The following is a 139,462-nucleotide window of genomic DNA, read 5'->3' as shown; positions in this document are numbered from 1 at the left end:
GTGATCTCAGGTGACACCTTTAGTGACTCCTAACCACATCCGGCTCCCCTGGATGCCTGCCCTGCCTGTGCCTCCAGGGCTTTTTCAGGAGGATGGTGCATGTGTCCTGCCATGGGGACCAGAGCTCAGGGCTGTCATGGGGACAGGGAGAGCATTAGTACATGAAGGGCTTTGAGCCAAGACAAAAATGCCCTCAGCCCATGGTCCACAGGAGGGATGGAGACAGGCATTACTGCAGGTGGGGCTGGGAGGTGTGGAGCTGCATCCAGTCCTGGGTACGGGGAAATGCTCTGAAACAGCCTGGCCCTGTTGTGTTTAACCTGGCTAATGATTAGCTAGATAGGAGGTGGCCATTCAAGGGCGCAGGGTGAAAACAGCCCTTCTGCCTCTGCTTACACAGCACACACAGCTGGCCCATTCCCACAGCCAACACCCAGAGAGAGCAACAGCAACAGGAAACATGCCAGCTCAGGAGCAGCATCCAAGGGCTTGGGCAGAAGAGCAGCCCAGAGGATCCTCCAAGCAAGAGCTGACCCCAATGTACCCAGTTGCCTCTCTCTGTAGAGATGTTTTTGCATCCAAAGGCAAATCCAGGGAACTGGGATCTCACTCTTTGTCCTTGTGGCATCCATCAGAATTTGAGTGAGGAGTTCATGTGAAGCTCTGGGGTCACAAAAAAAAAGGCCTCCTTGTGTGTCTTGTACTTGGAGACCTCACAAGGTTTGCTACAATACCCTCCTACCTGCCCAGAGAGCAGATGCTTTCTCCTCCAGAGCCAGCTGCAGCAGTTTTACAGCAAACTCCTTCCTTTCCCTACCCAGTTCAGCCCCCCACATCCCCAGGATCCTGCCTAAAGTCTGCGCATGGCTGCCGTGATGAAGAACAGCAGGACTCTGGTCAGGGTACTATCCCACCTCTGCAATGACAGATTGTCAAAACTCTGAGGAAATAGAGAGTGTGGCCGTGGCTGAAGGGATCTCTGCCTACCCGACAAACATCCATCCAGAAATCTCATCCAAAGCCACCCTCTGACCTAAAGCTGAAGGCATCAGGTTCTGTGCTTCTTCCAACCTGACAGCAAAATGTCAGGACCAAGAGGCTGAAGGAACGGAGAGAGTGCTTTGCCTGAATGCACACGTTCTGTACACCGTGGGATCAAAGGGCCAGACAACGGTGGTGTGAACCCTGCACAAGCAAGCACAAATTGCAGATTTTAAGCCAGCTCTGCACAGAGAGGGAGGTTGGACCAGAGATCTCCAGAGGCCTTCCTAAACTAATTGATTCCTTCAGCCTCTTGAACTTTCGCTCTTTGCTGGCCAGTGAAGATAGATGGGCCCAAACACAGGTTCCCATCTAAGGCAAGTTTAAGGGAACTCAAGGACTGGATTTGACTGGCTATAAGTACAATTGGGTTTATAGCATAGGTTTGCATGGCTCTGGGAAAGCCAAGGCTTTACATATCTCTTGCATATGCCTCCCACTCTTCTTGCAAAGAGGAAACCACTTAAAATTGCTCTCACAAGTGCTTCTCATCAGCTTGAGTGAACAGAAGAATGAATATGAACTGATCTTAGTTAAAGGAAGTCCACTTCAATTGTCAATTAGGTGTTCAAAGCCACTTAATTAATACACTTTAGCTTCACCTCCCTGTACACAGATCCAAAGAGACACCTTCCATCCACTTCCACTGCTCAGCAACTGAACAACCCTACTCAATCCACATGATATTTGAAGATCTTAGTAAACCTCACCTAAGCTCAGATCCAAAGTCTTCCGATTCAGCAGATCCAGAACAATTTCCAGCATTTCATTAGCCCTTTGCTCCACACTCAGAAGCTGGCATCTGCTAAAATGGCTTAGAAGCAGCAGCAAACCCCATTTCTAGAGATGCCATAAATTTTCACATGCTCTGGAGTTTCCAAAGCTTTCTCTTCTCTCAGATGACAGAGAGCTGAACCTGCTGGAGACACATGCCCCAAATCTCCACACAACACTGACAACAGGGGCTTCTGATTTTTTTTTTGTTTTGTTATTGTTTTGGCAATAACTGCTCATTCCACACCTGCCCCTTCAAAGGATGATAGTTCCAATCCAAGCAAGACATCAGACTCAAGACTTCCAAGGTCCCTTCCAGCCAACGTTTGTAGGCCAACAAGTCTTGTTTCACGGCAGTCCCTGCCATCCCAGAGGTGAGAAGTGCTTCTCTACCCTGTTTCTCCTGCCAGTTCTTGGTGATCTCGCTTGGAAATTATCCCTCAGCACCACCTCTTACCTTTGCAAGTAGCAATGGCAGAGCACTAGCACGATGTGCTTTCCTTGGGTGTGAATACGCAGAGGTCTGACTGGGATGTGCAGGAGTCTGGCTGCATCTCAGGTCCATACAGGTTCCTGCTTCCCACTGTGCAGTGCTCTGTCTGTGTGCAAACAAACAGCTTTCTCTCTGTCTGTCCCTCCGTCTCTTTCTCTCTTTCCTTCCTTCCTACAAATTCTTTCTTCCTTCTTCCTTCAAGTTTTCTTTCATTTATTCTTTCTTTCCTTTATTTTCCTTCCTTTCTCCCTTCCTTGCTTTCTCTCTTTCTTTCTTTCTTGCCTTCTTTCTTTCTTTCTCTTTCTTCTTTCTTTCTTCCTTTTCCTCTGCATTCATTTGAATGACAAAGGTTTCTGATTACAGTCCTCCTGGGGAATCAAACAGCAAGGCTGCTGCTCACTTACAGCCTGGCAGATTAAGATAGATAAAGGGAGAGATTTGTATATTGACTCTGTGTTTATGTAACTCATGTGCAAGGCCTGGCCAGGAGCAAAGTGGGATCTGACCCACATAAATAATAACGAGCAGCATTTTTAAACTAAATAATCTGGAAAATTCACAGACGATTCCATCAGCTCCTTCTATTGTGTCACCAGAGGGTCATAAATAATTCAGCCTTGCTCAAATATTTATGGAAATCAATTTAGCCCTCAGTCCAACGTCACCTCCCTGAGAAAACAGTTTCCTTTCGTATCTCAAGTGCAAACCGACTGCCCTCCATCCCACCAGCTGCCCTGGGGCCGAGGGCACCTGTAACCTCCCAGTAACATGGGTGCCAGCCCAGCTGAGCAGGGCCCCAGACAGCACTGGGGCCACGGGGACCACCAGGAAGATGAAGCTGTACGTGCTTCTCCAGGAGAGGAGTGGGCCCAGCACCTGCCCTTCTTCTGCTGTGACCATCCTGAGCTTCATGATGGGGCATCTGCTCTGGTCCAGGGCAGCTGTCAGCTCCGGAGCAGAGGCATGGTGCTGGGCAAAGCTGCCGGCACATGGAGAGCAGCTCCTGCCCAAGTGACAATCGGTGCTTGGAGCAACAATCCCTGCACAGGAGAGAGAGGCTCCTCGATGCGATTGAAGGTCACAAAACAAACTCCCACAGGAGCAAGCAGCCCTGGGGAGCTCTTCACACCCACTCCCAGGGCAAGGTCCATGGCTCTGCCATGCCCACTGAGAAGTAGCTGCTGTACGATCTGCGCATGACCCAGCACTTGCAGCTCACTTCCTTGCCTCCTCTCTGGCTGGCACACAGCAAGGATTCCCAAGACCTCTCTTCCCAAAAGCAGAGCGGCCACACAGGCTGCCCATCACGACCAGGACACTTCCTCACGTAGGGTCCCACGTCTGTTCCAGGCCGCAGTGCAATGAACTGGGCAGACACTGGGCTGCATGCCGTCTGGGGACCTGGGGTAGCACAGCCACGCTGCAGTGACCAGGAACCCAAGGAGCACTTGTAGTGGTCTGGGAGAGACTATCCTCCTGTGTTTCCACCACTGGAATATTTCTGCACCAAAAGCACCAGCCTACAATCTTTGCCTCGAGTGCCCTTTGGCTGTAAGCACCCGCAGCAGGAGCCAAGCCCGGTGGGGAGAGCTCAGGGCAGGCTTCTGAGTGTATGGCCAGGGTCACTGACAGCCACAGAGGTGAAACATGGCAAGACTTGCACCTGCGTGGCCTTGACCCATGTAAACATGAAGGAGACAGGAGCCCTTGCAAAGCTGGTGCCACTTAACTGCATTGTCAGATATGATGGGGACAAGATTCATAGCTCAAATTGCCAAGCTTAAGAAAAGGAGGAATGACCACCCAGCTGGAATAAAATGGTACGGACCCTCTATCACGTCTTCTGTACATAAAAGTAAACTGCAGAACAGGAAAAATCAAATAAGCCAGTGCCACAGACTAGGCACACAGAGTTTCACATCTACTTTTCAAGGGCCTCTCCTAGGGCCACGTCTCCCAGCACAAGACTGCTAACACCTGCTTTTCAGACTCTTTTCTTTCACCCATACATGACAGCAATGCTGAGGCACCCTCGAGGCCCACAGACACCCCATGGTTGCATGTCCATAGATGCCACTAGATGAGAGCACCACTGTTGTTCCCACATATAAGAGGACCAGTGGTCTGCAGCGGGGACAGTAGCAAGGGTTTGCGTGTGCAAAACCTTTACTTCAGGTGACCATCCCAAATGAGTCGCCCCTTTTGTCTCTGGCCTAGCTATTCTCCCTGCTAGAGTTCCCAAGGAGCAGGCAGCGTCACTGGGGAAAGGAGAAAGGGACAGTGGAGCTAACCAGAGCTATTAGACCTGCTCCTGGAAAGCTGCAGCAGTAGTCACACTCTGCTTGCACATTGAAGAGCGGCGTCGTGCGATTTGCCTTCAGCTCCCACCACAGGGGCACATCTCCTCCGGCACGCCTGGGCACGGCAGACAAGGGATCAGGATGTGCAAAGATGCTACTAACATAGAAGAGCTTCACTGGAAATAATTAGCACTTGTTAGGAGAAAATCCTAGAGAAATTTTTAATAAAAAGGTGAGTAGAATTCTTTTTCTGGTTTTTGCTCTCCCAGTCTGGGAAAGTCCCTCTCCTGTCTGGCATTTACGATTTGGGGTCTTCGAAACATTATTTTTCTTTGTCAGACTGGTGATTTATTACAGATGAAAGAAATGGATATTCCTGGGCTGCAGGGTCCTGAGCTGCCCAACATTTGGGATGCCACCTAATGATTCTCCTTAATTCATAGCCCCACTGTAAAAGTCTCTGCCTCTACACTCAGTGCAAGGACATCACCTGGTCTCTCTGCAGAGCTGTTCCATGAAAGCACATGCATTAGCTGTGTTTTATTGAAAAAGGGGTTAATTTGTGCCCTCTTCTCCCCCAGGCACAGTAACACAATCAATCTCAATGGAACTGCTTGGCTTTCTCCTCCCTCCTCCAGCCTTCACTTCTTGGCTCATAATAAATTATTCAGCTTTCCTAAATATGCATAGGGGTCTCATTAACAACTAATTTTGCTTATTTAAAACAACTGCATAATCAAACCACTATAGTGTTTCGCCTTTCTTATAACCATGAATTATTCACGTGCTGGGAATCTGCATACAAATTTATTGGTTTTTAAAAGGGTGCATTTCTCAGAGCCTGGAAAAAAACAAACCCTGGGTTTGAACATTTTGGTCCAAACTCCCATTTAACAAATCATAGGGTGTTTTCCTGGGAACATACGGCAGGCAAACCCATAGCATCACCAAATGCACCTGGAATTCCTGAGTGCAAAAAAAGGGAACGTTTCCAACATTGTAATAAATCATTTGCACAATCTTGACTTGCAGCCCTTTCCCAGAGTGCTAATAGTTTATTGTTGCAGCGTCCATTACTCACTGACTTCTTGGTGCCTGTAGGTGCTCCCATCCAAGCCATAAAGAAGAGCACCTGGGCAAGGAAGGGACATCTTGCGAAGGCTTGCAAAGCCACCAATATCACTGGATCCAGTCTGGGCTTATTCCACAAAGAAAGCACTGAAGAGAAAAAGATGTATGGGTTCAAGAGGGAACATGCACCGATGCGTGCTCTCAGCCGCAGGACTGCTCAGCCACCACCTCTAAGGGACGCAGGGCATTTAGCACCCACACACACGCCCTGGCACATGCACACTCCTTGATTCCTATGTGGCCTGTTGCATCTTTTCTCATTCTGAAGCTTTTCTGCAGACCTATGTTTCGAGATCCATCCCCAGACCCTACATCCTCCTTGCATAGATCCCTGAGAAGCTGGTCCCATTCTGCTCTTAGGCTCGTAGAATTACAGAGTAATTCACATTGGAAGGGATCTCTGGAGGTTTCCAGTCCAACTCCCTGCTCAAAGCAGGGTCAGCTATGACATCAGACCAGTTTTCTCACAGCTTTATCCAATCTTGTCTTGAAAACTTCCATGGGTGGAGACTACAAAACTTCTGATCAACCTATTTCACCTATTCCATGAGGACTGTCCTCAGGGTGAAAAAGTTTTTCCTCATATCTGTTCTGAAACTCTCCTTTTTTCAATTTATGTTCATTGTCTCTTGTCCTCTTGTCATGCATCGTTGTGAAGATCCTGGGTCTCTCTTCCTGATAAACTCCTCCTTCCTTGCTCTCCAGCCTTCAAGGCCTGCCTAAATCTCAGGCTCTGAGACCTGGGAGAGCAGTGGCCTCGAAGACACCACAGCATCATAAAAGCTTCCACAACCATCTCCTTATTCTCAAAAAGGGCATTTTTGGAGGGGGCTTTGACAGCTCCATCCCATGAAAAGGAACTACAGTGAATGTTAGAAATGGAGCCATGGAGCAGTGACCTTGAACTCATTGCAAACAAAAAAAAAAGGATTTAGAAACATCTATGCTTTTTCTTGTAGGTACCTCCAGGGGCTCAGACCCAGGCAAACCATATCTGATGGTGGTTGGAGGTCTGAAGGGGAGATGAAGAGTGTCTCCATGCTCCCCAGCTGGAGTCTTTGGTACGAACCCAGCACAGACAGCTCCTTCCTGAAGTATGCTTTCTGCTGAGAAAGCCATGGCTTATCTGACCCATGTGCCATGTGGGCTTCCTCACTGGATGAACATCAGATGGTCCATTTTATTTGTCCTTTCAGAACTGGTCAGGCTTTTTTTTTTCCTATTGGCTTAGTAGGAACTAGGCTGCTGTGTTTTAATTTGTCTTCTTACTCTTTCATTATAAAAAACCCACAAGTCACAGGAGGAACACGGATCTGTAAATGTTGTTTTATAACACAGCAGAGTCCTGAGACAAGATCTCCCTTTCTTCCTTTCCCTGTGTGTCTGCATCGCTAGCTGGCTGGCTCTCTATCTATTCATCTGCTTGGCTGCAGCTTCTCGGGGTGTCACTCAGAAGCAACCACAACATGGAGCAGTCTGAGGACCTGATCCAAATCCCAGCCCTTACCTGTCCTGCGATGGTCTGGAGTTTTCAGCCAGGACTTTTTCAGGAAGGACCCTGTGGTGACACTCACAGATAAGGCAGAAGGAGCTGGGATGGGAAGATCTGCTTTGCACAAAGCATGCGGTGGGATGCGGGATGGCTGTTTACCCCTGTCCCACACATTTCTCTTGAAGCAGTGGTGTGCTGACCTGTCCATACTTGAATGAGGGATGAATCTGCTCCTTGCTGGCACTGCAGAGGTGCCAGCACATCGTGTCACAGCAAGGCCACCTCAGAGCTGGCGGGACTACCCTGGTTATAGCGCACTGCTCTGAGTCACTCGTGGCTCTGCCAGAGCTCCTCACATTGCACTTGGAGAAGGTAATCGCACTTAGGGTGGCCTGCAGAGACCAAGGCACCAAGGAAATGGCAGATACTTACAGGCTGTTCTGGATCTCTTCTCAACGGCCTATGTCCCTGTGCTCCCAAGGCCATCACTTCTCCTCCCAGCTTGTGACACCTCTGTGATCACAAACTCCGCTGCTCCTCCCAGCACAGCTCAGCTCTGTGGCCCCTCCACCAGCCCAGCTTTGCTGAAGAACCGAATGCTTCTGCCCTGTCCAAGGCTGGACAGTGAGGATAGGGGTCAGGGTGAATGATGCAGGAAGGGTAGGAAAAATGGAAACCAGAGACGGAAAGGCACTGGCAGGAAAGGGTAGGGTAACACTGGTAAGCTGTTCCTCATAATCAAGGAGCTGAAGCAGCCAAACTGATTATTTGTGAGCCAGGGTCCGGTGAATCTTTGGAAAAGTATTCCGCTGCAGAGAAAATCTTCTTAAGAATGAGTAGCTAAAACCCCTGCTCTGATCAAACAGATGAATGATCCCAGGAGAAACTTCATTTAATCAGAACAGCAGGAACTTGAAAAAAATCCCAGTTGTACAACAAGGGACATATTAACCAGAATCCTGCTGTGGCAGACCTGCACATAGGCATAACTTTGCAACCCAGGAGCAGCTGTACTGACAGCAGAGGATCTGCTTGAAGTGCATCTGAACACTTGTTCTCAAGAGCTAATTTTGTACAGGCAGCAGCCCTGAAACAGCAGCTTCTGGGAAACAGAGCCAAGAACACAGACAACAGGCAAGGAAAAGAGACTGTTTCCAGCCTGGATGCTGAAGAAGTTCTTGGCGGTGTGGCAAGGAGGTTTTGGTTACTGTTGAAGGAGCAAGTTTGTGCTCTCGTTTTGGAAACGGTAGAAGGAGATCTGTGAGTTCTAACGAAAAGCATCTGGAAGGTATCCATATGACTTTAGTTGGGAGAGTGCTCAGGTGAGGACCGCAGTCGGACAGGATGAGTCACTTAGCAGAGTGCAATCCATGTGTCGCTTGAGGCAGATTTTATCTTGCTCCAGGAGTCACAGTCCTGTGTGCAAAGAGCCTCTACGTCAAAAAAAGTCCCGTTCACTACCTTGAGATTGAAATCTGCACTCCATGGCCCCTTTCCACCTTAACAGGAGAGGAGAAAGGTACACACATGCTGGATTCATACAGAGCACACTGCTGGTGGGCACCAACAATGAGGACAAGGAACATGGAGTTTCATGCAGAGATTAACGTGCCTCCAAAAATCAATCTGCATAAATTGTACGAGATACCTCCATAGCTTCAGATACCTCCTAGAAAAACTCAGGGTTTTTTTTTCCCTCTTTATGATCAGGCTTCTGTCTCTGTTTCTGTGTCTTCAGCATGTCTCTGTTCCTCTGCTACAGCCCCCTGCACTTCATGAGAGCTAAGTGCATCCCAGGATTGCGGTGCAGAACTGGTAACCAGGATACCTGGGTCCTGCGGAAGGTGGAGAAGGTGCCATCCTCGACTTGTTGGGTGAGAATGAGCCAGTCACCTTCCTCTTGCAGACCTCGTTTTCCCAGATGGAGATGGTTCTATTTACCCACATATGTAAATACAGCTTTACAGTGTGGGTTAATGTTGATTTCCAAGTGGCTGCAGTAAAGTCTTATCCAGTTCTTAGCACCCATTCAGAGCTTTCCTCTTTCCCAGCACTTCACAGGTCAACTGCAAAGCAACACAAAGGCATCGAGAAGCTGATATGGGTAGTGTCAAAGCACAGCTCCTTCCTGAAATTGCTTTTCAGAGTGTGTTCCCTGGGACAGACCCCTCACACAGCACCCGAGAGGAGGAGATCACTTGGATCTCCTCTAGATGCCTTTTACCCATCACAGCTCAACCTCCTGATGCGTATTCCAGATCTGCTCTTCAGAGATAGGTGGCTGACCTGCTCTTGACACCTGCGTCCGGGCAGAGCCCAGCACACCCATTCCCCGCTTACTCGTGGCTCAGTAGGAGCAGATGAAATCCAGAAATGTCATGAGAACAAATGTACCAACAGGTTGTTTATTGTTTATGCCTTTGCTGCACGTGCCTGAGTATCTCTCTGCTGGACCGCAGCGGGTGTGTGCGCTGGTACTGCCCGTTCCCAGCCCGCCTGCCCACAGCCACCACTGCCCTCGCTGCCCACCCCGTGGAAACAGGGAGCGGCAGGGAATGTCTGGATTCCATAAGAAGCTGAGATGCTTATATAGGCAGCATTAATTACAACTCTTAACATTTAATTATAGGTTCCCTTGGTTTCCACTGAAAAACCTTGCTAATTGCCTCTGCGTTTCCGTAGCTCGGACGTGAACTCACACTCTAGCGATGGCCGAACCACTCTGCATGTTCCAGACCAGCTTGTGACCTTAACGATCTACCACCCATTTACGGGCACCTAGAGAGAGCTGAAAGGAGGAGCTGGGTGTTCCCCATCGACCTCACCCGCTGCGTACAACAGCATGTCCCAAAAATGACCTCAAGCAGTTTGGGAGAACAAGAATCTCCTTGAGATCAGCAGAGTTGAGCCTTTAGGATCCTTTCCACAGGGAAGCTGGGACCTTCAGGGACACAAGACACTGCTCCAGTGGAGCTCCTTCTAAATGAACTGCAAAAAAGATCTGATCTTATGCAAAAATATGCAGATAGGAGCTGATTGCTCTCAGAGTCACATCCTGTGTGCTTCACCAAATACCCACAATTTCACAGGGATGCGTACAGGCACAGTGCAGCAGGAACAGCACGGGGACTTACGCTGTAAAATTGAATCATATCATGAAATGTCCCATCCGTGTCCCTTCGCTGCAGTGCCCTGCTCCATTCCCGTTCTCTGGGGTGTGATGCTGCCCATGCTTGGGTGGAGGGTGTAAGTTGCCACGATGGGTTTGTGCTCCCCTTGGAGCAGCGTGCCTCCCGGTCTGGAGGGGAGCAGTGGCAGGGCACTGCAAGAAGGGAGCATCCTTGTTTCTACACTAATCCCAGCACTCTTTCAGGAAGTCGAACCTGCAGAGTTGGGCCTAAATTAGGACTTCAAAGACCCCTCTGAGCACTGGATGTCTCTTATCCCTGCGGCGCGGGAGGCAGTACCTTCCTCCACCTGAATTAGGGGTTATGTGACCCAGGAACAAGAGCCCACAGCACGTTTTGTAAGATCACTCATTTTCCCCTGAAGATCCTCCCCCAGTGCTTGCCAAAGGGACAGGTCCAACTGGACAGGAGGCACCTGGTGGTTCCCAGAACCAGGCATCATCTGTGCAAATGCACCTTGTCCCACCCTCCCCAAACACAGACGGGAAAACTGCTTCACGCAGAGTCATTCCCTTGCCTTCCCTGGAAGCTGAGCTGCCACAGCAGGGACATGGCCATGGGATGAGTGCGCAGGAGCTCCACTCTACGATGGTCAGGAGCAATGAGTTGAACCCAACCTCTGAAGGCAGGGAGCAGCAGCTGCCTTATCCAGCTTCCCAGGACAGCCTCCATCCGCTCTATGCCCTATCCACCTCAGCACTGGGCATCACTAAAATCACCTGGAGGCGCTTCCGGCAGTCTTGTCCCATGGATTACGCCAGCCTTGACTGTAGTGGGCTTGGAAGTCTCCTTCTGTCTTATCACATCTAACACACAAGCACCAGCTGGCTCAAGGGGAACAGCAGTAAAATAACCCAACATGCAAACACACAACAACGCGCCTGAGACTGCCTGTGCTGCTTGGAGTGCACATGCTCCCGGCTTGGCAATATGCTCCCAGCAGCAAGACCACGTCACAGCAACCCCTCCTCAGGCTGTCCCACGAGACATGGGACCATGTAACAGGACAAATCATAGGCCTTCTGCGTGCCTCAGTTCTTCTGTCTCTTAAAAAATGGGAACAATGATAATTCACTGTTTCGGGAAAGTGCTGACCTGGGTATGAGGTTCTGTGCATGAGTCTTGTGGGTCTTCTTGAAACACCTCCTGGGAACTGTCTCCTAAGACACTTGAAGGGGAGGGTGGCTGCCATCTGGAGCACGGCACACTGACCTAGGAGAGCTTGTGTGACAGAGGTCTTTCCTGTGTTTGTCACCTGGTGGTGTTGAGGAGGGGGAGGTTGTCTGATGCCACCACTGGTTCTACGAGCTCTTCAGAAGAAGTATCCTCACTGTCTCGGAAGAAACAAGCTGATGCACAACAGCATCCCTTGGGAATCCACCTCTCCTCTGGCATTTTCTTGCTCAAGCCAGTCCGTGGCAGGCCCCAAGTCAGATGGTCTCAATAGGCCGTTGCTTAACCCATCCACTGTTCCCTAAGGACAGATCCTTTGCATTTTGGCTTAATGTCACAGCAGAGTCATCCAGGGAGTCAGTCAGCCCTGAGCACATCTGTCCAAGCTGATGTCCAGTCCCCAGGGCAGTACATAGCCATGCACTGCAAGACAGGGAGTAGACACACCTGGGCACCATCCTTAAACATCAAACACCCCTTTGGCCCAGGGACAGATGGATCTGCCCTTAGCATCTGCATCCCTTAGTTCCTCTGCAGCTTGGAGAAAAATCACTCTTCAAATTCCATCCTAATGGGATCCTGCCCCTAAGGGACTAAAACTTCTTCTTCACAGCAGTCTCTGTCTGAGCCAGGCAGTAGCTCCAAGTACTTGGAGCTCTTCCCAGTGTTTACCTGGAGCTGTGAATAGCTGCCATTCAGTTGAACTGCATGAAGTTAAAGCCCTTATTAGAGATTTCATCAGAGCAGACGATGGAAGCTGATCCCCTCTGGGTGGGCTGTGCCCCTCACGTGCCCCCACACCCACCCAACCTGCCCAGCCTGCAGCACAGGAACGAGGCAGACCTTTGCTCTGTGTCCTGCTCCCCACTCGGCCGGCAAGATACCAGATAGTCCCTGCAGAGAGGAAAAGGGGTTGGACCTTCAGCCCTATAGATCTTAGACTTCTGCATTGCTTTGGCTTGAATCAAACTCCAAACCATGGCATTACGTGATTCAAACTACCACAAGTGACTTTCCAGGGTGATAAAAGGGAAAACTATGGGCATTGGTGTAATCCCAGTTGATCTGAATGCTGGGAAATGGAATAGCACATGGATTTCATCACTAACAGCCAGAGGACAGCAGAATTATTGATTGAACTTACAGGATTGCTGAGGCATGGGCCCAGAGCATCAGGATCATGTGGCTGGAATGGTGGACACCTCTGCTTCATGTGCAGCAGTGGCCAAAAATGCCACCCCACGGTTTGAGAGAAGCCCTCACAGCAGTTCAGGGACTCCTGCCTGTTCAGGGTTTCCCCTGGAAATCAGGATGCAATCACTTGCCAAAAAGCAGAAGCAGAGGGCTAGAATGTGTCTCATCCAGAATAGTTCAGGCTGCTCAGGAAAGAGAGATTCAAAATTATGGCTGGCAAGTCTGGGCTTGCCCAAGATGCTCCTGCCTTTTTTTGACTTAACCTGATGCCCTTTCTGTAGGCTTCTGAGCAGGGTTAAATGAAAGGACTTCAGATGATGTGCAATGAAGGAATTTTAAGGCCAGGATCTTTAAGTGAGCCAGAGGGAATGTGGAGTCTATAATCCACTGAAATTCAAACTTATTGCTTTCTGGAAGAAAACTCCTGTCAGCAGTACCAGTACAGCGTATGACTTTGCTCCCCAGAGATGTGAACAAGCTCTTTGCTTTCCAAATGGTGATCTGTCCCACTGACAGCTACACCCTGGCTGTGCCAAGGAGGTTCTACGTGTGCCCAGACTTCTCCTAAGTGCGTTAAAAACCCACTTGATAAAAAGTTTAGACGTCATGCTATGCTGCATTATGTCACATTAAGTCATGTGATGTCACCCTACGCTGTGTCAGATCACAGAGCGGTTGTGTCCTGGTGATGCAGTCATTGAGGCCAAAATGTAGCTCCCCCCTCCCCTCCCAAGGCATTCAAGCCTGGGTGACAGGTGAGGAACGCAGAATATTCTGTAATTCTCCGAGTAACTATTTTCTAGGTGCAAAAATGACATTTCTGAGAATTTACAAGAAAATTGTTTATTAGTACATCAGTTCACATTAATACAGAGAAGACCCTTTATGAAAGTGTGGTGTCAGGTAGCGTTTCCCCGTGTTGATCACGCCAGCGAAACAGCACACGCTCCCAGCCTCTGAAACAGGTGAAATTCTCTGAAATCTCATGGAGACACTAGATGTCAAGAACATTTTCTCAGGAATAATGGACCTTGTTGCCTATTGCTCTCTCTGAGAAATTTCCTTCTGCAGCAGCTATCAGTTCTCCTGTCATTCAGAGCTGTGTCACCCCTTCTTATTCCCAATTAATGTGAAGCCACAGCACTGTCATTAGGAAAGCTCATCTATCGGAAAGGCTACTGCAATTTAAACCTAACTTTAGCCCTGACTTTCCCATTTGCTATGGTTGTTTGTGGATAATTAGCCTCCGGAAATGTTTTATCATCAATTTGCTAATCTGGACACCCCATCTAAACAGACGTTTCTGGCTGCTCTCCAGCCACAGATCTTTACAGACCCCACGTTTGCGCTTGTTCTGCACTGTGTTGCTCCTTGCAGGTGGGATCAATCTGCGAGCAGGCGAGGTTTTCTGTCGTTTTTCACCGGGCTGCACCAGACCTGAGCTGAGCATGGCCGAGGAGGTCTGGCATTGTTGATGAGCTGGAAAAAAGTCACGATGCTGATTATAGTCTGTCAGCTTCCCTAACCACTTCCAGCAATTAGATTTAAGGACTTTCTTACTAAATTTACAGAAATTGCTTCCTTCCCTCCTGTTCCTTGGAGCAGAATCAGCAGAGCCTGACCCCAGATCTGCCCACTTGCATTGTCAGGACAAACAGTTCCTGATGTATCCCGGTCAAACTGCGCCTCCGGACCGGGTGCAGCCTACCCAGGCACCAGCACCGAGCTTCCCCGGGACCCTGACCTTTACCAATAATCCGAGCAAGAGCCAGCAAAGAGATTTGCCTTCAAGCCAGGTGCACGTCACTTGGCAGGTGAAGCAATGTCAGCTCACAGGCATTGAAAGCTGGGTTCCAGTCAGGAACCAGGTGGATTGGTACTAACGGATCCCAGGGGATTTGTGAGCTAATTGCTTCGCCTTTCCCCTCAACCCCATGCACGCAGTCCTCTGGCAATTCAGACTCCTCTGATCTGGACGAGGCAGGACCCACCCTTCCCCAGCCCCAGTGACACAGCCCCTTCCCGTCCACCGCGGCACTGACTCCGACTGTGCAAACAGCTGTTGCACAGGGCCAGTTTGGCCCAACACAAAGCAGTTTTTGCAGGGTTACCTTTCAGCCTGATCAAGCCCCTGAATTAGCTCAGCACAACACTCACAGAGGCAAGCAGGAACATGCCACCAAGGGCAGGAGCCCCAGCAGGGTCACCGAAGCCTCACTTAGAACAGTTCCTGCCATGTGAAATGGATGCATGAAAGAGAAGATGTCTGTAAGGGACAGTTCATCCCCTCTCTGCCTGCACTCTGTGTTCCTTCTCTCACTGTGTCCTTGGCATAACACAAGCTGTACCTTTCTGTGGCAGAACATTTTTTTTTTCTCCTTGCAAAGCGCCAGGCAGCCCTGTGACACAAGGCAGGAAGCAGAATCTGTACCAGAGTCCTTCTCTCCCAGAGGGTCCATCTCCCAGGAGACAGGTCAGCAGACATCCTGCAGAGCAGTATAATCCACAGTGTGTCCTTTGCACATCAGACTTGGAGAGTGAAGAAATAGAGCTTCTGGAAACATTTCCAAATCGCAGGGATGGCATGAATCCACCCAGCGCCTGAATGAATGAACACGGCAGCCCAGGCATGGGCTTCCCGGACCACTTGGGCTGGAGAGCATGGCAGGAGGAACCTAAAGGTCAGCCCTCCTGCTCGGGTGCTGGGCTGTTAAAGCAAGCCTCTCTTGCCCCAGTGCAAGCACCCAGTAATGGAGGTTTCTGTGCTGGGCAATTCTGAAGTTTGAAGCAAAGCCCACAAGGTGAAAAGCTGAAACTGAGCATAGCAAAGGCTGGCTGTTGAGGTTCTTCAGGGGTAATCTGGGCGTCCAGGCTGTTCCCACCTCAGGAGTGGTGTGATCGGAGGACAGGCAGTGAGCAAGGAGCAAGAAGTGAGTCCAGAGGGCTGGCAGGTCTGAGGCACAGGAACACCTTTCCTGGGCAAGTGCTTATCTCAGCAGAGGGAGACTCTGAATTTTCAAGAATGGATAAGAAAAGTAGAGAAACCCAAAAGCTGGGTGGGAGCAGTGCTAGTGCTGAGCCTGCTCTTTCCCCGACACCATTTGCAAGACAAAGAGTGTCCTGTGTCCAGCAAGAGACTAGGATGTGTTTCTCCTCTCCATCACCTCCATCTCCATCTCCATGCTTTAAACATCTCCAAGATCCCTGTCCTCCATCCCCCAGCTTGTTGAAAGCACAAAACCTGCACTCCAAGATTCCACTAAAATCTTGAGCTCATTTTTTCCTGGACCTTCTTGCCACATTTTTGTCTTCATTTCCCCCTCTCTTGTAGCTCCCCTTTCTGGGGCAGGGATATAAAGACCCTGTTTCCCTCCTGCCTTACAGGAGTAAGAGGAGCAGGCAGCAAAAGCAGTGGAAAGAGCCTGCTTTTGCCTTAGATCACCAGTGCCAAGACAAGGGGCACAAGTCCTCTGCCCCTGGGGACCACAAAGCTGATTCAGTGGCTGTGGAAAGTGTTGTGTAGAGGTGGAGTACACCAAGATCTCATTACGTTCAATGGCAGACCCAAGCTCAGAGCAGACGTTATTGGGGGAGCAATAATGTGACGTGAAACAGCAGCTGAACAAGAGCTTGCAGCTACAACTGGAGAGCTGCAATACGCTGAGCAACCACAGCCAAAGCTTTTAAACACATCCAGGGACTATCGTGGGTCCTGAGCTTGTGAGGACTGCCATCAGTTCAGCACCAGCTGAGCTGCTACTTCTGGAAGTAGGTGGCTTTTCATTTTGCTTTCCAATGATGTGAAAATAATTTTGTCCATGGGGCAGAATGAACATTCCATCTGCAGGGGGTTGCCCACCCCCATGGGTGTGAGCCAGCCACATACCCTGGCTGATTCTCACTCACTGAGCTCCATCAGGGTGAAAAATGGACCAAACGTAGGCACTGAGCTGTCCTGCAAAAGCCACTGCAGTTGGCTGGCTGGCTGAACGCACAGCTTTTGCTGGCTGTGAGATGCGCCTTGTACAGCGCAGTGCTGGCTCTCTGGGTCCTGTCGTAGTTTAGCCCTGCTCAGGGACAGCTATGCAGTCTCTCACTCAGTTCCCTCACCCTCTGAGGGAACAGGGAGAGATAATATAACAAAAAGGATCCAGGTTTGAGAAAAGGACAGGGAGAGATCATTGGAGTTACTGTTACAGGCAAAACAGACTTGAGCTGGGGAAAACTATTTCAATGTGTTATTAATAAAACCAAAGCAGGATAAGGAGAGAGAACATAAACGGGTTGCAGGGGGATCTCTGCTCCTCCATGGGCCTCCACGGGCTGCAGGGGGATCTCTGCCCCTCTGTGGGCTCCCCGGGCTGCAGGGGCACAGCCTGCTCCACCATGGCCATCACCACGGGCTGCAGGGGAATTCTGGCCAGGAGCCGCATTGCTGCTCCCCCTCCTTCTGCACTGACCTTGGTGTCTGCAGCCGTTCCTCTCACCAGAAATCCTTCACAACTGGCTCAGGCAGACGCCTCTCAGGTTCTCTCCACATGTCATCTCCTCTCCACTTCTCTCAGCCGGGCCGGGCCGAGTCGGGCCCAGTCACCGCCCGGTGGGAGGCCAGAGGGTGAGGCCTGCAAGGCCCACGAGGCTCGCGCCTCCCTCTCTGCCCCTGCTCAGCGTCTTCACATCTTCTCTTCTTTTTTTTCTGTTTTCCCCTACTTAAATCTGTTATCGCAGAGGCGTTATCAGGGAACATTCTGCTACCAATTGGCTTGGCCCTGGCCAGCAGCAGGTCCGCCCTAGGCCTGGCCAAGTCCACGGAACAAAGGGAAAACAACTTCTATCAGCTTCTTACAGAAGCTGCCACTCTAGCCCCTCTCCCTAAATAACACCAGGACAGGTCCAAACCATCAGGAATTCAGGGAAACAGCAGCTAAGCACCTGTATGAGCAGGTCAGCCCTTGGGTCACACTGTGGCTCTTGTTCATGACATTTTCTTAGCAACCATACACAGAGATGCTCATGGGGCTGCAGCATGGAGGAGGTGAATGAGGAACAATTAGTCTCCATTTCCCAGCCCTTGTCCACAGCCCATCTTTCCTTCTTCCCCTCCAGCACACCCTGGTCTCCACCCCAGCCAGGCTTGTGCTCCCCATCCAGCCCCTGCCCCCTTTCCCCCGTGCACAGGAAGGGGTCTGCTCCCCCGGGGAGCACACAGCCCTTTCGCTGTCCCCAGGCAGCCCCAGACTGCTTGATTTTCCTGGGCTTGTTAGCAGGACTCTTATGTTATTAATGGTTTTTTGTTATTTCTTGACTACTGGGACAATCACATTCTTCCAAGCAGCTTGTGCAAATACTTTGTCACATTAGCATTCCCCACACAACATGCATCTGCATTCCTTCTTTGGATTCGTCTTGCGCTGGGAAAGCCTCGCTCATCAGACCCGACCAGCAGCGTACATCTTGTAACGCAGTCCCAGGGCACTGCACTCCTGAGGTCTCTCTGAGCTCTCCTGCCCTTCCCTGACATGAAGCATCCTATGGTAGACACAGCTGGGGAGTCTTCCTGTGCCTCGGGAAGAAAATACGGCCATAAGGGGCTGAGCTTAACCAGCCTGACTTCCTGTAGGACTTGATGAGCCCAGGGATGTGGGTCTGGCCAAAGCATTGGTCCTTGGAGGTATCAGTTAGCAAAGATGTAGAAAAGCCACTTCTCTATTTGGCTGGCCCCAGCAGTGGCTCCCAGGGTTTGGTGACTCACACTGCTTAAAATCAAAGCCTGCCTTCCCATGTGAAGGTTTCAGTTGCCAATCGTGGGACCATGTTCTGCCTCTTCCTACAAAACTAAGGAACCACTTAGAGCCAGGGACATTCTCCCCAGTAAAACTTCAAGGCTGAACAACAAAGCTGTCTCTCAGCTCATCTCATTTCTTGCAAGGCAAGTGGGAATCCAGGCGTGATCTCCCATGCACTATTTTTCCATTAGCTGCTCTGCAAAGAAGAGACTACAGTTGACCGAGAAATTTGTCTGCGGTGCAGAGCAGAGCAAGCGCCACTACCACATCCCAAGAGGGAAGACTAACTGCGGTAGTTCTCATTCTTTACTTTTTACTTGTTTTACTTAGCACACGTGTTCAGCTGGCAGGAAAGCTCTTCATTGCAAAGTCACTTCCCTCAGTGATGGGCTCAGAAAACCTTCTATCTTCTATTCCTGACAAAAAGCAAGAAGAAACTCAAATTGCACTCCTGTCTCATCAGCTTTCCCTGAAGAGAAACTTGGTCAGTGGAAGACTTCTGGAAGGTTTCCATATAGCTCCCCTGCTCCTGTCCCCTTGCTATGAGTTGGTCCCAAGTGGACACTCCATGGAGAAACACGATGAGGTCGGCGCACAGCCATGCCTGAAGCCCCAGCACACAGACCTTCTTCCCACGAGGACCACACTGTGGAACAGCTTTTTCTTTGTCTGTGCTAGTTCCCCAAGTTCACTTGTCTTAGGAAATGCAGTATCTATAATTTAGAAACATTCTGTCAACACACATCAATTTTGGCAGATTTTCCATTTAGAAAACCTGTCAATTTCTTTCCCCCTGCCCCTCCTGATCCCTGGTGCCACGTCAGTCTGGTTTTTAACTGTAAAGACAGTGCCGCCACTTCCAGCCAAACAAAAATCTGAAGTCCCCCAAATCATCAACTTGGCTTAAAGGTCATTTAAAGTATAATTATTAAAAATCATGGGAAAACTAGGTTGATGTGCTTTGCTGTCTATGCTTGAGTCTGAAAAGGTCACATTTCTGTCCAAGTGTCTCTACCCAAGACCCTTTTTCCTAAGTGACAGCCGAGATTCACCTTAGCATTTCCTGTGGATGGAGCTTCCTCGGGGACCAGAACTTGCATGAGTACCAACTTTGGTTTCAATTTGAGCCCTGGGGCTTCCCAAATGCAAAACCTCAGGCAAGTTCCTCACAAAATGGCATGCAAGGTCAGCTTGGTCCTTCCTTCTGATTGAGGCTCTGACTGATACAGCAGAAACCAGCAGCACACTCTTGCAAATGTGGCGAGCCATAAACTGGAGTGCAGTAGATGAACCATGCCTGGCAGGCTGAAGGAAGTTACTATCTGCCCTACTTGAGGCTATGCTTGGAACATGGGGAGCAGTGTTGGACCCCAGTTCAGGAGGGAGGTGGGGAAACTGGAGAGGACCAGGTCTAGGGACCCAGAGCACAGGGCTAGAGGGAGAGGCTGAGTGAGTGGGGCTAAGACAGCATGGCAAAGGGGTGGCTAAGGGCAACCTAAGAGAAGCCCACATGGAAATAGGAGAACTTAATTTCACCTTCATCTTGGAATTTTTCAAGACTAAGCTAGACAAAGACACAGCCACCTTGATCTAGTGCTGGGGATAGTCCAGCTCCAAGTGTGAGGCTGGACTGAAGACCTCCACATGTTTGCCCACCAGCACTTCAGTGATACTGTAAGCCTCCTTGCCCCTATTATGTATCACCCATTGCTCAGTGACACTCAAAGCTTCCAGAGCTGCCAAAAATGTGAGAGAGGAACGCAGATATCCATGCCCGTCATAAGTGTTGTCAGGATTAGACATTTTATCAGTCTCCCAGGCTGCAACATCGCCGAACAGAAGCAAAATATTGTGGAGAATCATAGATTCATAGAATGGGTTGGGTTTGAAGGGACCTTTAAAGCCCACCCAGTCCAACCCCCCTGCAAGGAGCAGGGACATCTCCAACCAGATCAGGTTGCTCACAGCCCCGGCCAACCTGGCCTGGAATGTTTCCAGGGATGGGGCATCCACCGCCTCTCTGGGCAACCTGGGACAGTGTGACACCACCCTCAGTGTAAAAAAATTCTTCCTGATGTCCACTCTGAATGTACCTCTTTCTAGTTTAAAACCATGACCCCTTGTCCTGTCCCAGCAGGCCCTGCTGAAGAGTCTCTCCCCATCTTTCCTGCAGCCCCCTTTGGGCACTGGGAGGCCGCTCTCAGGTCTCCCCGGAGCCTCCTCTTCTCCAGGCTGAACAGCCCCAGCTCTCTCAGCCTGGCCTCACAGCAGAGCTGCTCCAGCCCTCTCAGCATCTGCGTGGCCTCCTCTGGACCCTCTCCAACAGCTCCACGTCCTTCTGATGCTGGGGGCTCCAGAGCTGGACGCAGTGCTGCAGGGGGGGTCTCACCAGAGCGGAGCAGAGGGGCGGAATCCCCTCCCTCGACCTGCTGCCCACGCTGCTGGGGGTGCAGCCCAGGATGCGGTTGGCTTTCTGGGCTGCAAGGGCACATTGCCAGCTCATGTTGAGCTTCTTGTCCACCATCACTGCCAAGTCCTTCTCCTCAGGACTGCTCTCAATCCATTCTCCGCCCAGACTGGATTTGTGCCTGGGATTGCCATGACCCAGGTGCAGGACCTTGCACTTGGCCTGGTTGAACTTCATGAGGTTGGCACGGGCCCACCTCTCCAGCTTGTTCAGGTCCCTCTGGATGACATCCCTCCCCTCCAGCATGTCGACCGCACCACACAGCTTGGTGTCATAGGCAAACTTGCTGAGGGTGCTCTCTATCCTGCTGTCCATGTCACTGACAAAGATGGTAAACAGATGGCCATGTCCCCAGGCGTGGGTTGCACAGTGGGGCCCAGCATTCATGAACCAGCTGTGGAGTGTGCCTGCCTTTCCCAGTCTGCCCAACAGCTACAGTGTTCCTCTCCACAGCCTGATGGTAACAGCACCAGCTCCCAATGAGACCCCCCACATCTGCTGCCCTGCCAGCCCAGACATGACTGCACAAATAGCTGTGGAAAGCCAAAGAGATGGCAGCACTGGAGGCAGCCAAAGCAGACCTCAGAGAGGGTCCAGACCTTTGCTGGAGCCTTCATACTATTAGCATAGCCCCAGAGATCTTCCAGTTGCCTTGAGCCTGGTGGGGAGAGCACTGGGTGGCCTGCGAGTGTCTCACCAGGTACTTTCCACCATCTGCTCTTGGGTCAGGTACAATTCCCCCTGACACATGTTCCCTTCCCCTCCGAGAGCTCTTGCCCCAAGGGCTGTCGGCAGGAGCAGGGTGGTAGAGATAGGGGAGTGGTGGTGGAGTGAGAGGTGGCCTGTTCTCCTCACCTCTGTAGAGATTTCAGCAGGTGCAAACCCACTGGGACCACTCCAAAACTCCCTCTCCGGGAGTGCCACCTCCTGCATCAGTCAAAGCAGCATTTTCTCACCGAACAGGTCTGTCAGAAAGGGGCTGGGACTGTCCCCAGTAGAACCTCGCTGTTGGTTCCAAGCACAAGTCTCTGAATGCGCCTCACCCTCCTCCTCCTGCCTTGACCCCCAGAAAGCCCACCATGGCTTCCCCACCTGCTGCTTTCTAGAAACGGCGAAATACGGCCAGTTTGATGTGGGGCAACAGGGCTCTGCCCGATGCTGGCTCTGTGACCAGGCTGGGTGAAAGCAGCCAGTCCCTACCTCAGGAACAGGGGGGCTCTTGCACAACATGGCTCCCCCTCTCACCGCCCCCCAGCACACACAGCTGCCTGCACCCTGAGGACGCTCGCTGCCTCTTCCCCTGCTGAGGAAGCAGCTTCCTCCTTGCAGAGCCGCACAGGAAGCACTGCGGTATTTATAGCTCTCTCTGAGAGCGTCTTGCACAAACTCGGGGAAGAACCTACAGTCAGTTAAAAACAACCCCCGTGCACCCATGGCTGCACTGGGAACCAGCAGCGCGGGAGATGTTCTCAACACATTCCTGGACTCACAGGTCCTGGGGAGGAGGTTGTAGGACCATGTCTACCACATAGACGGGATGAGGAGCCTTTCCCAGCACTATTTCTGCTCTTCTCTGCTGCTACCTCCTCACCTACCTCCTTCCATCTCTGTCTCCCACCATCTGACCCCTCTTCCTCCCTCCTCTATCTTCCTCCTCCCTTCTCCTCATGCTCTGTCTGATCAAAGCAAGCTGCTCCCCACCTAGCCAGATGCACTGAGCAAGAAAAGCAATCACTGAGATGCAGAGGACGCTGCCGCACAGGAGAGAAGGACAAAACCTGCTCCTCTGTGTAGTGTAAAGAAGAGCAGAAGAGTCAGAGCAAGTCCTTGACACATGGCAACAGACGTTCATCTCTCTGGGCCACCGAGAAGCTGTGCATAGGGCAAAGATCCCTTCCACCAGGGATTTCGAGATGTGAGAATTTTACTTTGGTCTCAACAAGAATCAAAGACAAGGGAACAAAATTTCATATTCATTATTTTAGGTAATTCCAAATTTCCATTCCTATTCTGAATTTTAAGTGATTTTTTTGCTGTCACATAAAGCAGGAAAATATTGAGATTTCAAAACATCCACTTCAAATGGAAACACAGAAATGTTTCACTCAGAAGGAGCTCTGAAACAGGTTCAATTGAACTCTAAACCTTTCTTTACTGAATGAATTTTGCTTCATTTGGCCCAGTTCCACCATTTCTTGGTAGATTTGTATATGCTGAGGCAATACAAGTTCTGGCCCTAACATGAGTCCATTTCCAAGGCCAGCAATGTTCATTTCCAGTTAATTCCATCTGACCTGGAGCGATCCTCACTCCTGGCTGTGTCCTGCAATCAGCCCTCTGAGATATCACCTAAATCAAATTCATTTCTGGGAGTCAGGTAGGCTCTCATGTTTAGCAAACACGCTGTGGCCGAAAACTCAGTCCACCAGAAAAATGTGCTTTGCTCACTCCTCCTGAGTCCCAGCTCTGCAGTGGCACCGCAGAGAGACCTCCACCAGCATCATCCTCAGGAGGGGACGGCAACAGCATCACTATGTGGCTGTGCTTGAGTTTACTTTCCATAAATTATGTCTAAAGCCTGTGATGAAGATGCACTGGGGGAAACATCCCCTTTAAGGTCACTATCTGTTCTGCAGGGCTTTCAAACAGCACTTGTTTGGAAAGAGAGGGTTAGAGGAAGAAAACTCTATCTTCCTCTCCCAGGGCAGGAATAATTTCCAAGAAATCAGCAGGATTCACTGAGACCTGGCATTTAGTAATAGTTCCTGCATGCAGCTGTCACGATTGTGCTGTTTTAAGACCATTTTGCTCACCACTCCCATGGCCTCACTAACACCAGTTGCTCCCTCCCGCTCCTATACCAAGGTGGGACATCCACACCCTGCAGAAGACAACCAAGCTTTGCTTTGAGGGATCAAGTTCATCCCGTGTTTCTCCATCAGCATTTCCAGCCACTGGCAGCTGGTTCCTGGCGCTGCGGGCAGACAGCGAGCATAGCCTGCCTGCATACAAGAGGCACGGCAGCAGCAGGCCTAGGTGCGCTACCCTCCCACGGACATTTTGGAGGGGCTACAGAGCTGATTTGGGGTGTCAGATCGTTACAGCACTGCTTCTAAGGATGTTAGTCCTATAGAGGTGCTACTGGTTCTGGAGTGCACCCCGACAGCCTCCCATGATCATGTGAGATCAGACACACTCAGAGCCCACCAGGACAGGTCCAAGGAGTTTCACTTCTAGAGGGCTACAGTCTTCAACTCAGTTTACATGCAATTTCCAATTGCATTGCAGCCCAGAGCTTGTTACAGGCCCCGTGGCTGTAAACGGAACACATTCATAGGATCACCAGAGATGAGACAGAAAAAAACCCCAAACCCTCAGTTGTTTTCTTAAGCAGGAAAGGAATTGGGAACAAAAAGCCGATGGAACCTGAGTGCCAGCCAAGTGAAGGCGACTATAACGGCTCGACTCTTTCCTAACACGCTTCCCACGGAGGGCAGCGGGGAAGCATGACACAATAACGGCGCTCAGCCCTGCACCACAAGGGCAATGGCAATGCAAGCAGCACCGTGCGCGGGGACCTGCACCCTCCTCTGCGCCAGCAGCTGCTGGATCTTCACACAACCACCAACACTTCTACCGCTGCTGCGTCCCTGCAAGGCAGGACAGGGTTTCTGTTCCCATATTGCAACATGCTGGATCCTTGGGAGGATCTAGGTAAATGCTCAGCACTGGGGCATCTCATCTTACAATGTGCAACTGTGCAGTTCCTGACATTGGGGCCTTAGTCCACCGGCCCGTTTACCTGTGATAAGGAGTGGCATGCTCAATCGTTGCACATCTTCAGCAGCCAGAGATATGGGGGAACTGGACAACCTTCTGCAAGGACCAAGCACCCTTGAATCCGAGCCAGCCTCAGTTATCTGCTCTGGCTAGGGACTTCCTCCTCAGTCATGATGAATTCAGTCGTTCACAAAGAGTGGCCATTCATCTCCAGGGGATCATCCAGGGTTGCATGCATGCCTCTGACAGCCCAACTGCAGAAAGCCCTGAGGGTTCAGCATCTTTTTCTGGTTCCAAAAAAGGAAGTAGCACATGACCTAGTCCATCTGCACTCTCTCCATTCATCCCATGCTATCCCATGCCATCCCATCCCATGCCATGCCATGCCATGCCATGCCATCCCATCCCATGCCATCCCATCCCATCCCATCCCATCCCATCCCATCCCATCCCATCCCATCCCATCCCATCCCATCCCATCTGTAGTGTCAGGGGCATCAACAAGGTAACCAAGAGATACTACACCAAACAGTGTTTTGCTTTATAGGCACAATACATGACATATATATGAAATCTGTGCTAAAGCTCCATATTTAGGACCATTTTTTGATTAGTTGAACCCATCATCTTGGCTGCAATGAGCTGACAGTTTCAATATCCCAGCAGGCGGCACGGGAAAGGTTTTTGATGTGACAGAATCCAAAACTGGCATGGATTTTGCCATTTTGCTAGGGTCATTCCTCAAAGCTGAGCCCACAGGGGCTGCCAACAAATGCATCATAAACCCTCCCTGAACCTGCTGCCCCTCTCTCCATGCACCATGTGCATACAGGCGTGCATATGTGTTGTCTGGAAATTCCTGCTTGCATTTGGGAGCTGCAGAAAATGAAGCCCTGGAGCCCAGGGAGCAGGTTTTTATGCCTCCAGTTTCTGCTGGCAGTGTGCTGAGATGATCTTCCTTTCCCTGTAAACCATTATCTCTCCATCCTCTCTGGGAAGGACCCAAGCTGAAGCTGCATCTTGAAGATAACTGCTAACATGGGAATATTTGCGCAGGTCTCTCTCCTGGAGGTAGGCCAAGCTGCCTGTGGTTTGTGGCCTACAATAACAAACGTTACAGCAGAAGACAGTGTTTGTTTAACTCCTTGTCTTGTCAATACCGTAGCTTGGGGGCTATGAGATGGGACTCTGCCAGGCTTCCCTCCTCTCTGGAAACTGGGGAGTGGGAGCGTGGGGTGGGGGTGCACTTGCTTTCCAGAAGAGATGTTCTGCTTCCCTCTTACACTCTGAGCTTGGAAGTCTCCAGCATAAAACTGTGTCCTGGCCTGCCTGGGTCTGACTGTGCTTTCAGCAAAAGCCTCTGCACCCGAGGTCTTCCCCTGTGGCAAGCCAAAGCTGGGGTTATGGGAAGGTCCATAAGCCAGACAACTCCTGTCAAGGTGCAGCAGTGTGAAGCCCTGATAGCAAGAACCACTGAGATATATGGCCTTCTCAAAATGCAAATAATGACGAGTCTCGGGCCACACAGCTATCTGCACAGTCATTTATTCTGCCCTGGAGGAAGCTCCTTCAGGATGCCTAGTGCTCCACATGGCTGCAGGCAGCGTGGTGTTTGTTCCTCTCTTGCCCTGAACTGTAAAACTTCCACATGACAAGTGGCAAAGGGCAGATGCTCCCCTCTGGAAACTCAGCAGACCCTTTCCCAAGAGACCCTACAGTCTTCCTGGACCACAAAAGCTCATAGACTGGACTTGGCATCACCTTGGAACTAGAAGCGATCTTGGGTGAGGATAGGTCTGTCCTCCAACCCAAGGCAGCTCAGCTATCCTTGCATGGTCCCGTTTTAAAGTTCCCACAAGTTGAAGAGCTGTCTCCAGGCAGGAAGATCTTTCTTAGTCTAACGTGAATCCTTTCCACAGCTGAAGCCCCTCGGTCAGCTGCTGGGCACCACAAACATGGCAGAAAGATCTATCCTTCACTGTCACAGCACTCCTTTCTGTATTTGAAGACCATTCTCCCACCTGCCTCTGTTGTCCCATCTCCAGGATAAACTGTCCAGCACTTCCAGCTACCAGGGCTCTGCTGGTGGTTGCTCATCTCAAAACACTCCCCAGTTGCTCCACATCTTTCCCAAAGTGCTGGGGCTTCAGGAAAACCCTCTACTAGGGCTTCCCCATCCATCCCATGAGATCTGCTCCATCGCACCAGGACCACATTTAGCCAAACTTCACCACGCATGTTTGTGGGGTTTCAGCACGGCAGTGCTGGCCCAGCTGCCCCTGATAGACACAGCTTTGTACCCCATCTCAGGGAAGGGGCAGCAGTACCCAGAAGTCCCAGGACAGAGTTGACCCCGTAGCCAGAGGCATGGTAGAAAACGTTTAGCAGACATCCCTGCATTCATTCCCGCTCCCGCTGTCTTCCTGATGGTTTCCTCAGTACGTGGCCACAACGTGGTGCCAGGTGGAGTATTATCCGTCGATATTAGTGCATAGCCTACAGCCCTGAAATGTCACAGGCTGCAAAAGCAGAGCCAATAGGAAGCTCTGTGTTTTCTGGAGCCGCAGGTCTAGCAGGTAGCTTCATCTGTGGGCATGTCCCCGGGTAGGTTCTCTGGTGAAGTTTGGGAGGAAGAGGAAAGCACAGAATGGAGCCAGCAGAAGCGGGGAAGGCCGGTGGCCCTGGCATCCAGGACCCTGTCTGCCTGCAGGGCACTTCCACTGCCTCCTTTCCAGCCCAGTCCCACTTTCCCATCCTCTTTGTGAAAGGTTTCGGGTTTCTTTCTGGGGCGGCTTGAGTTTGTTGTGAACCAGAATTGAAGTGTTGAGCTGGGAAAGCTGCTGGTTTCATTGCTTCTCAGAATAGCAGCTCTTTTTTCTAAACCGTATTTATAAACTGCTGCTGTTTGGGTTTTTTTTATGACAAAGACAGTGAGTTCAGGAAATCAGCAGTGGTTTCTGTTATCTGGAGCACAACCAAGCTAGAGAGGGAAGGGGGTGTCACACTCCAGGAGCCTGTTCATGGAAACTAGTATCTCACTGCTTTGCCCCTTGAGAGTCAGATATTTATAACCCCTCACATCTCTTCTTCCTGCTCCTTGCTGTCACCAGCTTCAAAATTTGCTCATACTTTTAATCCCATGAAAGTGACCAGTGGGGGAGGGCCACCTCTCCTCCCTTTTTCCCTTCCCCTATTTCCATGTGTAATTTGTTGCTCACACATCACACAGACCACGGTTGCAGCAGTTCAGGTCGTCTCCAGCGGACCTTCCCACCTACTGGCATGCTTTCTCCTAGCCTTGAGGGTATCCCATCCTCCCAGGCACACCTCGTGTTCCCCTTCCCAGGCACAGTCCAAGTCCACACCAAACACTTGACATGCCCCGCACCTCCCAGGCAGTGCAGACCCCAGCCAGAGCAGAGTGATGCAGCGAGGAGGGGTGGGTGGATGGACAGCACATGGGGCACCCATCTGCCCCAGCACGGGCAGACCTTGGGCATCACGGTGGTCAGAGCGTAAGGGGATGGTTGTCCATGGTGGGTCCCGCTGCGTAATGAACATTGCAAATATAACAGGGAGACAGCAGCAGCAGAAGACACCAAGGCATCCCCCCCGCAAGAAGAGAAAGTGCTTGGAAGCTCGAGATCTCGAGATCTCAAGATCTCAGAGAAGCAGCACCCCAAAACTGCTGCGCAAGCTGCAATGCAAGAAAGACATGGACTTGAAAGATCAGGCCTTCATCTGAAGGGTCTGGAGCAACTTCATTCTAACACCGTGCTCTGGCCAGTGCCCTCCAGTGCACAGCCACAGCCTTTACCACATCCCAGGTACAGTGTCTTGGGGCACCTGGCCTGGGGGGAGCAGCTGAGTGGGTGCTGGTTGCCAGCCCAGCCCTGAGACAGCAGAAAGCACGTTCAGCCACCAGAAAGGCTGCCTGTGTGTGGACCCCCTCACCTGGCATTGCCCTCCCCTTCCCCAGCATCACCTGGCCCAGCTGTCCCGCCATGGCTCCCTCCCCACCCAAATCTCAGGGACCCAAATGCTGCGCAGACCAGTGCAAAACACAGGCAGCACCCGCCACATTCCTGAGCAGTGACACTGGGTCACTCCGTCAAAAGCTTAAAGGCATTCTCCAGTGGCCATAAAATAGAGACTACGAAACGCACACTGAGATCTAGGCGAAACCATGAAACACGTGCATCTCTCATGCTGCCCACAGTGGAGGGTGATCATTCCAGGAGTGCCTGCAAATTTTGTGTGCTGAGTGTCACCTGCTCCCTACACCTTGAGAAGGAAACCGCGTTGCTCATACAACTTTGGGAAAGGAGCTCTTAGCTGGGAACCGTGGGGAAACCTGTGCAACATGGATCAGCTGTTCATGTGGGGAGATCTACAGCAGCTCTCTGCACCCAGGAGCTACTGCGGAGGCCCCACATCCATGCTGGGCCTCTCAAATCCAAACCCAGCACCCTTTCACCTGACAGCCTCCAGCTGAAAATGCCGAGAGGAGGTCCTGGGGACCACCGGGACTGCACCACCCTGGATGCAACGTGGCTCCTGTTGTTTCTTCTCGCTTTGCTCCCAGCAGTCTGGTGGTCCTCTTTGCTCAGTTCTGGGGGAGCTCAGCTCCTGGTGTCCCCGGACAGAGCCCTTTGGACCTTTGCCTCAGGACTTGTGGCCAAAGCACACCTGGCAGTTGACTGTAGTGGATCCGGGATGGTGACTTGAGAGCGGCTCCAAACTGATCTCCAAGGTTGAGGGTGCATTTCATGAGATACAGTGGGACAAATTAATGGCACATATCCACAGCAAGGAGGACATCTCACTTCCTATCCCAGCTCCCTTCCTCCTTGCTTATCTAGCGCCAGCTTCAGGACTTGGTGGACCTCTCTCTGTGCTGCTGGAAGTCCCTAAACTGGCAGATAACTATCCCAGTGAGAAGGCAATTCAGCCGCCTGCAAAAATGCAGTCATGCAGCACAATCCCATGGGTTGTTTTCGAAGGACAACACTAACACAGCTGCCTCACCCCAGCAGATGGGAATGCCTTCACAGCGCTGCTGGAAAGCACAGCACCGTCAAGCCACAGTCACCTATACAGGGACACAGGTAGAGGTGTGGTGGCCCAAGTCTCACCCAAGGCCTCCACCCTTGTGCAAGGTGAGAGGTCTCTAACTCCACGCAGACCCCAGCCTTGCACTGGTGTCTCTCAGGGGCTGTTATTTTTTAAGATGGAGATTCTCGCTGCAGACCCTCAGCTCTTCCCAAAACCCATTTCAGGCGCTCAGCTGCAGAGCCCAACTCAGACCTTGCCAAGGCCAGAACTGGCGGCACGTGGGTGTTGACGTCAGGAAATTATATCTTTGATGGGTGCCAGCATGTGACTGATGACACAGCACCAGAGACACCCCAGTGACAGAAGAACCTCAGAGTCTAGCCCCAGCCTCTCCTCCACTAAGATAGACAGGAGCATCCCTTGAGGCAACGCCATGCAGGCCATGCACAACTCTGTCTGTAAACTCGGCAACAGAGAGAGATGGGGCAGGGCAAGTGGAGAAAGGAGGGGAAGGAGAGAGAGAGCCCTCGGTCCTCCAGGCTCTGCTGCAGGCTCACCCCACACCAAACACCTCCTTGAGCATTGCTTTACCTGGGTGAAGAGGCACCAAAGGCTCTACAGTGGGATGCTGGCCTGTGGCCAAATTCTTCTCCCAGGCAGGAGATTTGCCACAAAGTCTGGCTCTCATTTTCCTCTTCTTAACTCCATCCCGTGATTCTATGTCTCACATGAAGCCAGGGACCTCCCTGCTCAGCTGCTTCCACCTCTCCTGTACCCCACCCCGAACCCACTATCCCAACACCGCCTTTGCTGGAGCCTGAAAAGGAGGAACACAATATAGAGCAAGGACCTAAAAATGCCTTTCAAAAGCACATAGCATGGCCTGTGGCAAACAGGAGGATGATTTCTCTCCCCGCCTGGCACTCCACTGCTTTCACCAGCTTGTCCCTTACACAACAGATGCCCTCAGCAATCAGCATTCCCAAAAAGGGCAATTGCGTTTTAATCCTGACAATGGCAGCAGCAACACGAGCTGTTTTCCTGACATTGCATGTGCCAATAGCTCTCATGGATTTCAGTGGATACTGGCCAGGAACGCACATTTTTGGGTAGCACATGTTTTCCAATTATTCCAAATAAATTGATGTCTCACTTAAGCATCCAGACCATGTTCTTCATGTACAAAGAAAACATGTCCCCATGAAAATTGGGCTTCCTCTGGCCACGAGCCTTGCTGCTTTGGCCGACCTCCGGCTGTTTGGCACATGTCCACTGCAGCAGGCCAGCAGTGCCGCTTGGCTCTACCAACATTGCCACCCTGGTGACATGACAAGATGACTGAAGTCCAGGCAGGTAGCGGCAGGACGGCTGCTCAGTGAGATATGCACAGCTGTGTTTCTTTCACCACAAACACCAACAGATGTTTTCTTCTTTATTTCTGACATCAGAAGGAGGTACGGCTCCTTTCACCATGATAAAAAGGAGAATGGATGATGCAATAAAAATTTATTATTTGTTTCTTTGAAATGAAACAAACATTTTCATTTAGAAGTTTTTACATTAACTAAAAAACACTTATCAGTGAAATCCCTGGTTGAGCTAGCAGGATTTTCTGCTGAAGTTTGGCCCGGATAGAAACATCCTGTGCAGCTCCAGGAAGAAGTTTTTGCAAACCAAGGAGGCAGCAGTAGTCACCCCAGGTATCTTCTTGCCCAGAAGCGTCTACAGCCTCCTGAGCTGGTTCAGCCCATGTCAAGGACCCTCACAGAACTTGTTGTCAGCTCTTTCCCTTCTCTATATAAGCAGCAGTTCCTCATCCCTCACACAGCAGTGACTCACCTGCACAGCTCTGTCCCATCCTACCCCAACCCAGTGACAACTTGGACAGTGTCATCAGCCCACAGCCCAAGCTGGGGTCCAGCAGAGCTCATCCCTGATGCAGGAGAGGGCCAGCTGGAGGATGAAGCCCCCCACCTGCTGCAAGCTCAGCCCGCAGCCTCCATGCACAGCCCTCCATGCAAAAAGCTGCAGCCACAAGTTACAGAGCCTGAAAGTCTTCTCTGGTGGCAAAGGCTGTGATACTCTGCCCTGGCTTTGGAGGAGGAAGAAATTTTTTACACTGAGGGTGGTGTCACACTGGCCCAGGTTGCCCAGAGAGGTGGTGGAAGCCCCATCCCTGGAAACGTTCCAGGCCAGGTTGGCCAGGGCTGTGAGCAACCTGATCTGGTTGGAGATGTCCCTGCTCCTTGCAGGGGGGTTGGACTGGATGGGCTTTAACGGTCCCTTCCAACCCAAACCGTTCCATGACTCTATGAGGCTGGTGGGAAGGCAGGTCCCCACGTGGTCCCAGGGGCCTTTCCCAGCATCACGGCCCAAGAGGAGCAGCTCCTGCCAGAGGCAGCCGTGGGACCGGCACAACTGCCCGCGGTCACGGCAGTGCTGACATCCAGCCACGCAAAGAGGCACTCTGCACAGGACACCTTCGGCACTCCGACGCCCTGTCCCACCAATTAGCTGACAACATCATGACTTGTTTTCAGGAATACTGAGCCCATGAATAACAAAAATAGGAACCTGACAAACAGGTCCCAGTGACCTGGATCCCAGGCAGCTCTCCCAGGACAAAACTTTCAGTTGCCCTGAGTCACGCGTCCTGTTCCTCCCCTGGCCACGCAAACTGGAGACGCTGCCGGCCACGCAGCCCACCCACAAGCTCACATCTTCCCAGGGTTTCACCGTAGAGCAGGACCTGCTCAACTCTTCTACTGGTTAGAAAGTGGAAAAGCACTTGGGCATCCTAAGGCAGTCAGGGGACTGAAAGGGGCATGAGTGAGGCTGGACAAGCATCATCATAGCCATGAGGGTCTGGAAATACCAGGAAGAGCATTGTTGCTACATCGACCCAGGAAAAACAGCCACTGCCATTTGAAAAGGAGGTTGCCTAATGTGAAGGAAAGAGAAGGCAGATAAACAGCAACAGCTATTTCTGACGATAATGCAAGAAACACCACACTACAGCCCACCCCCCACGAAAGACTCACCACCACCCTGACTACCCCCCATCTCCAAGTGCAAGACAGTTGCACGAGGCAACTTCAGCAGACCAGAGAAACCGCCACCAGCTAATCTGCCTGAAGACAGTAGCAACGCAGGCGCCAAGAGATAAGAAGAAATAGCCTAAAAACTCTCTGACTCCATGCCCCAGAGGACACTGTGACTGGCAGGAGTGAGTGGGAAGCCGTCATTTGAGTGGGAAAGCCCCACTGCTGTCCATCTCCACTGATCCCACTCCCATCTCCATCCCCACTGCCAGTGGGAACAGGGGGAGACAGGGCACCGCACGGGAACCCAAGAAGAGGTACCCTTGACCCATGATGCCTGGGTCAATAGGCTCCTTGCCAGAGAAACCACACCGCTGCTCTGTCCACCTCTGCTTCAAATCCAGCCTGAGGGAAATCGCAGTGACCAAGACATCCAGAGAGGCCACGTGGGCAGAAATCTATGCCCAGGCAGAAATGCAAGCCAGGCCTCAGGCAAAGCGGCTTCTTAACCTGAAGCAGACCTGTGGGTTGCTCACATCAGAGGCAGTTACTCCTTGGCTTGTCTTTGGCAGGGAAAAGGACACACTGCGGTACCTGGGCAGGACAGTCACGGGGCTGAAGGGACCATTCAAGAACAGTCGATGTGCTTGCTTGCAGTCCATAACCACAGACACCATACGGAAACCTGGAAAACTCCAAGGTGGAAAGGAAGGGCAGAAATAGGAAACACTGATGAAGCACTAGCAAGGGCTGTGCAGGCTGGTGGCCCAGCCTGTGGCCAGAACAGGGTCAGTACCTGGGTTTCCCTGGCCGTGGCGAGGCACAGGGCTGTGCTGGGGAGGGGTGACAGCATGGGAAGAGGTGAGCAGCGACACGTGCAGCTGAGGCAGGAGCCGGTGACGTGTGTGGCCCCGTACCACGTCAGAAGCTGTGCCAGCAAACCGGTCTGGTCGGCTGCCTGCTCCTGCCACACTTGGAGCAGCACTCGGAGCCCTTTGGGCCAGGTTCAGGCTGCACGTCCGTGGCTGGGTAGTGCTCAGGCTGCCAACTCTCTCCAAAGCAGGACTGATTTTTCTGTCATCAGATCCCACAAGGGAGGTCCCTGAGGGCTCCGGGGGGTGATAAGTGAGATCCCTGGGCAGAGGGGGGACAGGCAGCTGGGTGGGCGAGGGGTCAGGTACCACACAAACCGTACTGGGGTCAGCTCTGCCCCAGGACTAGAAGCCTTTTGGCCCTTCAAGGCTAAAGTGCAGCCAACGCCTACCATGGTGCAGGTCTAAACGCAAACGGGCTGCGTTGGCAGAAGTACAGCAGAGCAAGGCAAAGGTGCGGGGCAAGGAGCCAGGATGCTGAGCAGGACCTTGCCGAGCCCCACAGCGGCTCTGCAGGCATCAGCGAGGAGAGGCCACACCTCAGGGCCCCCTCCTGCTCTCTGCCAGCAGCCCGGCCCCAGCCCCACAAGGACATCCAGGGAGGCACGCGGCTGTGCCGGGCTGGCCTCCTGGCCACCTTCCCCGAGGCTGGGAACAAGGCGCTGGCGCGGAGCAGGGAGCGGAGCAGGAAGCAGCCAGCACACGGGGTGTGTGGCAGGCCTGGAGGAAAGCAAACAAGAGAAAGCAATTGAGGAAGCTCGTGTCTCATTCGTGTGCGTCCCAGCCAAAGTCCAAAGCAGGAGGCACTTGCAAAGGACACTGGAAAGATTCCAGTGATGTTATCTGCCCCCACAGAGCAAGATTAGCCCAGACAGAAAAAAAAAAATAGAAGAAGTTGTTTACAAGCTGGGCAAGGCAACTCAGTGGTTGGAGCACACTGGTGCTGGGGTCAGCTGCTGCCCTGCCGACATCTGCCACTTTGGAAGAAGCACCAAACCCCTCCGTGCCCAGCTCTGGTCTCAGTTGCCTTTGCACCAGTCAGTGGCCCTGGCAGGTGAGATGCTGCCGAAGGGCGCGTGGTCCCACACCGCTATCAGCGCATGCAGGAAGCCATGCGTCGCGGAGTATGTGTGCAGGGAGCTTGCACATGAGCCACCTGTGTGTTTGGCAGGCTCCCACAGAGCCGAGCGGAGGCACAGCCTTCCCTTCCTTGGCATCTTTGCTCCCGAAGCCCAGCAGGGTTGATGGAGAATCCAGTTTCCCCAGAGCTGGCCACCAGCTGCAGACTGGTCAGGCTCGCTCTCAGCACTAACAGTCCCTGCATCCAGAGGGTCTGTCGGGGAGCAACCCGCCCTTCACCCCCTCCCCTGGGCCACGTGCACTTCTAGCCTCTGCCTAACACCTCCTGCCTTTTACGAAGTGTTTCCATCTAAATGCAGATGAGGAATCGCAGGATAATGTTGCACCTGGATTCAGCTCTCCTGGAGGACGCTTTTACCACGCAGAAATTGGGGAGAGGGAATTCTGAGTTGCCGTTCGGTGCATCCTTATGTCGCTGCTGCGTGGCTGCCCAGCCGCCAGACGGGGAGGCACCGTGAGCGCCCTGGAGAGGAGCCGCACCGTGCCCCTCCTGGGCTCCTCGCTTTCCTCCATATTCTTTGTCTGTTGTTTTTATAAATCTTAATGAAAATTCTTTTCTGCTGGACACCCATGACTGCTGTTGGTGAAACCCACACTCGACTCATCTCTCTCCTGTGCATCTACCTAGGAGGCATTTGCTCCAGGGAGCTCCACACATGAGGCTGTTCCTGCCCCACACGCACTAATGTGTCTGCTTTACAGAGGGAAGGCACAACGCCGTGGCTGAGCCAGGCAAAGTCCTCCCCTGCAGACCACGTGCGGAGTGACAACTCCACAGACCCATCACCAAGCAAGTTGTGCCTGGGGCACCTTCCCGGAGAACCTGATGTGTCCTGCTGCAAAGCCCTGGGGGAACTCGGATCCACCGCCCCTCTTGCTCGGCTGTGCTGGGACCTGTGGCCCCCATGGCACCACAGATTCTCCATGTCCTGCCCAGGGAACAGTGCTTGTCCCCTCATTTACCCACATCTGACCCATCTGGAGGCAAGGAATAGGTCTGGTAAGACACGTCTGAAATAATTTACTGTTGGCCATTATCCCTCTAGTTCTCTTTGTCCCAGACTTCTGTAAGACACCAAGTTACACTCTGCATCAAGAAGCTTAATATTTAATTTAACTTCTAAATCTCGGCTTGTTGACATACTTATTTAAAGCCAAACTGGAGAAACTCCATCTGAATTCACTCCTGGTTCAACGTTTATATCACCATGGCCTCTGTTGGACTTTTCAGCTTCAGAGTCGAGGTTTGCAAACCACTGTGATCATCCTTAAACAAACAAAAAAATGACAGTGCGTTGCATCGCTGTTTCATCTCCTGATTGCCAATAAACAAATCTGCTAGGAAAGCATTACATGTGCAGCAGAAACTCAATAGGATCCTTTTGAGATATGGTATAGAGAGCTCCAGCAGCTGATAGTGAACATTTTATTAAATTGGATGTCCCAACATAGTCAAACATTAGGTAGAAAAGCTTTGAGCTCCTTGGTGGTGCAGGGAGAGGCAGCGGGTGTGCACCCCCAGGCAGACCTCAAAGGAATCGGACCGTGGTAACCCTCCTACCAGAAAGGGAAAAGCAGCTGGCAAAACCTAACACTGTGGGGTGGGCAACGTGGGCTCTGGGCCACTTTGAGTCCAGCAGATTTCTTTATCCACCTTATGCCTGGAGAAAAAGGCAGGTGGGAGCTGGTTGCTGCCATGTATTATGACTGCCTTGATGTTTAATAGCTGATCCTCCTGCACGCTGTGTGCCCTTCTATTTCCCACTCTTCACGGAACAAAACACATGCTTTAGTGATTCAGATCTGGACTTGTCCAACCCAAGATCTTCTCAAATGCCACACACAGTCAACCAGCTGCCGTGTCCAAGGGAGCTACTGCAAGCCAACAGCATGCAAAAGGACCAGCGCACCTGATGCTTGGCATCTTCTGGAAAAAACAATTTTTGAGGAATCCTTTCTGATACAGCTGAGAGCTCCAAGGAGGTAAAGCTGATGTGGAGGTGATGCATGCACGCTGCTCCCTGCGTCTGCCCAAGGCCAGACCCAGATACGGCAATGTCAGACAGTCATACTTGATGGACCCCAGTTTAGGTCACACCTCCGCAGATTTCCAGCTTCCTGCTGCACATTTCTACTCTCCATATTTGTCCTTCAGTGAGTGGGGTACTGCAAAGGGGGTTTTCCTGGACATTTGTCCCTCAAAGGCAAACTTCTGCCTTAAGAGCTAGTATCTCAAATTGCTTTAGCTTCTATCTGCACATCTCAATTGCTTTGAAACTTACAGGAGCTCTGCAGGGCCAAGCATTGACTCAGCTGGGCATCCAGGAGTCTTTCAATCATGGGGTTCCTTAGATCCTTCCATCTACACCCAAATACATGGCTCACATTGCTACTCAAATTGTTTTGCAATCTCCATGCTAGGGTAAATCACACCCCACAGCAGCGAGTGGGTTGTAAACTGAAATGCTTAGTGAGAATCACTTGGTCAGAGGAAATTCCCCAAAAAATCCTCTACCCGCTCTCCATTCATCAGTACATCCTACATCCTACAAAGTTCTTTATAAAAACCTTCTCTTTTTTTTTTTTTAACTCTTCCCCAAAACTCAGGCTCTCAGACTTTTGCAAAAAAAAGAGATCTTGAACTGTAGGTGGAATTAGCAAGAACCAGTTCTGACACATGCAAAAAACATTGCGAGATGAAAGTGTTCACATCTCAGCTTACAAAAAGTGCTTGTCCATGCCACCTCTCATCCCTGCGGGGCTTTGGGAACATGACTTTACTGCAGTAATACCACTGGAGCTGTGCAGCCAATGATGATGAGGGATTAAATATGAGGAGGGAACACCTCACACAAACAACCTCATGGGTAACACAGACCACAAGCATCCTCCTAAGAGGGAAAAGAACGGTCCGCAATGTGCTGGTGATCAGATCCCTGAACTGATGCCCACCCACACGGATGCCTTGACCTGGAACACAGTCACGCAGGCAGTGCTTCCAGGTCACCAGTCACGCAGAGCCAAACTGGTGCCACTGGAGCAACAACCAATTCCCAGCTGGGGTAATCCACTCTCGATAACACAGGGCTGATGACACCAGTACAGCCAGACTGGGGAAGTCCCATGTCAGGAAGCCGTGAATGACACACTCCTGGAGGTGGCTCATGTGGTGACTTGAGTCAGGGCTGGCCAACTGACAGCCCCAGGGCTGGATCTGGTACACAGGCAGTTTATCTGCTTTCCCAGAAAGGCCAGTCTGTCCGTGGGCTGGTGGCAGATTGCAGTGCATGGGGAGATGGAGGAGAGACCGCAAACCTGGGGTTACATCAAGTCATACACAGTTTGAGTCCTTCAAGCTTGAGACCTCAGCATGATGAGGAACCACTGCTTGTTCTGGGACAAAAAGTGGGATCCTACCAGGACTAGTCAGACCTTCCCCAGCTCTGCTCCCTAGCTGTTGGCTGGGCAGTGAAATGCAGCAGATAAGTCTATGTTGGTCCTCATAAAATAAAATGTTACTGGTTTGAGAATGGGAAGTCCTCAAGACACAGAGCACAGGCTGATGGCACACAACATGGCAAACATGGAGGCTGTGGACACATCTCGCCGCCACAATGCCTCTCTTCCTCCCATACCCTTCCTTTTCTGCAGGCACTTGGTTCCTCTCAAAACACCCCAGGTTATGCTGGTGAAACATTTAGGGGACAACGTGCAAGCTAGATCAGCTGATCTCAGCCAACATAGCTCCATTTCTGGTGAAATTATTTTCAGACAGGATGAGCTGCTGATCTGGCTTATGCTTCCCAAAGCAGAAGGGACATAAGTCAGCGTAGAGATGGAGGGGATTTTCACACTGGTGTTCAGCGAGCACGCTCTCTCATCTGCCAATTTTTTTTCCGAAATGCTGGGCCACATACCACCCCTGGGGTCTTTTGCAATGCAAATGGCTGTGGAGACCCCCTTCCCAGCTGGTACTCCTGTCCAAGAATTCCTGTCCCTGACCAGGTCTTGCGCTACACACCGCACCTCTCCTCCAAGTGAGAGAGGATTTTGTGGCTGGATGCATCTGCAAAGACGAGGGCAGACACTCCCCTTGTATTTGTTCCTCACCTGGGTGTGCATCTGCGTGTGAACTCGCAGGCAGGCAGGTATATGTATGTGAGCATGTGTTTATTACACTAAAAAATGCATTTGTCAAAATCTCTAGAGTTAAAAAACAATCATTACATAATTACTCTAGACAATTAACCAACTGATTCATCAGTTAGAGGCTCACCAACAACACCTGAAACCCATCCCAGCCACTTAACAAGGCAGAAGGTGGCACAAACAAAAGCAACTCCCAGGGTGTCCTGGAGGTTAACGGCTCTGCGCCCTGTCCAGGTAAGAGAAGACACTTCCCATTCCTGGCTGTTCCCATCTGGAAGCTGATGGCTCCTGGGCATGATCTGCTCTGAGTTGCTGGTTTCAGGTGTTTTGGTATAGAGATATTCCATACAAGTAACCCAAGTGACCTTTGGGTCAGCACTGTGTGGTTAGGTGCTCGTGCAAGACGCCTGTGCTGCCTAACTTCCATCCCTTCATGACAGAACATACTTAGACCTCATCTCTCAGGGAATACAGTTAGCAACAAACAACTTCTTCGGCAACCTTTGAAACACTTTGCTGGCACCTCCTTCTGCTCAACAGGGTCCATGAGCGTAACGAATCGCAGAACACACAAATGCTGCCTAGCTCCATGAAACAGCCTGCTCCAAGTCTCCAGCAAAGGTCTGTCTGTTATTACCGGAGCCATGGTCCGTAGCGCTGTAGTTAAAGGCTGCGCAGGAGAGCACACAGACAGAATGAAGCTGGAGAAGCAAGTTTTAACTTTGCCATCACCTGCCTTCCAGGTGGGTAACCATGCAAGACTAATCTTTAAAAAAAAAAAGTCTCTGGGTTCCTACAAAAAAAAAACCAACAACAACGGGGGTGGGGGGAATCACAAGTGTGCTTTCATATGCTACTGGACAGCACCGCGTCCTACAGACAGCGCCGGTGTAGTCTAGGCCCATGGTAAAATAATTTGGTTCGGTGGGTGAGCATGGGGGTTGCACTGGGACTCCGCAAGCCAAAACTGCACCCAGAGGTGAAAGAGGCTGCTGCAGAGTTACACCAGCAAATAAATACCTGCTTGTAACATTCACGGTGTAACAAACACCTTCAGCTGTGTTTAGACAACGTTGGTGCATCCCTGCTGGGAGGGCACCACGGGCAGAGTAACCACCCACCAGTTGATGCCGCTAAGTAAGCAACCTCAGTCGCTTTGGCTGGTAAGGTCCCGCTGCGTGGCAGCACCCCAGCGCTGACCCTGCAGCCAGAACCGCCGCCAAGCAAGGGGTTCTCACGACGGCCAGCACCCTGGGCACCTGGGCACTTGCTGGCAGGGGCCAAGTGTGCAGCGGCCCCGGAAACACTTGGCAAAGGTCTGCGTGCACATCATTCATCGTGAAGAGGAAGCTCAGCACAACCTCCGCAGTGGGTACCTGCGCCCCAGCCAGCCGCATGATGGGGTACAAAGGCTTGGTCAGAGCGACGCTGGGGGAGAGGAAGGCGCCGGAGCGATGGGAGGGATGGCTCTCTCCAGAGAGCTCATCTTACGCTGTTTGCAGTATCAGAGGCAGACAGGGTCCCTGCTCAGGAAGCAGAGTACAGTACAAAATTAGCGCTTCACATGAACACACCACCATTGCCAGCACACATGGGCTGGGAGCAGAAATGACCCGCCCGAGGTTCTCCAGTCACCCCAGGCCCAATCTTTACCCCAGGGCACATAAGCGGTGTACTGAATAGGGATGACCTGAGTTTTCTGCAGCCGAGTATCCCTGGAGGAATGGTGCTGCCCACACCACGCTGAGGGATCCCCAGCCCAGCACACGGGGAACACTGTGCCTTCTTCCCAACCACCTGCATGCCCGTTGTCCTTGATGCTGATGCGGAAAAAGAGGACGACACACCCTCCATCTGTGGGGATGGTAACACCAGGCATCCTGCGCAGGAACCGGACATGCACTGGGGGGCTTCTGGCCCCCAGCAGGGTATTGGTGGGAAATGGAGGGCTGGGGGTGCTGGGTGTCATCCATTCCTTTCCTCCTCAGCCTGCCCAAGGCGTCTGCACCTGAGATCCGAGGGGAGAGCGCCCGATCCCAAAACCCTAACAGCGGGGACACGCTAACACCAGTGCCTGCCGTGCTGGAGCCAGCCGCTCCCCCTCACCTCGGGCTCACCCGCCAGGAGCCGCGCCGCGCCGGGCCGGGCCGGGCCGCGCCGTGCCGTTGTGCCGCCCTCCCGCCCGCCCCGTCGGGGGCCGGGCAGCGCCGGGCCGCGCTCCAATGGGCGGCACGGGGCCGGGTCGGGCCGCCCCTGCCCGCGTCCGTATAAGAGGCGGGAGCGCGGCTCCCAGCGCACGGCGAGCTGAGCCGAGCCGAGCCGGCGTGCGGAGCCGTTGCGTGCCGGAGCCCCGGATCGGTGCGTAGCCGCGCGGGCTCAGCCCGGCTCCCGGCCGCGGGGTAGGGGCGCGGGGGCGCCGCGCTGAGCTTTGTCCGGCGGCGGCTAGGCCTGCCAGGGCCGGTGCCTTCCCGGTGCTCCGGGATCCTCGGAGGGGAGCGGGGAGCGGTGCCGTCCCCGGGAGCCGTGCCCTGAGCCGCGTGTCGCCTTGCAGGGGCCTGGAGCCATGGCTGAGCACATGATGATGTCCATGAGCCACGGCGGCAGCGGGCTGCAGAGCTACCGCATGGGGGTGAGCGGGCTGCAGGGACCACCGCAGCACGGGCAGCATGTGCTGAGGACTCTGCCCGCCGCCAGCCAGATGATGCCGTACGGAGGGGCCGGCATGGACGGTGCGATGAGGCCGAGACCCAACCTCAGCGGACAGCTGGGCCACCACCAGATGCAGAATGCGATGATGTTCAATGGCCCCGGTCAGCAGCAGCAGTACATGGGGCCGGTGGGCACCCAGCAGCTAATGGCTAGCATGCACCTACAAAAACTCAACACCCAGTACCAGGGTCACCCACTGGGTATGAGCAATGGGCCCATGGCAGCCGGTGCCCAGCAGTACAGAGTGGGTCCGAGCCAGCACCCAGGCATGCAGCATATGCCCTCACCAGCGCTGACCTTGAACATTATGGACACTGATCTCATAGATGAGGAGGTCTTGACATCCCTTGTCCTGGAACTGGGTTTGGACCGGATTCAGGAGCTGCCAGAGCTATTCTTGGGACAGAATGAGTTTGACTTCATTTCAGACTTTGTTAGCAAACAGCAACCCAGTGCCATCAGCTGTTGAGGGGCTTTGAGCTCCTCCTTGTGTCTTGGTGGTTTTGAGTTTGTTTTGAACTTCCTTCTCCACCTGCCATCCTCCTGCCTTGCCCTGTCCTGGATTCCTGACCTCTCCAGAGAGACAATCATCACACACTGGCTTGCAATGGATTGCTTTTTCTCTTCTGTGTGGTTTTTCATTTGGGAGTTCCTGGGGAGAGGCTGTGTACCCCAACCACAGAGCAGATCAAGAGCTCTTGCTGTAGAGCTGCCTCTAAATGGCATTAACAGGATTTCTGGCTTAAGTAGAAATAATGGACTTACGACTTTCCACAACTAGGTTTTGAGCACAGGAAGCGATGGGCAGCTGACAGCCCTGCCGGTATCTGGATTTGCTGAAGGATTCTGTGGTGCCAGTGAAGTTAAAGGATCCCCCGAGAGAGGATTGTCTCCCTGGTGCATGGTTTGAACTAGTTTCTCCTTGCAAACATGGGTGCAGTTAGATGTTTGTTGGGACTTTTTACTGTGACAGTAAATAGGTCTTCAGTCTTGTCTGTTCAGCTCAGGAAGGGGGCACTTCCCCCCCAGCAGGCTTTTTTTGAACTGTCTGAGCAAAATAAAGTATGCCTTGGGGAAGGGTGTTGCGTATGTGCCTAAATGTTCATCTCTGTGCAACTTTGGATCTCCGACCCATGCAGCTAATCAACTGTAAAATTTACAAAGTGTTTGAGGCTGATTCAGGCATCAGGCTTAAAGCTGCAGTCTAGCTCCACTTTTTTCCACCTCTGAAACCAAATAAAGACCATGTAACTGTATATTCCAGATCTAATCTTATTTATTTTTCCTATGATTATTTATTTGCAAGGGCTCTTTTGTTATTTGGCTTTGGGACCGCTGGGAAGGATGCATGGAGAGTACTGCAGCTTTAAGACGCTGGCTTCAAAAAAAAAAAAAAAAAGCAAGCCTGGGATAGTTTTCAAGCTGCTCTGCAGACAGTCGCTTCAACCTGAGATCTTTATGCTGAACACACAGGACTGTAAATCCAACACCTTTCTGAATGCGATAAAGGTGACTCGATTTCCAATTCCTTCACTCGGAGAAGGTTAAATGTAGAAGCCAGGGGGTTTTGTTTCCGCTGTTCCCAGGCTCCTCTGAACTCCCGGCTGCTGCTGCCCCCTGCTGCTGACAGCTCCTGGCAGCTGTCACTCAACAACCCCGTGAGAATGTACAGATGAATTAGCTAATAAAAGCTGAAATATCTCCAGTGTGCATTTGTTTAGTGCTCGTCTCCGGCCCAGGTGCAGTGCAGTGTCGAGCACTGGGAGAAGCACTTTCCTCGTTCCCGTCGGCACGCTGTGGATCGGGTCACTAGTGTCCCCCACCTGACATCTAAGGTGTAAGGATTGCATTTCTAGTTTAATGTTTGGACTGAGTCAATCCCCAAAGCGTGTCCGGGAGGGTGAGATGCTCCTTCTCTGTGCTGAGGGCAAGTTCCTAACGTGGATGGTGCTGCCCTGTTGCAGGGTGCCCTGCTGCCCGCTGACCCAAGGCGCTCAGACAAGCGGGTGGTGACTCCTCACGCTTCTTGCAGACCAAGCACAGCTCTGACAGCTGGGATGCAGCTCTGGCAGGAGCTCTCTGCTGCAGTTTTCTGTACCACAAAGGCTCTAAAACTCAAGGTGGCTGTTGATCTCCTGCTCTTCCAGAGCAGGGATGAACCCCAGAGCAGGGTTCTCTCTTTTTTAAGGGTTCCCAGCCAGTCCTTTTGCAGAGTTCAGAAATATTCCCATGTGTCCCTTTCCTGCCCTGTAGCAGTGGGGCTCTGGATGCCAGTATTGGAGTGGCTGGAAACTTGGACCACACTTTGGGTTGCCTGTCAGCATCCCCTGGCCTTGTCCCTTGCACAACTCCAGAGCCAGAGTTAAAGTCCTGTCCTGTCCTGCTGCTGGTCATGCCTGTGCAATCTGGAGAGCTGGTCAAAAAGTAAATGACAGGGCTTGTGTTGCAGATGGGAGAGCCCTGCTTGGGCTGTCGACTCTGATGGGCTGTTTGAGACCAGGAAGAGCTTTGCTTTCTCTGTGCATCTGCAGAAGAGCAGATGGCTTGGTAAGCAGCAATGAGTTGGCAACTGGATTTATTTCTTAAAGGTAGCTGAACCCCAAAATAAACAGGCATGCTGTAGGCTGTTGGTTGTGGGGGCAGCAGGCTGTGTGACACCATTGTGGCCTACAGTGTCCCAGCTATAAGTGGGGGGGTGATGGCCAGCCCACAGATGCAGGATTGTCAACTTGAGCAATTTGAGAAGAGGTTTCTCTGGAAGAAGCCCTTGGCATTCAGTGCAGACTGGACAGAGGAACACATCTGTACATCGTCTTGGAGGGCTGTGCAGTGTACTGGGAAAGGGGCTGCTGATTTAAGCTGGAGCAGGGGAGCTGATATTACCAGAGATGTGGAGTGACTGGGGGAGGTCCCAGTCAGGCTGCTCTTGGGAGTCTGTCCTAGCAGGCTCAGTTCAGATTACTTCAATGTCTGCTTTCATACAAATGCAAACTTCAGATCAGGAATGAACTCCTTGGGTGTGTTACCTCTTCATCTCCCCAAAAGATACTGTTAACTGTGGTCAGCCTCTATGATTTCCTAGATAACCCAGGCCAAAACCACTTTATGATTTCTTCTACAGACCTATAGCTTCTGGCTTGGTTAGACTGAATGAGTCCAGTCATCGCCTCCTTTCTAGTGCCTTCTTGGTTTAGGTGAGGTTTGGACCACTCCTCTTGTGCTGCCTGCTTTGTACGCGTGGTATTAGGCACACAGTACCTGCTACAGCAGTACGAGCAGCAGCTCCGGCTCTCCCTCTCCGCTCGACGTGAACAGCCACACAGTGAGCAGAGGTGCCCCATGGACAACAGGGAGACCCAGCCACCTGGGTCTGCAGGCGAGTTTCTCAAAGTCAACCAACATCACCATACAACAGGCCTGAACTCTGCTTTTCCCACCTGACACCCACCTCTTCAGGCAGCTGCAGGCAGGAGGGCAGCAGGGTGAAGCTCCAAAGCACTGGTATCCGGAGGGGGCTGACAGGCACCCCAGAGCACTGCCAAGGGTTGCTGAGTGACGGTGCCAATCAGTCTGGGAGCTTTGAGGACATTAGTGAACTCACATGGAGAGTTTCCTTTACATCCCTGGCTTTGACCGCATGTGCTGTCAAGGTGATGAAGTTTGCTGATAATGCTCGATGATTCAGAGTAGCAAAGGTAAAAGTCCGGTGCAGAGAGCTGGTAAAGGATCTGTTAACAGTGAGTGACTGGGCAATAAGATGAGCAGTGAGTGGTAAATATGAAATGATTTGTGTAGGGTTGATCTTTGTTGACTTCACATGCTGCGCTGGGCTTTAAACTAGCTACAGCCATGCAGGAAAGATAGCATCACAATGAATGTTCCTATGAAAAATCTCAGCTTGCTGTTCAGGAGGAGCCAGGCAAGCAAAGGGAAGGTTGGAAATCATTAGGAGGGGAATAGAAAGCGGAATCAAACAGTGAATGCCCTACCGTATCAATACACAATTCAGCTGCATCTTGTGCACTGCCCACACCAGTGAATTGTCCAAAATTCTGGTCTGTTCACCAGAAAAATGATAACGTAAAACTACAGAAACTGTAAAGAAAGAGGAAGCAACTGAGGCAGAGTAATGTTTCTCAAAAGAAGCCAGAAAATAGGCTGGGACTCTTCAGTCAGGAAGGAGAAAGCTGAGTAACAGAGGTTTATAAAATAAGTGAAAGGGGAAGGTGACTAGGGAATTATTTTCCCCAGATGTAATTCAAGATATCTGTTGATCTCTGCAAATTTATGTGGTGGGGGCCAAGTTGGAACCCAAGTGAACAGAGGTTCCTCTGCATGCAATGTGTAGCTCAAACAGTGAAGCTCTTTCTGATAGTGTGGGAGATACATGGACACTTATGGGGGTACATGAACTCTTCTGTATGACCAAAAAGCCAGTTGACTCTTACGAACTGTTGAGAGCAGACTGGAGAACACAGCGGAGGCCATTGTTGTATTTCTGCATGGTTCACTTCCAACTTGGACACCGTGTGCTATCCTTGTCCTACCATCTTCCCGTCTCAGAGATGATGGGCAACAAAGATGATCAGAGTTGTGGTGCAGCCTCTGTCTGAGGCCCCACTAACGACAACTCTTCAGAAAGTAATTGAGGAGGGATGCAGTTGTTTGCTCTTCTTCCCATGCAAGCAATAAGGCATCAAAGACTGGCCATTAGCAGGTTCAAAGCAAATTAAAGGAGGTGGGTTCTTCTACAACAAATGGTTAAGCTGTGGGACTCCCCTCCACAAGACATGGACGCGTGAGGTTGCTGAAGGTTTGAGGGATGGCCAGACAAGTTCCTGGAAGAGAAATCCATGAAGAGTCTGTAAGCACATAAGAATTACGTCTGGCTTAGGAGGTTGCAAGAGCAGCAGAGAGTTAAGGGCTGTAAAACTGGCCAAGCATTCAGTATCATGCATGCTTGCTTTGTGCCTGTGTTCTGCTGAAGGCATCTACTGAGGACAACTTTGGAGACAGGATATGAAACTATCTGACAGGTCTTTTGGTGTGACGCAGGACACCTCTTATGCTGCAGGATGTGATAGGTGTTGAGACACATGGCTTTGAAGAGCAGATAGACAAAAGACCTGGGGGGAAAAAAAATCCACTTTAATAAAAAGCTGCTGTTTCTGAGTCAGGAAGTCTTTGAGCCACAGATCACTCAGTGCTGGAGAGTGAACCTGGGAAGGACCACGGCAAGTGTGCCAGCATCCCCACCACCCTAGACACTGCTGTGTACCCTGGGAACATGTGGTCTGACCAAGCCCAGGGGTTACCCATCTGTGCGTGTACCCACTCTCACTGGCCATAACTGGGAATTTGGGCATGAGCTGGAATAACACTGCCAAAAAGAGACAAAGTCCCGTTTGCAGCCAAAGGGATTGAGAACAAGTGAGAACTGCCAGGGAAAGTCAAGCCAACAGCCCATCTAGCACTACCTGCTCTCTGGAATTGGGTAGTCAGGGAGGAAATTTGAGAAATCGAGTGATCGTACGTGGTCCTTCTCACAATGCTCCTTCACAGCTTTCAGAAAGTAGTGGTCCAAAGAGTTCTGAGACACAGGTTATGTTTTTACCATGTTAAATACCTAGCCAGTTACCCACCCTATACCTGCAATCACTTCTTAGTTCATAGACGCATTTTACTTCAGCAATATCTTGTGCCAATGAAATCCGCAAGGGAGTTAGGAAGATGTAATCAAGCTCTTACTAAGAAGCTTAAGCTTTGTAAGCTCCTCTTAATTTTAAACCTGCCACCCACTCACTTTGTTGGGTGTCCCCTAATTTCCAATCATTTCTTGGTCACCTTCACCACACCAGTAATGATTTTGTAGCTCCTGTGACGTTCCCTCCTGAGTCTCTCCCCATTCAAGAATCACTTTGTGTTCTAGATTGTTGTGATCACTTTTCTTTTCTGTCTTGTCTCTAGTTTCACGGGATGGGCGAGGGAACAGCACTGGTTTAAGCTGTAGATGTGTCACGGATTTCTGCAATGCTATAATTAGGTCTGGCTGTTCTAGATTTCAAACATTCATCACAGAACCACAGAAAGCTTTAGACTGGAAGGGACCTTTGGAGGTCACTCAGTCCAATCTGCTACTCCAAGCAGGACTGCATGCAAAGGTAGGGCAGGCTGCTCAGGGCCTTGTCCGGTCAAATTTTTAAAACCTCAGAGGATGGGATCTCTCCAGACCCTTGTTTCAGTGCTGCACTGCTCTCATTTCTTTCCTAATTTCTCCTTTTCCAGTTGGTTGCTGGCTGGGGGAAAAGGCAGCTTTGTGAGCAGGCACCAGCACCAACTGCGCATGAAAAGCAGCATACACCTGCAGGGCCTGGCGTGGCAGCTTTGGTGCAATGACTCCAATGATTCCAATGACTCTTCTGTTCCAACTTCAGGAGATTTCCGAGAGAACTGCTTTTGTGTCCTCCTTTGTTGATAGCTGTGGGAAGACAACCTGCAGCCCCAGCCCTATCCTACACGTGCCAAGCATTGGCAGACCAGTGGGATAAGAGATCTCTGGCTGTAGCAAAAGATGCTAGAGGCTTTCTTGGCTTCCTCCATAAGAGCCAGATCTTTAGAAGGGAGGACTCTAGGCTTTCCAGAAAATGGCAGAATCAGGCCAGGTGTTTCTGGAAGCCTTTCTTGCTTATTTAGAATAAAAACACATATCTGCCTGGTGCACTGGACTATGAGGGCTGGTGTGACCTACACAGCCCTGCCACAGCACTGGGTAGGGGTGAGAAAGCCAGAGGCGGACAGAAGTCTCAGATCTTAGATCCGCGGCCAAAGCATCCTCCTTCAGCCACAGCTACACACACCCAGCAGCAACCTGGGGCTGACGATGGCCTTCTGGAGGTGCCGTGTGTGAGGGATTCCCTGCTCTCAGATGCACCTCAGTGCTTAAATACACCACACTCAAAAAGCAATCTGCTCCTTTCCTTTCCTCCTCCCGGCTGCCTCTGCCAGCCACCATGGCTGGGTTTAACCTGCAACACCAGCAGCAGGGCAAAGAACCAGGCAACAGGTCTGTCCTGGGAAAATAGTGAGAAATAGGTAACAATTCACCTCCTTGTTATTAACAATGCACTAAATTAAATTTGGAGTAAAAAATCAGTAGATTTGTCCCTTTGGGCTCCCCAGGTAGAAACCAACAGTCAGTAAACAGCAGCGTCCATGCATCGCATGGGGAAGAGCTGACACACGTCTCTGATGCATCACACAAAGTACCCCTGTGCCACCCAGGACTCAGGGCAAAGTGGAGTGTCCTCCTCCTGCACCATCTCCACCAGCCTTTGCCCAGAGAAGCGATGCCGTGGGGGCAGGGGGAAGCTCAGCTATAGCCTACCACAGCTCATCTGCGTGTCCATGCGGATCTGGAGGAGCCAGCCCAGGGCCCAGCGTTCGGATACATGGATGAGGCTCTGAAAGCACTAGCTGCTGGCTTGCTGACTTGATGTTCCATCTCTCTCTTGGGTCAGCAGCTCTGTGTATTTTCAGGTCTCTGGATCATGGGAAAGGACACCACAGTCAAATGACGGCTGCAGAGGGGCTGTGCATCACTCCCCAGAGCCAGCCAGGCAGGCTGAGGTCTCTTGAGGATGCTACTGTGGCGTGCTCATGAGGAGCAGTCCTACTTTGCTGAACCCGAGCCCTCAGTGCAGCAGGGATTCCCAGGAGCTTCCACGTGTGCCTGCATGAATAGGGATTAGGGAAAGCAGCTCTTTGCCAAATGCAAGTGATATTCCAGAGCCAAGGGACTGAACTCATAGTAGAAGCTTTGCAAGTGACTGCTTTTGCAAGCATCTGATCCCAGCCCGATTCCCAGTTCAGCGTTTGCCCTGAAGGAGGGGGAAAGAGCAGATGTCTGCACCTCGCGTCTTTGATAAAACACTGTTTGTTCAGTAGCAAGCACAGTAGGTTACTCCATGGCCCATCTCTCAGCAGGATTTGAAGGCTGAGGGTCTCTTCTGGGGTGTGTAATTGTTTATGGCACATTACAACACTCATGATTTTCAGATGCTGGTTACAGTCTGCCGTTAAGTTGCTTCATAATTGCTACACCAAGGTATGGACCAAGTCCCACTTTTCCTGTTTCAACTGTAAATACAAAAGACAGTTGATTGCAGGGCATTATAGTGAGCTGAGAAAAGTTTTGACAAGTCAGCCAAGTCCTGTTGTCAGTTGTATATGCGCAACTCAGAAGCACTGGGACCTTTCAGTGTGCAGGGGGCTGTGCTGCATCCTGCAGCCTCTGGATGGAAGATTATTTCCTTTCCAGATTTGACAGAAATATCCCTGAGTTCACATCTCCAGGGAATTCACAAGTTTAGCCTGCTACAAAAGTCCACGACCTGCTCGTGACCAGTGAAATACCAATGGGGTGAAGAGACCTAAATTCAACGGCTTTCTGATCGTCTCCCACTCTGTTGGCCCTGAGCCACGCGTCCGTTCTCACTACGCCAGCTGCGTTTAGTGTGCAGAGCCACACTGCAATCTGGCTCACCCTGCATGGCTGGAGAGCTGCATGGTCTGTCCCATCGTCTCCCGATCCCTCTGCACACCTCTTCCTTTCTCCAGCAGCACCAAGACAAACATCAGAAGGGGACAGATGGTTTTATTTCATTCTTTCACTCTCAGCCAAACTCCTGCGTATTGTTTTTGCTAGGCACACTGGTCTTCTGTACCAGGCTGTGAAGAGCCACAACCAAAAGCCACCACATCACTACAGGTGGGAAAATCTGGGTAATACTGCGGTGCCGCACTGTGAGCAGTGCCAAGAGCAAACCTTGCTTGCAAAAGGGGCACGGCTAGGTCAGGGAAGGAGCAGCTTTAATAATTAAACCTAGTCCTAGCTTCCTCAAAGTTTCTGGTGGGGGTCAAAAGAGGATTTTGGTGTCCCTGGAGGAAGAGGAGCTCAGCACTGCCCCACAGAGCTAGAGCAAGGCCGGGGGAGGTAGGAAGAGCATTGCCCAGCATCGCTACACAGTTAAACTCGGTTAAATCCTAAGAAAAGCCTCTCATGGAGATGAGATTTGAAGGTGCCTATTTCTCTTCTTTGACAGGGAAAGAAAGCTAGCTAAGGCTTGGAGGCTATGTTTTAGACATCTCGGAGCAGACAAATCCCACCTAAAGTGTGTGCATGCAGTGAACACTGCACTGTTCAGCAGCTAAAAAAAAGATACGTCTAAAACTGCTGTATTTCTGCCCATCCACCACAAGGGTCATATCCTTTGGACGAGCACAACAGTTTCAGGCGTTAAAGGCATGACTGCCACAAATGACTAATTTCTCCTGCAAAGCCTTTGCAACAATCCAGGGCGGTGAACAGCACTGACTGCACAGCCGAAGTGTTTAGGGTAGAATCAGATGCTCACGGGAATTTGGTAACTCCAAAGAGTTATTAAAAGCTGTCGGTGCTGTAGCGTGCTCCCAGCAGATGGTCAGCAAGATCTGCTCTATTCACTCCTGTCTGAAGGATCTCCGGGTGAATTCAAGGCAGCAAAAGAAAAGCTGCAAGAGTCCCTGCCCCCTTGCAAGAGAAGGCTCGCACAGCAGGATGTTTATAAATAGCCAGTTTCAGGAAAAGGCACTTTCCGTTCTGGTGTCAGTACGCTGTAAAGAATAAACAGCTTTCAGAGCTGAAAAAAAGCCTTCCTTATCTTCTCAGTATGCAAAACCCTGCATCTGCTCCCTGTGCTCAGCAAGCTCCGGCATTCAGGCATGGGGGGGAGGCAGGCAGGGGACCCTGGTTCCCATCCTGCACAGAAGCGTTTGCTGCAGGTTTTACACAGGCAGAAGGCAGACTCATTAAAGCAGGACGTTCAATCAGTTCCCTCATTTCTGCACTGACTATACGGGATCTCAGAAGAACGACGAGGGGCTTCAGCATGCTGGCCTGGTGCCCGCAGTGCAAGTGTATGGCTTCTCGTTAAAGCCGTCTTACTGCACTTCCGCAAATCACCCGAGCCGGACCATGGGCTAAAGATAGGTAGTATACTAGGTGAAAAACCAGATAGGTGAAGTCTCTGTTGAGGTGTGAGAGCAGCAGCAACGGAGCTAGGAGTACAGGGAGGGACCCTGCAGCTTCTGCTCCGAGCACAGGCAGCTCAGCCCAGCCGCACCAGACAAGAACTTCTTTAAGGACCTGGTTTAAGTCAAAGTAGCTCTCAGACCTCTCTAGTAAAGACACAGTTTCTGGAATCCTGGCACTTTCTGAAGAGTACACTCTCACTTTCCCTTTTGTCTTCATCCCTGGGTGCCCAGGACTATTTTGATGCCCAATGGAAAGCGGTACAAGAAGGTTTTTCCATTTGTAGGGTGGGAGGAGGCAAAGCCCCACAGAAAATTGGATCGCCTTCCACACCAGGGCCTTAAACTCAGCTCTTTGTAGTAGCCAGTGTAAAGCAGAGGAGCGTCGGGACATGCTGCAAGGAGCCCTTCCTCCCCATCCCAGCATGGCTATCCCCAAATGAGGAGGGATGCTCAGGAGCAATGGTGACAGCATCGCCCTGGCACAGGTACCGCTAAGCAGCGGTGGTACCCTGCCAGAGCCAGCGAAGGCAGGAAGGGTCCCCAATCCCCTGGCACCCAGGACCTCCCACGGGGCGCTGCTGCCCCCCGGTGGCACTGGGCGAGAGCCACAGCCCAGTCCAGCCACAGCGCCGGGGGAACTGGGTGTTGGGAGGGGGAACTGGGTTTCGTGCCACCGGGGTCATTTTTCAGAAGCTGGTCTGGCCCGTTCCTTCCCACAGCCACTCTGTTTGCTCCAGAGATGGAGGGATGCATGGGCTGCGTGTAACGGTGGCAACACCTTCACGTTTTGCACCCTCAGAAATCAGAGTGAGGAGCCAGGGCCCTTGAGATCCTCCTCCTCGCTGAAGAAGAAATACTGCAAGCACACCAGCATTTCGAGGATCTCCCCCAAAGCTATTTCTGTTGCCTTAACTCCTTCTGCAAAACTCCTTTTCTGCCCTATGAGCCCCCCACATCCCAACCCTGGAGAAGGCTCCGGGGAGACCTTAGAGCGGCCTTCTGGTACCTAAAGGGGGCTGATAGGAGAGATGGGGGCAAGCTTTTTACCAGGGCCTGTTGCGATAGGACAAGGGGTCATGGTTTTAAAACAGAAGGAGGTAGATTCAGACTTGATATGAGGAAGACATTTTTTACGCTGAGGGTGGTGTCACACTGGCCCAGGTTGCCCAGAGAGGTGGTAGAAGCCCCATCCCTGGAAACGTTCAAGGCCAGGTTGGCCGGGGCTGTGAGCAACCTGATCTGGTTGGAGATGTCCCTGCTCCTGGCAGGGGGGTTGGACTGGGTGGGCTTTAAAAACTGTTCTGTGACTCTATGATCTTCTCCCTACCTCAGCTGGAGCAACCAGCAGTTGGCTCCAGGAGCCAACCCTGGTCCGCCCGTCAGCTCTGCTCCTGCACCAGCACTTCATGCATTGGGGAATCACACTCAAAACTGCTTAGCAGCCCAGGAAGCTGCAAGTACCTTCAGATGCTTTCTGCATCCTGGATCCAGAGAAGCTAGATGTGCCAAGGAGTGGCAGTATGGCCCAGCCACTACAGCAGCACAGGACTGGATTTGTGCCACCTATTGTCAGAGAATGACCATCTCCTAGTCTAAATCAGAACTTAGGTGGCATAGGTCTTCTTTCTAGCTCTGCCACAGACTTCCTGTGAAGTCTTGGTCAAATCATTTAATCTTCCCTCCATTCCCGTTTCCTCTCCACTCAATGATGCTGAGTCCATATTTCATAAAAGCTTTGTGATCATTGTCCCTGTGCCCAGGTAATACAGGTATGAACTGCATGATAACCCACGCTGCTGTACCCAGGAGCATCCTTCTCCAAAAATCTCTTCCGTGGTCATGCACTAGAACAAGGCTGTAGCACTAAGCTCCACAGGCTCCAAAAATCCTGCATCACCTGGCAGTACGGATACACAGAAACTGTCCAGCTACAGCAAGTCTGAGGTCCTGCCTGCATGAGCAGCCACAGCCAGCTGCGCCAGCCAGAAGCAGAAGCAATTTGCCATGAGACACATCTTTAGAGAGCCTGTGCTTTGATATGTGCAGCACAGTGGCCCTTTGAAAAGTGCTGAAAGCCTCTCTGGATTATCTTTTGCACTCATTGTCATCCCATCCTTTTGCTAAGCGTCCCCCAGTGACTTCCTACAGCCATGAATTCCTTAGGCCAATTACGTGAATTGTTCTCAATTTCCATCAAATTTCACCTTGTTCTTGGTACAAAACAAAATATAGATGCTGTTGAAAAATTTGTGGTTGACCAAGTTTTTCCAGCCCAGTGTCCCACCTGCTCCCCAGCCCAGGACTGGTGGTGCACAGATTCAGCTGTACTGCTCCACGACTACACGTTCCCCTGGGCCTTCAAGCATTCTCCATCTCCCTGTCTCAGCCAGTGCTGTTTTCCAGTTTCTGCAAGGTTTTCCAGTATCAGGAATTTTACTGACTTTACCAATGAACTGTGATTTGTAAGAAAAGGTTTTGTCTCGTGCTGGCTCAGCTCTATCATATCGTTGTTGTACAGATGCTCTTGGCTTGCCAGATATGAATAGCTGGGTCCCTGGTCGACCATTGCCAGATACATCTACAGCCTGATTTTAAAAACCTCTCTGAATGTTCAGCTCCTCAGAGCCTCTGGCTTCCCAATCAACACAGCCGTGGCCTCTCCTGAAATAAGTCAGAGCAAACTATTTCATTTCTGCCTGGTGTGGAGACTGATTATTGCTGTAAGCACAGTGGGAACACAGGGGTCTCACCAAGCCACACTGTGAGTTTGGTGGAGGGGAAGCGAGGCCTGGCTGAGTGCACAGGACAGTGTCCGGTACACAGGCAGCCAGACAGCTATGCTGACGACTCCAGTCCCCTATTTTGTCCACACAATCTACAAGTCAGCTCCTTCCCAGGCTCTATTTCTAGAGTCTTTCCAAGGATTTTGAGGCACCACAAAAAATGAAGGCAGTCTATCAGGTCTCTGCCGTGGCTTGACACAGATACGCCTCTATGCCAACATGCACCAGATGGCCAGCCATGCTATCACCAATGTCTTGACCTCTGCATCCCATCAGTGACAGCCACCAAAGCATGGGATTCTAGAGAGGGACTCTCCTGCAGAGCTCCAGCACCACTCCTCTTCCCTTACAACCACCTCCAGAACCGTCAGGAGGATCCTTTGACTGAGAGCGGTACAGATACGACATCATTTGAAGACACAACAGAAACACAGGCCATACTTTGGTGACATACCCAAGCAGTAACAAGTGGATGATGCCCAAAGAGGTTTCCAGGGCTTCTCAATTCCACTTTTCCTTACTGCTCAGATTCCAGGATCTCCATTGGGCCTCCATCACCTGCTCATTGCCAGCCAGAGAGCACTTCCAGCTGGCAATGAGCTACTTCCCACTGCTGACCAAGAGCAGTAAAAAGTACCTGATTGTGATGACCCACAATGCTGCTCTTGTAATTTTCCTTCTCTGCATCTTCTCTGTGCTTCCGAATCTTCCTTTCGACTGACAGGTCTGTAGTGCATCCAACCAAGCGGATACAAAGTTTTCCACATCCTATTTCCCTCTCCAAGGGATCACTCCAAATTAGATTTCTCTTTGAGAGATCTTTGAAGAGTCTGTCATGAGCAGCCATTACAGGCACTCTGGACCTGCGAACTGTTTTCTCCCACAACTGGATTTAGCTTATGAAGAAGAAAGATCCTAAATTCATGCTAGCAGCATGCAAGCTGGTGACTTTTGTTATGGTAATACAGCGTAGATAGCTGTGTGTGAATCCAGCCTCTCCTTCCTTGCATATCTGTGCTCTCTCTGCCACCCACCGTTGCTCCCCACAGCAGTTTCTTGCAGGAGGATTGTTCCTTCAGTCCCAGGAGAAATGCACCACTGAGAAAGGACTAACCTTCCTTGGAGGGCTGGAGACTTTTTTACATATTTCTAGAAAGAGGGATGAATTCACACTGCTGAGTCAGTAGGCAGAAATGCAGTGCAGGTGCAATCCCCATAGGGCAGCAGCGAGCACTGGTGGAGGACACGTGCGTTGCCCTGCGTTGCGCGTGCCGCAAGCTTCCCTAGACCGGAGATATCACCTCTGCGCTCTGGGACTCATTCTGCTTTCCACCGCTCATTTGGTCTGCAGGCCTCTCTATAGATGGTATTTCACCGCAGAAGTGTGCAAAAGAAGATACTGGCAATTCTTCTGCGTTTGAAGAGCTGGTTCTTCAAACACCAAATAAATTCCCCAACTTAAAACCACTGTAAACTTTTTTTTCTCGTAACCAAGCTTTACTTTTTGCACAGGGATGGACAGAATTGGAGCTGGGGGATGCAGACACACAACACAGGTGTATTTTGCAGTGAAACAGTTATGCCTGATGATAACGAATGTATATGGAGTGGGAAATAGCTGGCATCACGAACCTTGAGCTGCATTCCCTTCCTCCCTCCGTGGGTCAGTCAATGTGTGCAGTGAAATCTCATGACCTAGAGAGTCCCTTCTTTTGGAATTAACATTTTTATTGGTTTTCCCAAAAAAAAAACCAACAAAAAAACCAACAGCAACTCTCAGGGCACAAAAGCACCTAGAGAACAGGCTAGTGCTTTTCAGCCAGACAATATCGTGTGCAAATGATCAGGCCAGAAATTTACACAATAAAGCATGTCCATCTTCAAGGGACCGGCTGTTTGTCTGTCACCTCCTCAGAGCTGACACTGACAAAACAGAACAAAAGAGAAAGAAAAAGATCCCTTATTCTCTCAGATGAGAGTGTCATTATTCTTCAAAGGGAGAGAGAGAGTGTGGGATTTGATCACAGCAAACGCACCACACTAAGATGGACACTCTTTCAGAAGAGCGGCTCATCCAGGAGAACACACTGTACATCTCAGCTGCAGCCCAGCGTCATTACGGATCGACAGGAACTGTGGATCCAAGGCAGCCAAGACAAGGATCTGGATTTTCACAGTAATCTTTAAAGTGCTGCTTTTTTTTTTTCTTCAAAGTGTATTTTCATCTCCTGACAATGGTTTGTTTATTTAGGTATCTAAAAGAGACCATCTGCAGTACAAATTACTTGTACCACAGTCCAGCACCACCACATGTTTGCTCTACTTCCATCTATTTAACACAGTCTTTCTTAGGGATATAGATTCGGGAGGGATGAGGGTTATTTCTCCTAGAATATTTCTGAAGCTGAAAATAAAGTTCCAGTTTGTTAATATTGTTCAACAGAGTAAAAAACAGTGCTTCACTAAAATCTGTAGTACGGTTCATTGGAATTTACTACACTCTATTTAAAATTATTTTCTGTCACAAATGGGGTCAATATGGGCATAGTCTGCGCTCCCCTCGGTGCCCTCTCCCACACCTGCCCTATTTGTGCTCACCAAAGGTTTGTTAAACACGAACAAGTGCTTTCACAATTTAGGACCTGCACGTATTTCCCTACACGCTGTTTCAAGAAAATCCGCAGCGAAACCAACATCATCAAACTGCTCATGTGCTTAAAGTTGAATAAATGTCACATTCTGTTCTCATCCATAGCCCTGCTCTGTATTTACCAGAATTTTGACCTGTTGTGGACACTTCTGTAATTAGAAATTTGTTACTGTATCAGGCATTTCTCAAAGAAATATTTACACCCTTACTTTTAATCATACATACACTAATTTCTTTACTTCTTACAGGGCGTGGCCTCGGATTTTTTATTTGAAGGCTGGATGTACTTTCCTTAAAATACTGCAGCTTCTGCAGTAGGCAGCAGAAATGGATGTTAACTTAAATGTCTTTACTCTTGATTTGAAAGCTAGCACTGCATTATTAGATGAACAAAAAGACGTAAAGTGAGAAACTGTGTAAAAATATTATGAATTTTTCAATCATTTTAAAATGTAAATTGTTTTCAACATTTTAAGAGGTTCTCTGTTTTTTATATTTCTAATTGTTGTCCTCCTAGTTTGTCCTTCTGATCCTGCTAAAGGGATTATTTTCTAATCCCTGTGAATACACATTGAAATATTCATGGTTTTTACAGAAAAAAATATTTCATTTTTATTGTGCTTATTGTACAGAAATGGACACACCAACAGCATCACTAACAAATAAACACTAAAACGCAAAATCAAATACTGAAGTGGACCAAATCAAAACCAAATTGTTTCAGCGAGGTGACGTGTCCTGCTCCCCCATCAGCATCTGCTACCCCAAATCAGCGCGAGCACCTACTCATCAGTCACTGATCGCATTTCACCTCCGGCTGAAGCCTTCAATAAGGACTTGCCTGTGGAATAAATGTTCAGGGGAACTTTGTTGATTTATTGGAAGGCATTGTCAGCAGTGAGGCTGCATTTTCAGGTAACGGGGATGTTTATGCCAGCGGAATCAATACTGCTTTAGAATTTTCAAGACTGGCACAACTTTTAGTAGTAGTAGTTTGTTGACTACAATTTTTTTAAGTTCAGATACAATTGCTTCCAGTGGTGGCATTAAAAGAAAAGCACCTATAATTTAGTTCATTACATACTTTAAGCTGAAATTAAAACAGGAAAATGAGAAACTAATTTTACATTGGTTCAATTAAAATTAGTTATCTGACCAAACAAATCATACAACCGATTACTTAAATTAAATTTCTCTGCTGTCTTGAAAAAGGCATTGCCCCTGGAGCCAGTATTTTGAGATGTTTTGAGATGCAATTTAAAGTACTATTATATGGAAAGAATCTCCTAATTGTCTTTGACAGCTCTACAGTAATGGAAAAATAAAGGATAAAGTTTGATTGCAAATTGTTATGTACACTCTACTTCTGAACACTTATTCACGATTCTCCCACTGCTTTATTGACTAATTATAAATTCTAGGTCTTTTACAAAGCCTAGAGCCGTCGCTGTCTTTCAGAGGCGCAACAGCAGGGTTCATCTCATCTAACGCGCCCTAAAACATCAGCTGCCCTGTTCTTCACGGCACTCAGGCCAGCACAGGCGCCGACCAGAGCAGCCTCGGCTCCCCCCGGGTCTGCAGTGCCACCTTCCCCCGCTTCCCCTGGCTGGGCCGTGGCGTTCGGCCCCGGGGCAGGGCGGGCCGCAAAGGGCCTGATCTAACAAAACCGGGCGGTTCCTCAGCTCAGCTCAGCTCATCCCGCGCAGCAGCGCGGGCGCTGGCAGGGGCGCGGGGACAGGCGCAAGTTGCCCTCGCAGCTAGCAGCCGGCGGGTAGCACTGCTCGGGGGGGAAACCACGCACCCAGGGCTCCCCCTCAGCGCCCGCCCGGGCCGCGGTGCCAGCAGGCCCGGCCCGACCTCCCCCGCACACCGGGAGCGGGGCGGCTCCGTTACCGTGGCAGCCCCGCTCGAGTGCGCAGGCGCCAACGGCCGCGCCTCGCGCATATGCGGCCGCTCCGTCAGCAGCGCCGGGTGGCGGCGGCGCATGCGCAGAGGCCGGCGGGGCGCTGTCAGCTGGGCCCGGCGGAGCCGCTCCCGCTCCTTTCCGCCGCGGCCATGTCGTACGGGCCGCTGGACCCCTACCGCCCCGGGGCGCCGCCCCCGCCGCGGGACTTCGGCGGCATCATCCAGACATGCAGCGCCAACGTCCAGCGCATCGCGCAGTACAGTGAGTGTGCCCGGGCCCGGGGAGGGGAGAAGGGGCGGCCCGGCCGCCGTGCCGGTGGTGCGGGGGGAGCTCAGCTCGGGGTCCCGCGGCAGCCGCCGCCCCTCCCCGGGGCTGGAAGAGTCTCGGGCGGGGCGGACCGAGGGCTGGCCCGGCCGCGGGGGCCTCCCTTCCCCGTGGGGCATAGGGCAGCCGGTAGCCGAGCTCCCTCCTCCTCCTCCGTGTGCTCGTCTGCTGGCGCGGGTGAAATCCGCGCTCCCGTCGCTTCTGGTGCGGTATTGATGTCACTCATCCCCGGCGAACTGCAACCCTCTGTCTCCCCTGGGCGGAGCCCGGCTTCTCCTTTGCCCTTAGGTGCCTCCGGTGAGGTGCCTCAGGGGAAGCGGGGGGCAAGGCTGTCACCCCGCCTTGCGCTCGGCCTCTGGGAGAAGCTGCTGTTGCAGAGATTTCTGAAGGCTGATATTAACTTGCTCATTTTCTCTGAAACGTGCTGGTAGAGTTCTGCAGGGAAGTGTTCTGCTGCTGAACAGGTTGTCATAAAATAAATGGTATTGCAGTTTCTTAGTCATATGGTTGTCATTGGAAGAAGTTGTCAGTATCGTAAGCTAATCATTGAAATCCTAGTACTGATCGCTGAAATACTACTTGCTAAGCGAGTCACTTCCAAAAGAGTCTTTGAGTCTTTGACTCTGGAGTCCCTTTCTAAGGATACTGTCTTTGCTAAACAAAGGCATTAATTGTCAATTGTTGACCATGTTAGTTCCTCTGAAAGTTGGTGACTTCTCCAATTCAATTATACAGAGTTGTTAATGTTGCTGAAACTGCTTTGCTTTTGCTCAGTTGTGTCCATTTCCTCTTGGTATAGACCTGGCTGCTAGCTGAATTGCTTCTAAGTTCACTAATTTTTTTTTTTTTTTTTGGTCTTTACACTTCCCCTCCCTTCCATGGCACTTCTCTCTGTGAGCCTCCCCTTCTAATTAGTTCAGCTTCTCTTACTCATAGGACAAGCTTCCACTGTCTCATGACCAGCAGCCATCCTATCTCAAATGAAACGAATAGCCTTACAGTTTCTATCAAGGTGGGTGGGAACCCAGAGAACATCTGACTTAAGGTTACAGTAATTAACTTTCATCATTTTATAAAAAGCTTCCATTCAAGCCTAGGAGGAGAAGAGATACTGAAGCCTTAAGCCTCCTTTCACCCCCTATGAAAACAGCAAGCAAACAGTGGACACAGCTGAGTAGTAGTCACTCCTTCTGGAAAACTCTGTAGAGTTAGCATTTCACACAAAATGTACAGAAAAGTGGTGACCTGAGCTGACAAAACTGTTGTTTGCAAGCCTGTTACGTTACCTAAGCATCCAGAGCAGAGATTGAAATGTTTTAAATAATCTTAACTGTGAAATAGTCAGTACGTGGAAGGCTTTGGAGCCTAAAATTGAAAGAGTTTGGAGACTGAGGTGTCTCTCTGTGTTGATATGTATACCTGCTATCCAAAGGATAAAGGTAAAGAGCTCCAGTCCCTTCCTATGTCCTCTCAGATGCTTTGCTCTCATTTTGTGTAGACTCTCTATGTTGCTATTGGCTGAAAGCACAGCAAACTGCTGAACCTGGCTTGGACCAGGACAAAAAGCACATCGCCTGGTGTGGAAATGGGGCTTGTGCAAGAGTCTCCCCCAACAGAGGAGGAAAAAAATACATCCCAGAATAGCTAGACATGATAGTGCAAATGCCATTTGCAAAGTCCTTGATATCCTCACACAGAGGATAGTCTGTGTGCCATTTGTCAGGTTAATTTGACTATGAACTTTTCTGACAGAGCTGTGAAATGTGTGCAGTCACACTTGCTGGAAGCCATGTTCAGCTTGGTGTACAAGGAGCTGCTAAACAGAAGTCTAGAATTCTCAGCGAGAACACTCTCGTGGGATGCAAAACCTAGAGTACTTGCCTAATTACTGATTAAATCGTATTGCAGCCTTAGCTGAGCTGCCATTATTTTAAGCCATTGGACATCACTTTAAAAGAAGCGGCCTTTGTAGGAATCTGATGTTCCTTCAGCAGCATGTTTAATCAACTGAAGTGGCTTGCTCCAGGCTGAAAGCAGAAATCACACCAGTAGGATGGCACTGAATTGGAAGTCGCTCTTGTTAAACTCATCAGGTATTTCAACTCGCTTCAGCTGCCTGTAGAACTAAAGTTGATCTTCCTTGGTCTTGCCTCTTTGGATGCTCTGTGAGGTAGCATACGATTTCATGATCGATATGAACCAATCAAACATTGCACTGCTGTCCTAAGTGATGCGCCCAGCGTCTTTAGTAATTCTAAAAATTGTGCAGCTGCAGAATAAGGTGGATCATTTTGTTGATCTGTCAAAAAAAGAGGGAGTGGGGAGAGAAGATGGTACTTGCTGTTCAGGTAGGTTAACGATGTGACGTGATTCATTGTGTGGCTGCATGATCACTACTGCCTACACAAGGAAAATAGCGGAAAAACATAGGAGATCAGGGAGAAAGAGGGCTAGAATATATCTTCTCTCTACAATATTATTTCAGATTGATGCAAGCTAACCGTGCAGTGAACCATTGCTATCTGCTGTTCTAGAAAGATTATTTCTGACAGTACTGTGAAAGGTTTGGGGCATCATGAGTAGAAAAATTCAGGTTTGTTTGGGTTTTTTTTTTTTCTCCTAAACTGATAGCAACCCTTGACTTTTTCTTAGTAGTTTTTGTTTTGTTTTGGTTTTTTATGGCGCACTAATAATTTCTTCAGTAACTTCAGTATGTAAAAGTGGCAACACAGCATAGTAAAATTGTTCTGCAGCAGTGGTAGCCTAAACTACAGAAATAGCAAGGTTGGTAGAAGAAAAAACAGCAATGTTAGTTGGTCTAAAAAGGCTGAGGAAGAGGAGTGCACAAGCTTTTAGTTCCACAGACTTGTCTTCAGGGTACGTATGCCTCACTGTCACTTTCTTATCTGAAAGTTAGGCTGGATCATCTCTAAATGGGGATGTTTAAAATACACTTTGCATTTAAAGCAAAGAACGCAAGTGTTGTCTTACCAGCTTGAGTTAAGTTAAACATTGAGAGAAATCCTTTGGTGAAAGCTAGTAGAATACATTCAAGAAGGAGCAAAATACACTAGAACTTGTCTTACTAATTCATATTATGATCTCTTTATCTTCAGCTGCTCAAATAAAGAATTTGATGAGCCAGCTGGGAACCAAGCAGGATTCCAGCAAGCTTCAGGAGAACTTGTGAGTATTAAATGAGCGACCATTTGTATAGGTTCTCGTTCAATTCTGCCTGTATTCTGAAAAGAACTGAGTTACTTGCTCTGGGGAGATGCTCTATTAGAAAAATTTAATACAGTCCTACAAACTAAAAATGACTAGCTATGTTCAGTAGTTTACTGGACAAATTAAGGTGCTTCTGCAGGACTCTAGAGAAGCCATTAAAAACTGCTGGATAGGAATGGTTAGAAACGGTATAGCTTATTTAAAAAGGGTGGTAGTGCATCAGCCAAGCGTTAGCTGTACTCTGAGGACTAGCCATAGTATCTTCACTTGTGCTTTAGAAGAAATGAATGCCATACTATGTACTTGGGCCTCACAGAAGACAAATGAGGAAAAACAACTGGAAACACCCATAACTGATTAAAAAGTAGTTTGTAGTACAGATGGATTTGGGCACTAGAAAGATTAGCAATCCTAAACAGCAGGCAAAATGTCACGTGTAGCTTGAGAGGAATAATATGCCAGTGGGGACAATATAGAAGACATTTAAACAGGCATAGTCCAGACTGACTCATAGAGACTGAGCAGGGAGTCTGTATGTCTGTGCATCTTTTACAAACTTGTAAGGCATAAATAGCAAGTTGTGAGAAGAATAATTTCTGGAGTCATAAAGGGAAACTTGAAAGTAAGTTCTTCCACTATCTCTTCATGTGACTGTACCTTGAATCTCTGAATATGCTGATTTTTGGGTAATTTCATAACTTGTGGTGATAGCTACTTACGCTACCTTTGAAGGATGAGAACAGAGTCCAGTTGGGAGAGGAAGGAATTTCTTTGCCTGAGCTGCTCAGTTGATTCAATCTGTATTTAATCAGCAGATTAAAGAACCCATCGCTGGTGACCAAACAAATATTTTGGTGACCATTTAATTTTGCTGGGGAAATGGCACTCCTCTTTGAGGAGAGCATGGTTGCACTTCGCAAGTTGTCAGCTGCCATACAAATTTGATACAAAAATGCACGGCTGGTTTATTCAGCTCACATACTGCAGGTCAACTTACACAATAATGCAGCCTTAATACTTTGATTTGTGTATGTATTTGACTGACTAGATGACTTTCACTTAAATATCTTATATTAGTTTTTGTTTTAGTACTTTGTGTCTTCCTGGTTTACAGTATTGGTTTTTGTGTATATGGCTGCAAAATAAAACTGGCAGTTGTGTTGTCTGTGAAGCACTAGCATTCTTTCTAATAAACTGCATCTGTGATGTACAAGGTGATGTCTTTACATTAAGTTCATTGTAATTAATGTCTTTCTGTATTGTGGCACTAATGAAGGTGCTGCTGTACTAGATTCTTTGCAACAATAGCTTTGAATTGCAACGTTGTTGGAAAACATAAAGGCTCAAGGGAAAGCCTTGCATTTCCCAAAGTAGAAGCTGGCTCATTGTTCTCCCTGACCATTAATTTTCACAAAAATGTAACACTTCAGTATCTCTGAGTCGCTGTACTTTTATCAAATATACATTTTCAATGGAGTTGGCAGTTGTCAAGTGAACACCCTAAAAGAGTGATTATGTTCACTGAATAAAGTTGCCTCTCCCTTGAATTTCTCTCTCGTATGCCATTGGAGAAAAATATATTTTTAAAACTACTGAATTATACTAGTTAGCAGGGAGCACAGAATTTCTTTGAATCTTTTTTTTTAAGATGTAGTCCAGAGTCAAGTTGATGGTAAAAGCTGAAAGTACATCTGTGTGTCCATTAGGGTGGTAAAATAAAAAACCCACATCATGAAGATGTATGATCTCAGAACCCCTACTTGATTATTATTTTGGAAACTGAAATGCTTGGAGACTGTTTTTTAGGTAGAAGCTTCTTTTATTTCAGACAACAGCTACAGCATTCTGCAAACCGCCTTGCCAAAGAGACCAATGAATATCTAAAGGAGTTGGGGTCTCTACCACTTCCTCTATCTGCTTCTGAACAGGTAGGCACACAGAACTTATCTGGAAGTATTTTTAAATGCCAAATTTTATGAAACTAGCTTAGACCACAACCTCACAAAGCTTGAATTGGCACAGCTGGAGAAACAGCAGCCTTTTGCAATGAAGAATGTTGTTGAAGTAGTGAAACCATTGAACTGGCTACTGTAACACGGAGAAAACAATGTTTCCCAGTGGCAAATAGGTATAAGATTTACTTGCATGAGAGTAAGAAGCCCTAAATATTTGGGAAGAGCTGAGTATGCAATTCTGGGGGGGCTTTTTGAGTAAATTTATGAAAAATAATCTTGTTTACCAGCTGCGTGGTGATGTGAGGCGATGTTTTAGGATACAAACTGATAGCAAACTGCATGTCAGTATGAAATGTGATCATGCTAAAAAGCTTTCCCTTGCATGTGGTTTGTTACTGGTAGGGGGAGGGGAAGCTGACTTACCTTGCTTATTTTTGAATAAAGCAAAATATAATGAGGCAAAAATTCTGACTTTATCTCTTGAAAAACAGTCCTTCGAGTTCCCCCTCCCTATGGGAAAAGGAAGGGACGTTCCTCTGCTGTTGGCATTTTCTTGCTTTACTTTAAATCACTGCCACAATATTGATGTATCTGGTTTTGAGACTGTTGTGGGATGATCTGTGGATATAGGTCAGCAGATGTTGTTTCAGTCTGATTCTATATTTAAAGGTTTACATGCCAGTTGTAGCATGGCCACGTTTTGCCCGTTTGTTCAGCAAGTATTTTTCAGTTAATCTCCCTCTGGTGAACAAAACACTGTCATGTGCATCTTGCTGAATGCAGCAGTGACTTTTGAAGCCTAGGGAAGCCTGTTGGAGCAGTCCTGTGAAAATCTGCAGGAGCTGGCATCCACATGCTGAGGATCTCCTCTGGCAGAAGGGTTGTTGCTTCCAGACAGCTCAGGTGGAAGCTGCAGTGTATTATGAAGCTGCTGTAGTGGCTTATTGTAGAGAAAAAAAAGTAATCGAAAACATTTATTTCCTTTAAATGGCTGTTGAATTGATACAAACTCATTGAAGGGTTACAATGCTGGAAAGCTTGCCATTTGAGACAGCTGTTGGGAATCTCTCTAATGGAAAACATAAGAACTGACTAGAGTACTGAGTGTCCTTGGGACAAGCTTTTTCACAACTTCTTGTTTCCCATAACTGGGATGTCACAACACTCGAAGGAGGCGTTCTGTGGAGGCTAAGTAGATACTGCAAAATGAGGATGAAAGGGAATATTACAGCTAATGTGTTTGAAGAAAAGATAAACTGAAATGGTTATCAGAAGTAAGGATATTCTCTGGTCAAATAACAGCAGGCTTGTAATGTGGCATGGCTAGGAGAGACAGCTTATGAAACTGGGGTAATGGGTGTTTTCATTAGTTCTGGAAGTCTGAGGCTTCCTACATTTGTAAAAAAGTTAAGACAGTTGTCTTATCAGGACAAGAGAAAGTTAAGTACTATCAGCTTGGCTAAGTAGAGGAGTGGAGGCTAAAGGCATTGTTAAGTATGCAAAAGGTATGTAATTAAGTGTGGTAGATCACTGGAATGTGATCTGAATGGAAGTAATGGTGTAGAAGACCTCTTTCCTTCCTCAATCCTTAAAATTAGATTGAAATCAGAGAACCTTACTGCAGAACAGTTTGGTGCAATAGGCAAAGTGTAGAGCATTTGGTATAATGAATTGAAATATGGAGGACTTCTTGTTTTCTCCAGTGAGAGCCCCAGAATGCTGGAACCAAAGGATCATTTGAATGCCAGCATTCATTGTTTTCATTATTACTGTGATGGTTTTCTTGAGAGTCTGACAGTTCCATTATCATGAATGGGAATATCTGAACACTTGGTTTTGTTTCAATTCTTCAGCGCCAACAGAGGCTTCAGAAAGAACGTTTAATGAATGACTTCTCCGCGGCCTTAAATAACTTCCAGGCAATACAGAGGCGAGTCTCAGAGAAAGAAAAAGAGACCGTAGCAAGGGCGAGGGCTAGCTCCCGTATCTCTGTAAGTATTTATAGGAATTTTGTATTGATATAGTGAACTACAAGTCTTTTGAGAGGTCTTATACTTGCCTACCAAATTTGCAGCTGTCTACTGGCACATTACTGAGTGCAGATGAGGCCTCAGTGCATTAGTTTTGGCATTCCAGATGTTGTGAGTAGGCACTCATTTAATGTGCTCCTTGTCAGTGTTAGTAGAGGAGGGAAGGAATCCTGATAGTTGCAAATGTTGTGGAGGATGAGATGGGCTGTCAAAGCGTAGTTAATAGCAAAATATTGCAAGCTGCTCTTTGCTTGACGTCAGCCCTAGACTATAAAATTTAAGAGGTGAGCAGGAAGCTTACCACACCTTAAGCTACATCTTAAATCTCACACTGTGTTTCTTTATTTTCTTATAGCTTCTGTCCTGCTAATGTCTCCGGTGTATGTTCAAACCTTCTCCCTATTATGTTTTGATAAACCCCTGTGGCTACTAAGAGTTAATAATAAAAAGGCCAGTGAAAGCATTTTCCTCCCCTTGCCTCGGGGCTTTCTGTGTTCTTAATTTCCTCAAGGAACACATTTATCCATTGGGTTATGCTCTACGTTTCTTGCTATGTGTTAAGAAAGGAAGTGACAAACAATGACAGCCAATCTGAGTAAACAGGCTAGCTGCTTTTGATTGCTCAGTTGCCTCTGATTTGCAGAGACAATCCGAATCTAAAAATTAAATATGAAGATTAATCTAAATCTAACCTTAAATACCCGAAGTGAAATCTGAAAGTTGAAGGGATAGTGGCATTCTCAAAGAACTCTCTGGGCAGTATATGCCTTTGTCTTAGAGACTCCTGTTGATTTTGCAAGTGGTCCTGGTAGTCCGCCAGACTAATAACCCATTTATCTCTTTCAGGCTGATGAGCGGTTCAGAGAAGAGCAACTTGTTTCATTTGATAGGTAACAACTTCTTGTACTCTTGATGTTATACTCGTAACTATGTATAACTAAAGCTTTTGTGGTAAGATATGTTGTTGCAACTTGGGCCGGGCTCTGCTAGCTGAATGCAAAGCAAACATCTTTGAAACACAATTATTACAGTACTTGTAATATACAATGTGAAAAAATAACTGCGTACGACAGTGTTTTATCCTCCTTCAATGTAGACTGTGATTACTACCCTGTGGAGAATAGCAGAGTCCCTAGTAGGCGGCACTTGGAGGTCTTGATTTTCTGAACTGTAAGCATAAGATTACCAGACAGGGCTCCCTCCCTGTGACTCTTTCCACAAAGAGCTGTATGTCTATTTCATGGGTTTGGGTGTTCTCTAGCAGCCCAGTCAGAGCTGTTACAGAGCAGGGAATAAGGCTGCCTTACGTTCAGAAGTCCTGCACGTTATGCACTCGCAAACTAATCCTAGAACGTGCACAACAGACAGCATTACTGCTGCCTGTCAGATAGTTGTAGCTGTTCTGCAGTTAACAGTGTGCCTGTATAGCAGATAGGTTTGTTGTGGTAAAGAGAACTCCAGGCACACCAGAAGGATCTGCAATTGCTGTGTCTACTCTATGTACGTTTGAGAAAACAGGGTTGAAATCTGTTGGCCCTACCTGTGTAAGTCCTTTAACTTTCTAAATCAAGAGACCTACCTGACGTCTCATCTATACGTCCTTCCTTTACAAACTGTGCTTCATCTGATCAGCTGCTTGGTGTGCCTCCCTTCGTTAGCCTTGTGCTTTCACATACTGAGTTGGGAGTGGAAACGCCAGGTTGTTCAGTTATACAGACGCTGTGATGAGTTTGAAGATCTTGCACACTAAAGCAAGGGGAACCAGACAGGTACCTGTTCATGTAGAGGCTCTTAGCTCAGTGAGAGATAGTGGCACAGCAGCTCCTCCGGATTTTGAGTTGTTCTTGTGTGGTACGTGTCAGAAACTTCTCCCTTAAATATTTGAAAACTCTACTGTCATTTCGGAGCCGAATTCCTGGACTGGTCAGCTGTCTCTGACCTAGTCATGTAGTTTGTCTTAATTTCTTTTGTCACTTTGAGATTTTAAAACTTGTTATTTAATGTTGTATACCTAACACTGGAAAGTTACAGTGCTTTCCAGCACACTTCTCTTTGTTGAGAAGAGGGAGATGTCACCCTAGAAGAACTTTTACCCTGAACATACAAATGGCCTTGTATTGTAGGTACTGCCTTTGCTAGAATTGGTGTAACTCATGCAGCAGTTACGAAGTACCAGCTCATCAGGAGAGAGGTAGACTAGGACGCAGAGTTATCTGGTTTTTAACATCTCTTTTAATGTGTCATTTAATTTGAAATTTTTACTAGGCTAATAAAATAAAATACTAAAACACTTTATTCTTATCTGCAAATGCCAGATAGCAAGTGAGAATGTTTCAATCCAGATGCTTGTCAGGTGTTCTTTTGTTTTGACAACATTGTGTTTTCAGGCACAAATACAAAACTATAAAAATTTTCACCCTAATTTCTCCCTTTTTGGGGCATGGTAAAAGGGAAGAAAGGTACAGGTATTTAAAAAAAAAAAAAAAAAAAAAGCAGAACTGAAGTCAGGTTTCTTCTCTAATGCTATAGATAACTGTTGCATCCTAGAACAGAGTATTCTATGCATGTAACTGCTTTCCAGGTTCTTCACTTTTCCTGATCTGTCCCTTGTTTCAATTGTTCCAATTTGTAACTGTTGTCACAAATCAGTCCTGTCTCCATATACAATTGCAAGGCCAGGAACCTGGGGGTTGTTCTCTAGGAAACTTTTCTACTTTAATTCACTGACACTTTGCTATAAATGGAGTGTGGAAGTACCTATACTCAGAGAAGGAGTCGTACTTTCTTTCCATCTCTTTCCAGTGGTGAAGATTGGAATCAAATGCAGTCTCAGGAGGAAGATGTGGCAATAACTGAACAGGACCTTGAACTCATTAAAGAAAGAGAAACAGCAATCAGACAATTAGAGGTGACCAGTAGATCCTGCACAGTTAACAGTACTGGGAGATAAACCAAAGAAGTCGTGCAGTGCTAACTAATGGGATGGGCTGAGGAGATCTGAAGGTGGAGGAACAGAGTTCCTTGTAGAGAGGATTGATGCCGAGATCAATCTCCCTGCTCCTGTTGAAGGAGACTAGGTATATTTTCCTTCGGTGTTGACTGGTGGTCCTTCAGAGATGGTAGGAACATGTTACAGTGTTCATCTCAGTTCCATACTGTGCTAATTGCTAGTGTGATGAAACAAATATTCATAGCAGGAGTGTTGTAGGCTCCTATGTTAATCCCAGGTTCACAGATAACAGCATCAAGTCACCTCAGTCAGTGAATGATGGTATCTACTCTGACAGTTTGAACCATGGTCAGAAGAGGTGCTAAGAATGAGGATAAGAAAAGTTGTAACCAATGTTTGTTATAACCTGTTAAACTGTTGTCTTCAGGCAGACATTTTGGATGTCAATCAGATATTTAAGGACCTAGCCATGATGATTCATGACCAAGGAGATATGATTGGTAAGTGTGTTTGGATAATAGGAAGTTTCTTTTTAGTTCAATTACGTGTTTTGCCTACCTGGATTAAATTTTTCAATATCTTGTATAAGAAGTATTGTATTTCTGATTATTTGTTTTTAAACACTGAAGCTCTGAAATATTGTACAGTGAGTTCTTTTCTTTTTCCATAGATAGCATAGAGGCAAATGTGGAAAGTGCAGAAGTCCATGTGGAAAGAGCCAGTGAGCAGTTACAGAGAGCTGCCTATTATCAGGTAAATTCTGTACATTTGCATTATTGTCAATACACAGTTGAGCAATAATGGAGCAGGCATAACAAGACCCATACTGAGGACTGCCACACACCAAACAGGCTATTAAAAACAGCTTGTGCAAGTTGGCACTCGCTTGGTTGTGCTGCAAGGAATAGATAAAGCACTTAAGTAAAAAACACAGGGCTACTGAAATTAGCCTTCTACTTCAGAGGACGTATTGTCGGCCTATTCCTTCATGTAGGTATGCTCAGCAAGTTTAAGTGTCTAGCTGTCCGCTGTTCTCGGAAGCTAGCAGTTAAACAAGAACAAATGCTCATTTTGTATCCATCTCATACACATATTGGCCAAGACACTGATGTGCAAAAATCTTTGCCCAGACTTGGGGAAACTTCTGGTGACCAGGATTTGCAGCACCCTTCTTCTGAACTGCTGAGTTTCTCTGTCTGTCCTCCCTGTCCCATCAAATCTCTTGCAGTGGTTCTCACTGCTGCTTAAATATCACTTGTGTACGATATTCAATGTTTTCTGTAGGTTCCTTTCATCATTTTTGTAGGTCCAGGTTCTGTGAAGGAATAAGGGTTCTGCTTCAGTCAGTCCCATACCAAGTTTCATTGGGACTTTAGGCTTCCACACAAGATAAAAAATTGGATCTTTCAAGCTGTTAAGTGGGGAGGCACTAGAAGGCAATGAAACTCCAGTGCTGGCTAGCACAAGGGAGGGAAAGTAACTTTTATCATCTGGCAGCATTTGATAGTATTTTCTCTCCCCATGGCTTCCTTTAGAAAATTTGGAGGTATGTTATAAATCCGAGCTATTGGACATGGACTGGATGTGTGTTTTCTGGAGGAAGAAGGAAGTGGTTATATATAGCTATCCTCAAATCCTTAGATACCAAGTTAAAAATATCTGGTGTATATGGACTTGCTGTAGTTTCCTATGGTGAATAAAGTGATCCAAACTGTAAAATCAAAGTAGAGTAACTGTATATTAAACCCCTTAAACTGTAGAAATGCAATACTATTTCCACACCAACCCCAGGTGGCCAAGGGCGTATTGTACTGGGGAACTGCTTAGCCGTTCTGTTAGACTTACCTGGAAAATCTAAATAGCTAGAGATGCTTGGTTTTCCATTGAAGCCATGGTTTGTCCACTAGGATGAAAAGCATGTGGTAAGCGTTGTCAAGTTCTCTTTTTGTAGCCAACTTGAAGTAAAGCTTGCATTTTCCTTAAGAGAAGCAAAACTTGTCACATTTTGACTTAACTGTGTCTCTTAGACAACTGTGCTCCTAAAACTAAAAACACTTATCTGTTGGATCATGCAATTTAAGGAACATCTAAAAATGTTCAGACTACGCTGGTTACTTCTCTTGAATAAGTATGGGTATCAAGTGCTCTCGTTTGTCAAAGTTGGTTACATTAACTGGTGGACTTGCTTTTTCCTCTTGTCATCTGTTTCTGGTGTCAGTGGCTTTTTTTTCCTTCTTTTATTAGAAGAAATCCCGTAAGAAGATCTGTATCCTGATTCTTGGTCTTGCTGTGGCTTCTATAATCATAGGATTCATTATCTGGCATTCAACAAAATGAAATCTTCACATGGAACCTAGTCTCATTGCTGAGATTTTTCTTTTCCCTCAGAGCAAACAGGCTGACTAGTCCCGGAAATGAATTGACCACTCTGAGAAAGCACAAGCTGGAACTACTTCTAGTAATAGATATTAGCAACTAATGTGCAGATAACTAGTATTTGGAATTAGTGAACCATGGAGACAGTATTGATCAGTTTATATACAAATTATATTGTTTTATGTAACTAAACTCTTGTGGTTTTGCTTTCTGTAATGTATTATTCCCTGTCCCAACTGTATGCTGAAGTGTGATCAATAATTGGAGATGTCTTGTTTTTGACAAGTGGCACAACTTTAACATTTTATATGTATAGGTAACTGTGTTGGACTGGAATAAGAATGACATTCAAAGAGGGCACAACACCAATTCACATTACCTTAATCCAGCAGTTTCTAAAGTCTCCAGATCTGGCCCATGGTTTTATTAGTCTCCGTGTGGCTGTGGTTCTAGATTCTCTTGAAGAGAAAGACGTTGTTACAGATTTGAAAGGCAAGGAGAAGTATGCATGGATGATAACTGGAACCACTGCATGCTGGTCAGTTTAGTCTTGAGACTTGTAACTGCGTTGTTCAGTTTTTTGAGCGTGGTTGGGGTTGGTTTTTTTCCAAAATACATCATTTGAGGACAGGATGTTCTTTGACTTATAACGTAACAATAGAACTTCCTTAGAGAAACTAGCTGGTGGCTTATTGGATAAACAAATTTCTTCCAAAGCTGACTTCCAAGCAGTAGAAATACAAAGTTTAGCTGCTCACTCCTAATTGGTTTTAGAAGCTTCCAGGGAAAAAAAAATCACACAAAGATGAGGAAGCGGGCACCTAAGTTTACAAGCTAGCAAGATAGATGAATATTAGCTGAAATCTTGCTTCTGAAGTACTCTTGAAGCTCACTTGTAGTGTAGTAGTAAATATTATGTCTGCTATTTTCCATTATTTATGAAACAAAGTGCAGAAACTGGCCGAGTGAAGTGCTAGGTTTTTTCAGACTGAGGATGGGTGTGCAAATGAAAAAGACTGCTGGTTACAACTGTCTTGCTAGTAGGGCTGGACGGAACATAGCAACCACTCCCCGCTTTAATGTAGCTCTGAACTGACGTGCACTGAGGGAACAGTAATCTGTCCAAAGCCCAACTGAGCGTGGTAAATGCAGCATACTGACCCCTTTTGTATTTAATCCTTATTCCATGTCTCCTGTATAATAAAGTAAATGTGAAAGCCGGGAAGGGAGTGCGTTCTCCCAATTGCACAGTGGTTTGCACTATTGCACCATCATTCCATCTAATAACCATCAATAAACACTTTTAAAAGCCATGTCAGAGCTTCTTTCTCTTGCAGTTTAGTCATTGGCGTGGGTATGTTTGCAGTTCCCTCTGTAAGCAGGGTAGAAGACTTTATATCAGCAAAAGCAGTGTTTCCTCCAGCTTTAGTTCTGTGGTCCCTAATTCTTAAGAATTAAACTAGCTGAAAATATGGCATTCCTTTCACATAAAAATACTCAAAACTCCTGTGCAGAGCCCTGTAGAACAGCTGATGACAGAAAAATGAATCTGATGCCCCAGAAGGGTGTTAGGGCAACAGTGACTATTTGCTTGTGGATAGAACTTGAAGTCTGTCTGGTAAAATCTGACTTAAAAGCAAGGGAACAGTGTGGTGTTCTGCTCCTTATTTAAAATATTCCTCCTAAATGGTAGAGCCTTCTGCTTTGTGCACTGCCTGCTGCAGGGGAAGATTCCTTTGGATGTCACACCTCCATATGAAAATGAAAGCCCTTGCTCCTCGCCACGCCGTAACATACCATCCTGCGTATGTTATTTGTAGGATCTGTCCTTACTCCAGCCTGTTCCTGGAAACTGGAATTACAAACACCAGTCCAGCTTGCTGGACTCAGGATTTCTGTAATTGCTGGAACTCTTTTCTCCTCTTTCTTTACATCATTGAACTTAGCAGTGGAACTGCTGCAGAAACTGTTTTTATCAGCAGTCTTGACTAGCATTCCTGAGCCCTGAAAGTCGCCATCGGGAACTCTCCTCGCTGCTGCTGCAGCATTCTGGCACTAAGCATTCCTGGCTCTCAGATGTGTTTTCTACCACGCCGAGAGTTGCTGGAAACTTATTCTGGGAAGTCTAGCGCTTGCTGTGAGAGCCAGGGCAGGGACGAGCTGGCTCCTACAGCCCCGCGTGGGGGTGTGCAGCCCTCTGAGCAACGGTCGGGGGGGGGGGGGGGGTGTGGCTCCCTGGGAGAATATTGAAGAAATACGATTTTTCCCTCGTATAAGCTCAGCGATGTGTACTTGTGACAAAGTGTGTGACCCGCGTTACCTGTCACCTAACTGGGTTTTTTTTGTCTGCTGTTCAGTAAAAAATGGAGACGCTAAAATGGGGGTGTGGAAGCCTGTTACAGAAGGGTTTTGTCCAGGTTATTCCCCCGCTGCTGTTTCACCGACCCTCATTGTCAGCCCCTTCCAGCAGCGAGGGGGGCGGCCAAAGCAGCCCCCGGGGCTGGGCCCGCTCTCCCGGTGAGCGCCAGCCCCCCCCGGGCCTTGCCGAGGTGGCGCGGCCCTTCCGCCGGGGCGGGCCCGCCCCGCCGCGCGGGGCACGTCGGGCCCGGCCGCTCCTCCCGCTTCCCGTCCTGCCCCGGGCCCGCCTGAATGGGCAGAGCCAAGATGGCGGCGAACGCGAACGCGGCCGGCGGCGGTGGCGGCCTCTCGCTCTTCGAGTGCCCCAGCTGGTGAGCGGGCGGGCCGGGGCCGCTCCGCCGGGCCGCTCGTCGCTGGGTGCTCCGCGGGCCCGCTGCGGCGGGGTGCGGCTGCTCTCCGGGCCGGAGGAGCAGCAGCAGCAGCGGCGGCGGGGCCGGGCCCGGCCGGGCGTGCGTGGGGCGGGAAGGGCCGTGGGGCTGCGGCCGCCCGCCCGGGCCTGCGCTCGCTGCCCCGGCGGAGGCGGTGGCTGGCTGCTGCAGCGGCGGCGGGCCCGCCGGGGGTGCAGCCCTGCGGGTGCGTCCGTCGGCAGCGGCTGCCTGCGGGCTGAGAGGCGTGCAGCGCTTCCCGGGGATGCTGTGCCGCTTCCCAAGGCCCTAAGCAGAACCTGTGAGGCAGGACAAATTAAATTTTTCTGCTCGAGATACGGATTCAGTACGAGAAATCTGTCGGCTTGAAACGAGCCTGCATTTTTTCATTATATTGAGTTAAGAAGTCAGGGCAAAGTGATGTGTTGGAGGAGCGATATCAGGACCGTGAATTTGGGTGGGTTTAGAATCGTAGAGAAGCCCACGCTGGAAGGGATCGCTGGATATTATCTGGTCCAGCCTTCTGTTGGAAGCAGGGCCTTAGTTGAGGTTCCCTGGGGTCCTGCCTCATTTGCTTTGTATTTTTTCATACACGGATCCTTGCTGTACGATCCTCTTTGGTTGCCGGAGCATTGATTATTCAGGGGATGTGCACAGTTATCTTTTAAGTCGCATCGAAAATGACGCAGCATTACAGCTGAGAAGTCAAGCATTTGTGTATTTGTATGAGCTAGCTATGTGTGTGCCTGCAGGATTGCAGTCTTTAGTTGCATAGTCATCTGGTTTTTACTATGGGTCACCTACCTTTCAGTGCTTTGATGGTGGTGCTCAGTGAATGGATGCTTTGTGAATATGCTTTTTAATTTTGTCCTGTTTTATAAGTGCCTGATTTAGTTAGTAAAACCATTGTATTTTAGTGTTTTATTTGTGCTGAACGTGTACAGTAACTAACATCTATATGAGACAAGGTGGTGCTCCGTAAAATGACGGCATGATGGAGTAGATAAAGCCGAAAATTATTCTGGATGTTCATCTTGAAATTTGAAATATCATCTCTTTAATTTTTTTTTTCTTAGTGTTTTTATACAGCAGTGTTTACAACTTGGATTATATTCAGTGATAAATTTGAATGAGTTCTGCCTTTGGAAGCTATGGAGTGAGCAGCTGGAGAAGTATAACTTGTCAAATGCTTAGTTTCAGTAGCTTGCATGCTGCTGCGGAAGGATTCCTAAATAACTACCATCTGGAGGGGAGGACTGCAACAACTGTAACCGTGAGGGCCTCTTTGGCTTGATACTTTCTGGTTTCCATCACAAACAAGACAGGCTCTTACAGCCAGCCAGCTTTCTTCAGCGTGCTGGTGCTGCCCTGGTTTGGTTTTGAAGCACAATCCGTTGCGCTGAATGACGGAGAAATGAGGTGGAAGGGGCATCAGGGAGATGATCCAAGCCAGGGTTTCACGCCCAGAGTAAGGGGGTCATGTTTGTTTCATTCTGACGTTTCTAAGATTTTTGGTAATTTGCTTTTTGCAACCTGCGTGTCATTTTACTGTAATCTTCTAAAATCCTTCTCAGGGAAAACAAAGCTTGTATACAGTTTGTCTCCTTAGGCATTCTAAGGAAGCTCTTTATTTTCCCTTGTACCTCTGTTGTACATACGCATGTTGTAATATTTTAGAGACCAAGTTTGGGCAAGCTGTATGTCTGCACTGGTGGAGTGAAAGGTGCACCTGATACAGTTTGATCTTAATCGCATTGTCATGCATAGACATGGCAATTAATATTGGTGAAATATTTGGTTTTGTGTGGAAAAACTTAACATTTTTCCTTAGCGCTTCTTTTGAAACAGGTAAGCTGTTATTTCATAAGTAAAAAAAAAAAGCCCAAACTGTAGCAAAGGTTGCCAATATGGATATCTTCCAGTTTATATTCTGCCGAATAGGCAACCAAAAGTGGGAAGTATTAGGTAGTTATGGCTGCTGCCGCATCCAGTACGAGGGAGGAGCTCTCCTGCCAGGTGGATTTATTTACTTCTGGCTTGTTTTTCTGGGCTGCAAAAGAAGTAGAATATATTTTGTGTTAAAGCTTTACATGACTTCTGCTGGCATCTGCTGAATTACAGATTCTAGCTCAGTTTTAAAGTACTTATTTCTTTAAGAGCAAATCCAGAGAGCACACAGTTATGATGTGGTTAGGTCTTTCGCAGGTAGGGTTTTCCAGAGTGAAAATGGTTTCCAGTAGCAGGCTTTGACAATGGTATTGTTATTTGAAGCTCTGACTTGCAGAAAGTCTGTGTAAGCGTGTCCTGTAGGATCCTTGATGCCTTAACACAAGCACTGAAAAGCCTTCTGTATAGGTAGCGGTGTAGGTCTTCATCCAGAGAGCTTTGGGTGACCAAAGCAATGCGGTTGCAGAGAGTCTTCATGGTCAGCAGCAGCTGCTTCTGTAGTGAGTGGTCTTCAGTCTCATCAGCCTGTATTAAAATCAAAATCACAGTCTTTACCTATCTATTTATTTTTCTGCCTCTAAGTAGAGCTGGCTTAGGAACTGCAAACACTGATTGTATGAGAAACATCTCTTAAGCATAATCAATGGAAATAGCTTTTTTTTTCCTTGTCTTTAAGTTGTTGCCCATGCTTTTGAAATTTGCCTCCATCATTGTATCTGTTCTTTCCTAACATGTATAGTGTTTTAGTATCCAGTTTCCAGAAAAGACTGCTCTACTGAAATTCAAGGTTTTCATTGGTTTTAAGTTCTGGCTTTGTTTTAGTTTTTGTGCTGTTACAGGTTACTTCTTCATAGTCCATAAAATATTTATTCTTTCCTTTTTTTTGGGTTTCCAACAGTTAAACTTGCTCAAGACAGATGAAAAACAGTGAATTCTGTCTTAGCAGTACTTGCTTATGCCAGTACTTGTTTATGCATGTACTGTAATTACTCCATACATGTTAGCAAAGTCATGGGCTCTGCATTTAAAATTGGAATAAGGACTTTGCCAGTACTTTCCATGGATTAAAATTTAGCCATACCACGAGATTAGGAAATGTCTTTAGGTAACAGTTACATATCCTAGTTCCATTGAGAGTTCTGCGTACCTTCCAAGGTGGTTTTAGTGAGTAAAAGTGGTTTCCATGAGCTGGGATGTAGTTTTGAGGTAACCATCAGATGTTTAATGCAAACTGCCTGTCCTTTTGTCCTGGTTTAACCTGTGTTTGGGATTCTGAATCTTGCTTTACTCTCCCTGTCTTGACACACCGTTAGTTGACATGTCAAGCTTGTTCTGGAATGTACATACATTTTAAATGATATGTTTTAAAGGCAACAATTATTTCTCTTCACTTTCTTTGAGCCAAGAACAGGCTATTCCTGGCAATGATTTTACACAAATTTCTGGAGAGGATGAGCTCTGGAGTTCTGGAAGTTCCACCTTGTCCTTGAAGTTGGACGTGAAGGTGTGTACGGTAGTCACATAGGCCAAGATTTTTAGGAAGTGGCTAAATTTAGGCTTCTGAGTCCGCATTTAGAAACCTAAGTAACTGACCTAATTTTGAACTAAAACACTAGAATTAAAGTTGTCCTGTGTCCTTAATAGCTACAACTCAAAATTTCTCTTTAGACTGGATATTTCTTACTTGAGTGAGCCTGCTGGGTTTGAACTGGATGTAGCTGTTGTAACCCAGGTGGCATGTCAACGCCGAACCTTAGCCTTGCTGAAGAGATACTGTCAGCTTATTTGTAAAACTTCAGTTCTGTTACTGAGTACTTTTAGCTAGCATCACATCCCAAAATGTTAATGGCTTTGTCCTCTTCTTCTGAAATGTTTTATTTTTGTTACTCAGTATGCTCTTTCCAGGGTTATGCTCAGCTTGGGCTTTCTTCTTGTTGACTGACTGTCCTGGCTTTTTCACTTTACTCTGTAGCTCTGCAGTAGAGCGTTTGCCATCAGTGGCAGAGGTAATCTGTACAGGTTCCTCACAGAATCGCCGTGACGTAGTGCAGAGAGCAGTGGGCTGGCCTATAGAGCACAAGGTGAAGAAACTGAAAAAACACATTTTTCTCTTTCTAATACAGAAGAGAGAGTTTTTGCCTGAAGGTGTTTTTTTAAAAACCTGTGCTGGAACTTGTTTTTGTTCAGTGGCATCCCTCTTAAATATTTAATTACTACTCATTCTGAGCATTTGGTGTCTTCTGTAAAGCCAACAAATCCATACATGTAGCTGGTGTGGGAAAACCTGAGCTTCGTCGTGTCCAGCTGCTTGACTGTATTGTGAAGGAACTAATTATTCCGGGCAGAAAAGCGGGTGTTCTATGTCTGCCAAAGGCTGACTTTGTCAGATGAACCAGCTTTCTTCAGGACTGTTGCTTTCAGAACGCGCAGGAAACGATCGCTTTAGAAAGCAATAGAGGGGTTCATACAAGAACTGTGAGCGAATCAGGAATTGACTTTGAGGAGGCAATAGCGGTTGAAGAGAGTCTGTGGGCTGACCCTTTCAGTGTTGGGGCTTTTTTTATTAATTACCTTGACAAAAGCGACCACAGTACAGAGGCCAGAGTATTATTCAATCCTTTTGGTATAATTTGAAGACCAGAACAGTAAAAACAAGATAAAATGCAGAGGTGTAGGATGGAAGATAGGGACTACAAACAGGAACAAGTTCTTAAAGCCAGAAATTCACTTTTCAGAAGTAAAAGGACTCCAAGTTTACATTCAGAAATGAAATAACATATACACAAGTACACAGGCTAATCACAGAATGGCGGTCGGTTACACTCTACCTGATGTGTGATAGTATCTGTTTGTAAGGTAGAGAAGTGTCAGTGCTGTTGCAGAAGGTACTGATGAAAATGAGTAGTCTGTGTTACCTGTACCCAATAAAGCTCAAATGAAACCGAAACAGATACAGTGGGAAAGTCATTGATGGGGAAACAGGAATCTTGTTTTGAGACAGAACAGAGCTTTCGTTGTCTATTAACATAAAAACAAGACTGGTTTTCACTGGCTGAAGTATTTTTAAAGAGGGACAGTATTGGGGAACCTTTTTTGTAGCTGAAGGGAAAGAAAAGAAATTTTTGGATGGAAATGGAAGGATTTGATCCAGAATTTCAGGTGGAAATCAAACAAGGGTCTGGAACAGCTTCCTGGTAGGCATAAAGGTTGCAGTCCTTTCTTCCTCTGATTTCTACAGGTAAATTCCACTTCCAGCATACCTGCTCTCACTCTGAAAATGTAGGAATCTTACCCAATAATCATTGCATTGTTGCTCACTACTCAGTATTCGTTTTCCTCTTTAATTAGGTGCCACTTGAATTCTTTTTGTGATGTTATAAAACCTGTAGTTCTCTCTAATAGAATATTTATGGCCCTGCTCTCAGGAATTAAATTTTGTATACAATTTCCAAATTTCATTGTATTCCCTGCAGACTTTGTTCCTGACTAAGTAACCAAGGGAACCAGAATGAACCAGTAAAATCTAGTTTTGTGTGGAACTGCAGTGTAACAAGAAAACATACATGGTGCCAAGGTGAAGTTGGGTAAATGCTTTAATACAAATGGAATGTTTTGTTCAGTTGAAGCAGCCACGTTTCTCATCAGAAATCTTCTGTAAAATACTCCTGAAACAGTGCATTTTTTTTGTGTTCAGGAAAGGTCTGCGATAATTAAGTTTGAACCACAAGCTTTTGAAACTGTATTTCTTACAACTGGAAGTTTGGCCAGAATTATTTTCATGCTTCTGAGAGTAGAGGAAATCATAAATGCCTTCCATCAACCTGCATTTTTTTTTAAAGTTCAAACACCCTATTCCCCCCAGACCTAACAAGGTTCGATCAGAATTATTGGTCAGCTCTTTAACCAGCTGTCTTCTGCCACGTGGGAAGAAACCATTCTGCATCAGCTAAAAGATTCTGGCCTTAAATTTGTCATACCACCTCCTTGTATTGTCAAAATTGTCACCTAAACAAATTCCGGTGCTAGCTTGGTCTCAATTTCTGTGGTGTGTATGCTGTGCTTTGAGAAAGCCCTGTCACCCGTCTCCATCACTGCCGCACAAGGTGAGCAACAACTTCAACCATCTCTTGGTAAGAGGAGGATTTTCTTTGTTGTGATCTCTTGCTATAGAAAAGCGCGTACAACCAGCCGTACTAATTGCAGACCAGCTTCCTATCATATTGTGGTAGTGACCAGGAACTTACACCTGAGCCTTAAGTATTCCATCCTCTTGTATGCACTCTGTTCTCTTGACCATCAGAAGCAAAGGGATTTTGTGAGCTGAAGACTGTCTGGGTGCTCGTATTTAACAACTAACACCAGACCTAATTTCCGCAAGTTTTTAGATTTTTCTTTGTTAACTTACAGTTTAATTCCACAACACTGAGTGATGGTGCTTTCCACAAATTATGCAGATGTTGGAAAAGGCACTTCTTGTTTTCAAATCCAGGGCTCCTTGCTTCTTGTGTTTCAAGAAATAATGAATACACTAGTTTTGTATCATTCATTGAGAGGAAAAAGGAAGTGGATACTTGCCTGGTATTTTCCAGGCTTCTGAAGATACTTTTTTTTTTTTTTTTTTTTTTTTTCCTCCCCCTTGCATGAAGCAATCCGTACTGGTTATCATCCCTTCTCTACAGGAGAACCAGAACTAATACAGCATTCAAGATGGGAAAACATTGTATTTTTATAGTTTCTTCCTTGTGATATCTGTTTGTCAGCTGTTGAAGAGTGTTCCTCTGATTCTTTCTGAACATAGTCCTGATGGCTCTAGATCTTTCCTGAGTGTCAGTGAGGAGCCTGGAGCTCCTGGTTGCGATACGTGGTTGAGGTGGTCTTTCTCTACTGGGTACTAGCACTCAGGAGTGCCGATGGTTTTTATTTTTTAATCCCACCCCCACTGCCCAGGATGTTTTCTCAAGTGGTAGTCAGTATCAGGAGATTCATTTGCAGCATTTGAGTCAGATTTCAGTTTCCTGCATAACTGTTGTCATAAGTGATTTTTCTCATTTGTTTGTTGGCTCCTTTTTTCCAGACTCCATATAAACAAAACAGAGCCCTTGCAGAACCCTGCTCTTTCCTAACTCTTAATCATTTACATTCCCTCATGGATTAGTGTTTCTTTTCCCCATTGCACATAAGATGATTTGATCAATTTGATCATTTTGTCAAAAGTTGTTTTTTGGTTTTATTTAAATGCCAGTCTACTGTATTGATAGCCTTCTTTACATCTTCTTGGTTGCCTCCAGTAATTCTAGGCAGATTGTGTGATACCACTTGCCTCCTCAAAAACCATGTGAGTTCTTTCTCTCAAGTATTATTATAGAATCATAGAATGGTTATGGTTGGAAGGGACCTTCAAAGGTCATCCACCTGCAAGGAGCAGGGACATCGCTGACTAGATCAGGTTGCTCAGAGCCTCGTCCAGCCTGGCCTTGAACGTTTCCAGGGATGGGGCCTCCACCACCTTTCTGGGCAACCTGTTCCAGTGTTCTATAACTCACATTGTAAAAAAATTTTTCCTACTATCTAATCTAAATCTATCCCCCACTATTTTAAAACCATTACTCCTTGTCCTGTCACAACAGACTGCCCTACTGAACAGCCTCTCCCCATCTTTCTTGTAGGCCCCCTTTAGGCACTGGGAGCCGCTCTCAGGTCTCCCCGGAGCCTCCTCTTCTCCAAGCTGAACAGCCCCAGCTCTCTCAGCCTGGCCTCACAGCAGAGCTGCTCCAGCCCTCTCAGCATCTGCGTGGCCTCCTCTGGACCTGCTCCAACTGGTCCATGTCCTTCTTGTGTTGGGGGCTCCAGAACTGGACACAGTACTCCAGGTGGGGTCTCACCAGGACAGAGCAGAGGGGGAGAATCACCTCCCTCGACCTGCTGGCCACGCTCCTCTTGATGCAGCCCAGGATGCGGTTGGCCTTCTGGGCCCCAAGGGCGCATTGCCGGCTCATGTTGAGCTTCTCATCCACCAGCACTCCCAAGTCCTTCTCCTCAGGGCTGCTCTCCATCCATTCCCCGCCCAGCCTGGATTTGTGCCTGGGATTGCCATGACCCAGGTGCAGGACGTTGCACTTGGCCGGGTTGAACTTCATGAGGCTGGCATGGGCCCACCTCTCCAGCCTGTCAAGGTCCCTCTGGATGGCATCCCTCCCCTCCAGCGTGTCGACGGCACCACACAGCTTGGTGTCATCGGCGAACTTGCTGAGGGTGTTCAGTATTATCTCAGTCAAAGATACAGGAAGCTGCACTGGAGATGGTTAGTCTAGGCTCCTCTTCAGTCTGGAGAAGGAACAATTGAGAGATACACTGGATGTCTTGAATAGTGAACAGAAAGTCTGTAGGAGACACGTGTTTGCTGTCCTTTCAGGAGAAGAGCTAGAGTTTGCAACGTGAAATTAATAGCAAACAGATTTGTGGCCAAATAGTGGAGAGGGTGCTTCAGCTACATGTGGGTGATCTATGAAGTTGTGTAAGATTCTGTGAATGCATTGAGTTCATGTGGGTTCTTAGAGCACCTTATGTAGATAAGCAGATAACAACTGTGGCTCAGGAAGTCCTTCAGTTGGTAACTGCTGGAAACTGGGAGAGTATTCCTGTGTGAGGCACCCGATTCTGGTTTACTGGAGGTAGTTTTTATTTTGCAAAAGTTTCCTTACTCTGAGTTTGTCAGTTTGAGCTGCCTGCTGTAATTCCACAGGAATGTGAAAGATAAGTAGAGTTCTTAAAGCCATATAGAAGCAGCAGTGCCCTCCTGATTAAACAGCACTCTCACTTCGCATGAGAAGTGGTCTAAAGGAACATGAATACGGTATTTTTGGACCACTGTGTAAGTAGTACACATCTTGTATGCAAGTTTTGAAGAGTATTATTTTAATGAAAGTTTACCTTGCAATAAAAAAACAGAAGACACCAAAAAAACCCCAAAGCCCGATGTCCCGTTAGGAATATTTTGAGTATGAAAACAGTCCATTTTGTAACTCCCTATCCATTTTACAAGTAGTGAACAACAGTTCTGAGGTAGAGTGCCAGCCTCAATTCCCTGCTTGTTTCTCATCACCCATGAGTATACCCACTTTCTCTTGCAAGAAGAGAACTGATTTGGCTAATAAACATCAGTTTTATCCAGATACCACGTTAACTCCTTTCCCAGGACATTCAACTCGTCTTAAGTAGAAGAGAAACTATTTTGGTGCTTGATTGTATTCTGTCAAACAAGATGTTCTTCCAGCGTGACCATTGTCACCTTGTGATTCTTACAAAAGCCGAAAAGAGCAGATTATGTGTAATTCAAAGCAAGGTTTATCTTTCTTTAATCCCAGAAAGATGTTTCCCTGTCATTGGAAGAGCTGTCATCCTCACATATTGTCACGTTTCCAAAGGATGAATGCTGTTGACTGTTGAAGTGCAGATTAGATAGATGACTGTTCTGGTCTGGCTGTTATTCGATAGCCAGCTTTGCTCAGTAAGACTTTCTACAGATCTGTTCTCTGCGGCTTCGTGAGGAGAGGATGTGGAGAGGAAGCTGCTGATCTTCTCCCTGGTCCCTCCTCAGGGACAGGATCACAGGAGGGTTTGGGTTGGAAGGGACCTTTAAAGCCCATCCAGTCCAACCCCCCTGCAAGGAGCAGGGACATCTCCAACCAGATCAGGTTGAAGGATCATCAGGATGCCTGGGAATGGTTCAAAGCTGTGCCAGGGGAGGCTCAGACTGGACATTAGGAAGCATTTCTTCACCAAGAGAGTGGTCAGACACTGGAATAAGCTTCCCAGAGAGGTGGTCGATGCCCCAAGCCTGTTTAAGAAGCATCTGGACAACGCCTTTAATAACATGCTTTAGCTTTTGGTCAGCTCTGAAGTGGTCAGGCAGTTGGACTAGATGATCGTTGTAGGTCCTTTCCAACTGAAATATTCTATTCTACCAGTTTCCCAGTCAGGCCTTGACTCTCCTGTTCCCACATCACTCCTGAAATACACTTCAGAGTTAGCATTATCATTTGATACCTTCGTTTTTCTGACATGGATGGTAGTTTAAGCAATAGATTGCTGAACTGTTAAGTGTAGAAAACTGATATTTGATATCTCAGAATGCTCGGCTAAATACCATATGGATCTTGCAGTTTGTTACTTCTTTTTATCAATTCTCATGAACTTTCAGACAGTTCTTTTAGTTCCTTGGACTAATTCTTAGTGAAGAAAAGCTCCAGTGTGGGATATCCTCTCACCTCTTCTCTGATCTAGAGAATTCATTTAATGACACTGTTACGGTCATGTTCTCCTTGCCAATCAGCTTCATTAATTCTCTGGACTTCTTTTCATAGAATCACAGAAGGGTTTGGATTGGAAGGGACTTTTAAAGCCCACCCAGTCCAACCCCCCTACCAGGAGCAGGGACATCTCCAACCAGATCAGCTTGCTCAGAGCCCCGGCCAACCTGGCCTGGAATGTTTCCAGGGTTGGGGCATCCACTGCCTCTCTGGGCAACCTGGGACAGTGTTCCACCACCCTCAGGGTAAACAATTTTTTCCTGATGTCCAGTCTGAATCTGCTTCCTTCTAATTTAAAACTATTACCCCTACTACAACAGGCCCTGCTAAAGAGTTTCTCCCCATCTTTCTTCTCCCAAGTAGGCCTTTGGCGATTCAGTAGGCAGTCTAAGCGTGCTTTGTTTCAGTGAAACTTACTGTACCAGTGATCATTAACGATTAGTCCATTCACAGGTCTTATTGTAAGGTCACTTGCAGAACACTAACCTGTGCGGAGCAGAAGGCGTTCGGACAGCAGGGACTGTGATACGCAATCTGGAAGGTACAGAACAGCTGCTTGTTTCTCTCTTTCGAACGCAAGCACTTGCGCTGGAGCCAAGTTCTGATGCGAGATCACTTGTCTCGGAGCAGTGCTGAGCCTCACCGTCTGGGTGTGTTCTTTGGAGAGGAGAGTCTGACCTCAAGTAGTCCATCCTTCAGAACAGTGCAGGGAAATCAGTGGATGTCTTAGCACATTAGTTAGAGGGAGAGGACATTTTTGTGAATATTGTAAATAAGAGGGGGAAAAACTGCTCTCCTCTAACAGCACAGTACCAACTTTCTAATAAACTTTCTTCTAGTAAATTTCTGCAAGAGATTTCCTTTCACTGTTTTACTTGCTTGATCCATGAGGTGAGGGTTCTGATAGGGCTGAACATGCGTGCGGTTGTTGATACTTCCAAATACAGCCATTACTTCTGGTCTTTGCTGACTCTGCAGCTAATTAGTTTACAATATAAAACTGGAAAATCTTTCTACTTTATTCCATTAAAAGGCTTTTCAAGAATCTAACTTCAGCAGCCTAAGCTGTAACATTGATTTAATCTATTCCAAAGAGGTTTTCTGCCAGAAATTATTTCTGTGGGTTTGTTTTCATGGTATCATAATCAGTATTTACAGCCTTACTGCATTCAGTGTTTTGCAGGCATAGGTAAATAGGGGAAATATGCCTACAAAGGATTCTCTGTCCAAAAGAAGCCAGAGGATAGAAGCACCCTAACTCATAGCTGAAGGCACCATCTTATGCTACTGCTGGGCGTTTTTTCTGTGTTCAAAATGAAGTCGAAGAGTAAAAGATAACAGCAAGGTTGAAACTAAAAGTGAAGCAAGTATTGAAAAATCAGAGATTGTATATGGCAAAAGATGGCCATCAGACAGGATTCTGTTTACAAAAGAGGAAAGTGGTTGTAGTAGAGCACTTGGGAGCTTTCCCGTGACCTAAAAGTTATGCTGAGGATGTTGCAAAAATGTTTTTAGGACAAACTGACCATTAAGTATTGAGGAAGAGATCGCTGGGGAAAAAAAAAAAAAGCAGAGACGAGATTTGCTTGTAGAGTCATTTTGTTGAAAAGTTCACCTATTTATTTGGAAGGAAAAAAAAAGGCGGAGGAAGTAGCTTTTGTTTGATGAAAGTAAAGCAGGCTTTGTGAAAATTATCAAAAGTTGTGTGGCAGAGTAACTAGAACTTGGCAATTTCAGTGGAATGGAGAAAAACAAGTTTGCCAGTGCTCAAGGGCAGAAAGAGGAAGCACTGAGAAGTGGACGTGAATCCATGAATGAAACTTGTCTTTCTGTGAAAAATGAGCCCTGCAATCTGAGAGGAGCGCAAGAAGAGACAGCAGTATTTAGGTGTAGCCTGGCTGTATGATCCTAGAGCAGTACTTAAGAGGAGCTGGTCCTCTAGCTCTACTGGAGTGACTGGAAGAGTCAATCCTTCATCAATTCGTCATACAGATTCTAGTCTTTGGGAGCATTTTCCGCCACACCACCGTAATCCCGTTTCTAGGAAGCAGTCATCATTTTAGCAGAGTGCTCTGGGTTTTGCATCCTTTGCTTTTGCCGCCGCTCTTTGTTCGTCCAAAAGAATAAGAATCAATACCAACCGTATCCATCTTGTTGGAATGGTACTATCCACAGTGTTAAGAAGGGCTTGCTAAGAAAACTTGTGAAGGTCCCAACTGGCCTATTCAAGAAGGGCTGGGGAGAGATCTAGGCAGGCTGGTGTAATGGATTTGGAGCAAGAATGGAAAATGCTTGTGCAGTACTTGAGAAAGAAACGAAGTAGACACAATAGAGGACTGTGTTCTTGTATGAAGTTATCTAGGAGAGCATGTGTAGAGTATCCAGCTATCCTGAGGACACAAAAGAAACCTTCAAATTGTAAGATGTGGCCCAGAAAGATGAACATCTATATTTAACCCCCTCAAACAACTTCAGTTACAATTGACCTTTCTTTCTTCTCCATCCATGCTGAGAATGTTGCTGCCCATTGTCGCTGCTCTCTTGGCTTGCTCTGTGCAGTGAGCAAAGCACTAAATGGGAATGTGATCTCCTCTGCGGTGAAGGGCAGCAGTGTGGCTGAGAACGGGGTCACTGCTCTTGCCTAGAAAGTTGATCCAGCTATGGAGACAAGCAGCAGTGCTGTTACCAGTGAAGAAGTACAAGAGATGCAGACTTTTAGAGATCTGAGCAGAAAAAAATCACTTGCTATCAACAACCAAAGATGCTATGTAGTGAAGGGCAGCGTATCGACACCACAGTGGTGTCCTGGTTTTGAGCACTGTAAATATCAAGTGTGTTTGGACGCTGCTAATCCTCATGGATTCTCCCACATATTAGCAGTGTTTTCTGCACATTGCCCAGTCCCACGTGTCTCTGTGCTCCCTTTGCCCAAGTGGGAATAATGCTGTCTGACCGGTGAATGTGCTTCACAGAAGGTGAGCAGGGATGGAGCGATAGGGCTGGGGGAGCTGAGCTGCTGTTTGCTGGAGAATTTGATGGGGGAGGATTGTGCTGTCGTAGCACAGGGGTCCCTGTGCCGTTTAATAGTCTTCCACATTACCTGTGTGATAGGAAAGTTTGATTATAGGGTGAGTGTGGAGGAGCACTAGCTGTTGGCCAACATCTTTATCTTACAGGTGCGTGTGGAGTCCCTTTCAGGTTTTTGGCCATTACCAGTCCTAGAGGGGAAGGATGGTAGGAGTTTCTGTTCCTCTTAGCAGCTAAGGCTAGAGATCTACTGGTTTGAAGGTGACATGAGAAAACAGGCGCTTGAGCAGACCCTTAAGCAAACAGTCCCAGCCTGTCCCCTTCTCTACTTGTTAACCTCTTTCTGGCTTCGTCTCACGTTCTCTTGGGAGCTGCTCCGTTCATTTTGTAAATGAGCTATTTTTCACCTGGAGAAGTAAAGCTTGAAATGCCTCATGTCCTGTTCACTTAACTCATATTGTAAAAAAATCATGTTTTATGTGTTTTCAGAAGTAATCTGCAGGGAGGAAAAGAAAATTAAGAGATTTTCATATTTTCAAAAAAAACCCCTCTGCTTACATTTGTGTAGGTTTGGTCAATAGCTCTAATAAGAGTATTAACTCTAACACTAATAAACTTTTTATTAAATATTTTGATATTGTATTTTCCTTTCTTTATTTTCCAGGGCAGGGAAACCTCCACCTGGCTTACATCTGGATGTAGTCAAAGGAGACAAACTCATTGAGGTATGAAAATAGATTTTGTGTGTATTTGGTGTATCATACACAGTCACCAGCAGTAGAATATTTCCCAGCATTTTCCACGCATCCTCATAAGTATTTTCTTTCTCTCTCATATTCATTGTTTTCAAATCAGTTTGGTTTACTCTGAAACATCAGAATGAAGTGGATTTTCCCTTGCCTTACACAGGAGGTATCAGATTGCAGCCAGAAGGCACAGATACAGTGAGTTATTTGTATTGCAGCAAAGGAATTTATCTGATATACACCACCTCAGTCTTTATTTCATATTTTATCCTGTATTTTGTCACTGTTGATAACTAGAGGTCTTCTTATTTTATTGTTGTGCTGATCAACATTCAGATTTTTCAAATCAAAAGTAGTAAATAAATAAAAACAAAAAGACTCTTTAACATAGTGACAGAGAGGCACCAAGCCAGTGAATGTGTTTGAGCCATGGCAGGACTCCTGACTTGCAGGTGACTGAAACAGAGAAATGTTTCTGGACAGCAAATTTCGTAAAGTTGAGCCAACTTTTGTGAACAGAAACTTGGAAAATTAAGAACTCAGTGTTAGATCAAGAAAGAGTTAGGTATCTCAAAATCCTGGCTGGTTTGTAATGTATGCTACCACAGGAGTATCAGACAGTATTGTGTTCCTTCTGGTGTCTAGCTGGAGAGATCTCCTGCTTAAAATTTGGTTAAGTTACCAGAATATGCTTTGCATAGGAAAGCAGATGGAGATGTCACAAATAGGTATCTCGCACATAAACTTGTGTTTTCCCAGGCCAGAAACCAGTTGAGTCAGGAAGAATTATTTTACGCTGAGGGTGGTGTCACACTGTCCCAGGTTGCCCAGAGAGGTGGTGGATGCCCCATCCCTGGAAACATTCCAGGCCAGGTGGAACGGGGCTCTGAGCAACCTGATCTGGTTGGAGATGTCCCTGCTCCTTGCAGGGGGGGTTGGGATGGGTGGGCTTTAAAGGTCCCTTCCCACCCAAACTGTTCTGTGATTCTGTGAGATCAGGGAGGTACGGCTTGCCGGTCATTCAGTGCATAATTGTTGGGGATTAAAGTGAGTTCACTTTCTGAGTGCTGTGACAAGCGGTGAGCACAGGCATCTACGTGTGTAGCACAGAGGTCTGACTTGCTGTCCTGCTTGGGTCTGCTGAAGTAAGAATCAGAAGAGCTGGCGTGGTGGGAAGTTCTGGCAGACTGGTTGGTGTGACGTGCGTGCCTGCTTGTATGGTTGCCTTGCGGCCTTGCACACTGTGTGCAGGTGGTGACTCGGGTCCCCTGGGCTGTGGTGGTCACCTGAGGCAGTGTGCTGTGTGTACATGTGGGAGCTGTGCAGCGGGTTAACAACGTGTGAATGTGATCCATCTGTTTCCCTTTTCAGTATGTGTGGCAAGTAGTTTTTCAGTTCTGTGTTTTATGGTAGACGGCAGTAACCGAGAAGGAACATTCTTACCTGGAGTACTGTGTCCAGTTCTGGAGCCCCCAACACAAGAAGGACATGGACCAGTTGGAAAGGGTCCAGAGGAGGCCACGAAGATGATAAAAGGGCTGGAGCAGCTCTGCTGTGAGGCCGGGCTGAGAGAGCTGGGGCTGTTCAGCCTGGAGAAAAGGAGGCTCCGGGGAGACCTGATAGCGGTCTTCCAGTACCTCAAGGGGGCCTACAAGAAAGATGGGGAGAGGCTGTTCAGTAGGGCCTGTTGCGATAGGACGAGGGGTAATGGTTTTAAAATAGTGGGGGGTAGATTTAGATTGGAAATTAGGAAAAAAATTTTTACAATGCGAGTTATAGAACACTGGAACAGGTTGCCCAGAAAGGTGGTGGAGGCCCCATCCCTGGAAACGTTGCAGGCCAGGCTGGATGAGGCTCTGAGCAACCCAATCTGGTTGGAGATGTCCCTGCTCCTTGCAGGGGGGTTGGACTGGGTGACCTTTGAAGGTCCCTTCCAACCCTAACCATTCTGTGATTCTATGAAATCTTGTGGCTTACTGAGCACTTGATACTAACCGAGCCATCTGTATCCCAGGTCTTGTGCAGAGGTCTGAGGTACACCTTGTGATTGCTGGGTCTGAAAAGTGCTACATCAAAACAAGCCATGAAGTGTTTAAGCTCAGTGTATAAAGTAAGACACTGGGTTATAACTCAGAGGCACAGAAAATTTTGGAAGCATTATCTTGAATTTAAGGCAATAAAATTATTTCCCCTGATGCTTTGTTGCAGTATTTCCAATTTATGATTTCGTTTGTGTCTTTCAAGTGAGAATGGTGGTGTTTTGTTTTTAACAGGTGCAAATGAAAAATTATGGGACACTTTTGGTTTGGTCATGGACAAGAATGAGAAATTGTTTGAGCAGTTTTTATGGTACTTGAAATCGTGATACAACTGCTTGTGGAGCTGAGCACTGAAAGGCGGAGTAATGAATCAGCTTCTGAAGGTCCGCTTGTTTGTATCAGAGTTGTGGGTACACAGGATTTTTTTTTCAAATACACAAGAATAAAAGGAGAAGTTAGTGCTCATCTTTCTGACAAAGTGGAATAGTAGAATTTGTTAGTACGAAGGTACTGAGTTTGAGAAGGCTCAGAGTGCTGAACCAAATGAGTAATGTACTGCGCTATGTTGGACATAAATCCATTGCTATGAAGTTGAATCCTTAGAAAACCTAACCAGCATTTCTCAAAAGAGGTATTGAAGCAGACAGTGGTATTCAGAGATCAATAGCTGGGTGAAACAACTGTAAACTTAAGGGAAAATATCAGTGAGACTAGTGGAATGGGGATGTCCCTGCTCCTTGCAGGGGGGTTGGACTGGATGACCTTTGAAGGTCCCTTCCAACCCTAACCATTCTATGATTCTATGATTAAGGCTTGCAAGGAAAAGCGTAACATAATATGCTACCATGAAGTAGGTGCAGGGAGGAGATTGATCTATTCACAGGTGGAATTAAAAAAAAAAGTTAAATAATATTAAACAGAAACAATGACGAAACGGTGTACTAGTTTAAGCTCTTTATCAATGTCTTATACTTTCTGGTTGATTCTGAGGGGAGAGTCCTGTGAAAAGCAGCATTTGTAAAGAGACAGCAGGTGATAATAAAGTAGCCAGGCGAGAGCGGAATCCAGTAGACTGTTTCAGTATATTGATTTCTCGGATATTTTTTATCTGAATTATACTGAGGCTTTGAGGTACTCTCTTCCCCACCAGACACAAATAGATGCAGAGGAGACACCTTCATATGTTAAGTATTCTGGCTGGAGGAAATTCACTTGCATTTTGCATTTGCACTTCATTTGTCACCAGACACTGTACTTGAAGGTGAATTGCTAATTAAGCTGCCTTATCAAATGAGACATGAACTCACAAAGAAGATTTTTTTGGTAGTTAAAGCCTAAGTATTGCCACGCTCATGGATTTTTTTGCCAGCTTGTGTATCACAGAGGGTACTGATGAAGTTGTCATTCTATCTAGCACTTTGTGTTCAAGAACTTCTTGGAAATGAATAACCTGTAGTGGTGGCTGAAATTGGCCAGTTGGTTGAGAAGGTTTTTGGTTTAGTAGTGGATGTCAGGAGCTGATAGATACGCACACAGCTTGATCACCTAAATCTTGTTATTTTAAGAAAGCAGGCCAAAATGTGTAAGTCAGTAGATTTCACTCATGAACTTACTCTCATGAAATCATGCTCAAAATGTATACTTTGAGTTAGCTGGTAGTAAGACATTAGCAGATTATTGTCTAAGGGACCAATTAATTGTAAAGTCGTCATGATAATATGGACTTGAATTGTTCAGTTCATTCTTGTAGTGACCTAAAAGAGAACAAACATACAGAAATGAATGAAATAATTGCTGCCGGATACCGGATTATGAGAACTTGCAGCAGGACTGACAAATGTTCAGCAGAACAATGAGAGATCCAACCTAGAAAATGTAGAACGTATCTGGGGGAAAAAATGTGAAAAAAGTCAGTGGGGAGCTAACGTCTGAATGCAGCAGTGCTAAAAGCCTCGAAGTTCGTAATTCATGGGTGGGGTAAATAGATGCAACTTCTCAAGGTGATTTGCAGTAGAAAATGAGTTCCATGTGATTTTATGCTTGCAGATAAGGCAGAGGAATATAAATACTGTCTTGTTCCTTGCTGTCTCCTTATTTTCTATATGACTTGGTAGTGCCACAAAATAAGTAACTGTCTAGGTGCTCATTTCTGATAGCTCAAAAAAAAAAAACAAACCCAACTACCTGTAACTAATCTGATACATTGGCTCTTTCTAGCTCAGCATGTGGTTTATGCAGCTGGCAAAACTGAGGAGCAAACAACTGATTGAGATGAATGCTGCTGCCAGAAAGGGAGGTCTTTCCTCATCACACAGTCCTAGTGCGTATAATCCACTGCTTCGCTAGAGCCAGCTGGGATACGCATCTGACCGAAGGCAAACTGATTCGATCCACTGAAACAGTAGAAGACTGACACAGCAAAGAAGTGCTGCGCAGGCTGAAAGCTTTGCTCAGATGTGTAGCACTGGGATTGAGGAGAGGATTGTATAGCTGAGAGTGGAAGGAGGGAGAGGGGAGAAATCGTCCTGCTTTAGCAGGCAAAAATGTTAGTTCAGCTCAGACCATCTCATGAAAGCGATGCTTTCCTTAACTAAGATCTGTTTTTTTTCTGATGGTAAATGTATCATCAGCATTCCCTTGATCATGCTATTGAAACGTTGTGTGGGCTTTGGTAAAGGTTTCAAAAAGCAGGAGAAGCCATCTGTTAACAAGTCTGTAATGCATTGCCAGCCTTTGACTCGTGCAGCCGGAAGCGAGAAAGTGCAGGTTAGATTAACATCTTGGGATCCAGTGAGCAGGAAGGCTGCTCTGCTCGGCTGCTTCAGCGTTTAGATACGAGGAGTTCCTTTCAGCAACGTTGTCTGTTAATAGAAATACGCTGTGTACACCGTAGGACTGTGTTAACATGTTCCTTTGCTTTTCAGAGATGGTTTGTGTAACTGATATTACAGTATGTAAGATCTTGTTTGAAGAAGAGATCGGAACTAGAATGAATTGAGAAGAAATGCCTAAAATTAATGGTTTACTCGAATAGACGAATATGGATTCATATCTCAGTACATATTCAGTATAGTTTTACATCTTTATTGTAAAGCTCTGACATCTCCTGTATGTCCATTTCTATAGAAAAATATAATTTTTATGTTCTTTATCAGACTTGAGATGAGTTAGCATACATTCCTGGCTTAGACAAGGCCCAAAGTGCTCTGCATCAAAGAATGTGTAAAAATCATTGGGAGCAGATGTGAGAGAGTCTCTTGTATGAGACAGTCTCATGCTTTGAAGAGTTATTGTCCTTCCCCGGCTCTCTCATCTTGGCTGTTAAAGAAGGGAATACCTGGGACGCTTACATATTCAGCTGTTCTGATTTTACAAGAGAAGATTTGAATTTCTGTATTAAAGTGTCAGACAAAACTGAAATATTGATTAGCTATTGTTGCTTTGTTTTGAATTTCCTCTGTTTATTCATACTCTCGCATTTTTTCAGGAAGACCCAAAAGATTATAGGAGTCTAATATGCTTCTCTGTTTGATATTCTGCCTCAGAAACTCATCATTGATGAGAAGAAATACTATCTCTTTGGGAGAAATCCTGATCTGTGCGATTTTACCATTGACCACCAGTCTTGCTCTCGGGTCCATGCTGCCTTGGTCTATCACAAACATCTCAAGAGGGTTTTCCTCATAGATCTAAACAGCAGTAAGTAGTGTGACATTTAACCAGAAAGAAGTATGCTGTTTCAGTGCTTAAACATTTCTGAATCTGAGACACTTTCCTTTTTTTGTTGTTCTCGTTGTTTGCACTGTATGGATAGATGACTGTAATCTGGGGTAGCATCCTAGTGAAAGATTGGCAAAGGTTAGGAGCAAAGGAGTGTTTGCTCCAGTCAGCTTACATCTGCTTCACTTGGTGTTTGAAACAACATTTCTAGACTCTTAAGAGCTGATGGTAGAGGAGGAAAGTGACTTGGCCTTCCCTTCACAAATTTAATGAAGCTTTCTCTTCTGAGGATGTTTTCCCAAAATCTAAAACCTGACACACTGTTTTTTCCACTGAGGCAATGATTCTAGACATGGTACATTGGGACCTACAAGAATCCAGAAAGTAAATAGTGCTTGTCGTTTATTTCCATGACTTTTTGAGGACTCAGCAGTACCTCAGTGACTTGTATCTCAGAGCAACCGTGTACAGTTTCTGAACTTCACAAGACTTGAACTTGACTACTGTGAGCTCAAGATGGTAACTAACAGACTATTTTGCGTTTTGATGTTCTCAGCACATGGCACGTTCTTGGGTCATATCCGTTTGGAAGCTCACAAACCCCAACAGATACCCATTGACTCCACGGTTTCATTTGGCGCTTCTACACGGGCATATACTCTGCGAGAGAAGCCTCAGACGCTGCCATCAGCAGTTAAAGGAGATGAGAAAATGGGCGGTGAAGATGAAGAGCTCAAGGGCTTGCTGGGCCTGCCAGAGGAGGAGACAGAACTTGACGTGAGTGGCACATTGTTACCTACATGGCGTTTCCAGATAAACGGATGGCATTCCCTGCTTGTTTGCTTAGGTTCCAGTTCTTAATTTCTTGGCCTTGTAGATAGTCTGAGATGTCTTCTGCTGGCAGATATGCACAAACCAACTCGTTCTGCCATGGTAAACCTGTGATCATGCTGCTTCCCAGAGTCACTGACCTAATAATCCTGCTATCCCAATGGTTTTCTCACTAGGGTTTACCAGGGAGTACGTGCTCTCCAACTAACATTACCCCAGGGCAGAGGTGATTTCCCACACTGGTTCCCCATTGCCAGATAACAGTGGATGCTGCCCTGTTTCCTACAGTTGTTCGTGGGAGAACGCGGTATGTGTGGCATTCATGGGATTGTTGAGGTTGGAAGTGACCTCTCGGGATCATCTAGTCCAACCCCCCTGCTCAGGCAGGGTCAGCTACAACAGGTTGCCCAGTATCATGCTCAGTCCAGTTCTGAGTATGCCTGCAGAGACTCCACAACCTCTCTGGGCAACCTCTTGCAGCACTGGAGCACTCTTTCTTCCTGAGGGTCTGAAGTTGAAGCTAAACAATGTGCTGTGGTCTTTTGATATGCATAACCACGTGATTAAATCAGACTTCATACACTAATTGCTTAAACTATTTCATCTCCAAATTTGTCCTTAGAACCTGACAGAGTTCAATACAGCCCACAACAAAAGAATTTCCACGCTAACCATTGAGGAAGGGAACTTGGATATTCAGAGACCAAAGAGAAAACGGAAGAACTCCAGAGTGACATTCAGTGATGATGATGAAATCATCAATCCAGGTAAGCAGCTTGCTTCAATCTTTAGTTGATGCCTTTAAAGCCCTTTTTCCAGTATTCCCATAGGGATTCCTCATGGCTGCATATGGGTAAGGAGAACAGAAATTTGGCAGTCAATATTTGGGATCTGCTGTTTCAGAGAGGCTGCCCTGTGTCTCATGTATGTCTTTGACCTCTCCCTGTTTCTTCTCTTCTGCCTGTAAAATAGTTGCGTGATTTGTGTAGGACAGGGGTATCACCATTCCTGAAAATTCTGTCAGATGTTGGAAAGACCTCATGGGTCCAAAAGGAGTAAAGTGTTTTGAATTTCTTGCCACCTTCAGAATCTAAATGGGAACTGAACTTGTTTGTTTTTCGTATGTCCCTTAATGCTTTCCTTACCTGTTGCCTAACGGATATTTGTCTCAAGCTCAGAGGTTTTTTGTTCCTTGCCTGCATATCTGGCACAAGTAATGCTCTTTCAAAACATGATTCTGAAGATGTATCCAGTTCCTAATTAGTTGTTTTTCTCTGTTAGCTGTTTCATATTAATGGCGCTCCTACTAATGATATTTTATATGGATAACATTCCTGTTAGTACAAGTAGCTTATTAATGAGTGTGCATTTTAAAATAGAGTCTGGAGCTGGTTTCATTTGTCAGTGTATACCACCCAGGGTAACCATTTTGATTTACAAAGTTGTACAATTTAGTGCTCAGAACATCCTAATGTAAACGGCAGTCATTTGCATTACAAAAAAAAAAAAAAATGAGTAAATTTTCAGACTTTGTGAGACTCTACATTGAATTCTTATGACTCCTCCTTCAGGGTCCCCCAAAGACTTCCGAGGCTGGCTGTTGTACCTTTGAGCACATGCAGTCCCTTGCCAGCAGCAGCTTTCAGCCCAGAACTGCAGTCTGTCTGATCAGTGCAAACTAGCCATCCCTCTGTCCCCTTTCCCTGCTCTCCATTTGAGTGGAAGCCTTTCCTACCAGAGTATCTGATGAGCCCTCCTTAAGTCAAAGCCACAAGATGTCCCCTTAGCTCCATGCTTGTCCTTGCTGAGAGCTACTGGCGTGCTGGCTTTGAGAAGGGAAGGTCTGTGTACCAATTCCTCATATAGATTTCTTTACGTGATAGATGTTCTACCTTTTCCTGTATTCTTACTGAAAGTTTCCCCATTCTTGCCGTTACAGAGGATGTGGACCCTTCTGTTGGCCGTTTCAGGAACATGGTACAGACAGCAGTTGTCCCTGTTAAGGTACAGAATAACTCCTAGCTTTCTAATTAATACATTACACTGGTGAACTCACTTGATGAATTACACTTTAGAAACATAAAGTTCTGTGGTGGGAAGTGTTTTGTTGTTAAGCAGAAGTCGTGTTCATGTTTCACAATTGTCTATTTTTAGCAGATTTGACCATTTCCCTTAAAATCCAGCTTTAGTGCTTTTCTTTAATAACATAGGGATCAATGGCAGTTTTTTTTCCTTCCAAAAAGAAACACTTTCCAGTAATTCAGTTGTAGGCATCAGTTCAAATTGTGGGAAGTGTGGAAAATAACAAACAGCCTCTTATTTTTACTTTTAAAAATACTCTTAAAAGCTAAAGATTTCATAAGGTGATCTACTAGAACTAGCAGGGTTTAGACTTTGCTCCAAGATGAGTGTGTTGCCAGTTCTAGATTTAATTTGAATGCTAGGAGTAGGGAAGATTTGCAGAACTTCAAGGTAGCTAAGCAACAGTGTCATAGCAATTTTGCTTGTCACTGGTATACACTAAATAAGGTATGTGGAAAAGGATGATTCTACATAAGCCCCAGACTGCAAGAGGAGGTTCAAATGATCAAGAGCTAGACAAACTCACTCCAAGTGATCTACAAGTTGCAGTTTCTCCCTGTGGAGAGAAGGAGGGTCTGTGTTACTGACTAAAGACCTGCTTGGTCTTGCGTTCAGGACAAGCTCAAGGCTGGCAGGCATGTGCAGGAGATAAAAAAGTGCTCAGACTTGATCGAAGTGAAACCTGAGCTTCAACTTCTGTCACCACTTCCTGCATTGTGCACCTTTAACAGTTTATTACTAAGTGGTTTTCAAGGAAATCCAGGAGGAAAATTCTGGGACAAAGACTGGGACATGGTCTGTAGCTACTTTGTATGTGGCTGGTCTAGGTGCTTTTTTGGGGAAGATGACATTGGCGTGCAGTTTAAATAGCTTGCTTGTTTCCTGTATTTTGAAAAATTCTTTAAATGCTTCCGTCTACAGAAAAAACGGTTGGAGAATCCAGGTTCATTGACCACAGATGATTCTGCATCACGACGTATGCAAAACTTTCCCTACAGTGGAGGATTATATGGTGGTTTGCCTCCGACTCACAATGAGGCAGGCTCCCAATCTCATGGCGTCCATGGGACAGCACTCATTGGTGGTCTGCCAATGCCATACCCCAATCTTGCCCCAGATGTGGACTTGACTCCTGTTGTGCCCTCAACAGTTAACATGAACCCAGCTCCAAACCCTGCTGTCTTTAATCCTGAAGCTGTGAATGAACCCAAGAAGAAGAAATACGCAAAGGAGGCGTGGCCGGGCAAGAAGCCAACCCCTTCCCTACTGATCTGAGTTGGGTTTTGTTGAGGGAGGACAGGAGTTACGAACTCCAGAAACTGTTTATGTGTCTTTTTAAAATTTCAATGTCCTAACCAGATGTAATACCAAGATTGGAGAAGTGAAATATCCTTTAAAGATCTGTCTTCAAACGTTTTTATATGTCTGTTTAAAAAAAAAAAAAAAAAAACAAACCAATACAACTCCCATCTCCTTTTGAAAAAAAAATATCTGACAGCCTTTTCTTGGCCATTACTGTCCCCAGAGGTCTTTACTCTGAATTTTGATCCCTGAGTTGAAGGGGCAGAGTCATACAATTTAATTATCGCTTACGGCATGACCCAACAAATTAATGCATTTAGGTGTCGTGCTTACTATGAGTAATGTTGTTCCTGCTGGACTCGCTCACAGCCTGTCAGCTGTATCAGAAGTAAATGTTTGTGGGGCCAAGCCTTTCAGAAATCTCATTGGTATGAGTTCAACAACTTGCAGAATACAGGTCAGCTCTTACTTTTTACCTTTCCAAAACCCCACCCATGTGGGGCATTATCTTGGGATTTTTTGTTTTGTTTTCATTTCCACCTAAAACACTACAGCATCTCATTAGTTCATGAGAACGTGGAGTTGAGATAGACAAGAAATAGGTGGGCTTCCTTAGCTGTGGTCCAGTGTGGTACGACGGAGCGCGGTGTGGATGGATCCAGCGGCGTACATGTGAGCGGATCTGCGCTTGTGTGGGTGCTGATGGCAGCATACAAGCGTGGCAAGCCGGGAGCGTTTGACAGGTGGGTAGGTGCTACCTGCGCTGTACAAACCGTAAACAACAAGGTAGCGTTGACTCTGTCCACTGGGATAGGTGGAGTTAACGCAGAGGAGAACAGTTCCTTTTAAACATGGTGGCCCTTTTAACTTAAATAGTTTCATTTTTGTTTGGAAATGGAAGTTGTGAGATTAGATTATATGTGAGATGCAACAAGACACGTAGAAATGAGCAGCCGTCAGTGGTGTCGGAGGACTTGCATGTTTAACAACTAAACTAAAACCATGATCTGCACGCTATTTTGGCTGCTAGTAACACTGGGTGAAAACTGAGTGCTACTTAAAGCTAGAATATTAATTCTCAGTAGAGAATCTGCCTTGCCTTGAATAAAGCAGTGCACAAGTTGGTTTCATAATACTACATTTTTTGACTATTTCATCACTTTTCCCCATTGAATAAAATGAGACGCTTGGTTTGGATTGTTGCTCTAGCCCTTCGGATCCTTGGTTTTAGATTTCAAAATCTGGCTCACATGTATTCAGACACTGTATCTTTACTTTATACAAAGTACAGCCAGAGCTGTGTTTACCGTAGGTTTCCTCTGGATTTTTTTACATTCTAGAATGCAGTCCAACTACAGAGTCACATTCCTTTGTTGTTTGGGGGATTTCTCTGGGAAATGTGTACTAAAATGACAGTGGTACACCCAGCTGTTTGTTGTGTACAGTACTGTAACTGCCTGGCTAAGCAGTGCTGTAAAAATCTGGTGATTGCTGGGGCAGCGCTGCGTTACAGCGCATGTGGTGCACTGTATGTGGGAGATCTGTTTTGGACAGATGCTCCAAAATCAGTGTGACTTCTGCACCTGCAGAGTGATTGCTTCTATCATGTTATTGAGGTAAAAATGAGCTAGCAGCTACCCCATTCACAAAAGCGATGACTTTAGAAAGTGGTTTTTTCCCTTCCCTGCACCGTCATATCCAGCTCACGCTGTTGTGTGGACGAATGCAGTACCTCTCCATGGTACAGTTGTGCTGCTTGGTGTTTAGTTGCTATTGAATATGATTCAGTCGTCAGACATTCTGCTTCCAGACACTCCATGCTGACTCTTAAAATCCCTCTCCCTTTATTTTTAATGTTTTGCTTCTTCCTGGTATGTAGAATTTTCTTTTTCCAGACAGGCTGCTTTGTGAAGGCAACTCTATAGGGTAAGACTAGTTAGGGCAAGTAAAAGTTGAACAGATTTTCTTCTTCCTTTTTTTTTTTCTGTTTTGGGTTTGTTTGGTTGGTTTTTTTTCTGTTGAGCAGGTGGGTATTTTTGTTTTGATTTTTTTGCAAGTAGCTCTTTGCAAGATTTTTCTTGAAAAGGGAAGCTCTACTGCTCATTGTTTTTTAAAGCTCTTCTCCTCCCCTGGGTTTGAACAAGCTCTCATTATTTTAGAGCTTAGGGGCCATAGCTGGCCCGTACAGGAAGGGACAGTATAACATCTAGGGCTTTGTACAGAAGTTTGTACACTTGTGTAATATGTAATAGGCCTTTTCACACTTTCTGTTGAGCTTTTTACCTGTAACCTTTACTATGTTGTAAATTAAATGCAGATTTTGCCAGTTTGGAGAGTGTATCGTGTTCGTTCCCAGTCTACACTCCTGCAGTTGGGACTGCACGTTGTTTTGTGGCTTACTGAAGGATTTCTGCCGTGGCAAAGTGCAGCTGTCACTGTGGGTCTTGTTCTTAGTGGCTGGCTCAGGCTGCAGCTCTTAAAGCTGCTCCAGCTTCTTTGCTTGTGACCTGCTTTGCTGCCTTGTGCTGTAGTGTGTCACACTTTCGCACACAAGAGTGACACTTAACAGTGGATTTTGACCGGCCTTTGTTTTCTGAGTGAAGTTTTATCCTCTCTCTGCAGAAGTTATACTTGAGAGCCCAACTTTGCGCTTCCCATTGCCCAGCTTGCTGCCTCTGACCTATGGAGTGGCCTTGGGCAGTCTGAATGCACCGTCCTTTGTCACGCTGTCTCTGCAGCTTGTCCTAGGCTCACTGGGGAGAGCTGTAGTGAAAACCAGTAAACTGGGACCTGATTAAAGCCAACTGTGGCACCCGCATTGCAGGGTTGAGAGGGATTCCCAAGCTTTGCTGAATTTAGTGATATTTAGGCTACAGAATAGGATTTCTTCTCGGTCCAGCAATATCCTTTATGCAGCTGGGACAGGTACATTTTCACTCCTGTGTGTCAGCAGAAGGCTGAATCTTCACAATTCACATGCAAGCTGCTGGTCTGCAATGGCGGGGTCGGGGGGGGGATAGTTGGTGCAGGTTAAGTAGTTAGCTTTGGTCTGAGGCTTTAAGTGTTGTGTGGTTAGCAGTTAGTTTCCTGTTTTAAAGGAAGTATTAAAAAGGAGTCAGCTTGCATGGTAATCTAGAGCACTCTGCGATGTGGAATGCAGAGATGAGAACAAAGAAGTGAAGAGTTTGCAGCCAAACAAATGATTGAGCTAAGGAATAATGGCAGTGTTTTCCAGCAACGCCTGTCCCTGCAGCGTTCACTGTAACCCCTCTTCTCTTGGTTGTGAAATACAAGAGTGCAGCACCCAGCAGGCATCCCAAGAGCTAATAATGAGCTGGCAGAAGTTGTTCTGTTCCCAGTGTGCCGTGCAATAAGATAGCAGCGTGATAGACCCAGTGACAACAGTGCCTGAAAGAATGCCGTTTTAGAAGGGAGATGGCTTCTCTCTGGGGCCTTTTAGGAGAGCAGGAGTAGCTTCCAGCGCAGAACAGGTGAGCGTGCCAGCTGAAGTGTGCGCTCGTGCGATTATACCACATGCTTCCAGACTCAATGGCGTAGGGAAAGACCACAGTAAGAGGATTGAGCTGTGGCTGAAGACATGGCTTAGGACAAGATGAAGAACTGGGGCTGTGTGGCGGCCAATACTGGGGTCAGAGGTCAGACACAGTTTAAGAGGGTTTTTTTCAAGACTAGACTAATACAGTCGGTAATTTGTAGGTTCTTTGAACCCAAAACTGTCTTAATCTAGCCATGGTAGGTAAAGGGTGAAAAAAGTTTCTGCTTTCACTTCTACTCCACACTGGGAACAGCTCCTCATTGAGCTGTGTGGTGTCAGTGGGACCTTCCTGCTCGGTGTAGGGGACACGAATGCTGGTGCAAGATGGAGTGTGAAGGTAAGATTGTGGCGAGTTGAGGATAGACAACCATGTGTTCTGGGTCACAGTCTTCTAAACTAGCCTTCCCTGAAGGTCTCTTAACCAGTAAAGCCGTAAGAGGTACCTCACGCACTGGCATCGTGTTAGTGCCTGAGACTTCCCCTTCCTGCCTCAGAGGCCGTGCCTGTTCCACAGAAGCAATAGCTTTCCAGCAGCAGTGATGGTTGCTTCCGCATTGTCTTTCGCTTATTATCCATCTCCCAGAAGTGGTGTCCTCTTCAGAGAAGCTTTAGGGGAGAAGCAGCTAAAGAGCCCAAAACTTTGCTGTCCTCCTTCTTGTACATAGCTGTCTGTCTTGTCGTATATGCTGGCATACATCTGTGAAAGAAGCCAGTCACATTTGCGGAATGGTAGAGGAAGAAGAAGTCTAAAATACTAGGTGTGCTCCAAGTACCGATCCGGTCGTTCTAACACATCTTGCATGGTGCAAGTTGTTTACTGTCATCTTGCAAAGACACCCAGATGGGGAGCTGCCTGTGTGCGTGCTGGCCTTTGAGGAACTGACCAGTAATACTGGAATAACCTAGCAAATCCAGTCATGGCTGGCTACAGAGGCTTTTCTGACTCCTATCTTGGCTGTGATGGGTCATTTCCTGCCTGAGATTTCCCACCTACTTCATAAAACGGTTTGGGTTGGAAAGGACCGTTAAAGCCCACCCAGTCCATCCCCCCTGCAAGAAGCAGGGACATCTCCAACCGGATCAGGTTGCTCAGAGCCCCGGCCAACCTGGCCTGGAATGTTTCCAGGGATGGGGCATCCACTGCCTCTCTGGGCAACCTGGGACAGTGCTCCACCACCCTCAGTGTAAAAAAAAATTTCCTAATATCTAATCTGAATCTACCACTTCTATTTTAAAACCACTCCCCCTTGTCCTATCCCAACAGGCCCTGCTGAAGAGTCTCTCCCCATCTCTCTTATCAGCCCCCTTTAGGCACTGGGAGCTGCTCTCAGGTCTCCCCGGAGCCTCCTCTTCTCCAGGCTGAACAGCCCCAGCTCTCTTGGCCTGGCCTCACAGCAGAGCTGCTCCAGCCCTCTCAGCATCTGCGTGGCCTCCTCTGGACCCTCTCCAACAGCTCCACGTCCTTCTGATGCTGGGGGCTCCAGAGCTGGACGCAGTGCTGCAGGGGGGTCTCACCAGAGTGGAGCAGAGGGGCAGAATCCCCTCCCTCGACCTGCTGGCCACGCTGCTGGGGGTGCAGCCCAGGATGCGGTTGGCTTTCTGGGCTGCAAGCACATATTACCAGGTCAGTGACTTCTAGATAACGTCGAAGAGGCCTTCCCTTGCTTGAGCCTGGGGGAAATGGAAGCAGCACTTCTCCTACGGGGTAAGCAATGGTGTGTTTATGCCCATATCACCCCTGGGCAAGTCCCTTCTGAAAGGAGGCATAACCAGTTTTCTCCAGTGTCTCTGTGAAAGTACTTTGTTTTTTATATAACTCAAAGAGCTAGCAGGAGCTCGTTCTCTGTTAACCGCTCCCCTATCGGCTTCCCGGAGTGCTCAGTTGCTCTGATAACCATTTCAGGGTTCAGTGAAGATGAGGAAAAGCCTGGAAATGGGCTGTTCAGGCAGTGCTTCCAGTGCCTGCTTCAACTTGGATACTTCAAGTAGCGCTGATAATTCTTGCTTGTTGTCAGGTCAGAGGGGGTTTGTGCTCCTCTGCAGAGAGCGTTACAAACCTTCAAGATGAGGACAGTTCAGGCTCAGACTAGTTTTGCTTGGATCCTAGCAGCTGCTGTGATCCACTGACTTCACGTCTCTTCTGTGCTTGTCTGTCCGGGGCCCTGCTTGTGGGATCACAGTTCCTGCTCCTTTTTCAGGAGCTCCGACTTCCTACATGTGACTTCAGGCCACCAGCTGCAGTGAAACAGCTGCAGAGTTTTGGACTTTGACAAGCAGTACAGGATAACTTGGGGACTGCCTAAAATCTGTAGAATCTTCCGTTGTCTGTCTGATGCCCTGCAAGCTGATTTCTTTCGGCAATTTTTATGTTTTCCCAGCTGAGTTTGGACACCAGAAAAGCAGGTAGACAACTTTGCTCCCTGTAGCTGCTCGTGATTAGTGTGATTTTTCATCCCCATGACCTGAAGTTGGCCTGTTCAAGGCTTATTCTCAACTTCTCCATGGGAGCTTTTCTCTGTCCTACAGCACAGAGACCATCTGCCGGTCCCCGAGTGCCTCTGCTTCTGTCTCTGCTTCACCTTACCCTTCCTTCCAGCCACGCCACAAGAAGGAAATGGGTCTAAACCCTGTGGGTAGGAGGACTGGTACAACAAAAGGTGCTGAAAGCTGAACATCTTGCCTCTCTGAGCCTAGGAATGCTGTCCTGGGGCCAAGGTGATGGCTGAAATGGGCAGAGCAAGAAAATGAGTGAGAAGCTCGGGTGAGAAGTTTGAAAACTATAAATAAATGGTAATAAAATCTCTGACGTGGTGTGGGATGGAGTGGTACCCTGTGGGTGAGAATAGAAAACCAGTGGTGTGTTTTCCCCATAGCTCTATCCACCAGCTGTCACCTGAGCAGCGGGGACACGACAGAACACCATTGTGTCACCCTGAGCATCTATGGTGGGGGCCGGGGGAGCAGCAGAGCAGCTACAGCCCCAAGCGCAGCAGTGAGGGCGCAGCTCCTCGGGACTGGCCGTGAAGGCAGAGAGCCTGGCTGGCAGCTGTTCCAGTGCAGAGCCTGAAGCGTTGTTCAGGACACAGGACAGCAGATAGATTTGCTCAGGGTCCAGTCATGGTTTAGTAGCACCCAGAACCCTCATCTCCATCTGATGCTGAATACAGCCCATGGCGAGCAGCAGGGAGATAGCTTATAGCCTGCTCTGAATCTTTTCAAGAGAAATGCAGGACTCTGGATACGATCAAGCAGTGCCAACTGGAGAAGACAGAACCACTGGTTCGGTGACCATGAGCTTATCTGTCTCCTGCCAGCACCAGCTGCCAAAACGCTTTTTGCACTGCACTGACCGACTGCAAATGCTCCCGTGAGATGCTGCACGCAAGACCCACCGGCGAGCTCAGTGAAAGCTGAAACGACGCACAGGAACCATCTCTTCAGCAGCCTCCTCTCTGCCAGGGGAAGGCACTACATGAACGTTTCCAACAAGCTATGACGCTACAGAAAGACCTCTGCTTTACAGGCACTACTTGTTTGCTCTTCCCTTGTTACGTTTAGTCATCAGCCTCGGAGCAGAGAACCTTCATGTGACTTAGATGGGTTGTTGGCTGTGTGCTCACTGCTGCCTCTTGGGGTTGGGGGGTGGTCATGTAGGTGGGGTTGAATATTCAACTCCAGGAACAACCGATTTCCAGTAAAAGGGCTATTTCTGCCCAGCCTGTCTTCTGCACGAGGCAACTGTGTGGAACTGATAGTAGCCGTCTGACTGGTGGCAGTTGTTAGGCACCAGTTTTTCCTTATTTGGTATCACTGGGCCCATTTGTTGGAGAGGTTTTGTGTTTTTCTTGTTATCTCTGACCAACGTTGTCTCAGTTACTCGGTGTGCGGAACACAACTAGTTGTACTAAGATACAGGCTTTGCAGTTGCTCGCTGCCGAACAGAAGCCTGCTCAAGACCGTCACTCGTACCTAGGCCAGCATTTGAATTTCTGCGAACAGATTTCCAGCGAATTTTCCACCTGTATTTGTCCATGGTGTTAACAATGGGTGCGTTCTGCTCTGCTTGAGTGAATACACAGCTGGAGGGGAAAAAAAAGCAATTGCATTGTTTCCTGGCTCACTGCATGAGGTGGAAAGTGGCAACTTCCTCTGATGCAAGTCCCCTGCTCCTACTACTGTCCATCCTCATCGCCCTTGGTAGAGCCTCAGCAGCATGAGAAACAAAACCGCCTGGGGCTCCTGGCTTGCCTCCCGCCCTGTGCTGTACTCCGCAGCGGTACGTGATTGCTTGAAGTAGGAGGAAAGGATCCCTTTGCAGGGAGATGTCATCTCACTTGGGTCCTGAAGCAGACTGACCTTAGAGAGCGTGAGGACGTGTCTTCTGCGGTGGGAGGCCTTAGCACAGAGCTGGGTGGTGAATGGCAGGGAAGCGCCTGTCAGCTTCCGTGGGCAAGCATGGACAGCATGATCAAGGCGCTGTACGTGACCATGCAGTGCTCTCGGGGCCCTCTCCTATTGCAATGTGCTCTTGCGGCCCAGAAAGCCAACCGCATCCTGGGCTGCACCCCCAGCAGCGTGGCAGCAGGTCGAGGGAGGGGATTCTGCCCCTCTGCTCCACTCTGGTGAGACCCCCCCTGCAGCACTGCAACCAGCTCTGGAGCCCCCAACATCAGAAGGACGTGGAGCTGTTGGAGAGGGTCCAGAGGAGGCCACGCAGATGCTGAGAGGGCTGGAGCAGCTCTGCTGTGAGGCCAGGCTGAGAGAGCTGGGGCTGTTCAGCCTGGAGAAGAGGGGGCTCTGGGGAGACCTGAGAGTGGCTCCCAGTGCCCAAAGGGGGCTGCAGGAAAGGTGGGGAGAGACTCTTCAGCAGGGCCTGGTGTGACAGGACAAGGGGGAATGGCTTTAAACTGAAAGAGGGTAGATTTAGACTAGACATAAGGAGTAATTTTTTTACAAATTTATAGTAGTGGAGCAGTGGCCCAGGTTGCCCAGAGAGGCGGTGGATGCCCCATCCCTGGAAACATTCCAGGCCAGGTTGGCCGGGGCTCTGAGCAACCTGGTCTGGTTGGAGATGTCCCTGCTCCTTGCAGGGGGGTTGGACTGGGTGGGCTTTAACGGTCCCTTCCAACTCAAACAGTTCTGTGATTCTATGTTCCCTCTTTCTTAGCCTTTCTGTGGCACAGCTCCTCTGGCTGTGGCAGTGAGCTGGGTCCTGCTTCCTGGGATGAGCATTTTTAGCACTTGGTGCTCCAGTTTCTTCTGCTGCACGTGGTGCTGAGTTGGAGCATCTCTATATGCTGCCCTGCTGTCACAGGGGACCCCTCTGAAGGGGGCACCTGCTGGGCAGGATCATCTCTGAGTTTGAACTGGGAGAGGTGGAGATGGTGCCCACAAAGTCGACCCTTAGTCCGTGGACCCTGCATCTTAAGCCTAAGCCATCCTGATGTCAGGCCCTGGGTGGCTGATGTGGAAACGTCTGCCCCCGCGGAGTGCCTGCCTGCTGAGTGGAGTGGGGGGCCGCTTGTGGCCGGGGACAGGCTGGTTTCGATTAGCGTGCGAAATGAAGCCACCGTTCTCTGTGTTGGCCGGCCTGCCTTCTTCCTTGCAGGCAGAGCGGGCAGGTGCGCGCCGGCCTGGTAGTGAGCAGGGGGAAGTGAAAGTGTTCCACCTAACTTGTTCAGCTCAGCGCTTTGGCTGGGTCGGGGCTGACGAAGCCCTGACGGGTTTGCTGCCTTCTCTTCCTACAACTGCTCTGTTGTTCCCACAGGCAACCCAAACCTCACAGGTCTGCTACACATGCTTCTGGGTAGCTGCCAAGCAACAACCTCCCTCGCCCATCCCCTGATGAACTCAGGCCCGGGGCTGAGCTGCCAGGAACGGGGGGCTGCCTGGCCCCACAGCAGGGCTGCTCAGCCCCTCGGCCTGTAGCGAGCTGTCTGGAGCATCTCTCTGCCTCTCCTCCCTTCCCTTTCCTTGCAGTTCCTCCCCATCCCTGAACAGGTGCTGATTCCTCCTTGGCTCTGACAGAAATCATGGTCAGCTCAAGAACTCACTGCCTCTTCCCTGAAAGAGGCTTTCAGGAGCAGCTCTTCGGGCTGCCGAGCCCTGGCAAATTGCTTTCGGTGGCCATGCTCATCATGGCTGTGTCCAGGGCTTGGACACCTCCATGGCCCCTTTTATTTTTCCAGATTTCCCATGGAGATTGTACACTGAGTCCCTTTCACAGCCAGCTGGGGTATCCGCACCCACCTTGAGCGTGTTTCCCTGGACCGCTTGCCTGCGCTGGGAATGGGAGGCTGCTGGACCAGGAAGCACCCAGCAGCGTCCCAGAAACGTGTCGACGAGCTGCACCAGCGTGGGAGCTTTGCTCTGGGCCAGCTCTGCTCGGTGTTAGGTTATGACATGTCCCTGGCAGGAAACCTCAGCGCAGAGCAGATAGTCTTTGGTATGTTCTCCGACCACAACCAGCTTGTGACATGCTGAACCACGCGCTGCTCAGCCGTCCAGTTTGGGCCACTCTACGTTTCTGGTTCCTGAAGCGACCTTAGATTTTTAGAAGTATTTTTCAATGACTGATGTTCAAACTCATTCCTTCTGGTCCCTGCCTCCCTCCCATTTTCCCCAGACTGGTAGCAGAGCACAGGTATATGGGGGTGGCTGTGGCCAGGCTCTCCTGCTTTGAACTAGACTGGCACATCAGCAGAGGAGATGCTCATTCTCTTCCTGCAGCTGCAAACGCAGGTCTCGGAGGGGCAAAAATCCACACCCTGCTTTGCCAGGGGTGCCCACCACAACCACAGGCACCTGTTCCCTGCAGAGAGGCCCTGCAGTCAGCCTTGGCACTGGGGTTTCGGGCTGTCGAGGCACATTGCTGGTTCTTCAGGGCCTGCTGGGGAATGAAGGGATAGACACATGGTGTGCAGAGACCTTTGCTGCTGGCTCTCCCACTTGCCTTGTGATTTCCAGAGCCATACAACTTTTCAGGTCCTCCCTGAACTCTGCCTTAGAGCAGCAAAACACCCGCAGAGGGACGAGCTCTGCAGGTTTGGAAGCTTCTCTGTACTGTATTGAGAGTTCCCTGACCTCCCATGGTTAGTCTGGTCCTGCTCTTCAGGGATTCTTGGCATGGTTTGATCCAATAAAATACACTTTCTTCCCAGCTGTTGGTACAGAGGATATTTCTCCCAGGTACTGTGTACCATTCCCATTTCATTATGATAAAGCGGATGGCATCTAAACTTCTGCTGCTTGGACTCTTCTACCCACTTCAGCTTTGTTCCTCTAGTTCCACGTGGACTCGTGTGCCACTGCCCAGCTGTAAGTCTTGCCCTGTCCCGTCAGCACAGGCTCAGCATCTCTACACCTTCTGCAGCAATGCTGAGCCTGCTGAGACAGCCTGTCCTGCTGGGGAACGGAGCAAGTGTCTTGCAGGCTCTCCAAAGGGAGTTCCCATATCTTTTCCCCTAAATCTTAAATCCCCAAAGTCTTAAATGTGCAACCCCACACCAGTGTTCTTGCTGTGAACAGGGCAAACCGTGTGCAGGACTAAGACCTGCTCATGGCTGAAGGGAAGCTATGCCTGCTGCCTGCCTGCACTGGAGATAGCGGACCCAGTGTTGAACCCTGAGTTCAACGAGAGGACTGTGGGAGAGGAACCACCAAAGGGCAACCAAGATGGTCAGGGGGCTGGGCACACAACCTACAAGGAGTGTTTGTGGGAGCTGGGCTGGTTTTGTCTGGTGAAGAGGAGGAGAAGGGCAATCTAATAGCAGCTTGCAGCTGCTTGAAGGAGAGGTTTGCTGCTAATGGAGCTAAACTCTTCCCAGCAATGGCAGACACAACTGTGAGGGCCAATGGCCACATCTACAGTTGCAAGATGCAGGCTGGGCATTAGGAAGACTTCTTTCTGGGAGGGTGGTGCAGCCCTCTGGCAGATCACCAGAGAGGTGGAAGGTCTCCATCCTTGTAGGTTGTCAAGACCTTGGCACGCCTGGTGCCAGAGATAGTCCAGCTCCAAGAGCTAGTTTGGCTTAGACGTTCCTGCTGCTACAGCACCCTGCATGCCTTGTGCAGGGGGAATCTTGCTGCGCCAGCACTCTCTGTCCCTCAGATTGCTTCACCCTGCACTGAATAATGAGAAACAAATTCCCATTAAGTGCAGCTGACTTCAGCAGCTGGAGTGAAAGCAGAAAGACCTGTTCCAACCTTAAAGATTCGATGATTCTATTATTCTGCTTGTGCCAGGGGCGAGGGGGGTCTGAAAGCCTGGAAGTGTGCGGGATGGAGGTGCCTGTGTGTTTGTCAGGGGTGAGTGCTGTCTGGACACAGTCCTGCACTTCCTCTGGCGTGGTCCATCCTCTGCTCCACAGCACCGTTGCTGTAGCTGGCCCGGCCACAGAGGGGTATGGGATATGGGACACGAGCGATGGGGACAACCTGGGCAGGACAGGCTGGGGCATCTGTCCAGCCAGGGCAGCCCCATGGCAGTGCCAGGAAGGTCCATGCCGTCACCCAGCCTCAGCACCAGCAGCACCAGCAGGGCCAGGACTGGGGGACACCAAGCCGTGATGGGTGACCAAGGCCAGGAAGAGGGCTGTCCCAGCAGAGCATCGGTCAGTTGTTACAGGCTGGAGAGCGGCCAGCAGCATGGGTCTGCTGTCAGAGAGGGAACTTAACTAGAAGGAGAAGTGAAAAGCACGCAGAAGCGAAAGCAGAGCCCAGAGCTGCTTCCTATGCGGTTCCCCTCTCGTCAGAGTCCCCAGAGCACCCGGCAGTGTGGCCATGGAGCCTCTCTCCTTCCAGGAATACATCTGCTCCCTGGACCCCGCCACCCTTCCCCGCATCCTCAGGATTTGCTCCGGTGTCTACTTCCAAGGTGAGTGCTGGGTGCTCGCTGCCTGCAAAGGGTGCCCCCAGGCTGGGCCACCTCCCTCCGCCAGCAGCCCAGGCTCCCCGTTCCTGCCTTGAAGACGGCTGGTCCCCTGCCACCGGGGTGCCCGTGCACAGGTCCTTGTTCCACCACCTTGTTCCTTGTGCCTAAGGCACAGCTGCTTGCAAAAAACCTTTCTCTTCTACCCACCCTGGCACCCACCCATCTGAGTGCCCCAGTGCATTTGGTCGTGCTGCTCAGAAAGCAGTGGGGCACCAAAAACCATCCAGGCTGGTCCTCAGCTTCATGCACAGCTTTTGCCCAAAGCAGTGAATCACCTGTTGGTGGCGGCTGTGGCAGGGATGGAGCCCTGTGCCTGGAGGAAGGTGGGACGACGTTGCTCCTGGCCCCGGGGCTCTCTGCTTCCTCCTGCGGCCTGTCGCTGGAGACATTGTAGGTCAAGGAGAAGCCTTGACCAACGTGGCTTCCTCAGCTGGTGGCAATGTTGGTGATGAAACGGAGACAGAAATTTGCAGGTGCTTTTGCTGGATTTCTGGGGCTCCCAAAAAAAAGCTGGGAATGCACAGCAGGATCCTGGCAACACCAGTGTGGCAATTGCCGTCAGGACTTGGAGGATGCGTGGCATTTGTTTAGGTTACACTGACTTTTCAAGAGCAGGAGTGATTGGTGCAGTGGTCTCACTCTGCTTCTCTGTAGCTCACTTGGGGTGGATGTCTAGCTTTCCCAAAGACTTCTGGTGGCCCCGGTAACATCTGAATGTTGCTAAATGAGTAAAAATGCCACTGTTTAACAACAGCAGTCGATTTGTTTAGCAGTTGCTAGTAGTCGTGGGGAGGTAACTGGTGCTTTCTGCCTCGCATAGCGCCGGGTTTGTCATGAGTTCATCTCACTGGGAGACGTTTGGGGCTGCGCAGAAGGTTTGGCAGCAGCTCAGTGAACGCAGAGATTTAAGGGTAGACAGGGCTGTTGCTTGTGTTGGAGGGTATCACGATGTGGCGGCATAGCCTGAGGGGCTCCTGCTCCAGGAAAGGCACCTCTACCCCGTCCCTTCGCAGCATGATCAAGCACCAAACCTTTCCTGCTGCCTTCCTCATCTGAGTTCTGTCGGTTCAGCCTCCAGCCATTCCCATTCTGCTTTTCTGCACTGCTTTTCCCCTCTGTTGTGACCCCTGAACAGTTAACCAGCACTGGAATCTTTCCAGGGCGTGGGATGTTCAAGATTCCAGGTATTCCTGATTCCTTAGAAATAAACATCAGCCCAACAAAGCTCTCAGCCGTCCTGGCGTGTTCCCTTGGCGGCTGGCGAAGGTGCTGGACCTTGCAGAGCAGAGTGCACCGGGGGTTGAGCAGCGCTGCACGCTGCAGACGTGCTGTTCTGCACTGGTGATGTTTCTCGAACACTTCTGGATTTCCTGCCATTACTTATGATCTGATTACTTCTGGGGTTTTTTTTTTAGCAAAAAATTTCAGTGAGTGCTCAAGATGTCAAACAAAACTGTTGCTGCTCTTGGCCCCCTCTCTCAGCCACACGCTTCTCACCTCCTCTGTGCTCTTGATCCTGCTTTGTGTCGCTAGACCTCTCTGGCTCGGTGCTGCAGCAGAGCTGAAGAGTGTTTTGGGGTCCTGCACAGGGCACCCACAGCCATGTGTGTCTGTGTGTCTCGTTGCCGGCCGTGGGGTCCAGCCGTGCCACATGTGTGTGGAGTGAACCAGGTCTCTGCACCCACGGCGTGAGGAAACACTGTGCAGCTCAGCTGTGGATTACCTCCTTTTTCACAGCGTGACGGAGGGACACTGGGCTCACGCAACACACGATACCTTATGAAACTTCCTGGTTTTCATCCGCCTCTTCCTGTGGTGGGTTTTTTTCACATTTATTTCCACTTTGAGGTTCCCCCAGCTCCCGGGGGGCAGGCACCCTCCTGGCCAGTCTCGCTCCGCTGCTCCCACCTGCGCTCCTGAGGGAAGCGGCGGTCAGTGGCGCAGTGCCTGCAGCAGCGTCCATCCCCCTGCGCATGGTGGCAATATCCAGCCCATCTCGGACGGCACGTCCAGCCTTGGGTCCATCCGTCCTGCCCAGACCCACGGGGGTGCGTGCCAGGGCTCCAAACCAACACATTCCTACCGTGGCCAAAGGCACCAGCTCGCCCCGCTCACGGGGTGAATCCGTGCCAGCCCCACCTCTGCCCACCACTGAGCCCACTGAGCAGCTCTGCCCTTCCCTGAAAAGCTGCCCTCCTTCCCCCACACCCTGCATGCCACTTCTGCAGTCCCAGGGGTCAGGGTCCCCTTGGCCCCACCGAGATTCGCAGGGACCTCTCGAGATCATTCAGGCCAACCCCCAGCTCAAGCAGGGTCAGCTGCTTGCCGAGGACTTTGTCCAGCTGGGTTTTTAATATCTCCAGTGATGGAGACCTCACAATCTCTCTGGGCAACCTGTCCCAGTGCTGGACCACCATCACAGTAAACAATCTTTTTCATGGAATCACAGGATGGTTTGGGTGGGAAGGGACCATTAAAGCCCACCCAGTCCAACCCCCCTGAAGAAGCAGGGACATCTCCAACCAGATCAGGTTGCTCAGAGCCCCGGCCAACCTGGCCTGGAATGTTTCCAGGGATGGGGCATCCACCACCTCTCTGGGCAACCTGGGCCAGTGTGAAAATTTTTTCCTAATATCCAATCTAAATCTACCTCCCTCTATTTTAAAACCATCACCCCTCGTCCTGTCACACCAGGCCCTGCTGAAGAGTCTCTCCCCACCTTTCCTGCAGCCCCCTTTAGGCACTGGGAGCCGCTCTCAGGTCTCCCCGGAGCCTCCTTTTCTCCAGGCTGAACAGCCCCAGCTCTCTCAGCCTGGCCTCACAGCAGAGCTGCTCCAGCCCTCTCAGCATCTGCGTGGCCTCCTCTGGACCCTCTCCAACAGCTCCACGTCCTTCTGATGTTGGGGGCTCCCCGCTGCGGGTGGGGGTCTCACCAGAGCGGAGCTGAGGCGCAGAATCCCCTCCCTCGACCTGCTGCCACGCTGCTGCGGGTGCAGCCCAGGATGCGGTTGGCTTTCTGGGCTGCAAGCGCACATTGCCGGCTCATGCTGAGCTTCTCGTCCACCAGCACCCCCAAATCCCTCTCCTCAGGGCTGGTCTCGATCCAGCCTCCACTTTGCCTGGATTTGTGCCTGGGATTGCCCCGACCCACGTGCAGGACCCTGCACTTGGCCTGGTTGAACTTCAGGAGGTTGGCACGGGCCCACCACTCCAGCCTGTCCAGGTCCCTCTGGATGGCATCCCTCCCTTCCAGCGTGTTGATGGCACCACACAGCTTGGTGTCATCGGCGAACTTGCTGAGGGTGCACTCTATCCCACTGTCCATGTCGCCGACAAAGATGTTGAACAGGGCCGGGCCCACACGGATCCCTGAGGAACACTACCCATCACCGGTCTCCACATGGACATTGAGCCGTTGACCACCACTCTCTGAGTGCGGCCATCCAGCCAACTCCTTATCCCACCGAGTGGTCCGTCCATCACACCCATGTGTCTCCAGTTCAGAGAGAAGGATGTCGTGCGGGACAGTGTCAAAAGCTTTGCACAGTTCCAGGTAGATGATGTCAGTTGCTCGTCCCTTGTCCACCGATGCTGTAACCCCTTCATAGAAGGCCACCAAATTGGTCAGGCACGATCTGCCCTTGGTGAAGCCATGTTGGCTGTCACCAACCACCTCCTTGCTCTCCATGTGCCTTAGCATGGTTTCCAGGAGAATCTGCTCCATGACCTTGCCAGGTACAGAGGTGAGGCTGACCAGCCTGGAGCTGCCCAGGTCTTCCTTGTTCCCCTTTTTAAAAATAGGGGTTATGTTTCCCCTCTTCCCATCATTGGGAACCTCACCAGACTGCCACAATTTCTCAAATATGATGGCCAGCGGCTTGGCAACTTCATCCGCCATTTCCCTCAGGACCCGCGGATGCATCTTATTGGGTCCCATGGACTTCTGCACCTTCAGGTTCCTCAGATGTTCCTGAACCTGCTCTTCCAGTATAGTGGGTGGTTCTTCATCCTCCCAGTCCCTGCTTTTGCCTTCCACAGCTTGGGCAATGTGACTAGAGCCCTTATCGGTGAAGACTGAGGCAAAAAAGTCATTGAGCACCTCAGTCTTCTCCATGTCCCAGGTAACCAGAGCACGCGTTTCCTTCTGGAGAGGGTCTGCATTCTCCCTGGACTTCCTTTTGTCCCCGACTTACCTGTAGAACCTCTCTTATTGCCCTTGACGTCCCTGGCCAGATTCAATTCCGTCAGGGCTTTAGCCTTCCTTACCCAATCCCTGGCCTCTCGCACAACCTCTCTGTCGCCCTCCCAGGCTACCTGTCCATCCTTCCACCCTCTGTAGGCTTCCGTCTTTGTTTTCAGTTGGTCCAGGAGCTCCTTGCTCATCCACGCAGGCCTCCTGGCATTTTTGCCGGACTTGCTTTTCATTGGGATGCATGGCTCCTGAGCTTGGCGGAGGTGCTCCTTGAACCAACTTTCCTGGGCCCCTCTTCCCTCCAGGGCTGCATCCCGTGGCACTTTTCCCATCAGATCCCTGAAGAGCCAAAGTCCAGGGTGGAGAGCAGAGAGCTTGCTGTGCAGCCTCCTCGCTGCCCTGAGGGTCTTGAACTCCACCATCTCATGGTCACTGCAGCCAAGGCTGCCCTTGAGCTCCATGTCCTCCACCAGCCCCTCCCTGTTGGTGAGAACGAGGTCCAGCATGGCACCCCTCCTCGTTGGCTCCTCTATCGCCTGCAGGAGGAAATTGTCATCCACCCACTCCAGGAACCTCCTGGATTGCCTGTGCCCTGCTGTGTTGTCCCTCCAACAGATGTTGGGGTGGTTGAAGTCCCCCATGAGGACCAGGGTTTGTGACTGCGACACTGCTCCTGTCTGCCTGTAGCTGGCCTCGTCTGCTCGGTCCTCCTGGCCAGATGGCCTGTAGCACACCCCCACCGTAATGTCCCCTGTCCCTGCCCTTCCTCTAGTCCTGACCCATCAGCTCTGTCAGCTCCTCCTCCATCCCCAGGCACTCCAACTGGTTTCTGACATAGAGAGTGACACCCGTTCCTCCTCTCCCCTGCCCGTTCTTCCTAAAGAGCCTGTATCCTTCCATCCCAGTGCTGCAGTCGTAGGAGTCGTCCCACCACGTCTCCGTGATGCCAACAAGGTCTTAGCCCTGCTCGTGTGCACACATCTCCAGCTCTTCCAGTTTGTTCCCCATGCTGCGTGCATTGGTATACGAACACTTGAGCTGGGCCCCCCCGACAAATCCGACTTGCTGGCTGGAGCGACAGGAGTTCTTCTGGTCTGCCGTTTAAGTTCACTTGCACTTACCTGCGATCCTTCCCCAGCCTCTGGGCACTTGGTGCTGGCACTGGTGCCACGCTGACAGAGGTGGGCTGGACAGTGCTCCCCCTCCCCCAGCAACACCAATTTAAAGCCCTCCTGACGAGCCTGGCAAGCCTTGGGCCAAGGACACTCTTCCCGTCTCGGTTAGGTGCACCCATTAGCCCCTAGTAGACCAGGCTTCTCTAAGCGAGTCCCATGGTCTAGGTAGCCAAAGCCCTGGCTGTAGCACCACTCCATAAGCCATGAGTTGACCTGCCAGATTCGTCTGGCCCTTTCAGGCCCCTTCCCTTCGACTGGGAGGATTGATGAGACCACCTGCACTCCAGAGTCCTTGACTGTTGTACCCAGGGCCCTGAAGTCCCTCTTGATGCTCCCCAGGCTGCTGCTGGCTGTGTTGCTGGCGCCCGCATGAAAAACCAGCAACGGATAGTAGTCCGTGAGCCGTACAAGGTTTGGTACTCTCTTAGTGACATCCCTGATACGAGCCCCCGGGGCACAGCACACCTCCCGAGAGAATGCCCCAGGTCGGCAGATGGGAGCCTCCGTACCTCTCAGGAGGGAGTCACCCACTGCTACCACGAGTCTCCTTTTCTTGGTAGCGCTAGTTATCACTCGAGCCAGTCGGGCTACCTCGCACGGCTCCCGTGCCTCCCCCGAGCTGCTGGGTCTTACTTCTTCAGTCTGCAGAGCAGCAAAGCGGTTCTGCAGGGGCACCTCGGGGTTTGGGGGAAGCCTCTTCCTCCCGCTGGCCCTTGCCTTCGTGAGCTTCCACTCCCCAGCATCTTCTGCCTGCTTCCTTACCGCATGTGTCAGTGGTGGGGTTTTGGTTGGTTGACCGGGGGCTGTGGTTCCAGTGCAGACTGTGCTTGGAGCCAAGTACCCAGCTCCCTCTCAGCCTCCCTGATGTCCCGCAGCCTCCTGACCGCCTCCTGCAGCTCAGCCCCTGCCGCAGGAGCTGCTCCACCTGGGCACAGCTTCTGCAGGCAGGGCTGCTCCTGTCCCTGCCCCGGGAGCGGGGTCCAGGCCCTGCCTGCAGCCCGAGGTCTGCACTGCAGCCTCCCCCTCGGCTGCTCCGTCTGCACGGCAGCATCAGCCACCGCTGAGACAGCTGGTGTAGACCTCCCAGCCAGAGCTGGAGCCTTTGCTCTCAGGCGCGTGTTCACCAAGTTGCTTGAGTGTCGGGCACGGCAAATGCCCTGGGTCAGCATCCTCCCTGCGCACCCTGCCCTCCCGAACTGCTGCACAAACTGCCACGTTTTCTTATGTTCAGATGAAGTTTCGTGTGTTCCAGTTTTTGCAGGTTGCCTCTGGTCCTGACACTGGGCACCACTGAGAAGAGCCTGGCTTTGCATGCTCCCTTCAGGTATTCATATACATCAATGAGATTTCCCCCGGAGCCTCCTCTTCTCCAGGCTGAACAGCCCCAGCTCTCTCAGCCTGGCCTCACAGGAGAGCTGCTCCAGTCCCTTCATCATCTTGATGGCCCTTTGCTGGGACACGGCACCCCATTCTCACCAGCGCTGAGCAGAGGGGAGCGGGGGGTCACCTCCCTCGACCTGCTGACACTGCGTTGCCTCATGCAGCCTAGGATGCTGTTCACCTTCTTGGCAGCAAGGCGGAGTCCTGTTCAACTTGGTGTCCACCGGGACCTCCAGGTTCTTTTCTACCAAGCTGCTTTCCAGCCACGTGGCCTCCAGCAGGTGCTGGTGCCAGGGGCTATTCCTTCCCAGGAACAGGACTTTGCTCTTCTCCTTGCTGAACTCTGTGAGGCTCCTGTGAGCCCGTTTCTGCAGCCTGTCCAGGTCCCTCTGGATGGCAGCATGACCCTTCGACCTATCAGCCTGTCCTCCCAGTTTTGCGTCATCTGCAAACTTGCTGAGGGTGCGCTCTGCCCCACCTCCAGATTGTTAACAAAGAAGTTAAACATCACCCTCCGAGCCCAGCCCTTCAGCCAGGTTTCAGCCCACCTCAGTGTCTGCTCATCCAGCCTGTTCTTCATCAGATTCTCTATGAGGACGTGTTGGGAGATAGTGCCAAAAGCGCTACTGAAGTCAAGGTAAACAAGACCCACTGCTCTCCCCTCGTCCATCAAGCCAGTCAGCTCGCTGGAGAGGGTGACCAGGTTGGATAAGTGTGATTTCCCCGTACTGTCTAGTCCAAATGATCTTTTTGTCCTTCATGTGCCTGGTAATGGGTTCCAGATTACTTGTTCCATCACCTTCCCAGGGCTGGAGTGGAGCATGACTGGCCCATAGGTCCCTCTCTTGCCTGTCTTGGAGATGATAGGAATGACATTTGCTTTTTTCCCCAGTCTTCAGGAACCTCTCTCAATTGCCTATGACCTTTCAAAGATAATAGAGCATGGCCTCACAAAGTCAGCACTCACAGGTGCATCCCGACAGGCCCCATGGACTTCTGTCTGTCTGTTTAGTGCTCCCTTACCCGGTCCTCCTCCACCAAGGGTAGGTCTTCCTTGCTCCAGACTTTCCCCCTGATCTCAGGGGGATTCCGGAAGGCTGGTCATACCTGTAGAGACTGAGGCCAAGGAGGTACTGAGCACGTCAGCCTTCATTGTGTCCTTTGTCAGCAGGTCCCCTGCCCCATTTGGCAGCAGACTTGCTTTCTCCCCAGTCTCCCTTTTGCTGATGATGTACCTGGAGAAGCCTTTCGTATTGCCCTCCACATTTCTCAACAGACTCAGCTCTGGGCAGGCTGGGGCTTCCCTAACCCCATCCATGCTAGACCATCTCTCTGTGCTCCTCTGGGGCCACCCGCCCCTGCTGCCACCACTCGTGCACATCCTTCTTGTGTTTGGCTTTGGTCAGGAGCTCCCCACTGTTGGACCAGAGCACCAACCACCTGCAGGTATTCTGCGGAAGCACTGAAGGACAGCTTACAGACAGTGGGGAGGCACTGGGACAAGATACCCAGAGAGGCGGTGGATGCCCCATCCCTGGAAACATTCCCGGCCAGGTTGGCCGGGGCTCTGAGGAACCTGATCTGGTTGGCGATGTCCCTGCAGGGGATATGTCCATGGCAGCAGGTTTGAACCAAATGACCTGTGAAGGTCCTTTCCAACCCAAACCATTCTGCAATTCTGTGAAATGCTGGTAGAGGTGTTTTCTCCCTCCTCTCTCTGCAGGGTCCGTATACGAGATCTCAGGAAACGAATGCTGCTTGTCGACAGGCGATCTGCTGAAAGTCATGGCCGTGGCACTGCAGAAGGTCATTTGTGAGGACACGGAGACGGGGCAGACAACGGAGCTGCCACCAACATTTAAGGGTGAGCAGGGCTGCCCTGTCCCAGCCTGAACCCAAGGGATGCCCTCCTCCTGAGGCAGACCTTTGCAGCCCCCGTGGGCTCAGCCTCATTGTCCCACAGGTCTCTTCAAGCCTGCCTCAGCCGCTGGGCCATATCCGTTGCGACGGGGACCCTTCCCAGAGGGCCGCCAGCAGCAGGGCCTGACGCTGCACCAGGTGCTGAGATGGTGGGATGGGCGGCCACAGCCCCTGCTGTGCCCCGCCATCGGCCCCCGCGCCCTGCTCCTGCACCCCGTCTACGAGGTGCACGCTGCCATGCACCGTGAGTCCAGGCAGGGCAAGAGGGGTGCCAGGGTCGGGGGGGTCGGGGTGGGGGTCCTGCAGGGTCAGGATTGGAGTGCTGAGGGGTTCAGGGTGAGGCTGTGGGGTCAGGGCAGGGATGCTCTGGGGTTGGGATGGGGGTGCGGCCGAGTTGGGGGCCTACACCAGTTTGGTGCTGGGAACCCAACGCACAGAGTGTAGGGGCAAATGTAGTGGGGGTCCTCTCCCACTCGGGGCCAGGAAGAGGTGGAGTAGGGGGTCAGGGCTGCTCTGTCCCCGCAGTGCGGCGGGATGTGGTGAAGATCCCCTCCACACTGGAGGTGGACGTGGAGGACATCACGGAGGAGGCGCAGCACGTCCACTTCGCCCGGTCGCTGCTGCTCAGTGAAGTCCTGGAGATGGAGGAGGTGCTGCCAGCTCAGGCCGAAATCCTGGAGGGACCGGCTGGCCCCGCCATCTTCGAGAGCGCCTGGGTGCCGCGGCTGCGGCGAGGGCAGTGGCTGCAGCTCCACAGCCGCTCCCGTGCCTGGCGGGTCCTGGCCTCGGCCCCCAGCAGCGGCCGCCATTTCCTCCTCTCCAGTGCCTATGAGGGCCGGTTCCGCCGGCGGCCCCGGCAGTTCACGGGCGTGCAGGAGCTGGCAGCCAGCCTGCAGCCTGGCCGGCGACTGCACGTGGTGGTGATGCAGGACTGCGAGGGCCACGGGGACGATGTGCCCCCGCTTGGCGTGGGCGACCGGCTGGAGGCCCGGGGGCTGCAGGGGAAGGGCCTCGGCGCACGGCTGCTCTGCCACCGCCATGGCGGAGAGGAGGAGGAAGGCGAGGAGCTGCTGCTGCCACTGGACCTGGGGGGCAGCTTCATGGAGGAGGCGTGCGACAGCAAGAAGTACGGGCTGGTGGAGCTGCTGGAGCAGCAGCCGCTGCCCTGCGAGGTACGGGTGGTGGCCCCCGACCCGGGGCTGGAGCGGGACGCGCTGGGCACCCTGCCCGCCCTGCGGCTGGAGGCCCGCCTGGACCAGCCCTTCCTGGTGGGCAGCTTCTGCGAGGAGCCAGAGGAAGGCTTCGAGATCCCGCCGCGGTGGCTGGACTTCTCCATCCTGCTGAGCGAGGGGCCCGTCCACCCCCGGGCCCCCTGCACCCGCCGCTCCCGGATGGAGGAGCTGACCGAGCCCTTCTACTACCAGCTGCTGGCCCAGCTGCCCAGCAGCCCAGTCCCGCCGCCCCCGCGGCCCCCCAAGCCGGCGCAGGCAGGGGTGGGCTCCAAGGGAAGGTGCCACTCAGCTGGACCCCCGATCCCCAGCTCCTCACCGATGAGCACCCACCTGGCTCCTCCACCACCAACGCTCCCAGCCCTGTGCCGGCCACACTCTCCCAGCCAGCATGGCTGGCGGGAACCCCCCAGGGACACAGGTGAGGCCCCCGGTGCCTCCCGGGCCCCGGCCCCTCCACAGGGCTCAGCCTGGGGACGTGCTGCCATGGTGGGAGGACAGGGTTCCCCAGCAGCTTCAGCAGATCATGAGTAACTGAAGGGTGCTGCTGGCCACCACCAGACTGGGGCTGCCCACACGGGGACCTGGGGCAGGGGTGCTGAGCTGCAAACATCTGCACCCCTGCCAACCGGGACCCTATGGGGACTGCACCTCCCCATCCCCTTGTCCCACATGTAGGGGGACCTGTGAGGGATTGCCCCATCCCCACGTCCCACATGTTGAAGGGACCCATTGGATTCGCCCCATACCCTTGTCCCACATGCTGGGAGGAGACACGTGGTGGGGCTGCCCCATCTCTTTGTCCCATATGCAGAGGGGCCACCCCAACCCCTTGTCCCACGCGAGGACCATGGCACTAGGGAAGCAGGGCCCGACCTCAAGGGCGACAGCGCGGTGAACATCGCCAACAAACCCTTAGCCTCCATCTGCCATTGAGTACCTTCCCACCTCCCCCACCCCTAGGTCGCGGGGGACCCATGGCCCCCAAAGCTGGTGTCTGCCACCTCTCTGCCACTGCAGCATGAGAGGCCCTTCTCCCCCCACCCCTTTGGTCCCCGCTGTGTCCGGGCACAGCCCAGAGCAAGGAGTTGGGAGGGCTGGTCAGGGCGTACCTCGTGGGGTTTCTGCTGTGGTCCGTGGCGGTGCGGCTCTGCAGGCTGTGCTCTCTCTTCCCTTCCAGGCACGGAGAGTGACAGCGATGAACACGATTACGAAACTGTTGATGACAACATTCAAAAGACAACTCTCAAAATGCAGGCAATGTTTCCTTTCTAGTCTTCCAGTTCCTGGAAGCCACCCAGCCTCCAAGTACTCTGAGACAGGACATCACTGGTTATTGCAGGGGCTGAACACAGCCCTAGGGATCCACAGCACAACCTCCAACTGCCTCCATCCTGCAGAAAGGTGCCCACTTTCCTCGAAGGCAAGCAGCCTGCACGCCGCCGGGACAGCCCCAGGCACAGAATAAATCCCGCTGTTGTGCTGCGGGCTGTGTCCTCAGCTGTCACCCGTGGGACTCTCCAACAGCACCAGACCAGCACACAGCTGCGTGGCCACCAAGATGCCACTGAGATGCCAGCCCAGACCCTGGGACACAGATCCCAGTCTGCTCCGCTGCACTACCACGGCATCTGGGCTGGGGTTACGGATACTCCCAGATGGAGATGCTTTGGGGCATGTCCAGACACGTGGGGTGGGATGGGGTTAGGAGGAGACATGACAAGGTACTTCACACGGTGCACGCGATGCCCCAGCTGGGGCTGGAACCACTGAGTGACAGATTTTTACAACTGCACATCAGAAATCCATTTTCATAAGGCAGACGCTGCACTTTTCTCAAGTACAACCAAATGCGCTTCTCGCTCTGGCCTCATTTCTCACCAAGGTTGCAGAAACATTCTAAGATCGCCATGGCTTTATGTTTTGCTGGAGCAACATCTGTCCTAGACCTCCCCGGTCCCCTCCTGCTTGCGAGCGTACTTGTCGCACTCTTGCAGATTCTTGGCCCCTACAAAGGCCCCTGCTGCACTCACGGCATTGGATGCAAAAAAAATGACCTGAAAACCAAATAAGGACCAAAGTTCAACTCTTCTTTTGCCGGAATTTTGTCAAAGCCCTGGGAAAGCAACACAAACACCTCATAGTCCTGACATGCGTCAAGGGAAAAGAGCTGACAAGGAGAGAGCTTTACACTGAAAGCAAGCAGGCGTTCCACTCCTGCATCGTGCACTGTGCTCCTCTTCTTTTGAATCAGAGTTGGAAAATAAATTTTAAATTTCATTTAAGATCAAACTGGGTCTTTTTCCTCTCTCTCAGTGAAGAGGTTTCAGTTTTTCCTTTCCTGTCATTCCTCACTGAGCACCTAGGCCAGAGCCCCAGTGCTGCAGAGAGGATCTCATTCATTCGAGCTCAGCTCAAGTCCTGGCTTGGGTTTGGGCTGGTTTCCTTCTCTGGCTCCGGTTCTGCCTTGGGATTTACACTCAGTCAAATCAACAAGGTGGGAGAGGCACTGACTGTTGCTGTTGAGATCCTTTCACAGAATACTCGTCCAGGTAGGGAGAACCGGCGCTAGCTGTTCCTTATCAGCCCCTAAAGCATAGGGGGCTGGACTTCTCCCTCCTGCTGAGCGAGGGGCCCGTCCACCCCCAGGGCCCCCTTCACTCGTGGCAGAGAATGACAGGATGGTTTGGGTTGGAAGGGACCTTTAAAGATCATCTGGTCCAACTCCTTCCACCAGACCAGGTTGCTCAGATCCCCGGCCAACCTGTCCTTGAACACTTCCAGGGATGGGGCATCCACAGCTTCTCTGGGCAACCTGGGCCAGTGTCCCACCACACTTGTGAAAAATATATTGCTTATGTCTAACCTAACCCTACCTTATTTCAGTTTGAAACCATTGCCCCTACAGGCAATGGTAGAATGTCTCTCTCCATCTTCTACACAGGTCCCCGTATTGAAGCATGGCCATAAGGTCTCCCCGGAGCCTTCACCAGGCGGAACAGCCCCAACTCTCTCAGCTGTCTTCACGGCTTCACATGATGTCACAGCTTCAACCAAGAGATCCACTGCAGTGGCAGGGCCCAACAGGTGTTTAAGTCATCCCAAAATCCAGTTTTTCCTTCTGCAAGGGGAAAACTAATTGCTGGACTATGGCTGAGGAGATTATGGCCTCCAGGGATGAGGAGCAGAGCAGAGCTCTGAAAATGCCCAAGGGTTTTTCCTTATCTCCTTCATTTGAGCCAAAAGCATTCAAAGTTTGGATTTCACCATTAGTTCAGATAGTTTTAAACACAAACTGTGTGAAGCAGCCAACGCTTCTGTCCCTAAGATCTATCCCACATTGCCCGGCTAGCCAGACAACAGCAGATGCTCCTGGATGCTCTGAAGATCAAACAGCAAATGGAGACTAGGCAAAGACTTACACTCCCGCCCCACACAATGAGTTTTCCTCTCCAGTCACGCCGCAAGTGTTTGGTCCAGTTGTTCAACTTCACTGCAAGTGATTACATTGATCTTCACTTCCAAAAATCATCAGGGATTTTCTTCCAAACCCGCACACCTCCTGCGAAAGGGGAATCGCAGTACCTTTGGCTTCTAGATCTGCTGGACTCCCATGGCCTGGAAGCCCACCTGTTACACGTCTGAGCACCACTTAGCCCCAGAGCGCACCACAGCCCGCAGCTGTGCCACTCTGGACCTGAGCAGGAGAGCGGGTTTTACCCCGGCATTAACGGCAGAAGCGGATGCCCTGGCTCTGGCAGCCAGCCCCACAGGTGTGCATACAAGGAAGAACCGCTTTTTCAAAGCCAGGTCACTTCACCGGTCCCAGGTCACAAAAACCCCACGACTTGCAGCTCCCGTGGCATCCAGTCAACCAGCCCCTGACCCCACCAGCTGCATGTGCTGTTTTTCCAGCAGGCCCCCTGGGAACTCAGCAAGCAGCAAGCAAAGGACAGGTCAGCGCAGCGCAGGAAACCCAGCGCCCACCTGACAGGCAGCAAGCACATTTCGGTGTCTCAGCGTTCAGCTTGAAGGATCCCAGGTCCTGCTTTTCAGCAACACCTTCACCACAAAAGCTGTGCTTCCTCCTGGGAGGACAGCTACGCGCCTTGCGGAGTTGTGGTGAAAAATGCTCCTGAATATTTATGAACCCCTGAAATGCTCCCATGAGCAAACGCAAAACAAATCCCAGAAGGTAGTTTTCAGCTTTGCATTTTATATCACGGGAAGCATATCACGACTAAGAGGACAGAAATATGCTGAAGCAGCTATCCTCAGCACGCTGCATTCCTGAGCAGGGCAGGATTGGGCAGAGAAACAGGAGATGCAAATCCTCTGCATCCACCCTGATACATCACCAGTACCCACCTTGCTGTTTCCTTCGTGTTTCTCGTCTGTTATGCTTTAAAAAATAGTTTAAGGAAGAAAAACTTGTTCCACAGGATCTAATTCATTTGAGCTTCAGCTGAAGTACTTCTGGTGGTAGAAATGATCCTGGCTATATTTGGAACGCTAATACAACATGTAGCTCCCTTTGGTAGTACAATTGTTTAATCCCCTAGTTTCCAGACATTCAATTCAGTTTGACCTTTTAAAGCAATTTACTTCAAAAGCTAAGGAAAAAATTAGCATCGTTAAAGAAACTCTGAAAGCATGGGCTGTGCTTTTACCCACATGGCTAGGTTTTGTCAGCGCAGATGGTTTTCTTTTTAGGGAAGATGAAAAGCCTCCAGAGCCACACACACAAGCAAGACTACCCAAGGTAAAGTTTTATTGGAAACATTCAAAAGCTCTAGTAACAAGATCACCTCATAGTACAAATATAGATTCAAATGCATAAACTAAACCAATTAAAAAAATCTATTCATGATTACTGTACATTAGTGGAATATTACTCTCGGCTATCCACTTTGTGAACGAAACTGAATGAAAGCTGAGCTAGGAGAAACAGCTCTAGAAACAAAAGACAAGGACAAGATTAGAAAGAGGCTCTTCTTTCTAACACGCATCCTCTAAGGAGACAAAAACAAACTGAAGACTCTGAAGCTTTGATGGAGTTCAGATTTCCCGTGTCTCTTCCTGCTTTCAGTCACATGGTCACAACATAAAATTGAGTCCAGTTAACAGAATCCTATACGTTCTGCTTGACCTTCAATTCCAAGGAGGCACTCACAGAGTAACTGGGACTTTCACAGGCTAGAAAGAGCAAAGATCACCTTCCACGTCGCAAAGCTCAGCAGAATAACTTGATACATGGACAAGCATTTGCTTAGAACTAAATCCAGCTGGAAGTAACTTCACTCAGCATCCGTCGACTTATAGTGATCATCATCCACCGTAGAGTAGATGTGTCCCTCGCTGCTAAGGAATTCAACAGCTTGCCTTTTGAAGAAAAAAAAAAAAAACCAAACAATTTCTAACTAGTTCCTATCCAACATCTTTCTCTCAAGGATTTCTCACTTACAGACCCCATCCCTACTGTTCCCTTCTGGCATCTGCCAAGGGAAGCTCTCGGTGGCTCTATCCTGTGAGCAGCTGAAGTGCTGCTCCACCAGTCAGCAGGTACAGAAAGTTTCTCCAAAGCTCCCCGGGCAGCTCTTAGCCTGCCTGACACAGAGGGAAAGGCCACCACTCCCAGTAAAACCAGGTAACAGCTGTACCTAGGCTCTGCTTCAAAGGAGACAGAACACGGAAAGATACTGGATGTTAATTACTGTCTTTAGACTTCACCGTTTTTCCAAGTCTCAGGGATGAGAAGTTATCAGGGAGAGCAGGGAGAAGAGAAACAGCCTGTTTGCAAGTTTTGATTGGTGTGCAGAGAGCAAGGTAGTCCTGGAACAGGAGAAAATACTGCTGAGGCACCACAGTACGCCCCGGTGCCCGTTACTCTGCTACTGAACTGTTAAACAGCTTGTTCTGAAAATAGAGAGCGAAGCATTTTACCACCCCTTCAGCTGACAACGGCTCCTTCCAAGGGGCCGAAGGCTTCAACAGCTCTGGCTCACCACTGCATCCTACTGGGAACTTCTGAAATTACTACTGCTGTTTCACCAGTAAGGATCTGGGCTTGCCCACTATTTTCCTCTCTGCGTCCTTTTATCAGACTCCAGGAAGGACTGCCTGGATTTCCTGAGCATCCTTCGTTTCTACACACTTACTTGATTGTTGACATGCTCATATTGTGGAGCTGAAGTTTCAGCTCTTGAAGACTCATACCTTCGGGGACAGGGCAGTTTTTAATCAAGTTCAGCACCTGAAAAAGCAAGAACCATCATTAGCACGCAGCTAAGCTTCTCTGTCACCGACGGACAGCAAGGTCGAGGAAAAACTATCAGTCTTCAAGGAGTAACTGAGCTTGCCTTTCTTTGTCCTGCCTCACGCCATGGCAGCATCTGCTGCAACCGCTGTGTTCCTGGAGAAGCTGCTTGCACCTACCTGACTCTGATGCGCTGTGAGTCCATTCACTGGTAGGCTGCCACCTCCTCCATAGCCTCCCACGTCACCCATCCCAGCGGAGGCAAACGACTGAGGCATTCTTGACGCTGACTGCAATGACGAGAGTAAAACGGCAGCAGTTACCCAGGCTGCCACAAGCCCGCAGCATTAAAGACTCAGTGTTACCTCAGAGGACAGTAATTACTAATAGATTCACAAAGGAAATTGCCGGAAATGGACTGCAACACAATCTGTCTCCAAGGAAGCCAGGGCTCTTGTTACACCTTCACTTCAGCCCTCCAACAGCTTCAAGCTTTCCAGCCCCACAGCCGGTACACAATTTCCCCAACGGACCGAGAGGTTCTTGCTTTGGGCGATAACCAGTAACCCAGTAAGGGCCAAGATGGAATCAGGATCTTCAAGTACGTACCATAAGATTCTTTCTGAGGATCATATGTGCATTGACAATCTCTAGTATGTGTGCGGTGAACTCATTCATATTTTCTAGAGGCATGATCTTAAATGCCACCAAGCTTTTCTTATTCTTTCAGAGGGGAAAGAAAAGAAAAAAAAAAAGAAAAAAAGCAAAGAAAAACATTACCATTACACCAACAGGAACACGCTTAACAACAAATCCAACTATTCTCTCCGGAACAGGGGTAGTGCTGGGTAGGGAGCTTGTCTGCACATGACTAGTCCAAAATTTTCCAACTTACATTTTCATATGTGATTTTGCAAGACAATGCAGACAGTTTCTCTTTCCAACCAACTGGTAATTGCACTTTGCTTTAACGCATGCACCATTATTTGAATATTTATTAACATATTTAGTTATGAGGTAACGACATCACATAATACGCTACAAGAAGCGTCCCCATTAACCAGAACCTAAGCTCTACAGCACAAACACCCAAGAATCTGGTGGGCAGTGCTCTGTTCTGCTGCAAACGACACACCAATGCAAAACGGCATTTTAAATGGGTCCTCTGTCCTTTGCATTTAGGAACAATTAAAGCGTTATTAAATACAGCCCTGGCAAAAACATCCAAGGGTTCGTCCACAGGGAAGGACGAGGAAAGACCACAACTAAGTGGATATTCTAAAGGGAGCCCACAAACGCAGCGCCAGATCACCAATCCTTCACGCCGCTGCTCAAGCCTCGTGACTTGGAGTCAGACCTGGGTTACATCAGCTTACCTGGAAAGACCGAAGATGACCGGCTACTTTTACGTAAGTTCCTGGAGGTACCACAACATTCTCGCCTCCTGCCTCCTAATGGAGAAAGGGAGGTTTTGCTGATTCATGTTTCCATTTCTCAATTATCACAATAAATGACTTAGGAAAGGGGGCTTATCTCAAGTAAACACAAACAGCAGACATTCCTACGTCCAGTAAGAGCAGCCAGGTAAACGTAACTTTCAATGAAAAATAAAGAAAATCATATTTGCTCATTTGAACACACTGTACACTTGACAGCAAAGCCAGTTGTCTGCTCTGCTGCCTGTCCATTCCTGAGGGGTTTTCACAGAGCAACAAGAGGAAAGAACCCTCAAGCAGTAAAAAAGCAGCTGTCCAACTATGTAACTCGGCTAGGGGAACGGAAGCAGGCTAGAACCTTTTCTGAAGTTATTATAAACTCGCAGTTAAGCCAAATGAATGTCTGCCTTCCCAAAGTTGTTCAACTGAACTCAGCCACTGCCTTCAAATATATGTTGTAATGCCATGGGCTAGCTTTAAAGGCCTGCCATACCAGCAGTGAAAATTATCAGCACTTCAGGAGGCACGCATCAGAAAACAAGACAATATCCACTGGTACACATCTTTGCCTCAATCACTGAGCCACACAGAAAAATCTCTGTTCACTCTCTCTCCTTGTATTTCTACACAAAGGTACTGAGCGCGCACCTCGCAGTTCAGCTATGAGGTAACAGTTCTGCCTCAGCAGATGAACTCTAAATAATTATTCAATAAGTGATTCAATGCAGAACCAGATATGAATTACAAAACAGGAGTCGCGTACAGCACCAGTGACCTCTGCTCCAGCAGCATCTCCTGGGCTTTCAGAGGCATGTTAATCCTAAAACACTTTTCAGAACAGCCACATCTTTCTGGTAAGTTCTCCCTTCACCGCTTTCAAAAGCTTTTAAAGAAGCGCGTTCATCAGGAACCCGGTGCTTACATCAGTATCAACCCACTGCCTGACATCCATCGGGGCTGCCGTCATGTCGTCCACTTTGTAGAGAATGTTCGTCGGTGCTTTCTCTGCGTGCCGAATTATCCCCATAATGGTGACCTGCGTCGGAAGAGGGAAGGGTTTACCCGGAAAGACCCCGGGAAACCCGTTTGGTTTACCCGCAGCCTTCCCCCGGCGCCCACCTGGGAGACCTCCACGTCGCGGATCCGGAAGGTCTCGTCCACCTGCTCGGCGGCCAGCAGCTGCGACACGGTGCAGGGCACGATGTTCTGGGAGCGGATTCTCTGCAGGGGACGGCGGGGCCGTCAGCGCCGCCGGGGCCCGGCCGCCCCGCTCCCCGCTCCCCCGCGGCCCGGCGCCGGCCGAGGACCCGCTCCCGGCCTACCTGCTTCTTCTCCGCCTGGGTGCCGGCGGGGGAGCCGAAGCCGCCCGGGGACTGCGTGTAACCGCCCGGAGGCCCGGAGGCGCCCACAGCGCCGTACCCGCCGTCGAAGGTACCTGAGAGGGGAGCGGGAGAGCCCGTGAGGCGGCGGCGGCGACGCGCCCTCCGTCCCTACCGCCATCACGGGGCGCGATGGCGGCCTCGGCCTCGTCCCGTTCCCCCCCTCCCAGCTCCGGCGGCCCCGGACGCCGCTCCCCCCGCGCCCCCCCCGGCCCAGCCCCGCCGCCCCCGGCCCGCACCGTGCCCGCTCCACATGGCGGCGGCAGAACTCAGGCGCCAGCCGGCCCGCGCGCACCACCGCAATCCGCGGGCGCCGCTCCGCCGGCTGCCAGCCAATCGCTGCCTTCCGTCTTCCACCTCCGCCCAATGGGGGGGAGGAGAGGGGAAGGCCGCGGCGAGGCGGCCGGCGCCATTTTGAGTGCGGGCGCTGCCCGGGCTGCGCTGAGCGGAGGTAGGCTGCCGGGGAGGCGGAGCTGGGCTGGGCTGGGCTGGGCTGGGCTGGGCTATGCAATACAGCGGAGCCGGTGCCTGACATGCAGCCCGTGGCGCTCCTCCTGCTCTGCCCGCTGGCCGCGGCCCTGACAGGTAAGGGGAGGCAGCGCGCCCCGCTCCCCGGCCGGGCGGGGGGGCCCCGAGCGGTGCCCGGCGGCAGCTGCGCGCCCCCCGCCCCGCTGAGCCTCGGCCTCTCCCGGCGGGCGCAGGGCGCTTCTGGCACATCACCGACTTGCACTGGGACCCCGACTACGAGGCGGCGGTGGGCGCGGGGCAGGGGTGCCCCTCGGGCGGCTCCCGGGCCGGGCCCGCCGCCGGGCCCTGGGGCAGTTACCTCTGCGACGCGCCCTGGGCTCTGCTCGCCTCCGCTGCCCGCGCCATGAGGAGCCGCCTGCAGCGACCGGACTTCGTCCTCTGGACCGGGTGAGGATGGGCCGGGGGCCGGGCCGGGCCGGCGTCCCGCCGGGAGGGGATCCGCTGCCCAGCCGCCCCTCCGCAGCGGCGGGCGGGCTCCGAACCGGCTGACTGGCGGGGCTCTCCTGCCCCGTCCTCCCGCGGCGGCGCCGGGGGCCGAGGGACGGGGTCTGCCTCCGTAGAGAGCTGCTCTTCCCAAGCGCCCGGTGTCCCAGGAACTGCCGGTGGGCTGTTCTGGCGCTGTGCGCCGCTCTCGGGCTGCGGCGTGATGCTGCCCGCTCTGAGGGTCGCCAGGGTTTGGAGGGGAGAAGGGGCAGCCGGGGCGTAAGGAGCCTAGGGGAGATCCAGGGCTCTTTAGACGGTTACCATTTCGGAGAGGTGAGATGTGGATGCGCCTTATAATGGCAAAGGGAGGCTGGAGGGAGAGCGTAACCGCGACGAGGCCTCTCAACACCTGCAAGAAACTCCCAACAAGCGGTGAGGCAGAGTAAGGTAAGGAAAGGATCGCAATTCACCGTCCTTCCTTTTCTTTTTAATTGTTGCCAGCCCTGTCTGACTCCACACAAACCCTGAGTACCCGAAACGCTCGGGGGAGCGGGACGTGCTCTTTCTGTTGGTGCACCAAGTCCTGCCTGTTAGAGGCAGGACGAGAGCATTGCAAACCAGACCTGCGGCATTTCGTTGAACTGTAAAGAGGCGCCTGGGAGACTTGTCTCAAAAAGGAGCTTTAGAAGTGTGAAGAACCTCCCCAAGTGGAACATGTTTTCTCCTATTCTGGTCTCCAGAAGTGGGTACGCTGTCCACAGGAGACCTGAATAGCACTTAGAGACGTTAAAAGCTTTATTTTGCATGAGTATTGTGTTTGTGTCCTCTTGTGATATCTGCTTTTTTTTTCTAACTACAAAATTAACCTGTAATCTGCTGTAACCTCCAGTCCCAGTTTGCAGTGCTGTTGCCTGACCATACGTTTTCATTTTCTGTCTCTATGGATAGAAGATTTCATTTTCTCTCTCTATTCCTACTTAGAAGTAGTCCTTATAACTTTATGTTGACTTTTCTTTTTCCTTTAAACTATTTTTTCCCAGTTGTTTGACATAATTTTGATCTTCTTCTTCCATGGGCTTATTGACAGCCCAGCAGCATCTAGAAATGCTGTAAGCATATTAGTGAAAACGTAAAAGTGTGTCTGCCGCACTTTTGGAGGCAGACCTCGGTGATCACTGCCTTACTGGAAGCATTCCTTTGTTTTATTTTAATGAGAGTCGTTATTCTGCTGTGCAAACAGCTTTGCTTCACTATTGCCTATCAGATGTTGACCTGAGATTACAAAATGCTGTTCCTTGCAATATTTCCAGTCAGCTTTAGTGTCTGTTAAATGCAGTGAGGCGCAGTGAGCCTCCACTTATGCTTGTGTGTGGGTTTTTCAAGGTAGTGCTGCTTCCTACCCCCAAAAGCTTCAACTTCACCTTTCTTTTTTTTTTTTTTCCCTAGGAGACAGAGAGAAGGAAGCCAGTTTCTCTGCCTTGCTTGTCACTTCAAGCGTGTGCCCTGTTAGTCACAGACAGTGACTGTGCTGATTTTATTTTTCTAGGGATGATACTCCCCACGTCCCCGATGAGAAGCTTGGAGAAGAAAAGGTTCTGCACATAATAGAAAATCTGACTTCTCTGATAAAAGAGACATTTCCAGGTAGGATTCGAGGGGATGAAAAGGGGAGAGGAGTCTCACGGGAAGAGTTTACCAGGGTGAAGAAATGACAAAATTGAGAAGGGGAAAGGCCCAGAAGGGCCGTGGTTGTTAGGACTTGTTTGTCTTCTTCCTAGTTGCTGTATGGCAAGAGGCGTGTCCGAATTGAGGCGTCTTATGCGCACTCGTTATTTCAGGTTAGCTCAGAAGAGAGGAAAATAAGCGTTTCTCTAATTAGTCATTAAGACAGAAGAGGCTGCAAAATTTCTTCATGCTTAATCCACGTCAGCAGTGGGGGCAGGAGCGTTAGTGACGGTGAAAGCTCCCTGATTGATCTGTAAAGCCGTGGCTCTGGGGTGGCTTGTCCCAAGGAGGGATGGTCTTTGTAGTGTTGTACCCCCCATCAATGCAACCACGTGGCTGTGGTGCGGATCTTGGCTTCTGCAAAGCTCTCAAGCTGGGCTGTTCTCTCCCAGTCCGTGAGTGGCTCAGGCAGCGTTGGTGCTGGGGAACTTCGAGCATGGATTCCTCTGTGCCTCCTTTTCTCTGTCTCTAGATACTAAAGTCTACGCGGCAATGGGTAATCATGACTTCCACCCCAAGAATCAGTTTCCAGGGAAAGAGCACAAGATCTACAACCGAACAGCTGAACTCTGGCGTCCCTGGCTGGATAATGCTTCTATTCCTCTTTTCAGAGCAGGTATGTGTCGCGGATGAAATATTTCACATGGTTACAATGTAGCAACAATTAAGATTTATTAATGGTGTGCAGTAAATCAAAAGTTGAATTTAGCAGCAATTAATCATTAACCAATTTGAGATTAACAGTCACTCAGTAGAACATGTTATGATTAAAACAGCGACTTAATTACAGATTGGAGTCTGACAAGATTAGCATTAACTTACTGCAGGGTCTCCTAAATCAATCTATATGCATATATGTCTAAACACAAACCACACAAACACAGACAGAAATATTTGGATCCAGTGAAATACGTGTGTGTGTATATATATATATATATATATAGGTAGAGAGGTGGATAGAGGAGCCTGGCCTGTCGTTAAAAGTTCCCTCTTCTTTCTCAATTTGAATAGTCCCAGTGCATCGGCATTCCTCGGTGGGCGATAACTGAGGCTCGAGAAGTTGGACTTCACCCTGGTATTTTGTCAACTTTGCCAGCAGCCGTTCCTTAAACCCCTTTGGTTTTAGGAGGCTGTGCCTGAGAGGTGTCCCAGCTGAGGGGAGATGCTGGTCACAGCTGCTGTGTTCCAGGAGAGCTCGAAGGGTCTCACTTAGGGTTTATAGGATCTGAGATAATTGACTTTGGTCATGTACTTTTCCATTTTGGCTCGACTCGGGTGGTGAAATTAATTTTGGTGCTTTTCACTGGTTACTTCTGCTATCACCCCGCTTTCAGCTCCGACCCGGGTCAAGATGTACTAGGTTGTCAGGAGATGATTGACAGTTACTACCATTTCCAATAACGGGGAAAGCAGAAGCTGGGTATGTTAAGGGGGTGCCTCAACGCTTGGGTTCACCACCTTCACAGTCCATTCCTGGCTCACCCGAGGCTGGGATGCGGCCCAGGAGGAGAGGATTCGCACCAAGCACCGAGTGACTCAGGACAGGGGTGGGAGTTGTACAACCACAACCCAGCACCACTGGCTCATGTTGTCAGCGCTCCGGGGAGGTGGGAGTGCTTAGCTGAATACCGTAAATAGTTTTCCCCTTTTTGTAGAGTAAATATCCAGTGTAATGCTGATTTCTGGCACTGAGTTCTCCTGCTTGCAAGAAAATACATTTCTTTATGCTTTAGTCTCTCCTGCTTTCCTTGAGTTACTGGAAAGCGTCCCTGCACAGAATGTAGAGTGCTGGGTTTCTGTGGAAGAAGGAAGATCTTTTAGGAAAGCTGCTGGTACAGGCCAGCACTGCGCTCTCCAGAGCTGCCCAGCTCTGGTGCTGCGCACTGTCCCCGGGCAGGGTCTCCCTTCGCCTGCAGAGGCATAAGCACAAGAGGTACAGAGCGGGAAGAGTCGCTGTACATCCCCGTCCTGGAGCGGTCAAAGTGCTGCTGGTGCCTTGTCCAGACAGCGACTCTGCTGTGGCTATTGCTGAGGAGAGCTGAGAGCCACGGAAACAAAGGGATCTGGGTCACAGCAACCAGCGTGACCAGACCTCCAGTTCTTTCCCTGCTGCTTGAATTTTGCAGGAGCTTTCTACAGTGAGAAGCTGCCCAGCCCAGGGACAAGGGGCCGAATGGTTGTCCTCAATACCAATCTGTACTATGACCAGAATGATGAGACAGCTGGTGAGGAAGATCCTGGAGGGCAGTTCCAGTGGCTGGAAGAAACACTGACCAATGCCTCTAGAGCTGATGAAATGGTATTAAAGGAAATAAATGAACAGTTTTTGTAAAGGCCTTTTCCTAACCTGGAAGCTGTTCTTGCTCCTGCTCTCTCCTCTGTGCGGCCACAGCAAACCAATGCTCTGCGGGAAGCGTGGGCTTTGCAGTCAGTGCAACTCTTTGCTTTTGTAGGTCTACATCGTGGGGCACATCCCTCCTGGCTTATTCGAGAAGAAACGAGGCAAGCCCTGGTTCCGGAGTGGCTTTAATGAACGATACTTGAAAATCCTGCAGAAGCACCACAGAGTGATTGCGGCCCAGTTTTTTGGGCACCATCACACGGACAGCTTTCGGATATTTTACAGTGACACAGGTACCGGTTCTGGCCACCCAAGCATTCGTGTGATAGCTCTTCCAACCCCCAGAAAATCACTGTCAATGGGAGTTTTCAGTGGCTGTTAGCTGAACGCAGCTGAGAAGCCAGAAAAGGCTTGTGAAATGCCTTGGTCAACAAGAGTGTGCAGGGGTTCTGATCTCCACCCCCAGCCTGTAGCTCCAGCCCTCCTTCCTGTTTACCTTCAAATTTTGTTGCTTCCCTCCGTGCCTTGCAGCTTCTTGCCTGCTCCCCGGCGATGGGTTTTGGACCTCAGCTGAGACATAAGGGAGCAGTTACAAGTCTTTGCACTGGGGTTATGGGGAATGCTCTGGGTCTCCTTTGCTGAGTGTGGTTCTCCTGCGCAACCTTGCTGCAAGAGTTTTTGACAGCAGTGGAAAGCCTCAGCTGCAGCAGACCCGTGTTCAGTCCCTGGTGCCGATCTGTGTGCGTGCGTCGTTGTGACTCGAGCTGGTGACACAGCTGCCGTTTGCAGATCGGTTCCTGGGCGGCTTGCTGCCACACAACCCTGGGTGTGATACAAGCCAGGGTCTCCCGTTCACGGGTTGTTTTGCCTTTCTGTTAAGGTTCTCCCATCAATGTCATGTTCCTGGCCCCTGCAGTGACTCCCTGGAAAACGACGTTACCTGGCGTGAACAACGGAGCCAACAACCCTGCGATTCGGGTGATCGACTACGATCCAGACACCCTTCAAGTGCTGGTAGGGGATTCCCGTGTGCGCACGCTGCAGTTTTAGAAGAGTGCTCCTGAATTAATCCTCCGTGTAGTTTCAACAGGCAGGACTACGGGAGCCAAGCGGCTATGTGGCTCAGCCAAGACCTCAGCCAAGATATTTCAGCCTCGTGGCTAGCACTAAGATTTACTAAGAGCATCAGTGGGTAGAGGCAAGGCAACTGCCGTCAGCTGGCCCAGGTCTTCTGCTGCAATGAGTTCCCCAGGGCAGTGCAGGACAGGCTTTGTCGTGCTCTTCCTGTCTTTAGCTAGTCGTCTTTGACCCTTGACTTACTGCCCAGGTAACGTGGATTGCAAAACTTCTCTCTGGGGACTGACAGACTTGTCAACCCCCCCCCAAAAACTTTTAACCATCTAGAAAATTATTTGAGTCCCCCTACTCGCTAAATTGATTGATTTGTAATGGCTGTGCTGCACGCCGGCGTCTGGGAGAAGGGGCTGATCGCATCCTGGCCAACATTTCACTCAAGGGCCGATCCTTTCCTGAGCTGTCCTCATTCTGTTTTTCTCTCCCTGCAGGATATGGTGACTTACTACTTGAACCTAACTCGTGCCAACATGATGGCCTCAACATGGGAGGAAGAGTTCCCGGCGTGGGAGGAAGAGTATAGGCTGACAGAAGCCTTCCAAGTCCGTGATGGCTCTGCACGCTCCATGCAGACGGTGCTGGAGAGGATATCAGAGGATCCACACTATCTGCAGCAGTACCATGAGTTTAACTCCGTCAGATACGACCTCACGCCTTGCGAGGAGGCCTGCCGCGTTGATTATGTTTGCGCCATCAGGGAAGTTGATTTTACAAAATACGACGAGTGTGTTAAAACCAGCAGCTCTGCCTCTGCCGTCATCAGCGTTTGGCTTTTATTTTTCTGCTTGCTCTTAGGACTTCTGAGTCCCCAGCGAGTGCTGTAGTAACAGAGCAAGAGCAAATGAAGAGAGCGCAGGTTCACGATGCACGAGTCACCGCTTATGAATGTTTTTGGCACTGAGAACTTACTCGGAAAGAAAGACAAAATCAGTGGCTTTTATTAAAAGCTCTATGATGTTGGTTTGAAATCTTCCGAAAAAGCTTGATGTTTATCAGGAAGGGCAGTGACTGCTACAAAGTGTTTTTGTGCCAGACTAATCTGCATCAGGGAGTCTGTCTCCCTTCTGCTGTGACGTCTGAGGTAGTCTCACAAATCGGATGAAGACCAGGCCTCCCCGCGGATTTCAGCTTACTGTGGATGTGTCCTGGTTTCGGCAGGGATGGGGTTAATTTTCCTCTCAGTAGCTGGTGTGTTTTGAATTTCCTATGTGAAGAACGCTGATAAACACCCTGATGTTATGAGTTGTTGTGAATGAGACCAAGGACACTGGCCGGCTTTCCAGGTCTCGCTAACGTGCAGGTGCAGGGAGCTGGGAGGGATACAGCCGGAATAATTGACCCAGACTGGCCAGAGAGAGTGTTCCGTGCCATAAACGCCATGCGCAGTATGTAAGGGGGGTTGGCCAGGGCGGGTATCTGCCTTCCTGGCATCCATCTTTCTCCCTCGTTTGCTGGCACCGTTCCCTCTCCCTTGCTGGCTCCCTTTTGCTCCTTTGCTTGCTGCTCGGTGTCATTTCCATGATCGCTGCTCGGAACGGGCTGCGTCGGTCATTGGGACATCAGGTGTTGAGAAATCGGGCATTGTTCATTTTGTGTATTTTAGTATCCTTATACTCTGTTATTGTCATTTTCCTTAGCTGTTCTAGTAAACTGGCTTCATCCCAACCCACGAGTTTTCCTCTCTTCCCAGTTCTCTCCCCGATCCCGCTGGGGAGGGGGAGGGTGAGCGAGCAACTGTGTGGTGACCAGGGCTCAGCCATCACAGGACAGGAACTGTGAGCTGCCACGTGTTCCCAAGGAGTGTGCTGCCCTCACAGCAGGGCAGGTTCCTCATGTCGGCGCATGCTTCTCTTCTGGGAAGACCACACGGAAGGTCTTGTTTTGGTGGCCCTGTAGAGCAGCAGCCCTAGCTTTGGCTCATGAACAAAGTCAGGTGTGGTTAGTTCTTCCTTTGAACTTCGCCAAGTTTGAGTCATGACTTGTCAGTGCCCAAGATGAGGCTTCAGAGTAAGAAGCTTGAGGATTATTAATTTTTTAATTTTTGTTTATTTCTTCCCCCAGTTGGTGAACATAGAACAGTTCTCCCCTACTGTGCTCTACTAACTCGCGTCCGCTTAGTTTCTTCCCTCAGCTGGGTGTCGCAAGCTGACCGTGACCGCTTTGCCGTCCAGAAACGTGGAGCAATGCCGTGATTTACCAGCCTTGGGCTTTGCTGGCTTCTCTGAGAGCCTCGAGGGAACCAGCGCAAAGTGACTCTGCTGGACCCTTTAGGTACAGGTGAGTGGGGCACAGAAGGAATATTTGTGTTGCCAGCTCCCGGGGTCTGGCTGCGGTCTGGCTGCGTGGGGTGCCACGCTCAGAACCCGCGGTCTGAGGACAGGTACCAGCCCTGGCAGCTCTCGCAGGTCATCTGCGCTGCCCGTGGCCTCTTCTGCTGGAAAGGCGCGGGCCAGATCCAAGAGTGGAAAGGGCTGCGGAGGCGAGGAGAAAGCCCGCAAGCGGAGCGGCGTAGGCTGGACACGCGCACAGGGGAGGGATGCATGGTGTCGGAAGAGGAGCGAGGGCGCAGGAGGAAGAGCTGCCTGAGCCGTGGTTGGTATTTTTCCCCGGAGCAGTGGGAGATGCTTCGATCAAGGTTTTCCTTGTCCTGAAATCTGCCTGTTGCCGTAGTTTAGCCCTGCTCGGACCAGCTACGCAGTCTCTTGCTCACTCCCCCTGCCCTCCAGTAGGATGAGGAGGAGAATTGGTAAAGAAAAGAGGGCAAAATTCATGGCTTTAGATTAAAAAAAAAGTTTATGAGATCAACAGAAGAAAACAAAACAGAGATAGAAAACAAACAAACAAAGCTAATGCATAAGCACATGATTTACAGTACAACAGCTCAGAGCAGATCCTGATGCCCGGCTTTCTCCCAGGTAGCAGGAGGCTCCCCTCAGCACCCTCGCCCTCACCCTGAGCGTGGTGTCCCATGGCATGGAACGGCCCTTTGGCCAGTCTGGGTAACCTGTCCCA

General features: G+C 49.5%; 6 protein-coding genes and 1 non-coding gene across 9 annotated transcripts; 6 read left to right on the top strand and 1 right to left on the bottom strand.

Annotated features, from left to right (window-relative positions):
- The first annotated feature begins 41,365 nt into the window (after window positions 1-41,365).
- On the top strand, window positions 41,366-43,486 carry CITED4 (Cbp/p300 interacting transactivator with ED-rich tail 4). Its single transcript, XM_086765279.1, has 2 exons — window positions 41,366-41,434; window positions 41,628-43,486. The coding sequence occupies exon 2, from the start codon at window positions 41,640-41,642 to the stop codon at window positions 42,252-42,254; it is 615 nt and encodes a 204-aa protein (XP_086621405.1). The 5' UTR covers window positions 41,366-41,434; window positions 41,628-41,639; the 3' UTR covers window positions 42,255-43,486.
- Window positions 43,487-59,280: 15,794 nt separating this feature from the next.
- Window positions 59,281-73,371, top strand: STX12 (syntaxin 12). The gene is made up of 9 exons (XM_086764896.1): window positions 59,281-59,456; window positions 62,636-62,705; window positions 64,576-64,675; window positions 66,556-66,693; window positions 67,579-67,622; window positions 69,535-69,640; window positions 70,110-70,182; window positions 70,353-70,435; window positions 71,927-73,371. Exons 1-9 carry the CDS (start codon window positions 59,345-59,347, stop codon window positions 72,017-72,019), a joined length of 819 nt encoding a protein of 272 aa, XP_086621022.1. The 5' UTR covers window positions 59,281-59,344; the 3' UTR covers window positions 72,020-73,371.
- A 1,285-nt stretch (window positions 73,372-74,656) lies between these two features.
- On the top strand, window positions 74,657-101,182 carry PPP1R8 (protein phosphatase 1 regulatory subunit 8). 2 transcript variants are annotated; one of them, XM_086764893.1, is made up of 7 exons: window positions 74,657-74,787; window positions 88,789-88,849; window positions 94,455-94,608; window positions 95,186-95,406; window positions 96,083-96,227; window positions 97,400-97,464; window positions 98,464-101,182. In XM_086764893.1, exons 1-7 carry the CDS (start codon window positions 74,708-74,710, stop codon window positions 98,815-98,817), a joined length of 1,080 nt encoding a protein of 359 aa, XP_086621019.1. In that variant the 5' UTR covers window positions 74,657-74,707; the 3' UTR covers window positions 98,818-101,182. The 2 variants fall into 2 exon arrangements, with proteins under 2 accessions (XP_086621019.1, XP_086621020.1); XM_086764894.1 differs by lacking the exons at window positions 74,657-74,787; window positions 88,789-88,849 and adding an exon at window positions 88,984-89,068.
- On the top strand, window positions 90,849-91,014 carry LOC147598110 (small Cajal body-specific RNA 1). Its single transcript, XR_015260944.1, has one exon.
- A 9,994-nt stretch (window positions 101,183-111,176) lies between the features above and the next one.
- Window positions 111,177-123,520, top strand: THEMIS2 (thymocyte selection associated family member 2). Its single transcript, XM_086765099.1, has 5 exons — window positions 111,177-111,275; window positions 119,803-119,943; window positions 120,043-120,243; window positions 120,525-121,649; window positions 122,409-123,520. The coding sequence occupies exons 1-5, from the start codon at window positions 111,182-111,184 to the stop codon at window positions 122,501-122,503; spliced, it is 1,656 nt and encodes a 551-aa protein (XP_086621225.1). The 5' UTR covers window positions 111,177-111,181; the 3' UTR covers window positions 122,504-123,520.
- Window positions 123,521-125,982: 2,462 nt separating this feature from the next.
- Window positions 125,983-130,633, bottom strand: RPA2 (replication protein A2). The gene is made up of 9 exons (XM_086765266.1): window positions 130,539-130,633; window positions 130,243-130,355; window positions 130,040-130,141; window positions 129,843-129,956; window positions 128,861-128,935; window positions 128,094-128,207; window positions 127,664-127,774; window positions 127,387-127,481; window positions 125,983-126,610 (listed from the first exon to the last, which is right to left on the bottom strand). Exons 1-9 carry the CDS (start codon window positions 130,552-130,554, stop codon window positions 126,526-126,528), a joined length of 825 nt encoding a protein of 274 aa, XP_086621392.1. The 5' UTR covers window positions 130,555-130,633; the 3' UTR covers window positions 125,983-126,525.
- A 162-nt stretch (window positions 130,634-130,795) lies between these two features.
- Window positions 130,796-138,115, top strand: SMPDL3B (sphingomyelin phosphodiesterase acid like 3B). 2 transcript variants are annotated; one of them, XM_086765216.1, is made up of 8 exons: window positions 130,796-130,884; window positions 131,001-131,214; window positions 132,797-132,894; window positions 133,448-133,591; window positions 135,102-135,274; window positions 135,429-135,609; window positions 136,197-136,330; window positions 136,882-138,115. In XM_086765216.1, the coding sequence occupies exons 1-8, from the start codon at window positions 130,833-130,835 to the stop codon at window positions 137,272-137,274; spliced, it is 1,389 nt and encodes a 462-aa protein (XP_086621342.1). In that variant the 5' UTR covers window positions 130,796-130,832; the 3' UTR covers window positions 137,275-138,115. The 2 variants fall into 2 exon arrangements, with proteins under 2 accessions (XP_086621342.1, XP_086621343.1); XM_086765217.1 differs by lacking the exon at window positions 130,796-130,884 and adding an exon at window positions 131,752-131,996 and having other exon boundaries at window positions 131,111-131,214.
- Window positions 138,116-139,462: the final 1,347 nt, after the last annotated feature.

The sequence above is a fragment of the Chlamydotis macqueenii genome, chromosome 22 (assembly GCF_036417535.1).
Source record: "Chlamydotis macqueenii isolate bChlMac1 chromosome 22, bChlMac1.mat, whole genome shotgun sequence".
Classification (NCBI taxonomy): Eukaryota; Metazoa; Chordata; class Aves; order Otidiformes; family Otididae; genus Chlamydotis; species Chlamydotis macqueenii.
The sequence above is the reverse complement of the archived record's forward strand: the minus strand, read 5'-3'. Positions and strand labels throughout refer to the sequence as shown.

Excerpts from the sequence above, each read along its gene's own strand:
- CITED4 (XM_086765279.1), top strand. The coding sequence starts at position 41,640 with ATGGCTGAGCACATGATGATGTCCATGAGCCACGGCGGCAGCGGGCTG.
- STX12 (XM_086764896.1), top strand. The coding sequence starts at position 59,345 with ATGTCGTACGGGCCGCTGGACCCCTACCGCCCCGGGGCGCCGCCCCCG. Across the intron at positions 64,676-66,555 it reads CTCTATCTGCTTCTGAACAG|CGCCAACAGAGGCTTCAGAA; the intron begins GTAGGCACACAG and ends TCAATTCTTCAG. Across the intron at positions 70,436-71,926 it reads AGAGAGCTGCCTATTATCAG|AAGAAATCCCGTAAGAAGAT; the intron begins GTAAATTCTGTA and ends TTCTTTTATTAG.
- PPP1R8 (XM_086764893.1), top strand. The coding sequence starts at position 74,708 with ATGGGCAGAGCCAAGATGGCGGCGAACGCGAACGCGGCCGGCGGCGGT. Across the intron at positions 88,850-94,454 it reads AAGGAGACAAACTCATTGAG|AAACTCATCATTGATGAGAA; the intron begins GTATGAAAATAG and ends ATTCTGCCTCAG. Across the intron at positions 94,609-95,185 it reads CCTCATAGATCTAAACAGCA|CACATGGCACGTTCTTGGGT; the intron begins GTAAGTAGTGTG and ends TGATGTTCTCAG.
- THEMIS2 (XM_086765099.1), top strand. The coding sequence starts at position 111,182 with ATGGAGCCTCTCTCCTTCCAGGAATACATCTGCTCCCTGGACCCCGCC. Across the intron at positions 111,276-119,802 it reads CTCCGGTGTCTACTTCCAAG|GGTCCGTATACGAGATCTCA; the intron begins GTGAGTGCTGGG and ends CTCTCTCTGCAG. Across the intron at positions 119,944-120,042 it reads GCTGCCACCAACATTTAAGG|GTCTCTTCAAGCCTGCCTCA; the intron begins GTGAGCAGGGCT and ends ATTGTCCCACAG.
- RPA2 (XM_086765266.1), bottom strand. Across the intron at positions 129,957-130,039 it reads GCGACGTGGAGGTCTCCCAG|GTCACCATTATGGGGATAAT; the intron begins GTGGGCGCCGGG and ends CTTCCGACGCAG. Across the intron at positions 127,482-127,663 it reads TCACAGCGCATCAGAGTCAG|GTGCTGAACTTGATTAAAAA; the intron begins GTAGGTGCAAGC and ends TTGCTTTTTCAG.
- SMPDL3B (XM_086765216.1), top strand. The coding sequence starts at position 130,833 with ATGCAGCCCGTGGCGCTCCTCCTGCTCTGCCCGCTGGCCGCGGCCCTG. Across the intron at positions 135,275-135,428 it reads CCTCTAGAGCTGATGAAATG|GTCTACATCGTGGGGCACAT; the intron begins GTATTAAAGGAA and ends TTGCTTTTGTAG. Across the intron at positions 136,331-136,881 it reads CAGACACCCTTCAAGTGCTG|GATATGGTGACTTACTACTT; the intron begins GTAGGGGATTCC and ends CTCTCCCTGCAG.